The sequence below is a fragment of the Pocillopora verrucosa genome, chromosome 6, assembly GCF_036669915.1.
Source record: "Pocillopora verrucosa isolate sample1 chromosome 6, ASM3666991v2, whole genome shotgun sequence".
Lineage (NCBI taxonomy): Eukaryota > Metazoa > Cnidaria > Anthozoa > Scleractinia > Pocilloporidae > Pocillopora > Pocillopora verrucosa.
In genome coordinates this window covers 8727705-8846286 of record NC_089317.1, presented here as the reverse complement: position 1 = coordinate 8846286, position 118582 = coordinate 8727705, and the positions used below count along the sequence as shown (strand labels likewise).

The 118582-nt window shown below is 38.3% G+C and overlaps 5 protein-coding genes, 1 non-coding gene and 1 pseudogene across 8 annotated transcripts; 3 read left to right on the top strand and 4 right to left on the bottom strand.

Moving 5' to 3' along the window:
* The first annotated feature begins 1964 nt into the window (after positions 1-1964).
* LOC131774914 (octopamine receptor beta-2R) lies at positions 1965-3744 on the top strand. The gene has a single exon (XM_059091009.2). It carries the CDS (start codon positions 2069-2071, stop codon positions 2972-2974), a length of 906 nt encoding a protein of 301 aa, XP_058946992.2. The 5' UTR covers positions 1965-2068; the 3' UTR covers positions 2975-3744.
* Positions 3745-4728: 984 nt separating this feature from the next.
* Positions 4729-73788, top strand: LOC131774912 (uncharacterized). Its single transcript, XM_066168881.1, has 53 exons — positions 4729-4930; positions 6042-6089; positions 6531-6839; positions 7005-7310; positions 7826-8134; positions 9026-9331; positions 9943-10251; positions 10699-11004; positions 24632-24940; positions 25122-25427; positions 25694-26002; positions 26548-26853; positions 27164-27472; positions 28513-28773; positions 31269-31514; positions 32190-32450; positions 33172-33417; positions 34096-34356; positions 35066-35311; positions 35996-36256; positions 36975-37220; positions 37911-38171; positions 39340-39585; positions 40277-40537; positions 41252-41497; positions 42183-42443; positions 42856-43101; positions 43788-44048; positions 44761-45006; positions 45694-45954; positions 46673-46918; positions 47589-47849; positions 48874-49119; positions 50272-50532; positions 56831-57076; positions 58544-58804; positions 59484-59729; positions 60405-60665; positions 61342-61587; positions 62736-62996; positions 63600-63845; positions 67018-67149; positions 67549-67564; positions 68732-68771; positions 69239-69800; positions 69941-70051; positions 70614-70804; positions 71567-71689; positions 71794-71864; positions 72004-72044; positions 72388-72484; positions 72724-72823; positions 72924-73788. The coding sequence occupies exons 1-53, from the start codon at positions 4876-4878 to the stop codon at positions 72999-73001; spliced, it is 12147 nt and encodes a 4048-aa protein (XP_066024978.1). The 5' UTR covers positions 4729-4875; the 3' UTR covers positions 73002-73788.
* Positions 64201-66078, bottom strand: LOC136282031 (uncharacterized; annotated as a pseudogene).
* A 534-nt stretch (positions 73789-74322) lies between the features above and the next one.
* Positions 74323-74395, bottom strand: Trnat-ggu (transfer RNA threonine (anticodon GGU)). Its single transcript has one exon. It is a non-coding gene; the product is annotated as a tRNA-Thr (tRNA).
* A 10075-nt stretch (positions 74396-84470) lies between these two features.
* Positions 84471-100157, top strand: LOC131774913 (fibroblast growth factor receptor 3). Of its 2 annotated transcripts, XM_059091007.2 has the most exons (21): positions 84471-84714; positions 86375-86614; positions 87284-87544; positions 88000-88287; positions 88709-88750; positions 89083-89124; positions 89314-89355; positions 89550-89591; positions 90505-90609; positions 90914-90988; positions 91484-91520; positions 91967-92027; positions 92716-92926; positions 93956-94066; positions 94790-94980; positions 96192-96314; positions 96723-96793; positions 97202-97242; positions 97383-97479; positions 98486-98585; positions 98853-100157. In XM_059091007.2, exons 1-21 carry the CDS (start codon positions 84636-84638, stop codon positions 98916-98918), a joined length of 2325 nt encoding a protein of 774 aa, XP_058946990.2. In that variant the 5' UTR covers positions 84471-84635; the 3' UTR covers positions 98919-100157. The 2 variants fall into 2 exon arrangements, with proteins under 2 accessions (XP_058946990.2, XP_058946991.2); XM_059091008.2 differs by lacking the exon at positions 90914-90988.
* Positions 100158-100563: 406 nt separating this feature from the next.
* Positions 100564-112203, bottom strand: LOC131774917 (tyrosine kinase receptor Cad96Ca). 2 transcript variants are annotated; one of them, XM_066169168.1, is made up of 15 exons: positions 111890-112203; positions 110026-110364; positions 106701-106853; positions 106372-106390; positions 106021-106063; positions 105581-105605; positions 105278-105544; positions 104817-104927; positions 103192-103382; positions 102593-102715; positions 102231-102301; positions 102063-102103; positions 101518-101614; positions 101105-101204; positions 100564-100701 (listed from the first exon to the last, which is right to left on the bottom strand). In XM_066169168.1, the coding sequence occupies exons 1-15, from the start codon at positions 111939-111941 to the stop codon at positions 100636-100638; spliced, it is 1698 nt and encodes a 565-aa protein (XP_066025265.1). In that variant the 5' UTR covers positions 111942-112203; the 3' UTR covers positions 100564-100635. The 2 variants fall into 2 exon arrangements, with proteins under 2 accessions (XP_066025265.1, XP_058946994.2); XM_059091011.2 differs by having other exon boundaries at positions 105278-105605.
* Positions 112204-113321: 1118 nt separating this feature from the next.
* On the bottom strand, positions 113322-116553 carry LOC131774922 (pancreatic secretory granule membrane major glycoprotein GP2-like). The gene is made up of 4 exons (XM_066169185.1): positions 116414-116553; positions 115387-115531; positions 114561-114656; positions 113322-113868 (listed from the first exon to the last, which is right to left on the bottom strand). Exons 2-4 carry the CDS (start codon positions 115511-115513, stop codon positions 113504-113506), a joined length of 588 nt encoding a protein of 195 aa, XP_066025282.1. The 5' UTR covers positions 115514-115531; positions 116414-116553; the 3' UTR covers positions 113322-113503.
* Positions 116554-118582: the final 2029 nt, after the last annotated feature.

Below are 118582 nucleotides of genomic sequence, written 5' to 3'. Positions count from 1 at the left end.
AACTCTTATCACCACAAGCGGGAACCGTTACTGGAGAATGTAAATTTTAAAACAAGACTTGCGCCAATGCTAGAAGAAGTTTCTTTTAAAATGCCACTGATAGCTAAGGGAAGCACTATATTAAGGTCGAATTCAAGCAAGCAGTTGTAGTTAAATTGATATTCGTAGTAAGTAAGTTAAGATAGACTTTAACTTGCTTTATAATTATTATGGCAACTAGTCAATGCTAAGTTTGACAAATGGTCTATAGTCATTTGATCATTTACCGTGAGAGCTGTATTAATGCGATCCACTTTTCCTTGTCACCCTTTCTGAACACAAACACATTGGAAATCCCTTACACAAGGTCAACGACATCATCGAATAACATATTTTTTCTGCAATACAAAATGAAACAAAGCAAAGAAAGAAAGAAACTTTCTCTCATTTGCGCACAACATCTGATGATGAAATAGTAATAAAGCAAGCTTTGAATCGGCTAAGGATGATGTGGCTAAATTTCCGATCTCGTAGATTAACAATACTATCTATAGTAGAACGAACCATGTATGATTTAATCGCATTGTAAGCAAGGTGCATCCAGAAATTCAAGAAAGGTTAAACAAGCTCTTTCCCAAGTAATGACCCACGGTCCAATACTCTAACCGCGATCCAGGAAGACTGTATCGAGCACGAGGTAGAGGCTTTTAGGTAAAAGTTGTCGGAAATTTGCTTCGAAATGAACAATTTTTTTAACTACTGTTCATTTGAATTTTCTTCTCTGAACAAAAAACAAACAAATAAGCAAACATACCTAAATAACTCGTTGTAAGGAGAGACATACAAAAGAAGTAAAATCTCATAACCTCGTCTTTACAAAGAGGTCACATATTCAGGTAGAACTTTAATAATATTGGCTTTGTTTAAAGCTAAATTGAGGAGCATGACGTTAGAAAAAAATTGACAACACAAACACATAGAGAGAATTTTTTAATTCTAATCAGCGTTGAATTCCATTCACAAATTATGGCTGGAGGACAAGGTGCTGTAAATGTTTCATTGTTAGACCGTCTGGGAATTTATTTGCCTTTTTTGATTGATTTTCTTTTATTTTATTTCTTTTATTTATTTCTCTTCTTTTTTTTCTCTTATTTCTCTTCAAGAATACCGTATTCTTACAAACAAAGTGATAAAAAAATCCAAATTGAATATGTACAGGATCCAAAGATTATAAAGTTCAAATCATACAGGAAGAAAAATATGCTGAACAGCTGTTAATTTGCAGGTAAAGATAACTATTTCTAGAATGAATATGTTTACAAGCTTAGTCTTTGGAACATTGTCACGAGCTCATAAATCATTGTAGTAAAACAATGGTAAAAGTACCATCTTAGAAAAAAAAGAACAAAACATGCGGTTTTTTTTTGAAAAGCCTCAATTAAATTTCCTTGTGACCTTTCAATTTTTCTGCGAAACGCAAATTTATCCATGCATAGCGAATCAATATTAACGTGGTTATTCGAGTTCACTGCTTCGGAGAGAAAGCCATAAGCCAGGATGAAAACAACAGTGACGCGTACTCCTTAAAATGCACGATCTTTGTCTCTTTCTATTTTTTTTCCATATTTAGTGACTGAATGCGTCAGTTTGCGTTGCGAAAGTTTCTGCGGTTGAGTCAATTTAAAATAATTGTAACTCCATTGAATTCTGCCGCACGGGTGGGCTCAAACTTTCGACGAATAAATCTCATGCCTGGTTCCCTCACCGACCATGATCTGACTTTTTGTTTCCAAAATTGAGTTGTTACGAACTGGGGTTCTTTCCCATTTGATTGCATTTTTTGTTCCCCTGATCAAAATCTGCTTCAGTTAAAAGGAATCAAATTAAACTTCCGCAACAGAAAACAATGAAATATACCAGCTTTGTATTTAATCCGATCTGAATATGCATAATCACGCACTGTAAAATAAATCTTTGTATTTCAAAACAGGAACTCAGTGATATCGGCCGTTTTGTACTTTCGAACTTCCTATAAAGCAATTTCCACATTTCTCTTCATCAGGAGAGCGATAAACCTCATGTGATCATCATGTCTGCGCTCTTTGTGGTTATGGCATGGACGTTAACCATAACAGCGTTGTCTGGAAACTCTTTCGTGATATTTCTGATCCTATTCAGAAAGAACCTTCGCTCACGCAAACTCAACTGGTACATCATTTCCCTTGCTATAGCGGATGCTTTAGTGGCCTTGAGTTTCTATCCTCCATTGTTTTTTTGTGATCGTTGGTCGTTCTGCCAAACAAGTATCATGAGAGCATTTCGCTGGATCTTCATTTATTCCTCAGTATGCAATTTGTGCGCCATGACAGCTGACCGTTTCCTTGCCATCGTCATACCCATGTACCACAGAGTCAAGGTATCGGACAGGACTGTGGCCATTTCGATCGCGATGTCATGGCTTTTTCCTATTATTTTGCGTGGTGTTGTCTTCACTCCCCTTTATTACCTGCATAAAAGGGAAGCATTCAAGTACTTTCTTCCTGTGATAGTCATAATATTTGAGGTTCTGCCGTGTTTACTCATTCTCTTCGCTGCCCTGCGAATAAGCATCGTTGCCAAAAGAGAACAAACAAAACACAAGAACAGATCGAAAGGAAAACCCAAAAAGGAGAATCGAAGAGAAGGATCAAGAGCTTTGAAGATGATTTTGATGGTCACATTTCTCTTTGTATTCTGTTACGCCTTGGAAGCTTATTACACGATGTGCAAAAATGTTTTAAAACTGTGCGACGACACTGAAATAATTCAGATGATTCGTCGGCTCATGTTGATAGCGAACTCCGCGATTAATCCATTTGTGTACACTTTCCTGAGAAGAGATATTAAGGAAGAAGTAAAGAAACTGAAATTGTCTTGTAGAAAGGAGAAACATTTTACCAGACACGAAACTGTAATCGGTTCTACGACACTCTCTACAGAGAGGGACATACGCTAAATTTGAATTTTATACTTATTGTTGGAAGGCGTTGGCTAGGAGATCTTGATATGAGAACTGACAACTATTAAGCTCTTAGTAGTCTATGGACAGCGAAAATCGCCTTAAAGTAGTCAACACTGAGTCAGCAAAGATCAATACTCACCTCCCAAGGTCCAAATTGAGTTTGCACCAAGAAACGCACATAGCTATCTACGCTCGAATCTAGATTAATAATGCCGTAAAAAGAGTGCTGTAAGTTTAGAGGATTACAGGAATTTTAAGGAAGTTGGCGCGGGTTCTTAAATATTTTTCAGTTGTAAGACTTTGGTTTACACTTGGCTCGGCCTTAACTAAGAACCTTTGCTTACAAGTCACGTTTACGGTGGATAAAAATCCAAGGTTAAAGATAAATATATGGATGAGAAATAATGGCTTTTTATCTTTATTTAAAGTTTTCAAATCAGTGAAACGCGCTAATTGTCCTTTGACATAACAATGACAACGCATTAACGTATTCGACGCATCAGGGTCAATTTTTGTCGCAGCTCTCGACAGAACGAGCCCAAATGTTCATTCCAAATCTGTTTTCTCATAAAAAACACTCGTTGTCTTTTGGATTACATAAAGTAATAAGTTGATATAAATTGTTCAGTTTAATCTAAAACGAGCATCAAGGAGTTATTGAACTCAATATAAGTAAAATATGTCCACTTAGATCAATGATCAATCTTTTGTATTCTACTTATGAGATCTGGCTTGTATTGGGCCGATAAAAATATAAATTACAGGTTTTCTGTGGCACTTATGAAACCTTTGCAATGTCATTGCTAGATCGGTCTAACTCTGAACTTTCCAATGTCCTTTAATATCTTTCTAGGATGAAAAATTAATAATCGATCGGCTGGTATTCTATTTCGAACATAGCGTCTAGCTTATTTCAATTTGAGCACTTACCGCCAAAAAGATGGTAACAGATTTATGTACATAAAATTTCTGCCTAGTTTAATTTTATTACATGGACACTTGCCGGAGACACATTTCTGACACTTGGAGGAGATGCTTTTGCTAAAGTAAGCTAATCTGATTTATCAGTTTCTCTCTTACATTCCTCATACCCTCTTTTTTTTTTACTGTGTCTATACATTTTCCTGGCAAACAGGTTGTACGGCGGCAATTTTCTGAATCTTCATTTAATCAGCACTGTATAAAGTACTTACCTTGTATCACCCTTATGTCGAAGTCCCGAATTAAATTAGTTGGTGCTTTGATGTTGTTCAATCCGGGTTTTCACTCCCTGTGAAGCCCGGTCTCAACCAGATTGAATGCATGGTGGTCAAAAGTTTCCGCTAATTCCCACAAAAAACCTCCAGTATTCAGAGTATTCAATGTTTGTTGAGAAATGCCAAGCGATTCGACGAATCATTCTGGTTTTGAAGCTAACGATTTTCCCGAGCTTTTCAGTGAATTCAAAATAATTGTAGACACGGGATTCTCTGCTTAAAACCTTTCTTGTTTGTTTTTCGTCCACCGGAAATTCGACCATAAATTTGCTTGATATTTCGAGACGAGCCTCATTGGAAATTCTCTGAAAATTTCAGACCGTCGAACGTTTAGTCCGTGAAAGCGAGTTCCTTGGCACTTAGCCATAGCCACTGCGTGTTAGATACTTTTTCAGTTCAGTGCTCTTCTCCCCAACATGCCGTCACCCATACCAAGTTACACAATTTGAATCGTTAGTCAACCATGACTAATGAATTTACTGATGAACATTATCGAGCGATAACTGAACTCGAACTCGAGAAAGAAAGCACCTATAGCTAAGGGATGGTGAATTATGTCTTTTCCCTTCGCTTAAAGCACTTACATATTTGCTTGTCTTGTGCTTCCTTATTTTCAATCTTCGAAGTAGGACTTCAAACATGTGGTGGATAAGCTATTATCGACTTTATTGGATTCTTCTGTTGCAGTTGTCGGGTACGTATCCATATAACTTATTTCACGGTACAAAATGCATTTCTACTCGGTTGAGGATCAATTTTATCCATTATGTTAGGCATAATCTGCCTATTTCTTTGATTTGGTAAGCAAAATAGCTTAATTAGTGCTAGGAATATTTCTCTAAGGTTTGATAAGTGCTAAAAATATTTCACTAAGGTTTCGCATGGTTGTTTAAAATTCCATTGCAAGACAACAGCTGAGAGCAGCCATGATTGAAATTTGTGCTATGTATCTACCTGATGTTCCTAAATAAATTAAATATCTGTCGGAAAAATACGTTACAGCAAACCATTTAAACTTTTACCCAGAACTCATTAACTCAATTTCTTATTAAATCAAGGCTCAGTGACGACATTCGCAAGGCGCTCCTCGCTTCGCTCGCGCGGTTCAAAGCGCTAAACCTTCTATGATGATAAAGAATCCTTTGTGCTTTTTTGATATATGAGGACCTAGCAAATCAATAGTTCACTTTCCAGTTTTAAATAGGTTACTAAGCTATCGTTGCTTGTGCCTTCTCTTTAGGGCTCTAATCCTTTTACATCCCAAGATTACTTAAAGTGTAATATTTAGGTCCACTTCACAGACAGGAAGCTATTCTAATCGATGGTATTTTTGGCTATGTCTACATAAAGCTTAGCGGTCTGTAATTGACAAACGATTAACCGTGTGTTATAGTTTTTGAGGGGATTTGGAACGCACGCTGATGTGACAGATGTGTTTGATGCGATTGGTGTGGTGTGTTGATATTTGGCTTGATTACGAAAGAATAAATGATGATCGGTATGAGCAAAAAGCGACGGTGGAAACGAACACGCAAAAGTTTCCTTGTGGTGCTAGTCGATATCTTTTAACTTGAGTGACTTTGATTATTGAGATAGATCGATCTGCCCGCAAATGGCGCGAAACTAAAATTTATATATGTGTGCACGATATGCATTTACGTGAGGAAACATATATGTTAATTATGCTCAGAGTGACGGTTAACACGTTTAAATTCTACAGCAGTCTAAAAGGAAGTTATTTGGTATGAAATATAATCATTTCGATACTCACTCATTTTTCACCTTTCGATCGACTGGACTTTTAGGAATTCTACTGCGAAAATGGACAAACAGTGCTCTTGGTAATATAAACGGTAAGTTGCCCTTTGCTCATTTGAGTTGTAGCAATAACTTTTCGTGAAATGCATAAAAGTATCATATCTTTCTTTTCTTGCTGTCAATAACGACACAAAACAAAAAGAGTAATCAGAGCTGAAGAATATCTCTAATTCTTGGGGTCAATTTCGAGAGTGACGATGTATATTCGGGTTCGTAATTGCTGTACATTCATACAGAAAAGGTTAAAGTAAAATGATTATATTTGCATGAGGCAACTATTTTGAAATCAATCTGCGGAACTGAGGTCACGTTTTCTACTAGTTGTTTCGCAATGAAGAGACAAGCGTTTTGTTGGTTACTTGGGTAAACTTTCTAATTTACGTAATTTTCCCCTTCATGAGTGCCATCTGCTCAATCTTTTTCTTTTTTTATATTTGATTGTTTCATTGGTTTTCTTTCTTTTTTCCACCTTGCAGTCAGGCTGGTCGAAGGAAATGCGCTCAATAGAGGTCGTGTTGAAATCTTGCACAACGGTGTCTGGGGAACAATTTGTCATGATTACTGGGAAATGCCGGATGCTGATGTACTCTGCCGACAGTTGGGTTTCGAAGGTGCCCTTGTAGCACTCCGTTCTGCTGCTTATGGAAAGGGGACTGGAGAGATATGGTTGGATGACGTTGATTGTAAAGGAAATGAGTCCTCAATTTCCCAGTGTGGACACAAGGGGTGGGGAATTCGGAACTGTGATCATAGCCAAGATGCTAGTGTGATTTGCATTCCGATTGGTAATTTGTTAAAACTGGATGTTAGAGGAATTAATAGAAATTGTTGTGTTATTGGACAGACATGCGACAATAGACAAGTAAAAACCAACGCGAAACAAAAAAATTATTTCCACTTTGTTTTTAACTATTTTTGCAGATCTGATCTAATTTTTTTGTTTCCAACAGTTCGTTTGAGTGAAGGAGCGTTCTCCCACAAAGGTTTAGTTCAAGTTTACCACAGCAGAACGTGGGGCTGGATCTGTAATCAGGGTTGGGATAAACAAGATGCTGACGTGGTTTGTAGAGAGTTAGGTTTCACAAAGGCTTCTATGGTTTACGGCAGTTTAGAAGATAAATGTGACGTTATATGGATGAAAAATATTCAGTGCATTGGCAATGAAACGTCACTCGTCTTATGTGACCATGAAGACTGGAAGAACCATAGCTGCACAAACGGTCAACTAGCAGGTGTAGAGTGCGGCGTACCTGAAGGTAAGAGTATCGTATCCAAAGAATAACAAATAACATAATTATGATATGGCTTTGAGGTCTTTTCCCTTGCACCTTGATCAATGATCAAATTTGATCAAAATTTAGTTTTGTAGCATACTTCTCCTCTAAAAAAGTATCGAAAATATCCATAAAATCCTTAAGGTACCTTTTTTTTTTAAAGGAAAATTCCACGAATGTAGCAGCTCTCTTTTTTATCCTGTTCGGAAAAAATTTATTTCACAGATTTAGAGGTGTGCCCCGGCTTGTGAATTCGATACTTTAACCAATTAAATCAGTTTTTATGGCAAAGGGTGTAAACAACGCAAGTGAACAGAAGCATGAATTCTAACGAAAAGCGATCGTTAATTCCTTGTTGTGTTCACAACATTCGAACAGATGCGTCAGGCTTAGCGACAAATTCTTTTCAAACTAGCAAAGATCAAATAACATGAAGGGTTTCAACTTTCATATGAGGTAACTGTGGCATCTGAAAGGTAAACATTTAATATCCCCAGTAAGGTTAGTTGGCGGGACTGCCTCATATGAAGGTCGTGTCGAAGTATCCTATGATGGCAGCTGGGGAACAATTTGTCATGATTACTGGGAACTGCCAGAAGCCTCTGTTTTCTGCCGTCAGCTGGGATTCGAAGGAGCGCTACTTGCTCTTCGTTCTGCTGCTTTTGGAGAAGGGTCAGGGATCATATGGATGGATGATGTCCACTGTGCTGGAAACGAAACAGCGATAACGCAGTGTAAGCATAGGGGATGGAGAGTAACAGATTGTGATCACAGCAAAGACGCCGGTGTGATCTGCACACCGAAAGGTAAGTACATTCTAACCCTTGATATCTGAAACTTTTAACTCGATTGAGCGGTCCTGCTTACCCTTGACTGAGTCACAACTGCCTCTTGGTATCATCTTCATCTATATTGATTCAATGCAAGTTTCAGCAAGTTTTTTTGTTGTTGTTGTTGCTGTTTTATTTTTTGGTTTTCAGAAACTGTACAAGGTTCTTTTTATAGCGTTTGATCCCTATGGAACCTTTATTAAGTGGTCAACCGGTATCGAGCGGTGACATCGCCATACCCCCATACGTCTACTCTGTCCATAAAATCTTTGCTTCTGGGTATGGATAGGTTGTTAATAACCGCGGGTGATTTATTTATGTTTAAAGATGCCTTAAACCTGTGGCTAGTTCTTGCATAGGCAATCTTGGAAAAGGGAACCTTGGCCTACCTAACTCGATCGTTGCAGAATTTGACTATTTCATGCTCTTGTGATGTAATTTCAAAGACACGTTTCATGATGCGTACCATAATGGTAAATGAAAGTACCAGTTACAAAAAAGAAACTAAAAAAAAAAACGGAAAGAAGAAGAACAACAACAAAAAAATAGACATCGCTAACAAACACCGCGAAATTCTCCTTTTGGTCTTATACGGAGAGCTAGATCACACTCAAGTCAAAATGTTTCTGTGCGGAAGAAGGGACCGTTCTTGAAGGTCTAAAATTGCAATTTTCATACCTGGGCCTGGGCCGAGTTGTTCAAGGTGGGGGGGGGGGGGGGGGGGGTAATGCTATCGAACGGATAAATGGCTATCCAGTTGATGATTTTTAACAAAGTGTACTGCTCTATCCACGTTATCCACCCTTGGAACATCCGGGGCCTCAAGTGAAAGACTTGCTTGCCTAAAATGCATTTATTTTCCAACAGTTCGTGTAGGTGGAGAAATCAATGCTACCCAGGGTCTGGTTCAGGTTTATCATAATAAGGTATGGGGATGGATTTGTAATCAGCTGTGGGACGACACGGATGCAAACGTGGTTTGTAAGGGGTTGGGGTATGAAAATGCTACACTTTTGTACAGTAACCCGGTTGAGAAAGGCGGAATGATTTGGATGAATCACGTACAGTGCGATGGAAGCGAAAGATCTTTAGTCTCGTGTACACATGATGGATGGAAAGATCACAGCTGTGCAAAAGGTCAACTTGCCGGTGTGGTTTGCAGTATTCCAAAAGGTCAACATCAACTTTTAACTCAAAATATTATCAGTTTTTAATTTACGGGCTAGCGTACTCTAACGCTATATCAAAAATGCTGAAATCTAATTGGCAACGCGACTCGCTATCTATTTTGTGATAGATAGTAGGTAAAGCGAGTGTGCAGCTGTAATCTAATGATAAGATTAATAGCTCCCGATTTTCCTTGCGATTTTTTATCATGCAACAGTTTGGGTCGATAATAGTGCTGTATGCTGTGGTGTAGTTGAAGTAGTAATCTAACATGTCATATTAAGGTTTTTGTGATCGGTAACTATGAAATGGTGCATAGCAGTACGGTAAAAAAAAATGTTGGCTCTAGTTAATTTGTATTTGTAAGCGGACTTTTAATTTGTAAGATACATAGTAAGAGTTGAGTTGACTCTTACTGCAAGATGCCTTTTTACATAGAATCTGTTACAAAGTGTTTTTTTAAAACTCATGTGAAATTTCTGCAACCGCATTCAACCCAACTCCAAAGGTATTTGAATAAGTTTGAAAACTGAATTTTGGTTCAAGTAATCATAACATTTGAAGGAAAACTATTTATTGTTAAATTTATTGACAATTGGTTAATCTTTTCTTAACAGTAAGGCTTGTTAATGGAACAGCACCTTATAATGGTCGTGCAGAAATATTCTACAATGGGAAATGGGGTACAATTTGTCATGATTATTGGGACAATCCAGAAATAAATGTCTTCTGTCGTCAGCTCGGATTTCAAGGGGCAATTACAGGACTTCGCTCTGCTGCTTTTGGAAAAGGCTCTGGAATGATATGGATGGATGACATCAACTGTACCGGACAGGAGACTGCAATATCTCAGTGTGTACACAAAGGATGGAGAGTAACAGACTGTAAACACAACCAAGATGCCAGTGTGATCTGCATCCCAAAAGGTGAAATAATCATAAAAAAAGTCATGTAACATTATTATTGCAGAGCTTAATGGCTATAGGAAGAACGCTTACTCCTTGTGTTCTGTCGTCAATGGTTAAAATTCTGTAATTTTCTTTCTCTGTAGTGGCGGTTTTGAGACCGGTCGACAAGGTGCGAGTTGTCTTTGAAGATTATGAATAGCACTTGTCACCTTTCCATAAGCACTTTGCCTCTTCCTTAGGCTAACTTTGTCCTGACTTAAAAATATTTTTACGTAAATTGCGTACGAGGTATAGAGGTAGCCATCTAGTCACTTTGCTCGTATTCTTTAAAGTTCATTCTCCATAGATCCACTATTATAATTTTCATATATGACCCCTAAATACTTTAAAGAGGCAATCGCTTGAAACATATACATTCCTATAACTTGGCTGACGAACGACTAACACCGATCTTTTTGCTATTAGTTCGCCTAGGTGGAGATAAATATTTAGGCGAGGGTCTGGTTCAAGTTTATCACGAAAAGACATGGGGCTGGATTTGCAGTGAAAAATGGAACAAACAGAATGCTGATGTGCTTTGTCGAGAGTTAGGATACACAAATGCTTCTTCATCATACAGCAGTTCCGCAAACATGGTTGGTGAGGTGTGGATGAATAATGTGCAGTGTCAGGGAACTGAAAGATCGTTACTTTTCTGTGCCCATGATGGTTGGAAATCTCATAGCTGTACAAACGGTCGAGTGGCTGGCGTATTTTGTGTTGTTCCTGAAGGTAAGTGAATTTCGTAATCACACAATTTCCAAACAAATTTCACTGACAGAAATCGATAAAATGACTTTAATAGTGTGTCTACGAGAGCATCAGACAGTCGTGCTACATGCTATTCCACCGATTTCAGTGAAACCTTGCTAGTTTAAAGGCTCTAGCCCAAATTTCATACAGACAAAATGGTTTCTGTTTTGGTCATTTCCAGGAGATTGACCACCCCCAGTTTTTCCTGGTTTTCCAAGAAAATCGCTTCAAAATAAGTTGAATGTATGGAGCCCTCACTGCGATTGTATTAGACTGAATACTCTGAGAGTTTACATATATATTGTTACATCCTTAATAAATATACGACGCAAGTAGCAGTCAAATAAATGACTGTGTTCTCAGACTATTCGATTCATCCAAATATTTGATAACTTTGGGGTGAAATATCTCCCCTTGCCTGTAAGCTGCAACACTGATTTTAATTCCTCTTTATAATCCATCATTTCATCTCTGAATAACATTGAGAAAATATTTGGGCACTGCCGTATTTTTGTTTTGGATGCCTTTTAAAATCTGAGACCGTGACAAGCTCCTATCAACCACACATGTCACGCAATTCTGGCTCTAAGCTGTCACTTGAGAAATAAACCTATATTTCATAGTTCGTTACACATGGTGATTGATTAGGAGGCTATGAAATGTAAAACAACTTCTTTTTGTAGGAAGGATAATTAAATGTTAAGAGAGAGGCATGTTCACGAAATGTTTGATCGGAAAATCGTAGTGTTTCTTTCTTTTGTCGTTTAATACTTTGGAGATTGGCTAAAATCAGGAAATATGGCTTTTGTGCGGCACAAAACCTTAATTTAAAAACTGGTTTATGATTTGATTGTTTACTATCATTATTGTACAGTTCACAATAAGGAAACTGCAACAGGAGAGTAGATTTTAACTCACATGTCGCGTGCTGTATGTCGAGACACTCTTCCCCTTCGTTTGAAAGGAAATATCAATAGCTCCATCAAATTCATAAACTGCGCTATATTTCCAGAAATAAAACTGGAAGATGTTGTTTCCACTTTCCGCCATAAAGAAATTCCACGCTTCAGAAACAGTCTTTGTAGCGTGACTGCGTGACCTTTCTCAAAATGTACAAAAACTTTGTTTTTTGTTTGCCATTTTTTTTATAAAAACTAAAGTCTATCTTGCGACAATAATAGGAGGGTGGTTTCCATATGATAGTAACGATTGCTGAATATTTTTGCAGCGATCGCAGCGATCATATCTTAAAAGCTTTTACAGTTTTTTAAGCATTGTCTAGTTACCACCTCAATTTCAATACTAATTAGGCGGCGTGTGCGCGATTGTTTGCGGAGGCGGAGCTTAGCATACCTTGATATTCTCGCGGGAAGTTTAAAATAGGTCACTTGTATTCTCGTGGGGGTCTTCAAAGGACAAATTTGGATAGAACACTACGATGCTAAGCAAAAGTTTTCGAAATTCGCGTTTTGCGACTACTTCCAAAGTTTGGAATCCCTTGGAAATTTCTATGACGCTTTCTAGAATGTCAAATAAAAATAACCGTATGGTAAAAGAGAAATCTAGCAATTGAGTGAAGATAAATTACGCCTGAAAGTGCGCCGAGATCGACTTCTCATACAAGCAGGATGCTAACATTGTCAATTTTCAAGGCAAATTTGCGACCTCTTCTGAAAGCGCAAGAACAAAGTGAGAATGATACACTGTTCAATTGAACTTTCTTCTTTAAAAGCCATATGGTAAAAGTAGCATTTGAAAAGAAGTTTATCCGTAAATGAAGAGAACGTAAGCCTTCCTCGACATTTTCAGCCCTTTTCCTTTATTGTTTGACAATCATTTTCTAATTAGCTTTTAAATTTAGCGCCAGCGTCTCAATGAGAGTCCCGGATATGTCGCTGAATTCTGGGCGATGGGTAACAGTTCTAGAAATTTCTTAAACCTTCTGTTATCTTATTCGCGTTCTTCTGACAGCAAATATCATCTTTATCTGCCCTTATTTTTCTTATTTTATGGCCTTTCCTGCGTGCACGAACACAACACTCTTTCGAGTTTCATTGCGTTTTGTCTGGTTTCAATGTGTAGATCTGGCTCAAACAGGGCAAACAATACGGGTTCCTATGTTTCTCCTTTTTCTTTATTTGCATTTTTATTTTCTTTCTAGCATTATCATAGATGAGTGTTCTTTTTAATTCCTCAGCGCGTTCTCTCAATTTTGGAAGAAGGTGTGAAAAGTCAATGTTGACCAGAACTAAACCCTTTCTACTACTTATTGTTTCAAAGAACCCTAATATTTATAAATTTTTCCGAAAGAGAATGTGTTTTTATTTGCTATTTATTGCAATTACAACATGAAACTAGGTGCCAAAAAAGTTTTATGTTTCGTGACCCCCAAAAACTGTTTGCGACAACATAATTTGAGAAATTACGAGAAAGGAACACTATTTTAGTTTTACGCATGAGAAATTCGCTTTCAGCTTTTTTAGCCTGACGCTTAATTCATTTGCTACCCTCCAAAAGCACCTTAACAAAGGCAAACAGGAATTCAAGCTGGCAAAAGAATCTTCCTTTGTCGAAATCAAGAGGAAATAAGCAAAGGCTTGCCATTCTGTAGAGGGTGGCTACGGTTTAGGTCAGACCTCATGAAAAAATTCTGATGAACAATCCCTTGCTAGCCAGGTGGACTTTAGATAGGCCCTTTGGAAAACACAAAAAGCAGCCGCCTTTCCTAAGAGAGCAAAGAGTTATCTCCTTGACATGTGCTGGACAGGGGAGAAAACTAGTAAGAAGGCAACCGCCTCTAATGTGGTTTCCCAAATAAAGTGTTTCAAAGAAGACACCGGCCAGAAATGTTGTCTAAGACTAACTGGTCGATAGAGCGGCAGATTGCTTAATTCTGCAGCTAACTCTTTGCACTAGCAAAAACCGATTTAATGAAGGGGTCCACCTCTGTAAGCATGAATGAGGACGAAGAGGTCGATGCCGATGATCTAGCTTTAGAAGTCGAAACTGACTGAAAAAGGCAGAAGATAAGGAGAGACCCACAAAATTTAGACGAAGACAGCAGAAGACTGTACAGCTGTTAATGGGCTACAAAACATACAGGCCTTTTCATCTCATTTTTCTTTCAAATTTATTGTCATTACCCACGAAAACAATTGGGTACGTCTTCAGATTTATTCATCAAGGGAAATATGTAGGAAACCTACTGGTCAAAATATTGCTGGCTCAATCTTTAGCACGCAATTCAACGCCAACAACCCTCGATTGAGAGAGATGCAGATTTATATGTAGATATGGAATGTTTGCCTAAAAAAAGTAATAATAAATGGGTGCAGATATTTTACGATCGAAGCAAAAAAATACACACAGAGATCTGCAGAATATTTAAAAATTGATATCTAGTAGACAGCATGAGCAACGCGCTTGAATAATTCCTACGAAAAGTCTTCGGGTCACGCCACGAATGTTAGCTTGGCGGAGTTCTGCATGGAATTGCTCGATGGTGGTAGGTGACAACGCTATTTTAGTTTTATTTTCGGAATAGCAGAAAAGTATTTTTTAATTTGATAAAGCTATCGATATTTCCTCTCAGCCGAGAGGCAGAATTTTCCTCTGTAAAGGCCGAAGTTGTTGCATACAGGAGCTTGCATCACAACAGACATGACTTTTCAAATCTCCTAAAAATGACGATTAAGATTTTAAACTATCAAATTATAGACTAATGACTGTTTTGTGCCGTACAAAAGCCATATTTGCTGATTTTAGCAAAACTCCAAAGTAATAAACGACAGAAGAAAGAAACGCTACGAGTTTCAGATCAATATTTCTCATACATGCTTCTCTCTAAACGTGAAATTTGCCATTCCAACAGAAAATCTGGAAACTTATTTACATTTCTTAGCCTTATAGATCAATCATCTTGTATGAGGAGCTAAAATAAATAAAATAAAGGTTTTTTTGCTTTGCGTGACAGGTGTAGTTGAGAAAAGCTTGTCACGGTCGTAGATTTTAAAAGGCATCCAAGACAAAAATACGGCAGTGTCCAATTACTTTTTTAGAACTTTGAGAGATGAAATGATATATCGTAAAGGGAAATTAAAAGTAGCATTGAAGCTTTCTGGCAAGGAGAGGTATGTGACCTCAAAGTTATCAAAAATTTGGATGAATCGAAAATTTAAGGAAAAAACAGTCATTTATTTGCCTCTGTTGATTGACAAACCGTTAATCAAATTGACTGATGCTTACGTCTTTCATTTATTAAGGATGTAACAATATGTATGCAAAGTCTCAGAGTAATCGGTTAAATTCCAACGTAGTGAGAGCTTCATACACTTTACCAAATTTTAGGAAACCGAAAAACAGAGGGTTGTTCCATCCCCTTCCGGAAATAACCAAAACAGAAACCATTTTGTCGGTTTGAGTTCTGGGGTAAACCCCTCAAAGTGGCAAAGTTTCGTTGAAATCGGTGAGAAGGCATGTAGTACGACTGCCTGGCGCTCATGTGAACACACTCTTAGTGCTTTCAAAAGTGTGCCGTTGTACACCGGGACGAGAAACTAAACGATTGTTTCTCTGGGCGAATGCCCATATGCATCATTCGTCATCAATTTAAGCTCTTAGATTTTGAGAAATAAAAACGTTGCCCTGTAGGAAAACGAAAAAAAAAATGTTTTGATCGATTTCCTTCAAGCTTTGCCCTTGATGCTATCTTTGTCTAAAGGCTATCAAATCCATCTTAATATTTCAAAATACTTCGATATGTATTTTTGTTCAGCCTTCAAAGACTGGTTCTTAACAGCTCGGGAATAATAATAAAAAAGAATACGAACTTCTTGGCTCTTCTCTTCAATCTAGATTATTCCCTAAAAAGAACGAAGCACGAGAGTCATTTTTTTTATATAGAAAATTACTTTTTTTTGATAACTGTGAAAAGGATTTATTTGGAATTACTTCATATAATCCAACACGAAGATAACTTGAAGAAGAGTTTTAAGAGCCCATATGGCCAAAAATTCAACATTTCTAAAATATGGTGGCAACAACCAAAAAACTAATTCGACTTATATTCTCAAGCTAGATAGGCCGTATAGAGTAAAACAAACAAATGTATACTTCGTTTAGCTGGATATCGATTTATTTTCGAGAAAATCACTAATAACTGAATTCCGCTAAAATGCCGATTTTGACGCTCAAAATTTCAGGCTCGGAGCGTTGCGTCACAAATTGAAAAAAAACCTGGACCGATAAAGATTACCAAATCTTAAAAAAACATCAAAATTTATGTTGTCAGCAGTTTGAGCAATTCATTACCATTTTTTTACACGATCTAATTGAATTTATCCGACTAACTTCTCACTTCATAGAAAAAGTAACCCGTCTTAGATAGGGCTCCAAGAAGGCTTTTCAGTCCTAATTTACACAAATGCATTGGTTTTTGTCTACAATAGGAAAACTACCTATCAATCCTAATTTACAAAATGAATATTGAATACTATCTACAATAAAAGGGCGTTCAGTCCTAATTTGTGAATATATAACAATCATCGTATAACGATACAATTAACTATTTGAAAAATACAATCGGAAAAGATAATCTTTCAATTTCCTCTTAAACATTGCTAGGTTATTACAATCAGTGATATCAGTCGACAATGAGTTCCACATAGTTACTGATCGGTACAGAAAAGATCGCTGCCCAGCAGCAGATTTGTATCCCAGAATATCTAATTTGTTCTTATTTCTAGTATTTCGATCGTGTACAGTAGCCCTAGTGAAAAAGCGGGAACAGAGATATCTAGGCGCTAGTCCATTAACACACTTAAACGTGAGAATGCCAACAGTATATTTCAACATACTACCAACACGAAGCCAATTTAAGTCCCTCAGGACAGGTGTTATGTGTTCGAATTTTCTCGAGCCTGTGACAACTCTTGCAGCAAAATTCTGGACACTTAACAGTTTGGAGACGTTCTTCTTTGATGTACTGGACCATACAGGAGAACAATAAAACAATCGACTAAATACCAAAGCGTGGATAACATTCTCCAAAGACTTTGAGTCAAAAAGATGTTTAATTCTGTTTATCTGACATAGGCTAGCAAAACAAGATTAAACAGTGTTCGTAATATGTTCGTCAAAGCTTAGCGTTGCGTCCATTTTTATGCCGAGATCCCTTGCTGAGTTGGATGGAGTAACTTCTTTGTCCAAGTAGATAAGGAACGGTTAACAATAACTGTAAGAATTGGAAGAATACATGGAAGAGCTTCTTTATCGTGACCCGGGGCTTTGTTTGACGGTAAAGACATTACAATCTTCTGAATCTCCCTACTAGACACTGGATGGAAACAAAACTTGTCCACTTCTGAGATTTCATCATCTGGAACAACGGCCAATAGAGGGGCCTGATTGTGGACGTTCAACAGGGACCTGGAAGCCTCGGAGGCCCTAGCACCCACAGAAGTGAAGAATTGATTGAACTCGTCTGCAACTTCCTTCAAGTCTCTCGTGTATACCTGGTGAGTTGTTTCCCTGCGAGGAATACAACTTCTAATAACCTTCCACTTCGACCTGGTGTTCCGAGAGCGCTCTAGTTCTTCCTTTATGTATCCTTTTTCCGCCTCTCCTAACTTAGTCTTCACTTCTTCACTTAAACCACGGTATAACTCCAAATCCAAAGGCATATCAGGGCGACGGGCATTTCTTAATAAGCCATCTCTGCTACGCATAAGCTCTTTTATTTTTTGTGTCGACAAAAGGGCAGCAACGGGGTCTGATCCTCACTGTTTTAATAGGGGCGTGACTTTCAAGCACATTGAGAAAATTTGTGTCGAAGTGATCAAGCATTTCACTCACGTCGTCAACAAGGGCGGTCTCATGCCATGACACTTGTTTGAGATCCTCGACAAATTTATCACGATCGTAATTCTTGTAGGATCTTATATTCACAGAGCCAGATGGAGACTTAGGCAACTTGAGTTTCAAAGAAGTATACACTAGAAACTGATCGCTGATGTGAGATACGACCACTCCACTATCTTCTACTATATTGTTGCTAGAGGTCTGATCACATCAATCTGAGAGTTGACGAATTTTAAGTCACCCGTGTCGGCTCTTTAATCAACTGAGTTAAGTTAACGCTGTTGCACAAATCAAGGAGGGCATTAGCTTCAGGAGAACGTGGTTTCAACATGTCGCAATTTAAGTCACCAGCAATAAGTATATCTTTCCCAAAGGTAAGCGCTTGAGTATATTTGTCCATAAACTTGTTGACAAAACAAGGTAAAGGACAATAATCAGGTCTATACGCCACACAAAGTAACATAGACCTCAGTTTCTTCAGTTGAATTTGCATCCATAACTGATGAAATCCTGACTCCGAAATCTCAGACATGTCCTTTAACCGTTCAACTTTGAGCGATGAGCAAGTATATACACACACTCCGCCTCCAGTCGGTGCAATCTAGTTAATTTGTATCCGTCGATTTCAACTTCGGCGTTCGTCACAGTCGAGTTGAGCCAGGACTCTGAAACAGCCAAGACATCGTAATCCTTCTCCCTCATTAACTCCCGCACTTACAGCAAATGGCTTCTTGTTTTCAATGATCTTACATTAAGATGTGCAATTTTAAGTTTAGACTTCGGGAGATTGGAAGTTTTGCACTGATATTCTGTTGTTGTTGTTGTCGCGGTCATGGCTCTAGAGGTGTCATTGTGAATATTTAATAAGTTCGAACGATTCGATCCTTTTTGACTTTAGTTTGACGCTCCGTCACTTCTAGCAATAAAATTCACTGTAGCAATGGGTGTTCGGTTTCTGAGATGGTTTCCGCCTCGCTGTCCTCTGGTGCTAGCCAGGAAATTATGAAATGCAAGCTTCTCCCAAACTTCGGTCGATACTGATCGAACAACTGATCCATGAAGCGGCGCTAAGAGCTTCTTGAAGGTCTTGTACCAGTTACGCAGTGAAATGAGAGTGTTCCTGGAGTAAACTAGCATATTAAAGACTTAGCACAATATGACTTCCAACTGAAAGAAAAGAAATATTAAGAAACGCTAAGAAACGCTCGGAACGCTAAAAGTTACGGAGCCTAAAATCATGCAGCCACACGCTGGCGCAAATTTACATGTGAAATGTTTTCTCACTATGAGCCACACAAAATCTCGATTTTGGATTTTCGATTCAGCGCGATTTCATCAAACTTCAAAGTTGGGTAAAATGCGCCAATTTGACGGTCAAAAATGTACACATACACGCAAACTCAATTGTTTCGCATTTTACATCTACAGCTTTTTTAACATAATATCCTTTTACCTTACATGTTGCTCTTTTGAAGAAGAGGGCCACATTCCTGAAATTGTTGCATCGTTCACTTAAAAGCAAAATAACAGGGTAGGATATTCAATGCCTACTGATCATGCTCTTGCAAAGCGTATTTCGAGGTTTTTTATTTCAGATTTCATGATTTAATGAATCATGGTATTTTTTGAATTATTGTTTTAGGTACTAAGGCCTAGGATCAGCAAAGGGCATAACCCATCACTGCAGATGTGCAATAGAGCAAAGTGCGGTGTTATAAAATTTCTCTACTGATTTAAAAGGTGTGTAAGAGTCAAAACCACAACAAGAAAACCACAACTTTCACTAAAATGTTTATACTAGCCGAATTTACATTTATACTTCTTCTCTAGAGGCTACCATGCCTTGTGAAGTTACTCGTGCCAGTAGTAAGACTACAACCCAGATAGCACGTTCTGATATTCACGTTATCTTTCCGGGTAGTGATCCGGAAGCTTATATTTGCTTACAAAACCATTAATGCGTATCTCGAAGATCAAGGAACGCCTTGAGTAACCATTGCACCAGGTAATACAGCAGACTCGAGTGCGGGTCGCTATACCTCATATCAGGGACTTAGCGTAGAATACACGTCCCCTGAGCGTTAATTGTGCTGATATTGTATATTTTAAAGAGTGGCTTTTAAAAGAATCAACCCTGTTAGTTAGATATTTAGTAATCTTGCCCAAGAAGCTAGCCGAATGAGCAGTGATCTATCACTGTCAAATATAGTCGGGTCCAAACCCATCAATGAGTTATATTGCAGTACATTACAGAGCATAGATGATGCGTAATAACGAATTTAACACAAGCTGTTGTTTGATCTGACCAGAATTTTCACGCCCACTTTTAAAAGACTAACGTATAGATTTTATTAGAGAAAAACAAAGTAAACAAACCCATAGGAGATGAGCTTAGTTTGTCTCACGATGGAGTCACTTTGGATATTAATCGCGACGTTTCGACTGCAATAATGCCAGTCTTCATCACACGGTGAGGTTGATTGTTTACGTATCGCTATTTGTAGTACGTTGGTTCGCTGCTATTGGTGACAAACGAATAAAGTTCATCTCCTACCTTAAACCACGATGAACAATAAACACGTATTTTTTAACAATAAACAAACCCATGTTGTGATTATCTCCTCGATCTTTCGTTCGAAGGTCAGAAATTTAAGAAGTAAATGACAACTTTTCATAGACGGCACGTTAAAAAGAAACATTTCAGGAGTTTAACTTGCGGGAGCGTGTCCCTAGAGGACACACACGCTGCTAAGTGTCACAATATAACGCATCTTATTAAAACAAATCTCCCGCAGCATCCGCACAGAAACCTTTGACAGCTTCGACTAGCCCACAATTTCACAGATGTTGTATTTGTCAAATATGATTGGATGCTGAAGAGCAAAAGTCTTCATTACTTCCTCAGTAAGCTCTTGGATGCCTCATATCTTTTCAACATCTTCGCCGCGAGTGCTGAAAGTTTTTTTTTTCGCTGTTAACCGACAAAACATCCTGTTATCTCCTGAGGTGCGAGGAAGTCTTCCTGGAGCTGTCGCTGTGCTCAGCTTTTCGCATTGCATTCTTCAAAATGGTTCCTTCAGTAAGATAGGTTTTCTAGGCATTAGCGAGGTTCTTTCTTGGTGCTATTGCTAACTTCAGAGCCTAGTGGTGCTGGACCTTCATCCCCGGACGATATATATATATCTTCATCCTCAGTTTCAGCAACTGCAGCTGCGCCATCTCCAGTTTAGCTGCGTACAATTTTATTGCCTTGTCGCACAGCGTTTCTTGTTCTAGGGTTCTAGGGCATACTTGTCTTTGCCACATTTCAGATGTCCTTTTGAGGACGAGAAATGCTGGAAAGACTTGATGTGACCCTCCTCTGGACAATACAACAGTCCACTTCCTTTTTCACAGGTTTCGTCGTCACTGTCATTCTAGCGTGCTGCGGCCTTTGCTAATTCTGTAGTTTGTTTTGCGCTTTGTCTAGCTTTGACGGTTTGGAAAGAAACATTGGAAATCGCATTATCTGTATACTTGTTTAACTGAGGAAGAGGGCTGCTGCTTTGTTGGCAGAAGCTTCCCCAAGGTAAAAATTTTACCGCAAACCAACTCCATATGCTCCTCACCTTAGCACACCTCCGTTGGTGTATGCAATGTTATTAATAAAACTATCACTCGTTCCCACTTCACTGGCGTTGAATTTGCAGTAAGTATGCTGAGGACCCCCTAAAGTCACGCTGAGTCTAGCCATTCCGCCAGATGACCTATGGCTGTCATCATTTGCGATGCTGTCTCGATGTCATGGCCAGCGTTGAGATTCTCATTTGATTTTCTATTTTGGCGACCTCACATTCACAAGCCTTTTTACCTTGGGGGTTTGAAAAGTTAATGCGCTTCAGGTTGATTCCTTGCTTGTTCAAGTTCTTCTATAGATAATCGGTAAGGTGTTAGCGGCTATGCTAACCAAACGAAAGTAAGAGAGCAGGAAGGTTCTACAACTTATTAAAATACAGTAATTGTAGCAAGTAGTGGTTTTAATCACCGAACTAGGTTGATATTTTGTCTTTTTGTCCTAAACACTGGAAAACAGGCTTGTGTTAAATTAGTCATTACGCATCATCTACACTCTATAATGTACTGCGATATAATTAATTTTGGCTCTGGACTCGACTCGACTCACTGTTTATTCGGCAAGCTTCTTGGGCAAGATTACTAAATATCTAACTAGCAGGGTTGATTCTTTTAAAAGCAACCGTTTAAAATATACAATATCAGCACAATTAACGTTCAGGGGACATGTATTTCATGAGGTATACCAACCCGTACTCGAGTCTGCTGTAACAGCTGATGCAATGATTGCTCTAAGTGTTTCTTGAGTTTCGTTTTGAAAAACGCAGAAGTGGATTATAACCAAATGAAGCTTTTTTTGGACCACTACTCGGAAGAGACGACGTGAATATGAGAACGTGCTATCTGGGTAGTAGTCTTACTACTGCCTCGAGTAAATTCACAAGGCACGGTAGCCTCTGGGGAAGACGAAGTGTAAATATCAATTTGGCTTGTATAAACTTTTCAGTGAAAGTTGTGGATTTGACCCTTATACAGCTTCCTTTAAATTAAAAAATATTCTAACACTGCACCTTGCTCTATTTCACATCTGCAGTGATGATCTTTGCAGATCGTTCGCTTTATTCACCTAAAAAAATAATTTAGAAAATACCCGGCATGATTCATTTAATCATGATACATTTAATTATGATCTGGATTAGATGATTGTTTGCTCCTGTTTCGTATATTTTAAACTTGACCTAAGTTCACGAAGCCACGTGTTTCGCAGTCCAATGTTCCATTTTTGTGGAGTTGTCGCTTTCAGTAGACCTCATTTTGAATTAGCTAACGTTATTCCGCACACGAGAACTAGCAACATTCCGCCTCCATTTGGTTTGCGGTTCGGTTGAATACTAATATTAAGCAAAGATCTCTTACGTGAAGTAATTACACCCTCCTCTCGACGAAATGGGAATAGAGAAACCCCGAAATACACTTTGTAAGAGCATGATCAGGAGGCGTTGACTATCCTGCCAAGTTATTTGCCTTCATGTGAACGATGCAACAATTTCAGGACTGTAGCCCTCTTCTTCAAATAGCAACATGAAAGATAAGAGGATATTATATGAAATAACTGTAGATTGAATGCAGAATGCGAAACAACTGAGTTTGGGTGTATGCGTGTACATTTTGGACTAATTGATGGCACCGTCGAATCGGCGCATTTTATCCAACTTTAAATTTGATTACATCGTGCTGAATCATTTCCCCAAAAATTATTTGGAGATCGAAAAGAACCACACTTCATCTTCCGAAAGCAAGATATTGTGTAGCACATAGTGAAAAACAGAGTACTTTTGACCTATTTTTTGTGTAGTAAGAAGTTGGGCGGATGAATTCAACTAGATTCTGTAAAAAATGGTCAAGAATTGCGCAAATTGTTGGAAACATATATTTTAATGTTTTTTTATAAAATTTAGCGAGATTTCTGGTCTCCGAGTGAATAGCAAGAAAACTGAAGCCTTGTGGATTGGCGCTAATATTGGAAACGAAACACATCTCAGAACCGACAAAGATTTTAAATGGGTAAAAGATAAGGTTAAGGCTCTAGGCGTATGGCTCTCTACCAACCCCAAAACCACTATAGCAGCTAATTACAACCAAAAACTAACCAAAATCAGAAACAGCTTAAGCTGCTGGGATTTGCGCCGTTTAACCTTATTAGGAAAAATTACAGTTTTAAAAAGCCTTATTGCCTCTCAACTGGTTTACATCCTGTCCCCTCTGCCGTCCAACCACAGCGCTCTAGCAGAAATAAATAATATGTTCTTCAATTTTCCATGGGATGGCAAGGGAGACAAGGTAAAGCGCAACATAATGATCAACGACTACGAGAACGGAGGGCTAAGGATGCCGGATTGATATCAAAATTTTCAACAAAGCTCTTAAATCAAGTTGGATAAAAAAATATATATTTTGTATGGATATACAGAATGCGCAACATCTCTCCGGAAATAAAAAACTTCCCCCTCTTCTTCTCACATTATGCATAAAACATGCACAACACGCATTTACTTAGTGTTTTCTTTAATTCTGTTTACATATAATTTGATGTTTATATCCTTTTTTCCTACACTTTTTGTTTTCTTTTAAACTACCTTTTTTCTATAAATTGTGAGTAGTGCACTCTATACACTGTAAACGTTTTTGTTTTTTGTTTTTTTTTAAAACATATAGTTATTTTGTTTAGTCTTTCTTCAACCAGTATCGTTTTAAACATTGTATTGCACTGTAACGTACGTATTTGTAAAAGACAAAAAACGTAAGTAATGTAGCTATAGATGTAACTGTACTGTAAGTTATTTTCTGTAGCCGTGATGTAGCTGTAATTAAAGTAAAAAAAAAAATTTGGTACTTTCCATCGGTCCAGGTTTTTTCAATTTGTGACGCAACGCTCCGAGATTCACCTAAAAAACTTCAAAAGCGGCATTTTGGCGGAATTCAGTTATTATCGATTTCCTCGAAAATAAAGCTATATTAAGCCAAATGAAAAAGGCTGTCATTTATTTCCTATTGAGACCTACTTAACTTTGAATATGAGCGAAAATGATTTTTCAGCTGTTGCTACCAAGTGTTTGACCGTTGGTAACAATGGCTTTCAATTGTCATATCGAGTAACTGTGATATTTATGGTGAACGTTTTATATCCCATCACCAGTGCGTTTAGTCGGTGGAACTGCGACATACAAGGGCCGTGTCGAAATTTTCTTCAATGGGGCCTGGGGAACGATCTGTCACGACTACTGGGAACTGCCAGAAGCTAATGTTATCTGTCGTCAGCTGGGATTCGATGGAGGTCTACTAGCTCTTCGTTATGCTGCTTACGGACAAGGGTTGGGGATCATATGGATGGATAATGTCAATTGTACGGGGAAGGAGGAAGCAATATCTAGGTGTAAACATAAGGGATGGAGAGTGTCAGATTGTGACCACACTCAAGATGCCAGTGTCATTTGTACCCCAAAAGGTGAGGGTTACGTAAATTACTATGAAATTAATGAAGTAAGGTGAAAATAGAAATGGTTTTTTAAATAATAAATGAAAAGTGACAATTGACCAAAACTGACGACGCCACATACGAGATACTGTTTCTGAGCCAGTGTATAGATAGCATAAAAATTGATATGATTTCATGCGTTTTCACACAGTCCGTTTGGGTAATGACGTTTTAGCCAGTGACGGCCTGGTCCAAGTTTACCACAATAAAACATGGGGCTGGATCTGTGATCAGCAGTGGGACCAAAACGACGCTGATGTTGTTTGTGGCGAGCTTGGATATACAAAGGCTATTTCAACTTACAGCCAACCCTCAAACAAAAATGGGAATGTATGGATGAACAATGTGCATTGTGCTGGCAATGAAATATCACTGTTTTTATGTCGACACGACGGGTGGAAAAGACATTACTGTCAAAGTAGCCAACTGGCCGGTGTGGTATGCAAAACTCCTAAAGGTATTTAAAAGACATCTTCTAACCCTATTTCCCCCCAAAAAGGATACAATTTATGGATTTTTAATCCTTTAGGGATTATACGAACCTAGCCCTCACCTTAAACTCATGAAAACCCTTTCAGTATCATAACTCATAGCTAATGTGTTTTTTTGACAAATATTTGTTTCCCTTGGTAAGAAATCTAGCATTGCGTTAAACAAGACGAGAACAGGAAAACAAAAGGTCCAACTTAAATCATTTATCTTTTAATTTCGTTCACGCGACAGTCAGGCTAGTTGGGGGAGCTGCTTCATATCAAGGTCGAGTTGAAATATTCTACGATGGAGTCTGGGGAACAATATGCCATAACTATTGGGAAATGCCGGAAGCCAATGTAGTCTGTCGACAACTGGGATTCGAACGAGCATTAGAAGCTCTCCGTTCTGCAGCGTTTGGTGAAGGTTCAGGCGTAATTTGGATGGATAACGTAAATTGTACTGGAAGTGAGACTGCAATTACTCATTGTAAACATAACGGATGGAGAACGACGGACTGCACGCATAAGCAAGATGCCAGCGTGATTTGTACACCAAAAGGTAAAATATACTAAGCCAGAAGAACAACATCGAGAAAATGATACACTTATAATATCTGGCCATCATAACGAAAACTAAAAAAAAATTATAGACAGTTGCCATGTACCATAAAGAAGATATTTCTTTTAGATGGATACAAAATCAACGAAGAAGAAAAAAAGAGGACGGAATTACCTTGTAGAATTTGAAATACATTTCCAAAAAGTTTTTTGAGCAACGGAAAAAAACGTTTTTGATAACTAATGGATCAATTAAGTTCTTCAGACAGCTAAAAAAAACCAATTTACAAAATATAGAATTATAGGATTAAAGCATTCGTTTTAGAATTTAATTTACACAGACGTTTTAATGGTGTGAAAAACCACGGTCCTCCATCTATTACAAAGCTTTCTCGTTTAATTCGTATTTTGAAACTTTGGTTCAGTTTTTTTGTACACTTGCCAGTATTAGCTGCGTATGTGGACCACGTCGTTGTGAAAGTGAATTTTCTTTGCAAACTTTTAGTTTGATAAATAATTTATGAAGAATACCGACTTCCCTAACAGTTCGTTTAGGTGAAAAGTTATTTGCACACGAAGGTGTCGCCCAAGTTTATTATAACAAAACATGGGGTTGGATCTGTGATCAGGAGTGGGACAAACACGACGCGAACGTGGTCTGTAGACAGTTGGGTTTTAAAAACGCTACCGATGCGTACAGCACTTCTAAAACGAAAGGTGGCACGGTATGGATGGACAGTGTTCAATGCGCTGGCAATGAAACTGCGCTTGTTCTGTGTAAGCAAGATGGGTGGAAAAATCACAGATGCGCAAACGGTCAAATTGCCGGAGTGGTATGCAGCGTTCCGGAAGGTATGGATTACACTATATTTACCATATTACTCAGGGTTTATGTTAATTTTCTTAAAATTTTGCCGAAAAAGGCAGTATTTGAAAGTTATTAATGCTTCTTTTGCCGAATGCTTTTAAGTTAGAACTTGTTCCTTGAAAACGCTTGAGATATAGAAGCTCTTGAATACTGATTTTATCTATTCACATTCGGGAAGTACTTCATTAGGGTCGCTGTTAATCAGAAGAATACGTCTTGTGAAACAACGTGAATGTATTTGTTATAAACGTTTCCACACAAGCTTGGTAAATTCATTGTTTTCTAACTTCACAGTCAGGTTAGTCAATGGCGCTGCACCATACGAAGGTCGTGTTGAAATATTATATCATGGAATCTGGGGAACAATTTGTGATGACTTTTGGGACCTTTTGGACACACATGTTGTTTGTAGGCAGCTCGGATTTGATGGAGCGAAGGAATCACTTTCCTCTGCTGCATTTGGACAAGGGACAGGAGTAATATGGTTAGATGACGTGGGATGTTATGGAAACGAGACTGCGATATCCCGTTGTAGGCACAAAGGATGGAGAGCGAGCAACTGTGGGCACTGGGAAGATGCCAGTGTGCGTTGTATTCCACCAGGTGAAAGACTGATATTTTAAATGTCTGATATGAGAGAAGTACGATTTGTAATTGCTATCACTTGAATAACCTTATTTAAAATATACTGGAAGAGTGGATAGCGTTGACTCCAAATATTCGTTGCTATACACCTACGAGCAACTTGCACGGGATTTGCGTCCGAAAATATTGTAATCTTTGCAGAAATGGATGAATTAAAATCATATATTTCATCTCGTGCATGTTTTAGCATAGTTAATAAAACCTTGGAATTAAGAGGTTGGGAATAAGATACACAATATAAAACCCAAGGAAGGGACAAGTGGATAAAGAATAAATAAATGAGTGAAATGAATAACACACGAAAAAAAGAGAAAAAAAATTATTTATAAACATTAGTTGTAAACGTCCAATCCCATTACATTGTCTTCGTTCTCTCAAGTCGCGGTCAAGTTCCTATACTTTACTTTTTCCTCGTTTGTATTATTTGGAAATTTCTTCCAATTAACAAATAGACTGTGCTCTGTTCTGCTGATTACGTCTCGTGTTTCTCCCCACCTCTTGAGTATTCTAGCCGCTTCTTAAGTGCTTTACAACACAATAGAGCACAGTCAAGGCTTCTCTATTTGTTCTATAATGAAGAATCCGATAAAATTCCTAACGCCTTACTTTCAATTCTCAAAACAAACTTTAATTCCAAAGCGAACAACAGTGTCGTCAGTATGTCTTATAATCTCATAAAGTACGCTACAACAAGCAAATTATAATCCTTGTTAGAATGGTTCAAATAATCTGATAGGTTGAACACGACAGAATGTGAAACCATAAAAGGTTACAATCTGCAAGGGTTTGAAAATGAAAAGTTCGGCGGACCGAATTTTTCAATACTTTTGCCTGAAGATTTTAGTCTCTAATAAAAAATCTGAAAGTAAAATGTTCAGTGAAATCCGGCGGAATATAAATATTTTTGGATGCTTTAACTCCCCTGAAGTTTACCAATGGAAACGATACATGCCCAATTAATCTTTCTATTTTTTTTTTTTTACATTTTGCTTTGTTAGCTCCACCTGGAAATGTTCAGCTGCGAGCAAGCAAATTTAAAGCCTGTGTGAACGACGTCATAACCCTCAACTGCACTGCCCACAGCAAGTTCTCTGTAGATACCTATCAACTGTTTGAGAATGAAACACGTGCACTCGATGCCAGTAATTTAGGTGTTTGGGTGAAAAGAATGTCTAAAGGAGGATTATTTGTTTATAAATGTTCTGCAAAAAACGTTGGGGGAACAGGAAATAGCACAGCAGTCATTGTTATTGTCAACGGCAAGTAGTTCCTTTGTTTTTATCTACCCATTTTAACTTATTAAGTTGAATGAAAGTACTGAATATTTACAGCATAAAAGAAGATACTTGTACATGAATCTTCAAGAGATAAGTTTTTTCATTAAAGCTAGAGTTGCATCTTATTAAACTGAAGAACGTTTAAAATCCCCCAGAACTTCTTTTTAAGAGAAGGGCCAATGTAAACTGGATAGTCAAATTTTATAGAGACTGATAACATTCTTGTTAATTTTTCCAAATTGCTGGTGCATTCGAAGTGTAGATATGTTCAGAGTGAAGTTAACAAAAAGGAAAATTCATTTTATGGCCTATTAATCGGCGTTTAAAGCACAATCGATTTTATTCACTGTCAATTTGTTTTCTTTTTCGTCATTCCTACATCTTGCATTTTTTGAGAATTACATGGCCCATTTCCTACGAAACAGTCCGGGTCGTAGGCAGTTTTGTTCATACCATTTCCTGTAATATGATTAGTCAAGACAAAACCAAAACAGACTAATGTGGCCCAGGGAGGATTGGGACGATATTTTTTTCTTACTAGCCTTCTTGTGACGGCCAGAACATAAATTCAAGAGGGACATTATTGACTTATTTATTCTGTATAATTGCATTAGAAATCCAGTTTTCGACACACGTCATCTCTATTCTTGCACTCCGCTATGTAATGTACTTACATGTATTTTGCTCGCAATACTTTGTTATCAAATTGTGTCCCTTTCCGGTGAGATGTCTAAAAAACACCTCGTAGAAGAAAGCGACAGAACAAATAATATATTTACTTCAGGCTCATCTGCAATTTCCTCCTGGAAGTTAAAGGAAGTATCACTTACTTGAGGTACTTCTGTAAGAATTTTGGGAAACACACTCGACCATCTTTAAACGCCGGTTGTTTGTTTGCTTGATATGAAGGGCGCTATCTCACTTTTTCAACGAGGTCAGTCTTGTTCATGACGTGAGGTCCTCAAAGAAATTATCAAATTCTATCCATTCCTAGTGAGATTTTCAAAGACACCTCGTGAAAGGTAGCGACGATGAAATAACATATTTATTTAAATTTCATCTGCAATCTCCACAAGAATGTTACAGAAAATTTCGTGTATCAGAAGAAGTTCTCCAAGAATTTTAATTCGACCAGCTTTAGCCGCCGTTTTCTGTTTGCTTGATTTGAAGGACGTCCCTAACTTTTTCCACACAAGGGCAGTCTTGTTCACGATAAGATGTTCACAAGAAAAAGATCGTTTGAGTTTCAAATAATTTTTTGTTCATCTCAAGCAGAGCCAGTTGGGATGAATTTCCTCAGAGTCCGGTTAATGTTATTTTTAATTGAGCTGAAATATTATTTTTAAATAAGATTTTGTCAGGCTGACTTACTCGAAAGTCATAAAGTTATCATAAAGTCGATAGACTGTTCTCAAAAAGGAGAAATGTTCATCCATGAGCTGAAGCGAAAAAACCAAAGGACCTTTAGGAATACTGAGAAAATCGATACCTGGCAAAAACCATGACGCGAAGACAGCCTAGGAGAGCAAGTCACAACAACAACAACGGCCGTGCGCTCGGAGTAAACCACGGGCAGACCACACTATGTGATCGTGTAATGTGATCGTGTATTGAAGAATTGTTGACACGAGACAAACAAAATTTATGACGTTATGAATAAAGCTCTGAAAATTGCACATCTAAATTATATATCGGTTTCAATATCCCATAAAGTTAAATAAATGCTAATCGATGCATCTGTGTAATTTTCTCGCCTTCATGAGTCGTTTGAAACGTCTTTTTACGGCATTACTTTTGGCCGGAGGTCGTTAAGAGAAAAAAAAGGAGACAAGATTTGCACCTTGGTGGCCGTCAGCCGCGATCTCCTCCACTTCAGACTGGAATGAACACCAAACTACAGCATGAAAACCTATCCTTATCGGCGAGAGTTATTGATCGTTATATATTGTGATATATCGAGGTTAATCGTAATAGTTTTCTTTTTTCCGAAAAACTGGATAATGTACATACCTTATTTACATGTTTGTGATAGCATTTGTGTCCTCAACCGTCCCAAATAAGTTATCACAGCTCGACTTTAAATTACTATTTGTCCCACACATTTATATCAAAGCCATTCACACTGCTATAGACGCAAGGCTCTTTCTGTGCTAAATCAAGTGAACTGGGTCTACATATCACAGACAAAACTGCGGGACTAAAATAAGGACATCACCTAGATTTTTAAAAATTAGAGTGTGACTCCATGTCTCTTGATTTCATGGTATAGACAACACTTCTGTGGCCCGGTATGCAAAATGTCTTCTAAACCTTGTTATTTTGTCATGTTTAGGTCGTGAGTAAATTGTACCCATAACTAAAACGTTAAAACAAGCTTAAAGAAAACTAAAAAAAAAACACTTTTCTGAGATTATTTACACTACGTTGACTAGTAGACATAATGGTTTTAACCTTTCACCTCTCCTATTTTATAACAGTGCCTGCGTCTTTAAAGTCAATACAAAACAGAACAATAACCAAAGGAAACAGTATTACTTTGCCGTGTATAGCAGCAGGTACTCCTCCACCTATGGTCTCTTGGGTCAAAGTAAGCAGTGGTCATCGGGTTTATTCAAATTTGTTGGCGCTTACAAATGCTAGCCGGAATGAAGCAGGAGAATATAGATGTGAAGTCAGTAATGAGTGTGGCAATGCATCAGAGACAATAACAATCGACGTGCAATGTAAGTCAAAAGGACTAGGTATCACCTTGACTGGAACAAATTTAGACAAAGTTTGCCCTTGTTTTTCAGAATCTGCAGAATCTGCATACCTCAACATAACTTGGGTTGAAAAACTACAAGCATGCGTATGCAAAAAACAAGCATTAGGCCTGGTGACATAGCACCACCATAACAGTGTAAAAACCCTTTACTCTTAATACTGGTCTTGTCGAATGGATAATGAGTAAATTAGAAATACATTATATTAAGCAATTTATAATAGCGACACATTTAGGGCCTCTATGTGGAGGTGGGGAACCCCAGAAGGTGAGATAACCAGCCTGTCCTTATAATCTGTTATGTTATCTTGATCACGTTTACGTAATAAGTGAGGTAACCCCCCTGAGCAGATTGCCTGCTCTGCTGAGTATGGTAACACTGCAAGCCAGGGTCGCGACTGCTATGTAAGTTACCTTCCCAGCTGGCGTTGCCTTTAAGTTATATCATTGCAAGCGCAGTAGCATATCACCCCTAGATCCCAGGGTTGTAATACTGCAATTAAACGCTGGCTATTATCCAACCACGAAAAGGAGGGTTAGCTCACCTCCTTGGTTTCTCTGACCTTCATGTAAACAAGCCCTTAAGGAAACTGTTGAGTTTCCTATCAACGCCACAACAATTTCTTTCTTTCAATAGACTCTCCAGTAAATGTTCAGTTGTCTGCAAGTAAGTCTGTTGTCTGTGAGAATGAGACCATAATCTTCAAATGCTCATCCCATGGAAATCCAGCTGTAGATGGCTATGCATTGTTTAAAAATGACACTCTCGTAAACGATGTTAGCAGCTCTGGTGTATGGAAGAGAGAGATGCTGAGTTGGGGAAAGTTTGTTTATCAATGTATGGCCGAGTACCCCATAGGTACTGGCAACAGCACGAAACTTGTTATCAATGTCAACTGTAAGTAACTGATGTGATGTCGGTGACTTAGAAAAACATTTTTTACCTTAAGTGTTGGCGACATTCAAGGAAATATAGCTGTTCTAACAGGTTATAGATTGACGCAATTACTTGTGGAGGTGCCAAAGCACTTAAAAAGGGTAAAACACATTACTTACATACACTGGACAAGTAAACTTGTGGCCATGAATTACAGAACAAAACACTTCACAGGGTGCGAAGAAATATAAAGAAATAGGAAAGTAATAATAAAGAAATAGCAAAATCCTAATGTAAAAATTAGGCAAGTAATAGAGATTTAAGGTGTCTTATTAATTTTTTAATTGTTGATGAACAAAAGTGATTACATACAGCTTTAAGTTATTAGAATAATTCTTTTGACGTACTTACCCCATGTATAGGCACTGAGGGGCACTTGAGGACCTCATCTCACGAGCACTCAAAGTACAACGGGTCAATCCACATTCCGATGAGCCGCTGAAAAAGAGTGGCTCGATCTTCCCAAAGAATGCAACCTCAGAGAACTGTTTAAAGTAAACGCTTTAAAATCTACTTGGCGTATAGATAAGATCAGAGCAAAATACTTTACTTGGATTAGCTTAGCTAATATAAAACGCGTTAACTGGTCTTTAAAATTGTCAGTAACGTTTTTCAAAGAATTAATTTGTGTTTCCTACATAGATATAAAAGTGTTTCCTTCACCTCTTCTATTTAATGACAGTGCCTGCGTCTATACAGTCAATACAAAACGGAACAGTAACCAAAGGAAACAGTATTACTTTGCCATGTATAGCAGCAGGAACTCCTCCACCTATGGTCTCTTGGGTCAAAGTAAGCAGTGGTCAACGGGTTTATTCAAATTTGTTGGTGCTTACAAATGCTAACCGGAATGAAGCAGGAGAATATAGATGTGAAGTTAGTAATGAGTGTGGCAATGCATCAAAGACAATAACAATCCACGTGCAATGTAAGTTAAAATGACTAGGTATGACCTTGACTGAAACAAATTTAGCCATAGTTTGCACCTGTTTTTCAGAATCTGCAGAGTCTGCAAACCTCAACATAGCTTGGGTTGAAAAACGCCTAATATGCGTATGCCGAAAAAAAAGCATAAGCCTAGTAACGTAGGAGCACCATAATAGTGTAAAAACCCTTAATTCTTAATACTTGTCTTGTCTAATGAATTATGAGGAAATTAGATATGCACTATGTTAAGTAATTTATACTAACGACCCATTTAGGGTCTCTTTATGTGGAGCTGAGGGATCCCTGGTAGGTAAAGTAACTAGCCTGTCCCTATAATTTGTTACGTTACCTTGATCACGTTTGCATGATAGGTGGGATAAGGGCGGATTGCTTGCTCTACTGAGTAGGGTAACACTCTCAATCAGGGTCGCAATTTGCCAAGTAAGTGACCAGCCCAGCTGGGGTTGCCTTCATGTTATTTCATTGCAAGCGCAGCAGCATCTCACCCCAAGATCCCAGGGTTCCAATATTGCAGCTAAACGCGAGCTATTTTTTCAACCACAGCCAGGAGGGTTAGCTCACCTCCTTGGTTTCTCTGACCTTCATGTAAACAAGCCCTTATGGTATCTGTGGAGTTTCCTATGAACACCACAACAATTTCTTTGTGTTGTTTCAATAGACTCTCCAGTAAATGTTCAGTTGTCGGTAAGTAAGTCTGTTGTCTGTGAGAACGAGACCATAATCTTCAAATGCTCATCCCATGGAAATCCAGCTGCAGATGGCTATGCATTATTTGAAAATGACACTCTCTTAAATGATGTTAGCAGCTCTGGTGTATGGAAGAGAAGGATACTGAGTTGGGGAATATTTGTTTATCAATGTGCGGCCAAGAACGCCATAGGTACAGGCAACAGCACGGGACTTGTTGTTAATGTACACTGTAAGTAGCTGATGTGATGTCTGTAATTTAGAGAAGCACTTCTTGTCTTAAGTTTGGTGAGAGACAATAAAATGAAGTTCTTCTGACGGGTTATAGATTGACGGAATGGCTTGTGGACGCACCAAAGCACTTAAAGAGGGTAAAACACATTGCTTACATACACTAGACAAGTAAACTTGTGACTTACAGAACAGAAAACTTCACAGGGTGTGAAAAAAAAAATAAATAGAAAAGTAATAATAAAGAAGTAGCACATTGCTTATGTAAAAATTAGGCCAGTAATAGAGATTTAAGGTGTTTTAAATGATTCTTGAATTAATGTTAAAAAAGGTGATAACATACATCTTTAAGTTATTATAGTAATTCTTTTGACATACTTACCCCATGTTTAGGCACTGAGGGGCACTCAAGGACTTCATCTCACGAGCGCTCAAAGTACAAAGGATCAATTCACATTTCGATGAGCCGCTTAAAAAGATTGGCTCGACCTTTCCAAAGAAAGCAAACTCAGAGAATTGTTAAAAGTAAACCCTTTAAAGTCTTCTCGGCTTATAGATAAGATAAGAGCAAAATAATTTACTTGGGTTAGCTTAGCTAATCTAAAACATGTCAATTGGCCTTTTAATTGTCAGTTATTGTCTACAATATGTTAATTTGTGTTAACTGTTTAGATTTAAGTATTTCCTTCATCTCTTCTATTTAATGACAGTACCTGCGTCTATACAATCAATACAAAACGGAACAGTAACCAAAGGAAACAGTATTACTTTACCGTGTATAGCAGCAGGGACTCCTCCACTTATGGTCTCTTGGGTCAAAGTAAGCAGTGGTCAACGGGTTTATTCAAATTTGTTGCCGCTTACAGATGCTAGCCGGAATGAAGCAGGAGAATATAGATGTGAAGTCAGTAATGAGTGTGGCAATGCATCAGAGACAATAACAATCGACGTGCAATGTAAGTTAAAAGGACTGGTTATTACCTTGACTGAAAAAGATTTAGACAAAGTTTGCGCCTGTCTTTCAGAATATGCAAAATCTGCATACCTCAACATAACTTGGGTAGAAAAACTACAAATATGCGTATGCCAAAAAACAAGCATCAGGCCTGGTAACGTAGGAGTACCATAATAGTGTAAAAACCCTTAATACTCATTACTTGTCAAGTCGAATGGATTATTAGAAAATGAGAAATACATTATGTTAAGTAATTTATACTAACGATCCATCTAGGGTCTTTTTATGTGGAGCTGAGAGACCCGTGGTGGGTAAAGTAACCAGCCGTTCCTTTAATTTGTTACGTTACCTTGATCACGTTTGTATGATAAGTGGGATAACCCGCCTGGGTGGATCGCTTCCTCTGTTGAGTAGAGTAACACTGTAAGCCAGGGTCGCAATTTGCCATGTAAGTTACCTTCCCAGCTGAGGTTGCCTTCAAGTTATATCATTGCAAGCGCAGTAGCATATCACCCCTAGATCCCAGGGTTGTAAAACTGCAGTTAAACGCTGGCTATTATCCAACCACGAAAAGGAGGGTTAGCTTACCTCCTTGGTTTCTCCGCCCTTCATGTAAACAAGCTCTTAAGGAATCTGTGGAGTTTCCTATAAACGCCACCGTACTTTTTTTGTGATGTTTCCATAGACCCTCCAGTAAATGTTCAGTTGTCGTCAAGTAAGACCATTGTCTGTGAGAATAAGACCATAATCTTCAAATGCTCATCCCATGGAAATCCAGCTGTAGATGGCTATGCATTGTTTGAAAATGGCACTCTCGTAAATGATGTTAGCAGCTCCGGTGTATGGAATAGAGAGATCCTGAGTTGGGGAATGTTTGTTTATCAATGTGTGGCCAAAAACGCCATAGGTACTAGAAACAGCACAGGACTTGTTGTTAATGTACACTGTAAGTAGCTGATGTGATGTCTGTAATTTAGAGAAGCACTGTTTCACCTAAGTTTGGCGATAGGCAATGAAACGAAGCTCTTCTGGCGGGTTATAGAGTGACCGAATGACTGGTGGATCTACCAAAGCATTTAAGGAGGGTAAAACACATTACTTACATATACTGGACAAGTAAACTTGTGGCCATCTCTTAAAGAAAAAAACACTTCACAGGGTGAGAAAAAATAAAAATTAATTAAAAAGTGACAATAAAGAAGTAACACATTGCTAATGTTAAAATAAAACAAGTGATAGAGATTGAAGGTATCTTAAAATGAATTTTTAATTAATGCTAAAAAAAGCGATAACATACATCTTCAAGTTATTAGGATAATTCTTTTGACAAAAGTACTCCATGTTTAGGCACCTAGGGGCACTCGAAGACTTCATCGCCCGAGCGCTCAAAGTACAAAGGGTCAATCCACATTCCGATAGGCCGCTGAAAAAGATTGGCTCGACCTTTCCAAAGAATGTAAATTCAGAGAACTGTTAAAAGTAAACGCTTTTAAGTCGTCTCGGCTTAAAGAAAAGATCAGAGAAAACTACTTCACTTGGATTAGCCAGCTGATCTGCAACGCGTTAGTTGGCCTTTGAAATTGTCAATTATTGTCTACAATGTGTTAATTTGTGTTTACTACCCAAATATAAGTGTTTCCTTCATCTTCTCTATTTAATGACAGTACCCGCATCTATACAATCAATACAAAACGGAACAGTAACCAAAGGAAACAGTATTGCTTTGTCGTGTATAGCAGCAGGTACTCCTCCACCTATGGTCTCTTGGGTCAAAGTAAGCAGTGGTCAACGGATTTACTCAAATTTGTTGGAGGTTACAAATGCTAGCCGGAATGAAGCAGGAGAATATAGATGTGAAGTCAGTAATGAGTGTGGCAATGCATCAGAGACAATAACAATCGACGTGTTATGTAAGTTAAAAGGACTAGCTATAACCTTGACTGAATCAAATTTAGACAAAGTTTGCACCTGTTTTTCAGAATATGCAAAATCCGCATACCTCAACATAACTTGGATAGAAAAACACCAAATATACGTATCCCAAAAAAAAAAAGGATAAGGCCTGGTGACGTAGGAACCACCATAGTAGCGCAAATACCCCTAATTCTTAATACTGGTCTTGTCGAATGGATTATGAGAAAATTATAAATACATTATGTTAAGCAATTTACACTAGCGACACATTTAGGGCCTTTTTATGTGGAGGTGGGGGACCCTAAGCAGTTAAAGTAACCAGCCTCTCCTTATTGTCCGTTATGTTAACTTGATCACGTCTACATGATAAGTGGGCTAACCTGTCTGAGCGGATGGCTTGCTCTGCTAATTAGAGTAACACTGTCCACCAGGGTTGTAAATTGCCATGTAAGTAACCCACCCAGCTGGGGTTTGCCCTCGAGTTATATCATAGCAAGTCCACCAGAAGCCTCACCTCTAGATCCTGTGGATGTAAGATTGCAGTTAAACAATGGCTGTTTTTCAACCACGGCTACGAGTGTTACCTCACCTACTTGAGGTCTCCCATCTTTATGTAAACAAGCCCTTAAGGTATCTGTGGAGTTTCCTATCAACGCCATAGCAATTTGTTTGTGTTGTTTCCATAGACTCTCCAGTAAATGTTCATTTATCGGCAAGTAAGTCTGTTGTCTGTGAGAATGAGACCATAATCTTCAAATGTTCATCCAATGGAAATCCAGCTGTAGATGGCTATGCATTGTTTGAAAATGGCACTCTCGTAAATAATGCTAGCAGCTCTGGTGTGTGGAAGAGAAAGATGATGAGTTGGGGGATGTTTGTTCATCAATGTGTGGCCAACAACCCAATAGGTACTGGCAACAGCACGGGACTTGTTGTTAAAGTAAACTGTAAGTGGCTGTTGTGATGTTTGTAATATAGAGAAGCAGTTTTTAACTTAAGGTCTGGCTAAAGGCAATGAAATAACTCTTTTGACATACTAACCCCACGTTTAGGCACTGAAGGGTACTCGAGGACTTCATCTCACGAGCGTTTAAAGTACAACGGGTCATTCCACTTTCCGATGAGCCGCTGAAAAAGAGTGGCTAGATCTTCCCAAAGAATACAACCTCAAAGAACTGTTAAGAGCGAATCCATGCAAAAATCGACCAAAATCGTCAATTCGTGGCAAGGCTCAAAAAATCAAAATCGCTCTTCTTTTGCATAGTGGTAGACCTAAGTAAGTATACAAACGTTATGTAGTTCTTTATTCGAAAGGCTACCAGCGCTAGCGTTGTAAACGAAAACCTAAGGTCAAATGTTGCTGGTGACTCATCTGTTGGATGGCGTTATTTTATGTTGTCTGAAACACGATTTTCAAATGATTTCTGAGAAGCTCGAAGTAGTTTCCCAAAAAAACTTTTAAATAACATAAAAGTTTGATACTCTTAGTGTTTTCTCCTTCAATCCTAAAAAATTCTGATCAAAGGCACATGATGAAAATCGTCGCTTTTTTCAACTACCTCTCGTGGGTAAACAACAGGTAGCTGTACGCTTTAGCTTTTTATAATTACTCAGACTGTTGTAATGCTAAAAATATAATATATTTTGGTCAACAACGAGTTATACTTAAAATTCTAGCGATATGCTTTTATTTTAGCGCGGTTGTTTTGAAACGCGAGTGAAGCGAATCATAGTGAATTTCAACCCTGCTTTTGGCTTGCAAAATCGTCAGCAGGGGCTTGAAACGGTTTTCCACGTTTTTCTCGGTAAGGAACGGATCTTTCAAAGAAAAAATTAAATGGCGTTTGTACACTAACTAAAGTCTACTAGAATGCAAAAGAAGAGCGATTTTGATTGTTTGAGCCTTGCCGCACTTTGGTCGATATTTGCATGGAGTTGCTCTTAAAAGAAAACGCTCTAAAATCCACTCGGCGTGTAGAATCGATCAAAACAAAATACTTTATTTGGATTAGCTTAGCTAATCTAAAACACGTCTTCGAATTTCTCTACAATATATTACTTTTTGTTTCCTACCTAGATATAAGTATTTTCTTCACCTCTTCTATTTAATGACAGTGCCTGCGTCAATACAGTCAATACAAAACGGAACAGTAACCAAAGGAAACAGTATTACTTTGCCGTGTATGGCAGCAGGTACTCCTTCAGCTACGGTCTCTTGGGTCAAAGTAAGCAGTGGTCATCGGGTTTATTCAAATTTGTTGGCGCTTACAAATGCTAGCCGGAATGAAGCAGGAGAATATAGATGCGAAGTCAGTAATGAGTGTGGCAATGCATCAGAGACAATAACGATCGACGTGCAATGTAAGTTAAAAGAACTAGGTATGACCTTGTCTGAAACAGATTTAGACAAAGTTGGCACATGTTTTTCAGAATATGAAAAACCTGCATACCTCAACATAACTTAGGTAGAAAAAAATATACCAATGCCAAAAAACGAGGATAACGTCTGGTGTTGTAGGACCACCATAATAGCGCAAATACCCTTAATTCTTGATAATGGTCTTGTCGAATGGATAATGAGAAAATTATAAATACATTATGTTAAGTAATTTATACTAAAGACTCATTTAGGGCCTTTGTATGTTGAGGTGGGGGAGCCCAGGCAGTCGAAGTAACTGGCCTGTTCTCATAGTCTGTTATGTTACCTTGATCACGTCTACATGATAGGTGGGCTAACCTGACTGAGCGGATGGCTTCCTCTGCTAATTAGGGTAACTCTGTCTACCAGGGTTGCGAATTGCCAGATAAGTAACCTGCCAAGCTGGAGTTGCTTTCATGCTATATCATTGCAAGCGCACCAGAAACCTCACCTCTAGATCCTGTGGATGTAAGATTGCAGTTGACAATGGCAGTTTTTCAACCACGGCTAGGGGGGGGGGGGGGGGGGCACCTCAGTTACTTGGGGTCTCCCATTGTTATGTAAACAAGCCCTTAAGATATCTGTGGAGTTTCCTATTAACGCCACAGCAATTTGTTTGTGTTGTTTCCATAGACCCTCCAGTACATGTTCAGTTGTCAGCAAGTAAGTCTGTTGTCTGTGAAAATGAGACCATAATCTTCAAATGCTTATCCCATGGAAATCCAGCTGTAGATGCCTATGCTTTGTTTGAATATGACACTCTCGTAAATGATGCTAGCAGCTCTGGTGTATGGAAGAGGAAGATAATGAGTTGGGGAATTTTGGTTTATAAATGTGTGGCCAAAAACGCCATAGGTACTGGAAACAGCACAGGACTTGTTGTTAATGTACACTGTAAGTAGCTGATGTGATGTCTGTAATTTAGAGAAGCACTCTTTGACTTAAATTTTTGGCGACAGGCAATGAAATGAAGCTGTTCTAAGTGGTGAAAGATTGACAGAATGACTTGTGGACGTACCAAAGCTCTTAAAGAGGGTAAAACACATTACTTACATACATTGGACGGGTAAAACTTGTGGCCATCTCTTACAAAACAAAACACTTCACAGGGTGTGAAAAAAGGAAAGAAATAGAAAAGTAATGATAAAGAAGTAACACATTGGTAAGTAGGCAAGTAAAAGAGATTTAAGGCATCCTAAAATGATTCTTTAATTAATATTAAAAAGAAAGTAATAACATACATCTTTAAGTTATTAGAGTAGTTCCTTTGACATACTTACTCCATGTTTATGCACTGAGGGGCACTCGAGGACATCATCTCACGAGCGCCCAAAATACAAGGGTAAATCCACATTCCGATTAGCCGCTGCAAAAAGAGTGTGTCGACCTTCCCAAAGAATGCAAACTCAGAGAAATGATAAAACAAAATGCTTTAAAGTATTCTCGGCTTATAGATAAGATCAGAGCAAAATACTTTACGTGGGTTACCTTAGCTAATCTAAAACGCGTCAATTGGCCTTTCAATTGTAAGTTATTGTCTACAATATGTTAATTTGTGTTTATTATTTAGATATAAGTGTTTCCTTCATCTCTTCTATTTAATGACAGTGCCTGCGTCTATACAGTCAATACAAAACGGAATAGTAACCAAAGGAAACAGTATTACTTTGTCGTGTATAGCTGCAGGAACACCTCCACCTATGGTCTCTTGGATCAAATTAAGCAGTGGTCAACGGATTTACTCAAATTTGTTGGTGCTTACAAATGCTAGCCGGAATGAAGCAGGAGAATATAGATGTGAAGTCAGTAATGAGTGTGGCAATGCATCAGAGACAATAACGATCGACGTGCAATGTAAGTTGAAAGAACTACGTATCACCTTCACTGAAACAAATTCAGACAAAGACTGCACCTGTTTTTCAGAATATGCAAAACCTGCATACCTCAACATAACTTGGGCAGAAAAACACCAAATATACACATGCCGAAATGCAAGGATAAGGCAGTGTGTTGTAGGACCATAATAATAGCGTAAATACCCTTAATTCTTAAAACTTGTCTTGTCGAATAGATTATGAGAAAATTATAGATACACTATGTTAAGTAATTTATACTAACGACTCATTACGTGCCTTTTTATGTGGAGATAGGTGACCTTAGGCAGTTGAAGTAACCGGCCTTTCCTTATAATCTGTTATGTTACCTTGATCACGTTTGCATGATAAGTGGGTAGCCCACCTGTGCGGATTGCCTCCTCTGTCAATTAGGATACCACTATCCGCCAGGGTCGCAAATTACCATGTGAGTAACCCACCCAGCTGGGGTTGCCTTTATGTGATATCACTGCAAGCGCGCCAGAAACTTCACCTCTAAATCCTATGGTTGTAAGATTGCAGTTAAACCATAGCTATTTTTCAACCACGGCTACGAGTGTTACCTCGCCTACTTGGGGTCTCCCATCTTTATGTAAACAAGCCCTTAAGGTATCTGTGGAGTTTCCTATCAACGCCATAGCAATTTGTTTGTGTTGTCTCCATAGACTCTCCAGTAAATGTTCATTTATCGGCAAGTAAGTCTGTTGTCTGTGAGAATGAGACCATAATCTTCAAATGTTCATCCAATGGAAATCCAGCTGTAGATGGCTATGCATTGTTTGAAAATGACACTCTCGTAAATAATGCTAGCAGCTCTGGTGTGTGGAAGAGAAAGATGCTGAGTTGGGGGATGTTTGTTCATCAATGTGTGGCCAAGAACCCAATAGGTACTGGCAACAGCACAGGACTTGTTGTTAAAGTAAACTGTAAGTGGCTGTTGTGATGTTTGTAATTTAGAGAAGCACTTTTTAACTTAAGGTCTGGCTAAAGGCAATGAAATAACTCTTTTGACATACTTAACCCACGGTTAGTTACTAAGGGGCACTCGAGGACTTCATCTCACCAGCGTTAAAAGTACAACGGGTCAATCCACATTCTGATGAGCCGCTGAAAAGAGTGGCTCGATATTCCTAAAGAATACAACCTCAGAGAACTGTTAAAAGTAAACGCTTTAAAATTCACTCGGTGTATAAATTAGATCAAAGCAAAATACTTTCCTCGGATTAGCTTAGCTAGTCTAAAACACGTCAATTGGCCTTTGAATTTCTCTACAATATGTTAATTTTTGTTTCCTACCTAGATATAAGTGTTGTGTTCATCTCTTCTATCTAATGACAGTGCCTGCGTCTATACAGTCAATACAAAACGGAACAGTAACCAAAGGAAACAGTATTACTTTGCCGTGTATAGCAGCAGGTACTCCTCCAGCTACGGTCTCTTGGGTCAAAGTAAGCAGTGGTCAACGGGTTTATTCAAATTTGTTGGCGCTTACAAATGCTAGCCGGAATGAGGCAGGAGAATATAGATGCGAAGTCAGTAATGAGTGTGGCAATGCATCAGAGACAATAACGATCGACGTGCAATGTAAGTTAAAAGGACTAGGTATAACCTTGTCTGAAACAGATTTAGACAAAGTTGGCACATGTTTTTCAGAATATGAAAAACCTGCATACCTCAACATAACTTAGGCAGAAAAAAAATATACCAATGCCAAAAAACGAGGATAACGTCTGGTGTTGTAGGGCCATCATAATAGCGCAAATACCCTTAATTCTTGATAATGGTCTTGTCGAATGGATAATGAGAAAATTATAGATGCATTACGTTAAGTAATTTATACTAAGGACTCATTTAGGGCCTTTGTATGTTGAGGTGGGGGAGTCCAGGCAGTCGAATCAACTGGCCTGTTCTCATAGTCTGTTATGTTACTTTGATCACGTTTACATGATAAGTGGGCTAACCTGACTGAGCGGATGGCTTCCTCTGCTAACAAGGGTAACAATGTCTACCAGGGTTGCAAATTGCCAAGTAAGTAACCAGTCAAGCTGGGGTTGCCTTCATGCTATATCATTGCAAGCGCACCAGAAACCTCACCTCTAGATCCTGTGGATGTAAGATTGCAGTTAAACAATAGCTGTTTTTCAACCACGGCTAGGGGGGGGGGGCACCTCAGTTACTTGGGGTCCCCCATCTTTATGTAAACAAACCCTTAAGGTATCTGTGGAGTTTCCTATTAACGCCACAGCAATTTGCTTGTGTTGTTTCCATAGACCCTCCAGTAAATATTCAGTTGTCGGCAAGTAGGTCTGCTGTCTGTGAGAATGAGACCATAATCTTCAAATGCTTATCCCATGGAAATCCAGCTGTAAACGCCTATGCATTGTTTGAATATGACACTCTCGTAAATGATTTAAGCAGCTCTGGTGTATGGAAGAGAAAGATGCTGAGTTGGGGAATGTTTGTTTATAAATGTGTGGCCAAAAACGCCGTTGGTACTGGAAACAGCACAGGACTTGTTGTTAATGTACACTGTAAGTAGCTGATGTGATGTCTGTAATTTAGAGAAGAACTCTTTGACTTAGATTTTGGCGACAAGAAATGAAATGAAGGTGTTCAAATGGGTTATAGATTGACGGAATGACTTGTGGACGTACCAAAGCACTTAGAGAGGGTAAAACGCATTACTTACATACATTGGACAGGTAAACTTGTGGTCATCTCTCACAAAACAAAACACTTCACAGGGTGTGAAAAAAGGAAAGAAATAGAAAAGTAATGATAAAGAAGTAACACCTTGGTAAGTAGGCAAGTAAGAGGGACTTAAGGTATCTTAAAATGATTCTTTAATTAATGTTAAAAAGAAAATAATAACATACATCTTTAAGTTATTAGTGTGGTTTCTTCGAGATACTTACTCCATGTTTATGCACTGAGGGGCACTCGAGGACATCATCTCACGAGCGCCCAAAGTACAAGGGTAAATCCACATTCTGATGAGCCGCTGCAAAAAGAGTGTGTCGACCTTCCCAAAGAATGGAAACTCAGAGTAATGATAAAACAAAATGCTTTAAAGTATTCTCGGCTCATAGATAAGATCAGAGCAAAATATTTTACTTGGGTTAGCTTAGCTAATCCAAAACGCGTCAATTGGCCTTTCAATTGTAAGTTATTGTCTACAATATGTTAATTTGTGTTTATTATTTAAATATAAGTGTTTCCTTCATCTCTTCTATTTAATGACAGTGCCTGCGTCTATACAGTCAATACAAGACGGAACAGTAACCAAAGGAAACAGTATTACTTTGTCGTGTATAGCAGCAGGCACTCCTCCAATTATGGTCTCTTGGGTCAAAGTAAGCAGTGGTCAACGGATTTACTCGAATTTGTTGGCGCTTACAAATGCTAGCCGGAATGAAGCAGGAGAATATAGATGTGAAGTCAGTAATGAGTGTGGCAATGCATCAGAGACAATAACGATCGACGTGCAATGTAAGTTGAAAGAACTACGTATCACCTTCACTGAAACAAATTCAGACAAAGACTGCACCTGTTTTTCAGAATATGCAAAACCTGCATACCTCAACATAACTTGGGCAGAAAAACACCAAATATACACATGCCGAAATGCAAGGATAAGGCAGTGTGTTGTAGGACCATAATAATAGCGTAAATACCCTTAATTCTTAAAACTTGTCTTGTCGAATAGATTATGAGAAAATTATAGATACACTATGTTAAGTAATTTATACTAACGACTCATTACGTGCCTTTTTATGTGGAGATAGGTGACCTTAGGCAGTTGAAGTAACCGGCCTTTCCTTATAATCTGTTATGTTACCTTGATCACGTTTGCATGATAAGTGGGTAACCCACCTGTGCGGATTGCCTCCTCTGTCAATTAGGATACCACTATCCGCCAGGGTCGCAAATTACCATGTGAGTAACCCACCCAGCTGGGGTTGCCTTTATGTGATATCACTACAAGCGCGCCAGAAACTTCACCTCTAAATCCTATGGTTGTAAGATTGCAGGTAGACGCCGGCTGTTTTTCAACCACGGCTAGGGTGGGGTCCCCTTACCTATTTGGGGTCTCCCATCTTTATGTAAAGAAGCCTTTAAGGTATCTGTGGAGTTTTCTTTTAATGCGACAGCAATTTTTTTGTGTTGTCTTCAAAGACCTTCCAATAAATGTTCAGTTGGCGGCAAGTAAGTCTGTTGTCTGTGAGAATGAGACCATAATCTTCAAATGCTCATCCCATGGAAATCCAGCTGTAGATGGCTATGCATTGTTTGAATATGACACCCTCGTAAATGATGTTAGCAGCTCTGGCGTATGGAAGAGAAAGATGCTAAGTTGGGGAATGTTTGTTTATCAATGTGTGGCCAAAAATGCTATAGGTACTAACAACAGCACGGGACTCCTTGTTAATGTACACTGTAAGTAGCTGATGTGATGTCTGTAATTTAGAGAAGCACTTTTTGACTTACATTATGGTGACAGGCAATGAAATGAAGCTGTTCTAAGTGGTTATAGATTGACGGAATGACTTGTGGACGTACCAAAGCACTTAAAGAGGGTAAAACACATTACTAACATACACTAGAGAGGTAAACTTGTGGCCATCTCCTACGGAACAAAACACTTCCCAGGGTGTGAATAAATTAAGACATAGAGAAGTGATGATAAAGATGTAACATATTGCTAGTGTAAAAATTAGCGAGTAAAAGAGATGTAAGGTGTTTTAAAATAATTCTTTAATAAATTTAAGGAAAAAGTGATAACATAAATCTTTAAGTTATTAGACTAATTCTTTTGACATACTTACTCTATGTTTTGGCACTGAGGGGCACTCAAGGACTTCACATCGTGAGCGCTCAAAGCACAACGGGTAAATCCACATTCTGATGAGCCGCTGCAAAAAGAGTGGCTCCACCTTTCCAAAGAATGCAACCTCAGAGAACTGTTAAAAGGAAACGCGTTAAAGTCTTCTCGGCGTATTGATAAGATCAGAGCAAAACACTTTATTTTGATTCGCTTAGCTAATCTAAAACGCTTCAATTGGCCTTTTAATTGTCAGTTATTGTCTACAATATGTTAATTTGTGTTTACTACTTAGATGTAAGTGTTTCCTTCATCTCTTCTATTTAATGACAGTGCCTGCGTCTATACAGTCAATACAAAACGGAACAGTAACCAAAGGAAACAGTATTACTTTGTCGTGTATAGCAGCAGGTACTCCTCCACCTATGGTCTCTTGGGTCAAAGTAAGCAGTGGTCAACGGGTTTATTCAAATTTGTTGGCGCTTACAAATGCTACCAGGAATGAAGCAGGAGAATATAGATGTGAAGTCAGTAATGAGTGTGGCAATGCATCAGAGACAATAACGATCGACGTACAATGTAAGTTAAAGGGACTAGTTATAACCTTGACTGAAACAAATTCAGACAAAGTTTGCATCTTTTTTTCAGAATCTGCAGAATCTGCATACCTCAACATAACTTAGGCAGAAAAACACCTAATATACGAAGGCAAAAAACAAGGATAAGGCCTGGTGACGTAGGAACACCATAAATAGCGAACATACTGATCTTGTCGGATGGACTATGAGAAAATTATAAATACATTATATTAAGTAATTTATAATAACGGCTAATGTAGGGCTTCTCTATGTGGAGGTGGGTGACCCCAAGCAGTCGAAGTAACCGGCCTCTCCTTATAATCTGTTATGTTACCTTGATCACGTTTGTATGGTAAGTGGGGTAGCCCGCCTTAGTGGATAGCCTGCTCTGCTAATTAAGGTAGCACTGTAAGCCAGGGTCGCAAATTGCCATGTAAGTAACCCACCTAGCTGGGGTTGCCTTCGAGTTATATCAATGCAAGCGCAACAGCAACCTCACCCTACATCTCAGGGTTGTAAGATTGCAGGTAAACGCGGACTAGTTTTCAACCACAGTTAGGGGGGTTACTTCACCTACTTGGGGGTCTCCCATCTTCAATTAAACAAGCCCTTTAGGTATCCGTGGAGTTTACTATCAACGCCACAGCAATTTGTTTGTGTTGTTTCCATAGACTCCCCAGTAAATGTTCAGTTCTCGACAAGTAAGTCCGTTGTTTGTGAGAATGAGACTATAATCTTGAAATGTTCATCACATGGAAATCCAGCTGTAGATGGCTATGCATTGTTTGAAAATGACACCCTCGTAAATGATGTTAGCAGCTCTGGTGTATGGAAGAGAAAGATGCTGAGTTGGGGAATATTTGTTTATCAGTGTGTGGCCAAAAACGCCATAGGTACTGGCAACAGCACAGGACTTGTTGTTAATGTAAACTGTAAGTAACTGATGTGATGTCTGCAATTTAGAGAAGCACTTTTTAACTTACGTTTTTGGGTTGGCAATGAAATGAAGCTGTCCTAACGGGTTATAGATTGAAGGAATGATTTGTGGACGTACCAAAGCACTTTATGAGGGTAAAAAACAATTTACTTACATATACTGGATCGGTAAACTTGTGGCCATTTCGTACAAATAGAACATTTGACAGGGTTTGGAAAAATAAAAAGAAATGGAAAAGTAATAATGAAGAAGTAACAAATTGCTAATGTAAAGATCAGGCAAGAAATAGAGATTTAAAGTATCTCAAAGTGATTTTTTAACTTATGTTAAAAAAATGATAACATATATTTTTAAGTTATTAGAATAATTCTTTTGACATACTTACCCCATGTTTAGACACTAAGGGGCACTCGAGGACTTCATCTCACGAGTGCTAAAAGTACAACGGGCCAATTCACATTCCGATGAGCCGCTGAAAAAGGGTGGCTTGAACTTCTCAAAGAATGCAACCTCAGAGAACTGTTAAAACTAAACGCTTTACAATCTACTCGGCGTATAGATAGGATCAGAGCAAAATACTTTACTTGGATTACCTTGGCTAATCTAAAACGCGTTAATTGGCCTTTCAAATTGTCTACAACGTTGCAGGCTCAAGAATGATTTTTTTTGTCTCATAGTTTGGTTTCAGGTGTTTAGTTTTTCTTCTTCATTAGTGTTCTTTGTCGGTTACCAGTTTTTTACTTGTTATATTTATTTGCATATTGTACATATTCTGTTGGTGCGTAATTTACTTCGTTAGTTGTCGAGGTTGTGGAACTATCGTGCTTTGTGTTTCATCTTTTTCGTCTTTTGGCATAATCACATATGTGTTCATGTCAAGTTTGTTAACTTATCAATGAACGGAAGTTTGTTCTAGTAAAGTTAGACACGAACGATTTGCGTTTGCGGCTAAAAATGTGTTAATTTGTGTTTATTACCCAGATATAAGTGTTTCCTTCATCTCTTCTATTTAATGACAGTGCCTGCGTCTGTACAGTCGATACAAAACGGAACAGTAACCAAAGGAAACAGTATTACTTTGCCGTGCATAGCAGCAGGTACTCCTCCGCCTGTGGTCTCTTGGGTCAAAGTAAGCAGTGGCCAACGGGTTTACTCAAATTTGTTGGCGCTTACAAATGCTCGCCGGAATGAAGCAGGAGAATATAGATGTGAAGTCAGTAATGAGTGTGGCAATGCATCAGAGACAATAACAATCGACGTGCAATGTAAGTTAAAAGAACTAGGTATGACCTTGACTGAAACAAATTTAGACAAAGTTTGCCTCTGTTTTTCAGAATCTGCAGAATCTGCATACCTCAACATAATTTGGGTAGAAAAAGACTAAATTAAATATACGTATACCAAAATACAAGCTAGGCTGAGGCCTGGTGACGACCAAAATAGTGGAAATACCCTTAATTCTTAATAGTGGTCTCGTCGAATAAATTATGAGAAAATTTGAAATACATAATGATAAGTCATTTTATTAACGACTCGTTTAGGGCCTTTTATGTAAAGGTGGGTGACCCCAAGAAGGTGAAGCAACTGGCCTGTCCTTATAATCTGTTATGTTGAGCGGATTGCCTGCTCTGCTGATTAGGGTAACACTGTCAGCCAGGGTCGTAATTTCCCATGTTAGTAACCCACCCAGCTGGGGTTGTCTTCAGGTTATATCATGTTATATCAATGACGATCGACGTGCAATGTAAGATAAAAGGACTATGTATGACCTTCACTGAAACAAATTCAAACAAAGTTTGCGTCTGTTTTTCAAAAGCTGTAAAATCCGCATGCGTCAACATAACTTGGGTAGAAAAACACCAAATATACTTATGCGAAAAACAAGGAGGAGGCCTGGTGGCGTAGGACCACCATAATAGTGGAAATACCCTTATTTCTTAATAATGGTCTTGTCGAATGGACTATGAGAAAATTAGAAATACATTATGTTGCGTAATTTATACTAACGACCCATTTAGGGCCTTTTTATGTGGAAGTGGGGGAACCCAGGCAAGTGAGGTAACCGGCCTGTCCTTATAGTCTGTTGCTCCTTATAGTCTGTATAGTAGTAGCTTTCCTGAGCAGATATCCTGCTCTGCTGATTAGGGTAACACTGTCAGCCAGGGTCGTAATTTGCCATGTTAGTAACCCGCGCCGCTGGGGTTGCCTTCATGTTATATCATGCAAGCGCACCAGCAAACCTCACCCCTACATCCCAGGGTTGTAAGATTGCAGGTAAACCCGGGCCGAATTTCAAAAACGGTAAGGGGGTATACCTCATCTACTTGGGGTCTCCCATCTTCATAAAAACAAGCCCTTAAGGTATCTGTGGAGTTTCCTATCAACGCCACAGCAATTTGTTTGTGTTGTTTCCATAGACTTTCCAGTAAATGTCCAGTTGTCGGCAAGTAGGTCTGTTGTCTGTGAGAACGAGACCATAATCTTTAAATGCTCATCCCATGGAAATCCAGCTGTAGATGGCTTTGCATTGTTTGAAAATGACACTCTCGTAAATGATGTTAGCAGCTCTGGTGTATGGAAGAGAAAGATGCTGAGTTGGGGAATGTTTGTTTATCAATGTGTGGCCAAGAACGCCATAGGTACTGGCAACAGCACTGGGCTTGTTGTTAATGTAAACTGTAAGTAACTAATGTGATGTCTGTAATTTAGAGAAGCACTTTTTAACTTAAATTTTGGCGACAGGCAATGAAATGATGCTCTTCTGACGCGTAAGAGATTGACGGAATGACTTGTGGACGTACCAAAGCACATAAAGAGAATAAAGCACATTACTTTCGTATACTGGACAGGTAAACTTGTGGCCATCTTTATAAAAAGAAATAGAAAATTAATGGTTAAGAAGTAAAAAATTGCTAATGTAAAAATTACGCAAGTAATAGAGATTTAGGGTATCTTAAAATGATTCTTTGATTTATATTTTTTTAAAAAAAGTGATAACAAACATCTTTAAGATATTACAATAATTGTTTTGACATACTTACCCAATGTTTAGGCACTAAGGAGCACTATAGGACCTCATCTCATTAGTGTTTAATGTACAACAGGTCAATCTACATTTCAATGAGCCGCTGAAAGAGTGGCTCTACCTTCCCACAAAATGCAACCGAGAGAACTGTTAAAAATAAATGCTTTAACTGCTGCTCTCGCCTAGAGCAGTCCTCTCGACTTCCCTACCAATAAATTTTTCCATTTTGTGCCCATGATAAGGGTTTAGGACACAAGTTTTATAAATAGTTTGGTTGTTCTTTAATTCTCTTTTTTCGCGTCACCACAAGCCAAATTTGATTTTTAGCTAGACCCCCTGTGGAGACAACGATCGAAAGTCCAAATTTGTCAGCTTTTGTTTAGGGTGCTGCGACTGCGATAGCATAGCTCGCGGAATTCTCTCTTGCTACAAGTTGTTGCAAGATATATTCAGTTAGTTTACAGACAAAATATGGAAACTTCACTTAAAATCCTATTCATACCAGCGTGATCAGAAGAGACCTTTCCCTTCCACCTTAATTTGCATATCAAAAATTCTCCAATTTATAAGAAATCATTCTCGAAATGCGGGTGTAAATCGGGCGAAAAAAGCATATCGGTGAATAGTTTATACACCAATGAGGTCACTGATTACTTCAAACCCGCGGGTATCTCTCTAGTTTTCATCCACCAACATCTTGAAAACAACGCAAATCCATGTGCTTACTCAATTATGCACATGTTAAAGCTTATTTCCATTATTATAAAAATTGACCAAAAACATCTCACATAAACGTGATCAGTCGTAACGCTAGCAGGACCAACAAAGAAAACAAAAGCAATCGAAAGACGTCTCCCTTGAATGAGGTCATGAACCATGCAGAGAGTGGACTCTGGTCATTGGATATATACTGCGTAGCTTAAAAGGAAAATATTGTGTTACGTTATTATGCTGTTGTAACAAAAACAGGCACAAATTCGACACTAATTCGTTCTGAGAGCGTCGTTCGAAAGTCATGAAATGGAATGAAGCACAGAGTTAGGAACAGCCTTCCAAAGTTTCTTGGAAAGACGTGCACTCTGTCACCATGTCATTTAATTCTTGAGTAAGGTGACCATTGAATCTTGGGCTTTGAAAGCAATTTCGAAAAAAGCACGCATTTCCCTCCGCGTAGTGACTTTAAACTTCCTTAACGTGTCGTAAATAATTATCAAATAATATTGGATGAGTAAGTCCGATTTCGAAAATAGCATCTGCTACCTCCTTTGTCCTTGCTTTGTGTTGAAGGTAACCGCTTTCTTCTTCGATGAGACTTTCGTCGTCGTCGTCGTCGTTTGCATCCTGCTCTTGATCTTTTGCGGCTCTTCTTCGTTTCATCGCAGAAAGCCTCGAAAAGTAGCTATGAACCTGGCTCTTCGTTAGCCATTCACTTGTGATGAATTTTCTTACAGCATCTGCTTCTCTGGTCTTTCTCATTTCTACCGCAACTTGCGCGGTATCGGCTTTTCTGCCAGTTCTTTCACTGGTTTGAAACCTACTTGAAAGATATTCTTTCACTTTCTCAGTGAATCTTGTTCCACAGTCTCGCGGTTTCTGAGGAGCCCAGCCCATCTTGCACACTTCACTTTTAACTTTTCCTGTTGCTTCGAGTGCTGCAAGCGTTAGGGAGGAAAATTTCATGGCCCAGTCACGTCTGAGGCCGTCGGAAAGGCTCTCTGATGCTTCTCTCTTGCTGTGCTCCCCGAGGTGCGCATGATCTTGGAGTTCTTCTGAAGAAGTGAACTCAGAGCAGCATCCTTGATCTGGACAGTCACACAGCATGTCTTCTTTATTATCGCTGGAACTTTGACTGTGACTGCGATTCTGTTTTATGGTTCGTGGCGCTGTGGCAAAGAAACCATGATTCTCAACTTCCGCTAACACCACGAGGCCTTGCTTCTCAAGGATGAGCTCTGACCATGGTGTTAATTTGCCCTTGCCGACCCCACAGGCTTTTGAGAGACGAAGACCATCCTTTTCAGTGGCAAAATTGTGAAAAAAGCTGAAGTTATCGATACACTTAATTTTTACTTGCTTTTTGTCACTATCAATCTCGCAAACAGCAGCTGATGATCCGTTCACTTATCTCACTTTCAATGCCTCGTGCATGTCAGCTGCTGTCAAAATTTTATGGCTTTCACTGCAATATCTACGAGTTGCCCCTTTCATTGGACTAATGATGCGATCGCAAACATCCTTGCTAGATTGTGGTTTAGAAAAATCATACCTTTAGAATAAGAAAAGAAAGTATCTCGGTTTGAATAACTGATCTATCAATACCTGCCATACTAATACAGATGTTGTTAGGTAAGCTCAGTGTATGCTCCTGCCTTTACCACCAAATTCTGCTCATCATGAAAATGTTAAAATGAAAATTATACTTATAACAATTCTAAAGAAGAGGCAACAAAAATACAAGACGGTAAATAAATAAACCTACTTGAATTCTCTCCGGATGTCCTTTGAGAAAGGTATGCATTCATTCGCTACATGTACTGTGCATATAGCAATTATATGTAAACTATTGCGGTTAAGCAAAAATTAGTTTTAATCTGTCTTTAAGCAGGGGTCGACGGTATGCGATGTTTTAAGGGTCGAGAGAATAAATACATTCTTGCAGTATATTATCAAAATATTTTGATCTACTTTGTTTCTGTCGACTCTGAAATACCACTTGCTGTGATGAACAGAAACAGCACGAAATTTTAGTTCTAAAGTCGATCAAGCCAAGAGTTTACATGGTTTTGGAAGGTGCGTGCAGCTTTATAGAATGTGTTTGTGTTGTTATCTAAAAAGAATTTTCATCTTACCTCATCACTTTGATTCCAACGCGTGTACCAACGTTAGAGGCAGCTGCAATTAGATTATTGTTGTGGTAATACCCTGTGCCTTCTGATTGCAATAATACCTCGTTTACGGTTGGCTTGATCTGTTTGATGTTGCCGAGAAGGTTTTCCAGAATTGCGAAAACCGCATACCAGTCTTGGGCACAGCTTTCTAATAGATAAATACATGACATAATCTCGAGGCCGTTGTCATCTGCATTCCTCGTGATAACTGAGCTAACATGCCAATTTATTCCTCTCTTTCCGAACCACTTAGACTGCTTTTCTCTGTATTTCAGTTGGATGAACTTATTGGCCCAGTCCATGACAATAAGGGAGGCATTCTTTTGGAGGAAAGCGAGTAAATTCTGTTTTGCTCTCTCCTGGTTCTTAGTCCTGGTGATGTGCGCCTTCCACTGAAAAATCGCCTCTCTGGCTTCATCACGGTCGTGTTTCAGGTCTTATTTTCTCTCTATGTTATCAAAAGTTATCAAAGGAGATTCAATTTCTTTTCCGAGGCCTGAATCACGGATTTCAAAATTTCGCAACTATCACAGCTAGCTTGATGTTCATGGGAAGAACTTCCTCCAAAACTCGGGGTTTTGAGGATCACTTAAAGAAAAACGCATACAATTTTCAGGGCAAGGACTACCATCTTCCTGACAGCGTATCCCATACTCTGTCTTCAGGTATCGCTTGGCATCCTTCAGTGTTCTTCGAACTTCTTCACACCACTTTTCAGTTACCACACCCTCTTCCAACTCGTCTACTGTCTTGTGCATTGCTTCAAACCCTTCCGCTCCGCTTGCAGCGGTGTTGTCTGGCCCTTAAAGGGCCGCCTTTTAGAGGCCTCTCTTACTTGCAAAATTCTGTGAAGCGTTGATTTTCCATGGGGGTCAAAATCTTCCTCACAACAGTGTTTAAGATACTGTTCAATAATGGAGGATCGTCCAACAATTCTGATGACATTTGGCATGACAAGATGATTCCCAACGTCAAGTTTTAAAGTCCTTGTTCCATAGGCCACATCTTGGTAAAAATATGGTTGGTCTACAAAGGACAGAAAGTGATCAAGTTTCACCAAGTCTATTCGGACTCTGTGGTGTGGCATTTTGTTGACGATAAAGCCAGCCCCGACATTTTTGGCATGAGCCCTTGCCTTGTTAATTTGTCGGTCGCTCAGTTTTTCAAAGGGCTCGTGCATTTTTTTTAAGCATCCCGCTGCAGTATTTACAATACTGGTTACGTACACCACTGGCAATTACAATACTTTTCTTACGTTATTCACATCTCTATTTTTTCCCTAATTATTATTATTATTTCGCAATAACACACAGTATGAACTTCTAGTTTTTGTTTTTTCCCTATATGTACAAGATTACATTTGTGTAATGTAAAGTTGTTTATATTACTTGATTACTTATAAATGAATCAAATACCAATTCGATAAATTTAACAAAACACGAAAAAGAAGAACACACGAAGAGGTTTTTTGACAATATTTGTACTTGACTACCTTAAATTAAATTCTCATTTTTCCCTTGCATTTTTATCTTATTTATAAATTGTAAATTATTAAGATTTTTCTCATTAATTTTAGAACTATATTTGTACCTTTTTGTTAATAAGATAAGCAAATCCAGTTGGCGTCGGAGGTCATTGCTAAAAGCAGGAGGGGTAATTCTGAAGTAACATTTGGTCAACAGATAAACTTATGTGGGTGTTATTCAAAGTATTGAACCACGATAGGATTTCTTGATAGAATTGAATACTCATAGGACACTCCAAAAAGGTGTGTTCTAATGAATCAGGATTTTTACACTGAAAGCATAAGTCATCATTCCTGATTTTGAATGGCTTGAGTTCCTTATTAGTGACTAATATTCTGTGGAAAAACTTATAACCAAATTCTCTTCACTTTTTTTCCCTCTTCGTTTTGTAAATTTTGTGTAAGATCTTATTCCAACTAGAGTCAAAGTTTGCAAAACGTCTCCACCTTCTTTTAAAAGCGGTAGGCTCTGTCCTAATCTTTTTCTGAAGTAATTTGTATTAATCTTTACATCCACGTTTAGTTAAAGAGAAGAAAATAGAAAATAACCCATTCCTCAAATATGTTTCTGTTTGTAACAGCAGTTGCCTGTGCTTTTCTCTTCAAATAATTTTAAATTGGAGCAATAAGTTCAAATTACTTTAAGTAGTTTAGTTCAAAATTATATTTCCTTTGAAAAATTTCCAGAGATAAGAACTTACCGTCTCTATTTAGTGAATCCTGTACGAAATAAATTCCTTTTTCAAACAAATATTTCTACAAAATAGATTTGCCCTCTATTGTTATTTCTTTATTGTTCCAAAGAATAAATTCACTACTGTAAACATCAGGATAACCGCTGCGTAATTCCTTGAATGAACACATGGATTTGCATTGTTTTAAGATGTTGGTGGATAAAAATTAAACTAGAGAGATACCCGGGGGTTTGAGGTAATCAGTGACCTCATTGGTGTATAAACTATCCACCGATATGCCTTTTTTGCCTGATTTACACCTGCATTTTGAGAATGATTTCTCATAATTTGGAGAATTTTTGATATGCAAATTAAGGTGAAAGGGAAAGGTCTTTTCTGATCACGCTGGTATGAATAGGATTTTAAGTGAAGTTTCCATATTTTGTATGTAAACTTATTGAACATATCTACCAACTTGTGGTGAGAGAGAATTCCGTGAGCTATGCTATTTCAGTCGCAGCACCCTCGACAAAAGCTGTCAATTTTGGCTTGCGACGCAAAAAAAGATAATCAGAGGACAGCAAAACTATTTATGAAACATGTATCCTAAACCCTTTTCATGGCCAAAAACAAAAGAAAAATCATTGGAAGGGAAGTCGAGAGGACTGCTCTTAGCGAGAGCGACACTTAAAATCTACTCGGCGTATAAATAAGATCAGAGCAAAATACTTTACTTGGATTAGCATAGCTAATCGAAAATACGTTAATTAGCCTTTTAAATTTTCAGTTATTGTCTACAATGTGTGAGTTTGTGTTTACCACCTAGATATAAGTGTTTCCTTCATCTCCTCTATATAATCACAGTGCCTGCGTCTATACAGTCAATACAAAACGGAACAGTAACCAAAGGAAACAGTATTACTTTGCCGTGTATAGCAGCAGGTACTCCTCCGCCTGAGGTCTCTTGGGTCAAAGTAAGCAGTGGCCAACGGCTTTATTCAAATTTGTTGGCGCTTGCAAATGCTAGCCCGAATGAAGCAGGAGAGTATAGATGTGAAGTCAGTAGTGAGTGTGGCAATGTATCAGAGACAATAACAATCGACGTGCAATGTAAGTTAAAAGGACTAGGTATGACCTTGACTGAAACAAATTTAGACAAAGTTGGGTCTGTTTTTCAGAATCTGCAGAATCTGCATATTTCAACATAACTTAGGTAGAAAAACACTAAATTAAATATACGTACACCAAAATACAAGCCAGACTGAGGCCTGGTGACGTAGGACCACCATAATAGTGGAAATACCCTTAATTCTAAATACTGGTCTTGTCGAATGGATTATGAGAATATTTGAAATACATTATGTAAAGTCATTTATATTAACGACTCGTTTAGGGCCTTTCATGTAGAGGTTGGGGACCCCAAGCAGTTGAAGCAACTGGCCTGTTCTTATAATCTGTTATGTTACCCTGATCATGTTTGTATTCTCAGTGGGGTAGCCTGCCTAAGCGGATTGCCTCCTCTGCTGAGATAAGGTAACACTGTCAGCCAGGGTCGCAATTTGCCACGTAAGTGACATACACCCCGTGCCAATTGCGAGAAATCTTGGTTCCTGGTTTGATTCAAGGCTTTCCATGGCAACACACATCACGAAAATTTGTGCCTCTTCATTTTACTACATTTATAATATTCGTCGGATCAGAAAGTACCTTTCACAGCAGTCAACTGAAACTCTTGTCCATGCATTCATAACGAGCCGCCTGGACTATTGTAATGGCCTATTATATGGACTACCGGACTGCTTGTTGAATAAGCTGCAACAAGTACAGAATGCTTGTGCCAGACTTATTCTTAAAGAACAGAAATTTTGTCATATTACGCCCTTAATTTTTAAGTTACACTGGTTACCAATTAGATATAGAATTGAGTTTAAAATATTGTTAATTACTTTTAAGATTCTTAATTTTTTAGCCCCTTCCTATCTATCCTCTCTTATTTCCCTTAGACCCCCCTCCAAATATAATTTAAGAAATTCCAGCGATAAGCTTTTACTTAGCCATCCATCATTTAAATCGAAAGCTACACTGGGGGACCGTTCCTTTACCTGTGCTGCTCCGAAACTATGGAACGAACTACCGCTGGATATTAGGAGCGCAGGAACAGTAAATATTTTTAAAGCTAAACTTAAGACTCACCTTTTTCGTAGTGCATTTTTATAGCTTTTTTAGCCATTCTAAGTTTACTTTTAATTGTTTCTTAAAATTATTGTAAGTCTATTTTAATGGTAATTTTTAATCTTGTAATGCGCATTTGAACATTTTATGGAATTTGCGCACTATAAATTTTAATATTATTATTATTATTATTAAGTAACCCACCCAGATGCAAGCGCACCAGTAACCTCAACCCTAGATCCCAGAGTTGTAAGAATGCAGGTAAACGCAGGGTATTTTTCAACCACGGCTAGGGGGGCTGCCTCACCTATATGGGGTTTCCCACGTACACGTAACAAGCCCTTAAGGTATATGTGAAGAATGTTCCTATCGACGCCACAGCATTTGTTTGTGTTGTTTCCATAGACTCTCCAGTAAATGTTCAGTTGTCGGCAATTAAGTCTGTTGTCTGTGAGAATGAGGCCATAATCTTCAAATGCTCATCCCATGGAAATCCAGCTGTAGATGGCTATGCATTGTTTGAAAATGACACTCTCGTGTATGATGTTAGCACCTCCGGTGTATGGAAGAGAAAGATGCTGAGTTGGGGAACGTTTGTTTATCAATGTATGGCCAAGAACGCCATAGGTACAGGCAACAGCACGGGACTTGTTGTTAATGTAAACTGTAAGTAATTGATGTAATGTCTTTAGTTTAGAGAAACACTTAACTTAAGTTTTGGCGACAAGCAATGAAATGAAGTTGTTCTGACGGGTTATAGATTGACGCAATGACTTTAAGACGTACCAAAGCACTTAACGAGGGTAAAACACAATACTTACATACACTGGACAAATAAACTTGTGGTCATCTCTTACAGAATAAAACACTTGACAGGGTGTGAAAAAATTAAAAAGAAAAAGAAAAGTAATGTTAAAAAATTAACAAATTGCTAAGTTAAAAATTAGACAAATAATAGAGATTTAAGGTATATTAAAATGATTCTTTAATTAATGAATAAAAAAGCGATAACATACATCTTTAAATTATTAAGGGGCACTCGAGGACTTCATCTCACGAGCGCTAAAAGTACAACGGATCACTTCACATTCCGATGAGCCGCTGCAAAAAGAGTGGCTAGACCTTTCCAAGAATGGAATCATAGAGAAATGTTAAAAGTAAACGCTTAAAAAACTACTCGGCGTATAGATAAGATCAGAACAAAATACTTTACTTGGATTAGAATAGCTAATTTAAAACGCGTTAATTGGCCTTTGAAATTGTCAGTTATTGTCTACGATAGGTAAATTTGTGTTTACTACATAGATACATCAGTGTTTCCTTTATCTCTTCTACTTAATGATAGTGCCTGCGTCCATACGGTCAATACAAAACGGAACAGTAACCAAAGGAGACAGTATTACTTTACCGTGTATAACAGCAGGGACTCCTCCACCTATGGTCTCTTGGGTCAAAGTAAACAGTGGCCAACGAGTTTATTCAAGTTTGTTGGCGGTTACAAATGCTGGCCGGAATGAAGCAGGAGAATATAGATGTGAAGTTAGTAATGAGTGTGGCAATGCATCAGAGACAATAACAATCGAAGTGCAATGTAAGTTAAAAGGAATAGTTATGACCTTGACTGAAACAAATTTAGACAGAGTTTGCGTCTGTTTTTCAGAATCTGCATACCTCAACATAACTTGGAAAGAAAAACACTAAATATATGTATGCCAAAACACAAGGATGAGCCCTGGTGACGTAAGATCACCATATAGTGGAAATACCCTTAATTCTTAATTCTGGTCTTGTTGAATGGATTATGAAAAGATTTTAATTACATTATGTTAAGTCATTTTTGTAAACGACTGATTTAGGGCCTTTTTATATGGAGGTGGGGAACCCCAAGCAGGTGAGGTAACCAGCCTCTCTTTATGATCTGTTATGTTACCATGATCACGTTTGCATGATAAGTGGGGTAACTCGCCTAAGCGGATTGTTTCCTCTGCTGAGATAGGGTAACACTGTCAGCGAGGGTTGCAATTTGCCATGTAAGTAACCAGCCCAGCTGGGGTTTCCTTCATGTTATGTCATGGTAAGCGCACCAGCGACCTCACTCCTAGATCCCAGAGTTGTAAGATTGCAGCTAAAAGCGGGCTATTTTTCAACCACGGCTAGGGGGTTACCTCACCCACTTTGGCTCTCCTACCTTCATGAAACCAAGCCCTCACGGTATCTGTGGCGTTTCCTATCAACACCCTAGCAATTTTTTGTGTTGTTTCCATAGACTCTCCAGTAAATGTTCAGTTTTCGGCAAGTAGGTCTGCGCTCTGTAAGAATGAGACCATAATCTTCAAATGCTCATCCCATGGAAATCCAGCTGCAGATGGCTATGCATTGTTTGAAAATGACACTCTCGTACATGACGTTAGCACCTCCGGTGTATGGAAGAGAAAGATGCTGAGTTGGGGAATGTTTGTTTATCGATGTGTGGCCAAAAACGCCATAGGTACTGGCAACAGCACGGGACTTGTTGTTAATGTAAACTGTAAGTAATTGATGTGATGTCTGCAATTTAGAGAAAGTTTTGGCGACAGGCAATGAAATGAAGCTGTTTTAAGGGGTTTTAGATTGAGAGAATGACTTGTGGACGTACCAAAGCACTTAAACAGGGTAAAACACAATAAGTACATACACTGGACAAGTAAACTTGTGGCCATCTCTTACAGAACAAAACACTTGACAGAGTGTGAAAAAATAAAAAGTAATACAAAAGCAGTGATAAAGAAGAAACAAATTGCTAAGTTAAAAATTAGGCAAGTAAAGGATATTTAAGATATCTTAAAATGATTCTTTAATTAACGATTTAAAAAAGGGATGACATACATCTTTAAGTTATTAGAATAATTCTTTTGACACACTTACCCCATATTTAGGCACTGAGGGGCACTCGAGGACTTCATCTCACGAACTTGAAGAACAACGGATCAATCCACATTCCAATAAGCCGCTGAAAAGAGAATGCAACCTCAGAGAACTAACGCTTTATAATCTACTCCGCGTATAGATAAGATCGGAGCAAAATAATTTACTTGGATTAGCTTCGCTGATCTAAAACACGTTAATTGGCCTTTGAAATTTTCAGTTATTGTTTACAATGGGTGAATTTGTATTTACTACATAGGTACATCAGTGTTTCCTTTATCTCTTCTATTTAATGACAGTGCCTGCGTCCATACAGTCAATACAAAACGCAACAGTAACCAAAGGAAACAGTATTACTTTGCCGTGTATAGCAGCAGGTACTCCTACGCCTATGGTCTCTTGGGTCAAAGTAAGCAGTGGCCAACGGGTTTATTCAAGTTTGTTGGCACTTACAAATGCTAGCCGGAATGAATCAGGAGAGTATAGATGTGAAGTCAGTAATGAGTGTGGCAATGCATCAGAGAAAATAACAATCGACGTGCAATGTAAGTTAAAAGGACTAAGTATGACCTTCACTGAAACAAATTCAAACAAATTTTGCGCCTGCTTTTCAGAATCTGCAGAATCTGCATACCTCAACATAACTTGGGTCGAAAAACACCAATTATACGCATGCCAAAATACCAGGATGAGGTCTGGTGACGTAGGAACACCATAATTGTGGAAATTCCCTTAATTGTGGAATGGATCATGCGAAAATTATAAATACATTGTTTAAGTCATTTATACCAACGACTCATTTAGGGCCTTTTTATGTGGAGGCGGAACACCCCAGGTAGCTGAAATAACCGGCCTCTCCTTATACTCTGTTATGTTACCTTGACCACGTTTGCACGTTTGCATGCCCCCCCCCCCCCCAACGGCCTCAACTGTAAGTACTTTTTAGAAATGCTAGGATATTATCCTAGCATTCCTAACATTCCGAGCTGCGCGAGAGTGTCAAAATCCGTGCGTATGTCAGAAATGTCACTAGACCTAAAGTACGCCAGATAAGGGCGAATAAATATGAGAAGATAAATGAATTAATGCCTGATATAAAAATGTCATCAGCTAATGCTTTTGTTTCACACGCAATCAATAGTGCCTTTATTTCTCGGCCGGTTCCTTTGCGTTACATTGTAGATTATAAAGAGAAATATATCCACACGATTTATTCGCCCTTACCTGGCGTACTTTAGGTCTAGTGACATTTCTGTGACATACGCACGGATTTTGACACCCTCACGTAGCTCGGAATGTTAGGAATGTTTGGATAATATCCTAGCATTTCTAAAAAGTACTTACAGTTGAGGCCGCTTGCGTCCCCTTATGTAAGTGGTGTAGCCCGCCTGAGCGGATTGTCTGCTCTGCTGAGTAGAGTAACACAGTCAGCCAGGGTGGCAATTTGCCATGTAAGTAACCCGCCCGGCTGGGGTTGCCTTCATGTTATATTATTGCTAGCGCACCAGCAACCTTATTTCAAGATCCCGGGGTTGTAACATTGCAGGTAAACGCTGGCTATTTTTCAACCAAGGCTTGGGGGGCTACCTCACCTACTTGGGGTCTCCCGCCTTCATGTAAACAAGCCCTTAGGGTATCTATGGAGATAAGTTCCTATCAACATCACAGCAATGTGTTTGTTTTGTTTCCATAGACTCTCCAGTAAATGTTCAGTTGTCGGCAAGTAGGTCTGTTGTCTGTGAGAATGAGACCATAATCTTCAAATGCTCATCCCATGGAAATCCAGCTGTAGATGGCTATGCATTGTTTGAAAATAACTTTCCCGTAAATGATGTTAGCAGCTCTGGTGTATGGAAGAGAAAGATGCTGAGTTGGGGAATGCATGTTTATCAATGTGTGGCCAAGAACGCCATAGGTACAGGCAACAGCACGGGACTTGTTGTTATTGTTAACTGTAAGTAATGGATGTTAGGTCTATGCTTAAAAGAAACCATTTTTAACTTAAGTTTTGGAGACATGTTAGATGAGGTAGTTTGTCAGACAGTTTTTAGATTGACGGACTAATGGACGTAGGCAAGCTCAATTTATCTGATTGTCTGAAGACACAAAATATGTACAAAGGCGACTAAGGTATTTAAGCTTGTTTTTTTTTGATGAAATTGAAATCATTTTTCGTCAACACATGTAAGGCCACAAAAGTCTTTTCTCTTAGGAAAGGTCAAACATTTGTTAATTGATCAAACATTTCTTCATCTAGACCGATCTTGTTCCACACTGTTTGTCAAATAGTTCAAAATGAACTCGAGAAAATATTGTAAAGCATGAGCCGGGGAGTTCACTGGTGCGCTCGTAGCATCTTATTTATTTCATAATTCATAACAGACTGATCATTGGTATGCAAATTTAACTAAAGTCTTGTTCATGGAGAGCAGTAATATATTTATTTATCTATTATTAACCAAGCTTCGACGGTCTGTATGGGTGAATCTAGACCTTCCGTTAAATTTGTAAAACTATATTTATGCGACAATAAACATTTCTTCTTATTCATCAACAGTGACTTCATCCATTGAAGAAATGCAGGAAAATACATTAATCGAAGGGAGGTCTTTCAACCTGTCATGCCAAGCAACTGGGGTCCCTGCACCAACTGTCGTTTGGATTAAGGACAGCAGTGGTCAAAAAACAAATGGAAATGTACTTTTTTTCTCAAAAATCAGCTTCAGGGACGCTGGAAAATATACCTGTGAGGCAAGTAATCCATGTGGTAATGCATCAGAAAAAACCACCATCGATGTGAAAGGTAAGATGTATTAGATATTTTTATGCCAACTCGTTATCCTAGTTAATAGGGCGGCAATCAGCAATCAAGTGGAGGAATGAAGAACACTTACAGAGCTTTGATGTATAAGCGGTAAAAATTTCACTTTTCGAAACGCCTATTCTAACATTTGATTGTATGTAATCATAGGAGCCAGATGGTATTCACATATTACGATTGATTACAAGGTATACAGTATAAGTTTTTTAAGTAGAAATTTTTTAAGTAAAAGGCCAAATGCTTTTCAACGAAAAACATCGATGTCAACCGTGGAAGCGGCCGTTATAAAACAGCCGCCTGAAGGAAAGTGACCTCAGAAACAGCTACAGGTAAATCATCTCTTTTTCCAATACAGCTGGTTTTCATTGAACTGAGAGTTAATTTCTGCATAGGTCCACATGTACGCCGAAATAACTTAACGCATGTCCTCCGGTGACGTATATGACCGGGAGTTATACTATGAAGAAATTCTGTTGCGAAGAAAAAATATTTGACATCCTAGGTGTTGAGATGAAACTAATTTCGCCTGCAAAACATCGGAAACAGGCTTCAAATATTTCATAGTCAAAATACAGCTGTTTCGAGAAAGGTTGTTCAATAAAAGTATTAAGGCCTACGCGACAATGCCGAAAGGCATTATGGGTTGTGGTAGATCCTTGTGTCATCGTCAAGTTCACGAGTTTTTCAGTGCGATGGAAGGCGGAACTATGAATATCTATCTGCGTGTGTTAAAAGAAACAAACAAGGGTAGGTACGACACCTATTCAGTAAAGGGCGTGCCCTTATGTGAAAATGCCAATACCTTGAGAACTGCACAGGGGAAATCACACCCGGGACAGACACAACATTCCAAATTGGGTACTACGCCGACGGAAAGAAAACGTACTCCATATCATCGGAGATCCAGCTTGCTGAGGCGTTATCCTTAGCAAAGAACGGTATTATAACCTTGTGGGTGGACCCACATAAAGACCCTTCAAGAGTTCCTTCAGGAAAAAAGAGGAAAGGCATTGTTTACAAACTCTATAAAACAAGCCACGTTCTGCCGCACTTGAAGCTCAACATCCAGGGTTCTTTTTTTCAGTCATTATCATTTTCTAAAATTAGCCAAACCCAACTGCAATACTGCGCTGACTGAAAGTGAAGAAGATGGCGACGAAAAAAGAGAGAGTAGCTATGACGCTTGCTTGTCGAGATTGCGAAAAGAACACAAGCTTCTAGAATTCAAGTTACGATGCTGGGCACGAATGATGGGGAGGAAAATTTAAATTTCCCGCGGATCACTTCCAGTCAGTTGAGGTAAATTTAATCCTCGTCATTAGAATACACCATTTTAATTTTGTAACGTTGTCGAAATATTAACTTTAAAGTAGGAGCCAAATTCATGATTTACATGAATAGTAACTGTTGTAAAAAAAAGTCATTAAAAATACTCTGCATGTCGAATGTAGTTTTTGATTTCTTCATCCGTGAATTGAAGAAACGTTTCTTCGACCATAAGTTCTGGATCTATGCAAAATTGCCAGGCTACATCGTTTTCCCTGATCCAGCTCTTTACTTGTGCAAAACGTTCTTCACACGGCATGAAATTAGGACTGTGGGGTGGAAGAAAAAGAACAATCGCTCCCGTTGCATTAATTGCGTCAATCGGTGCTTGCGTGTGGTGGATAGTTGCATTATCTAAAAGACAAATAAGAAAGGAAGAAATCAATTTATGGAAGCGGGCTATTTACAATGATTTTTTTTTAACAGAGAATTTGGACAAGGGTGGAAACAATTATTTAACAATTCAATCAAAATCCTAATATTGCCAAAGATTCTCTTGTACCCGTTATGACCACTGATCGCGGGTAGATTCCATTAAATGGAAGCAAGTTGGGGCATAGCTTTTCATCCACAAAGTCTTCAAATGTTGCTCCATTGACGTTCCCCTGATAAAGGCCAAGATCAATCATTCCTTCTGTACAAAGAATGGGAATGGCTGTTATGCGCGGTCCCCAGTTCTGCGCCATACGTTTCACCTCAGCTCTTTTACCGATCGGGCTATAACCATTTGTACGTTAAGTCTTTTGTCCTGATAAAATAAAATAAAAAAAAAAACAAAGTGATACTACTAAACGATCAGGGCTAAATAATAGTAAAACAGGGAACAAAATGTTGTGTTAGACAACAAACAAACACACACAAATCCGCTTTCATCCAAGAACATCAACATCTCGGGATTCAGGAGACAAGAGGCAGACCTAAAAAGTACTCTGTCTGCTTCAGATCTTTGTAGGGAAATTGTTGTCAGCTTTAAAATGAGTGATTATAACTATAATAATAATAATCAAACACGTTTTTTCTTAAATTTACATAAGCTGGGAAAAATCAAAACGTAGCACTGACAAGAAATATTTGACAAACTCTCTTTCGGCTAAAACGGTTCCGTTTCAAATACAGCGATATGCTGGAAAGAGCACGTTCTGACCCTGTCTGTTCGTAGATATTCAGTGCAATTTTTGAGAGGGTTTTTTTCCGGGTGGTCAAGTACCGCTTCCATTATTAGAAAATCCGCGTGTGGATGCAAAAAAAAAACTTTGTAACGGTGGTCCCAAAGTCTCTGCTTTCATTTCACCAGAATTTAGGCATTTTGATACGTAGCGAAGAATGGTTTTTGGCGACATGTACAAAGCAGCCGCTACCTCGTCAACGCTGTATCTTAAAAACTCTTTCATCCATATTAACCGCCATCTCAAGTATTCGCTGTATGGTCGAAGCATGGTTCTGAGATTTTATTGAAATTTATTAGATGTTTCCCAAAATACCTTTGGGCATTGTCGCGTACGCTTTAACACTTGTTTTTGGACAACCTTTGTCGAAACAGCTGTATGCAGGATGCGCGCGGGAGATTTGGAGAGCACCAGGGAGCGTAAACGTTGCTTTAGGCGCACGCGAGTGCTCCCTAAATTTTCCATTTACACTCATACTTAAATATACGTACAGCAAGAAGTATGAACTATACCTCAATATAGTAATTGTTTTCTGGTCTCGACACGTAGACTCACTTAGTTGTTGTGATGAACTGATCGACTTTTTGATCATTTAAGTAACGGGCTGATGATATGAGGGCTTTGCTTCTGGAGAGATGAATCTCAAATTTATTCCTAATTAGTTCCTGTTCCTAGTCCTGTTCCATCTGAACCAACGAAAGTTAATAAAGATGCTATTTATGGTTCAGTTATTGGAGTCCTTGCCTTGGTGTTTGCAGTTTTTATAATTTTCAAATCTTGGAAACATTGGAAACGTAAGTAGAAATGCTAATTTTAATGGAACATACCTAGGGTTAGAGGGTCTCAGAAGGGATTCTTACTCGTCCGAGCTAAATTAAATTCAAAAGAAAGAAACCCAAAAAGGGGGTTGAGAAAGAATCAGAGAAAAAAGAAGAAATAGAAAGAAAAGTAGAGACCAGAGGGCTAGGCAAATGTGCATCTCGGTTAAATTTCAGACCTCCTGACAAAGTGATTCCTCTGAATTTATGCTGACACCTATAATTTCAAAGAACATAGATTGCGGGTGATTATTTACTTGCAAAATGTTCCATTCATATCCGGCATATCAATGGTATAAGGAAATTATAACCATTAATTGATAAATACGGCCGCTCTCTGACCTATTTCACTATTTCTTTTCTTGCAATTTTCAGGTCAAAACAGAGATCGGTAAGATAAAGTTAAATATCTGGCTAGTAAATAAAAAGCAGAGAAAATGTAATTATCTGTATGTCTGAAATGGGTTTTGCAAGCTTGTACTCATACAACAGTGGAGGTTACTCCTACATGTCCCCAAAAGTCGCGAAGTGGTCAACAGTAAGCAAATAATTATCAGCCTTGTGCGATGGCCTTAAGGGAGTCTTTTGCAGGCATGCGAGTCTTATGATAATGACGTTGGCTCCAAAATACAAAATACAAAATACACCCACAATTTGCAGTGATCAACAGAAAGCAGATAACTTATATATAAAATAATATATTTTTATATGTATATACCTGCTTAGATTAGCAATAACGTGCCCGCTGTCTTACAAGATTGACAGTCAGGCTCGTTACTTGCCACAGCTTAGCTCGAGGGTAAACATTATATGGTTGGAAGGTGGTTTTGACTCCAAAGCAAGGGGCTTGAGAGGGCTTGCCAACACCCGCCTTCCAGAATTTCGCTTGAAGGGGCGTCAACCTGGCCGATGAGAACAGAGCGGGCTTTATGTCTTTGCCAGCAGTTGGGAAGGGTAGGTTTTGGACTCTTCAAAATATCCTAGTTTGCTAGTAGTTTGAGAGAAGCTTTTTTAAGCTTACAATGGAACCCCGCTAACTCGAACCCGGTTAACTCGCACTCCTAATTAATTTGACTCTCCCTTTGCTCAAATTTACCCTGATAGCTATAACCCTAGAGGGTTGAGGGTGGTTTAGTTTCAAAAGGATCGGATTGAGGGGTGGGGTTTTTGAGATTGCAAACACCACCCGGCCAGGGCTACAGCTTAAGTGCAGACATCGCAGCCTTTCTCAAGCCCACTGCTTTAGAATATCAATCACCCTCCAACCACAGGGACTTCATCCACTAACTAAGCTGTGGCAGGGCCTGAGTCCGACTGTTAATCATGCAAGACAGCGCTCACGTTTCTGCAAATCCAGGCAGACATATACATTTACATAAGATTGTATGTAAAACGATTACTCGTCAGTTGTTGAAAACTTGTGTAAGTTCCTTTCTTATTGTTCGTGTTGTTTCTTAAAATCATCTTACGTGGTCCAAGTTAGGTGACAGTGATATCACACGATCCCTACTTTTAAACTTTCTAGAACTGCTGTTTCCAATGTTTGATTTTCTTTCAGAACGCATGTGGTCCATCAGGAACAATTTTGGCCTCAAATTGTAAGTAAGAAAATCGGCCAAAATGCTGTAAGTTTGAATTCTATCCGTATTGGCATAAAGTAGATACCTACGGTTTCTTTTAAAGTTCTAGCGATTGCACTGATGTTGAATGAGTACCAGTAGGGTGATCTAATAGAAATGTACTCCAAGAAGAGCAGGCATGCAATGGTAGTTGGCCATGAATCATTCAAACGAATTGGAGGAAATATTAATGCCTTCTGCAGTTCTATAATATTCCTAGCTAAAATTGATCTTTTTAGCTACTAATGAAAGATCCTCTCGGTACTGATCCACAAATGAATCTATGACTTTACGATTATTTAAATACCGGTATAAAGTTAAAAAATTTTCCATAAAACATGATGAGACTACCAAAGAAGGCGAATCACTTACTTTGTAATCCTCAGTTGTTTAAGTGTGATGTCAGGGTCTTGCTAAGTGTGGTACGTTTTTCTTTTAAATTACAGAACGAGGCACTTGAAATCGAACACAGCCATGTTGATGATGTCTTGCATCGTGACTTAGAACCTCACTTGAGTGAAATAAGATTAGAGGAAAGGGAACACGCAGAACCAACGCAGAATAATTTAGAAATAAACGAATTCGCACCACTTAATCAGGCAACCTGCTCATGGGAAGTGGGAAGAGGAAATGTAATCATTGAGATGAACATTGGAGGTGGTAGGTTCGGTCAAGTCGCTCAGGAAACAGTCAGTAACTTGCCAAGGAGAGAGGGAAGAATAAAAAGCGATGATAATGTTGTATTGCATCGTGACTCAGGACCTCACATGCCCCTGAGTGAAATAAGATCAGAGGAAAGGGAATACGCAGAACCAACGCAGAATAATTTAGAAATGAACGAATATGCACCACTTAATCCGGCAACCCGCTCATGGGAAGTAGAAAGAGAAAATGTAATCATTGAGAAGGTTATTGGAGGTGGTGCCTTCGGTCAAGTCGCACAGGGAACAGCAACTAACTTGCCAGGAAGAGAGGGAAGAATAACGGTGGCCATAAAAATGCTACATGGTATTCTACTTACACAAAATTCGTTTAGTTCTCAAAACTCACGCACGTTTTGTCATAGATTTAAATATATATAAAATTTCTGAAATGCTTGCTTAATTTTATGGCGGTTTTTTTTTTTCCTTTGGCATAAAAAAATCTAGGTGACGGTGCAATCGCAGAAAGAAACGATTTGCTGTCAGAGCTCGAAGTTCTGAAGAAACTCAAACCTCATCCTCACGTTATCAAACTGCTGGGATGCGTCACTGTATCAGGTAAATAGAATCAAGAAACAGTTACATTACACAAAATTTTAGATCCGATTAATGGCATACAAAATAAAATAATGTTTTCAAATGTTTGACCTCAAAATGCTTTTTTATCCTTTGAAATCATCTTAATGCCATGCTCCAACATTTTTGCAGATTCATTTAACATTATTTTAGTATGATGCCGGAGCTTAAACGTTACCCACCGTTTTATTGCTCTTTCGATACGCAAACCTTTCTTCATTGCTTATCTCAACGGTCTAGATCTGTACTGAGGATGATAGACATGATCCTTGAGTAGGACGTCGTTGGCTACGAGCTCGCTGCTATTCCATTTTAATCTAGCGGAGGGTATTGAGGCAGACTGATTTTTTTTCTTTGTCTGGTCCTTGTGACAACTGTGTTTCCTTCCAGGCATCCAATTAACAATTCTTTTTCTATAACTTAGTTAGTTAGTATTGTCCGATACATTTCAATGAATAAATATTATTCATTTTTAACGCGAGTCCTTCTGTTTTCGTACTAATTTATCGTAATATATGAATGCTTTTTTCTAAATCTTTTACAGATCCTTTGCTTGTAATAATCGAGCATATCCCTTATGGAGATCTTTTGGGTTATTTAAGGAAAAGCCGAAGTATCAACGATGATTACTACAACGACCCGGATGTTAAGCCACAGACAAGTCTGACTTTTCTGCAGTTGATGAAGTTTTCTTGGCAAGTAGCTGATGGCATGAAATATTTGTCGTCTAAGAAGGTAATGTTCTTTAAAAAAAAAGAAGAAGAAGAAGAAAAGTAACAAATGATATCGGATTCTTTTCCTACCTAAGAAACCATGTAATCTTTGTTCCGCCATTGATAAGTATGTATCTAATTTATTGCTTTCTAAGAGCTCAAAAACAAGCCGAACCGTTCAAAACTGTCTTCAAAGTTGACTTTGCATCTGTCATCTGAAAACAGTTCAAAAACTTGAGTGCTTAGGCCCTAACGGAGGGAATTATTGCAGTGGGAGGTTCTCCAATACTGCGGTTACCTTAAAAACATACACAAAAAAACAGATACAAAAACAAATTAGTAGGGCTGAACGTCACAACTATGCGGGTGGGTCGCCAGCATATTCGTATGACGTGTCAAGTATAGTTCATTGTAATGAGGTTTACTGAGGTTTAGTTTACCATAGCAATTATTCAATTCACGGAAGTAGGATTCGGATCAAAATTGCTTGATTTTTTGCATTCAAGTGCGAAAATGTCATGTATGACATCTTCCAGTTATAGTTATCCTGGAATTATGATATCATAAATAGGAAGTTACAGTATCTCGATGAAAATTGATCTTACCCCTTCAGAAAGTTTTAAAAAAAGTAAACAATTAATGAAGAAAAGATAGGTTTACGAACGTGTTGAAAAAAAGAAATGAAAAAACAAGAACTCCGCTTTGTTGCACATTTGCAGAACCTAACTCTAGGGTAGATTACAAGGGTGAAGTAACGATGAGTTATTTGCATTACGTTTGAAAGATTATCCACCGAGATCTTGCAGCCCGCAACGTCTTGGTTGGTGAGCGAGAGAGATGTAAAGTAACTGACTTTGGAATGGCTCGAGACGCTGGCTGGGAAGGTGTCTACCAATGGAAAACAGAGGTATCTGGAAATCTAATTTGATAGAAATACTCAAAATGATTTTACAACCTCGCTCTTCGACATTTTTTCTCACAAATTTTCTTGTAACTTGCAACGGATGAAAGCGAAGAGTGCCGACGAAATGGACGGCTTTTGAAGCACTCCAGTATGGACAATATACCACGAAAAGTGATGTGTAAGTATTAAACTGTCCTGTAAACTTTTCAAAGCTTGAATCTGGCTATAAATGTAATATCTTTTGTATGCGTTAAGACAGTATCAGCATATCATTACTCATGAACAATTTTTTATTTGGTTTGTTATCTTTAATTTAGGTGGAGTTTTGGAATTGTGCTTTACGAAATCTTCACGATCGGTATGTGAGTTTGCTCGAAAAGAAATCGCTCTTAGTCATCCCTTTAAGATCAAAGTTAAGAAAATTTAATTTATTGAGTTTTCCTGTGTAAACTGTCGCTGATAGGTTTTCCTTTTAAGTTTAGGAAGAGAGAAGAATGAGAGGTAAATTTCTTACATACGCTGATGGAAAAAAGGAACGTTGCAGACAGACTCCTTTCTAATTCCTAACCTATCATGCATTGTTCAAGTCAAAAATATGACTGGCCAAAGTCGTAAACGCCTCGTTTTAAACTACAAGATCGTCACATTAAAAGTTAAGAAAACTGATCAAATTAATTTAATGTTTAACTTCTTCACTTAAGGTGGCTCGCCTTATCCATCTTTTAATGGGCAACAGGTGATACAACTACTTCGAAAGGGTTACAGAATGCCAAGGCCACGACACGTGGATAATGCTTTGTAAGTACCTGGTTATGAATTTTAATCTCCTGATTATTTAAATTATTGTTCATCCTTGAGTTATTCACGTGGTTTATATATTCTTTTTATCGCTTCTCATGATCGATAAACTTTCAACGGTAAAAAAAATAAAATCCTCCTTTACAATAGATCATCAACAGCAAAGAAAGATATTTAAAATATGGTGAAGTAAATCGAGAACCTTTCAACTTCATGAAACCTTTAATCCTAATTTGTAGGTACAAAATCATGCAAGACTGCTGGCGAGAGAATCCCGATGATCGTCCAACCTTTGAGAATCTTAGGAAAGATTTGAAGGAAATGGAAAATCAACATCAGGTGAAATAAAAAGCAAATGATATGGTAATTCAAATGCTTTGGGTTTGTTTGGTTGATTTTCGTCTTCTTTTTTTTTTTTTTTTTTTTTTTTCTGGCAGAGGCTTATCAATATGCAGTTCTGCGACAACAAGCTCTACGAGAATTTGGATTGAGTTATTTCTCAAAAAAGACTCGGTAGCATAACCAGCTATGAATGTGGAAGATTTTTGAGAGTGAGAACTGATTATGGAATTGACAATTACCATTTTTCATTTATTTATGTTCTTAAGTATATGCTATATCTAATGGTTCTTAGGACTACGGTTAAAAAATTTTGGCCATTTTACGGCTAACGGTTAATTTTTTTCCCTCGCGATAAAAATAAAATTTTTACGGTTAGCTTTTTTAACGACTAACGGTTAAAATTTGACAATTTAGCGGCTAATTTGTATTTGCCATTTTATGACTCACGGCAAACCCCACTGAGACCATCAAATTTATTTTAGACCGACTATGTTATTTCTCTATGTTCATACTTCAGCATAAAGTTACATTGAAACTATCTTTTCTTTCTTTATATCAAAATACCAGGTCCCATCGATTTCATTACCTATTTACCCGAGTATTTACCCTTAAGAGTCTAAAGCTTAATTAAAAAGTAATGAATATCTCAATATGAACAATATAACAAAAGTGTTAGTGTTAACTGACAGTGTAGGAAAAATACAAACGATAATTTAATCCTGTCAAGTCTACAGCCTGAATTTGATTCACTCTCATTTTTTACTCTAAAAAGATAAGTTTCAACTTAAGATATAGAGGTTTGTTGTATCCGAATGAGGCTAATAGTCATTTCATACGTGAGACACCGGTCGAAGTTAAATGGTGCCACTATTTTTCTCATTAGGAGCCTGTATGGTCACGCTCACGCTTTCATTAAAAAGGACATTAACGACAATCCTTATTTTACGATGGTACGCGTTGGCGTTTGCAGGGCCAGAAAAAAAAGCCGCACGGCCCCGCGAGATGTCAGATAAAAGTAATAAAAAGTAGGAAAGAAAAGAAAGTACGAAAGAAATATGATTGACTGCGCAAGGTTGGGGATAGAGCTTTAGTTTGGATAGAAAAAAAAATGAAACAGAATTTGGGTCAGTAACACAAGATTGCTATGCAATATGCAGGTAATTTAGTGTTAACAACTGGGTTGAAAACGTAAATTAGCCACCGTAAAGGGTAAAAAAGCTGACGTTTCGAGCGTTAGCCCTTCGTCATCGCTCTGACGAAGGGCTAACGCTCGAAACGTCAGCTTTTTTACCCTTTACGGTGGCTAATTTACGTTTTCAACCCAGTTGTTAACACTAAATTACCTGTTATACTCTCCCACCGACGCAGCACCACAGTTTCTTTAGAAACTTACCCCTTTATTCATGCTATGCAATATGACCTCATGAATGAAAGTGATCCTCGCAGTAATGTGCACTACTTAGGCAGTAGTGAAAATAAGGCCTGAAAAAAAATTCAGGCCTGTATGGGATTTGAACCCATGACCTCTGCGATACCGGTGCAGCGCTCTACCAACTGAGCTAACAAGCCAACTGGGAGCTGGTCATGATGGTGGTTCTAATATGACCTCAATGGGCCGTTTAGTTATATTCATTAATGATAATTTTCCTCCACACCGTCTGTTCAACACCAAGTTTCAAACACCCAGAATGTGAAACTGCATGTCGGAGTTCAATGCAGAGGTGATGTAAACAATTGTCAGTGCCATAGTAAAGCCAATTTTCAATGCCTTCGACCATCCATCTTTATGCGCAGTAACTAATATGCTAAAGAAAGGCAAATGTGTTATGAGATAAGATACTAAATAAAGGCCATTGTTGCAACTTTTTGATGACAACCTACATTTGGCGTATTGATCCTGTGCATATGCATATTGGAGGGAGTTTCAAGTTGTTGCTGAACCTGCATCAGATATCGTCGGATCCTTAGATAATTCTTAACATTAAGTGGGAGAGTTAAAAACATGATGACCAGATGAGTATAACGTGCTGAAATACGGGGAAATGTTACGGAGACCGCGAACCAATTTAAACGCTGATCTTTATTGCAATTGTTTACATTTTCTCGTAAACTGGAATCAATAAATTAACAGGAACTCGTGTAAGAATGCGCGTGGCGATTAACAAACGAAATACAATGAAGATAACTGACACAATAAACATGCGATAATAAACGAAATATCAAAATGAACCCGATGAGCTTGCCCCGAACTTGGGGCCTGTTTACATGGAGGTGGGGGACCTCAGGTAGGTGAGGTATCCCGCCTAATTGGGGTAACTCGCCTGTCCCTATAATTTCTTATTTTATTTTGATCACGTTTACATGATACGTGGGGTGACCCGCCTAAGCGGGATTCCCGGTCTGCCAGGTAGGGTAACCCTATCAGCCGGGGTGACAATTTGCCATGTAAACGTGTCAAGGTGAGGTAACCCGCCTAACCGGGGTCGCGTTCATGACGAAAAGCTCAAAAGCGAAACATGTATGTTTTAAAACTTTGTACATTTCCTAGCCGTCTCACGGCAGAAATCATCAGAAACCGCAACGGACACACAAAAGTGTAAAATGTTAACATTTCGGAATATTTAGCGTTGTAAATCGACCATATTTGGTTTCCCACACTATTCCGTATAACGTATTAAGTCAACGATTCCTTGCGAAACCAAACACCGCGTAACACAACGCGTGACGCTTTCATTAAGAAATACATATGTGTCCGAGAATTAAACTTTCGTCTTTTTCGAGATGTGAGCTTGGGACGCCTCTGCTCAAATTCCTTAATTGTCTCGCCTTTCAAAACAAGAAATTCGTGGAACAGAGCAACATCGTGTTTGGCCTTTTTCTTGGTGTTTTCATTTTCCTGTCTGTCTATGAACTCTTCTATTTATGAATCTAGGCTCTGAAAATAGTTAGTCCGATTTGAAGCCATCTTTCAAGAGAACAATGCCCTTACGGTCTTCGAAATGTGCTATTTATCAGTCAAGAGGAGCGGTGAGCGAGCGACACGGTTTTTTTCGCTAGTGAAAATAATGATATAGCCAATCAGAGCGTCCATACTTCGTTTTTCACTAGTGAAAATAATTGTATGACCAATCACCTGGCTTCTCTAGCGCGAAGACACTATTTTTATCTCGATGCTTTTTGGCGCGTAAATCTCGGTATGTATTGTTGTAAGTGTCAACGCGGCTAACTGTTGTAAGTGTCAACGCGGCTAAAAATGGTACAGTTTTGGATAACTTGAGCGTGAACATCATATATATATATGATGTTCACGCTCAAGTTATCCAAAACTGTACCATTTTTAGCCGCGTTGACACTTACAACAGGATGTAAACCAAAGAAAACGAAAACTTGAGAAGCGCTGTGTGGTGACGTTTTGTAACAAAACAAATGCAGACGGAGTCAACCTTCACGAGTTTCGTCAAACCCTGGATGCTGGACAATACATCTGGCTTCTGTTGTTACATCCTCCAAATTTTTTTCCACATCTACTTCTTGGCAAAAGATATTTTCTTTCTCCCTCCACATTAATAGGCAATTTCCATACTGATACCTTGTAATAAAAAAAAAATCAGTGAAATAGCCATTTTTTTCACGATTTTGAACAGAAGAAATAGAGAACACAAGTTGTATGACTGATTTTACCAAAAGGGACAGTTATCAGCTCTGTAGCTATCACAAACGTGAGAGATAACTCAAAATTCAGATTATAAACAAGGTTCAAAGACAACAAGTAAACAACAAGTTAATATTAAGTGGGTGTTCAATTCTACATGTGCGAATGCTATACATTTTTTGCTACATCGTGTTTTTAAGTAAAAGCCGAGAAATCTTTAACCGTTCGCCAATCAATCGAGTGGAAACGTGTATAATCTATCCAATTCACCTCCACAAGCGTGTATGTTTATATTTTCAGTCAGTGAAACCTTAGCTTCGGAAGGTGCGTGCGTGTAGCCAGTAAAAACACTGCACTCCCATGGTATTCAAGAGTCCGCAAATTTGGTTTTCTTTATTTGATCGCTACCACATTTAATGAGCGACTGATTTTCAGATACTTTATTTACAAGCGTAAATGCACTCCCCATTCTCGTTTTCTTGATTGAGGCGGCCGCAGCTCCTCTTCTGACTTTTGCGCTCTATTTTAGGTTCGTCCTGGTGGCTCAAATCGCGAGGGCATGATTCTATCAACAGCTTCATAAACCCTTTCATTATGTTCACCTTCCATCGAAGCCTCAAAATTCCGAATAATCAGACCCCAAAATAAACTGCTTTCACCCGAACTACTATGCGCCATATTTACTTTGCTTAAAGTGCCCACGTGTGACATATAAGATCACATGATCAAAATCTAAGCGTTTACCGCGGATGACAGTTTTCCCGGCGAAAAAAGGCACAAAGAGGCATTCGAAGCACCTTGTATCTGTTTCTATGCGTTTCCTAAGTTACCTTTTAAGTTTGGATTTCTCGATAGTCAGTCCTTTGGAAAAATTTTTTTTTATAATGATGTGATGCTCTGGGTTCACTCGCTGCGCTCACTCGTGAGTTATCGAGTTAAACACTCGAAGAGAAATCCTATATATATATATGCATGCTCACTAGTTTTTCTAGTTTGAGCACTCTGGCATGGCTTAGATGATCCCACATATGTGAGATCACTTGAGGTGACTATATAGTCTTTCCTCCATCCTAGCATCAGCACTGCACTGATGAGGCCCAGAAGGCCGAAACAGTACTGTCTGCAGTTAGTTATATATATATATATATATATATATATATATATATATATATATATCCACGCGCACCCACCAATTATTATCCAATCATGATGGAGTCTTGGTATGATTTGCGATGACTTTTGGAAACCATCTCACGCACATGTTGTTTTTAGACAGCTCGCCTTTGATGGAGCAAAGGAATCACTTTTCTCTGCCGCATTTGGAACATGGGACATAGGACATGGGACGGCTGTAATGTGGTTTGATGATGTGGGACGTTATGGCTCAAGAATACGGTATTCCGTTGTAGACACAAAGGATGGAGAGGGAGCAACTGTGGACACTGGGAATATGTTAGTGTGCGTTGTGATTCCACCTGGTGAAAAACTTATTTTTAAATATCTGATATGAAAGAGAGATACAATTTCTAACTTATTTCTTCTCTTACCTATCTAGCAATAATTGCTTTCCCTTGAATAGCCTTATTTAATATAAACGGAAACAGTGCATTGAAGGCGCGCTTTGATTACTTCTCCCAGCTCCGAACCCCCTAAAATGGGTAAATACAAACTCTCTATTGTATTTACCCATTATACCTAATTAAGTCTGATAAAGTACTGAATATTCACAAAATCTAAAGAGATAATTTTTTTTTTCTTAACCAGAACTGCTTTTTTTTCCCTTTAAATTGGAGAGCTTTTAAAACTCCCTAAAATTTCGATTTGAGAGAGAGGCTTGTGTAATCTAGATATTCTAATTTTTACAGAGGATATAATATTCTAGTTAATTTTTCGAATTTTTTGGTGCTTTCCATTGGCAGTTAGTTTGTCGACAAAGTAAAAGTGCGACTACACTGTTGGTAAAAACTGTTCTGAAAAGGCTCCTTTATATTCGTTTATATTACTAACCTAACGTGCACTGTTGAACGCTTTGTTTAAGACTATAACATCGTTACATTAGAAGTTAAGAAAGCTGATCAGATCACTTTTATGTTTAACTTCTCCCTTTAGGTGGCTTTCCTTGCCCATCTTTTAATGGGCAAAAGGTAATACAACTACTTCAACAGGGCCACAGAATGCCAAGACCACGACGCAATGATAATGTTTTGTTAGTTCTTGGTTATGAATTTGAATTCTACTAATCAACTTATTATACATTTCTTTAGTTACTCACGTGGTCATGATTCATGATCGATAAACTTTCAATATTAAAAATCCTTCTTTTACAATAGATCACCAACAGCACCTCATGAAACCTTTAGTCCTAATTTGTAGGCACAACCTACAAATTAGGCACAAAATCATGCGAGACTGCTGGCAAGAGAATCTTGATGAACGTCCAACATATGAGAAATGTCGGAATAATTTTAAAGGAAATGGAAAATCAACACCAGGTGGAGACAAGCAAATTACGTGCCTTGGGTTTGTTTGGTTGATTTTGGTCTGCTGTTTGTTCTGAAAAAGGCTTATCAGCATACAGTTCTACTACAACAAGATCTACGAGAATTCGGATTGAGTTATTTTTCAAAAAACAGCTTGGTGGCATATCCGGTTTGAGTCTAAGAGAAAAGGGTTGGTTGGTTCAACAGCACGTTCCTTCTCCAGAGGGACGGACCGCAAAATTAAATGGTAAAACAAACAAACAAACACTAGCTATCCTACAAAGTGATTTACATTTCAAAAGTAAAAGTTGGTATCAGCCCATGTGTTACTGGTCGCTTTGTCTTGAATCAATTTCTTACTATTCCTCCATTTTGATTGTGGATTTAGACTTATGTTTTTAATTATTTCCATTTATTTATCTTTTGATTTAATGGGTTCTTTATGAAACAGTGTTTTTGATGTAATCGATTGAAGATAGGTTTACCTTGTTGACAGGAGAGTGATCATAGATCGAAGGTAAATAGACATCTAATTTACATATATTTCCCTTTGTTGTTTGGGCTAGATTACGAATGTTTTTTTAGCAGTATTTTGAATCTGTTTTTGTTTTAATAGTTATTTTAATGTCGCTTTTCATTTGTTCAAATATTTGTCAGATTTACCACTATCTCGGATAGAGCAAAATCGCGACATCAACTTCCAAGATTATAAAACAAGCACGTAGGGATTTGGTAATTGAGCAGGATATTATTGTGGAAGTTGTGGCAGCTGGGTAGTAGAAGATTGAAAGAAAGCCTTCGAGATTTAAGACTTTTCGTGCCTTCCGCTTAATAGATGGCCCCTAAAGTCCATACTATTTAAATAATACGGTCATGCACACCGTTTATTCTCCTTCAACAATTACTGTTTTGCATTTATTTATGTTCTTAAGTATATGCTATATCTGAGGGTCTCAATGGGGTGATGGTTCTTAGGACTGCGGTTGAAAATTTTGGCCATTTTACTGCTACTGGTTAATTTTTTTCCCTCGCGATAAAAAAAAAAAAAAAAATTGACGGTTAGCTTTTTTAACGACTAACGATTAAAATTTGACAATTTGACGGCTAATTTGTATTTGCCACTTTATGACTCACGGCAAACCCTACTGAGACCATCAAATTTACTTTAGACCGACTATGCTATTTCTCTATGTTCATACTTCAGCTTAAAGTTACATTGAAGTATTCGAATACCATCTTTTCTTTCTTTGTATCAAAATACCAGGTCCCATCGATTTCATTATCTTTTACCCGAGTATTTACCCTTAAGAGTCTAAAGCTTAATTAAAAAGTAATGAATATCTCAATATGAACAATATAACAAAAGTGTTAGTGTTAACTGACAGTGTAGGAAAAATACAAATAATATTTTAGTCCTGTCAAGTCTACAGCCTAGATTTGATTCACTCTCATTTTTACTCTGAAAAGATAAGTTTCAACTTAAGATCTAGAGGTTTGTTGTATCCGAATGAGGCTAATAGTCATTTCGTACGTGAGACACTAGTCGAAGTTAAATGGTGCCACTATTTTCCTCATTAGTAGCCTATGTCGCCTCGCTCACGCTTTCATTGAAAAAGACAGTAGACGACGATCCTTATTTTAGGACGGTACGCGTTGGCATTTACAAGGCCAGAAAAAAGCCGCACGGCCCCGTGAGATACCAGATAAAAGTAAAAAGAAGAAGGAAAGAAAAGAAAGAGCGACAGAAATATGACTGACTGAGCTAGGTCGGGGACAGAGCTTTAGTTTGGATAGAAAAAAAATGAAACAGAATTTGGCTCAGCAATACAAGATTGCTATGCAATATGACCACAGTGGGCTGTTTAGAATGCTTTATCTAGCTATTGTTATATTCATTAATAAAAATTTTCCTCCACGCTGTCTGTTAAACACCAAGTTTTAAACACCCAGAATATGTGACACTGCATGTCGGATCTCTTCGTTCCACCGAACGCAAATAAAAGAGTTCAATGCAGAGCTGATGTAAACAATTGTCAGTGTCATAGTAAAGCCAATTTTCAATGCCATCGACCATCCAGCTTTATGCGCAGTAACTAATGTGCTAAAGAAAGGTAAATGCGTTATGAGATAAGATACTAAAATAAAGAAGACCATGATTGCAACTTTCTGATGACGACCTACATTTGGCGTATTGATCCTATACATTTGCATATTGGAGGGAGTTTCAAGTTGTTGCTGAACCTGCATCAGATATTGTCGAATTCTTAGATAATTCTTAACATTAAGTGGAAGAGTTAAAAACATGACAATCACAGTCAAATATATCACGAAAAAAACCAAGAGTTTTGTATCCCCAAATGCAGCAAACATAGAACAAGTTAAAGTGGTCACTGACCATGCGAAAACAACCATGATCGCGGTATTTCTTGGTGTAACCTTTGAGGCATGCCAATCTGCATACTGTAAGGCCAAGTATTGATCCACTACAATTCCCAAAACAGAGAAGGAAAAAACAAAAATGCAAATTATAGACACTGAAATAGTTATCGATTGAGATATGCAATAGCCATTGGCATTTCCACGGATCTCTTCGATTTCCAAAACGATTAATGACGGTTGTGCCAGAAGCGAAACCGCGATACTGGCGCTTGCTTGAGATGCTAAGAAGATATTTGACGAAGTGTGAAGAGAAGGCTTGTAACATATCACAAAAACAACAAGTGTGTTCGATATTAATATTATCAGCAAAAATATACCGTTCAGTAATACCACGAAAATATTCAAAGCGGTGAGGACTTCGCTGAAGTTATCCTTGTCGAGGGCAAAAAGCGGACAGAGCTCATGAGAGACGTCCATTCCAAATGTTTGGCAATTCTCGTTGAACTGTTTCGTGAGGCTTTCCCGACTGTCAGAGTACTTTAAAAAAAAACTGAACCTTACTTATAACCGGCACGCGAAATTACCCCCCCAGGCATGCAGATGTTTTTTGCTTTTGGAGCGGATTCGACACATGAATTATTGTTATTGTTTTAAAGAAGAATTAGCTATTTTTTTTTAAAGACAAGATGCTCTGAGTTCACGATAAAAATGCAAATTTAGAAGATTTACAGGAACACCTGCCTTTCAGTATTGCTCGTTGCGAAGCCAACCTTTGTCTTGTCATCAGAAAGTTGACGATAAAGACATCTGCTGTTATTTTATTGAATGCAACACGTCAGTTTTACAAGAGAGAAATGAGAAGAGATCTTGAGACAGAGTAAACGTTAAAAAGCACCCAAAGGAACTGTCTAGTAGAATAAGTGGAGACATTTCTCCTAATGGCAGCATAAAACGCCATAACTTTTTTTTTCCTTATAAAAAAGTAATGTCCGATTCCAAACGAAACACCGTGCTACAGTTTAAAAGCTGCCTTTGTTTTGCTATGAACAACAACATCAATTTATTTTAACTTTGTGAAATGGATAGGCTTTAATGCATAGTGCAATTGGTCACTGGCCTTTGAACATCACTCTACATATATAAAGGCCTTGAGAACTGACTGAAACTGTGAAGGAAAATGGACAAGACATTAGGGGATAGTTAGATGTCTATTATTACACGTCGGAAAGGATGATAAAGAGAATTAGTTAATAAATTCTGAAGTATTAGACAAAACTAAGTCACTAGGTCGTTAATTTTCCAAAGTTTTTGCCGGTAGCGTTATAAGAGCAATTTTAGGGCACGACCGGAAGCAACCGTTAAAACATTAACTTAGAGCTAGTGCTACGGTGATATGAGTCTTCAAGACGAATTTTGCCATCGGGGTACACAAAATAATGAACCTGCTAATTGGGAGATGAAATAGCGGACGATCAGCGTCAAAAAACATCCTTATGGTTTTGGAAAAAGCTAGGATTTAGTGGGTGTGAGAAATAAACTAGACCAGAGATGTTTCGATTATGAAGGTGACTGTTTATTTTCTTCTTGACGGTATATTTCATTAGGGAAAGCATCGTTTAGCGAAAGCCTCGGCCTCAAAGTCCTTCAAATGTTATGAGGAAAAGATAGGAAGCTCTGTAGAGAAACAATCAACCTATCGAAACAAACAGACCTATAGAGATCTCTGAGGGGGCTCACCCAGGAAAGGTTCGTCGGCTTAAGCAGATTTATTTAATTTATGCTTTAAACTGTTCAGAATTATTCAATTCGATGAAGATCGTGGACTGTTCACAATACACCTAGAGCATTATGTGATGATTCGTCCCCAGCGGACAAGCGGACAGAATGAAAATAACTTGTAGTCGGCTGGATTTATTTTCGGGTGAAATCTAACGGAAAATGCGAATTGACAAACTTCGCATTTAATTTTGTCAGAATCTTGCATCAACGGGCACTAATATCACTGCTTCGTAAAAATGATAACAAAGTAAAATATTATAAGAAATTTAATATATTAAAACGATGTTGTGGATATTATTTATTGATTAATCAATTAATATAAATAAAAATAAACATATAAGTTGCTTAAAGTTTTACTTTTATGTATGAAAAAATAGTGCTTAGGCGGAAAGGGGGCTTAAGAGGGATAAGTAATCAAAACAAAAACAAAAGGAAACAAACAAAAAACAAAGAAGAAACCAAGGCAAAACGATCTGACTTAAAATAAAAACAAAGCACCTTGGATGAGCTTACCAGCCTAGAGCATCGTAATTAACATGGACACAATGGTTCTCGTTGTCATGGCTGGTTCGTCATAAACCCTTGAGTGATGAATAAACGACTGTGAATGTGATTTGAAGAGATATATGATATAGATAAAAAACATTGCATGAGGTCATGGATTCAACTCCCGTACAAGCCTGACTTTTTTTAAGGCATTGTTTTCAATATGCTATGATCGATATTCATTTATATATTTATCCGCTGTTCAAAATGTTCATATATTCACCGTAATTTTTCTACAATTTGGGTAAAAAGCTTGCTTAATTCAAATCGTAAATAACTTGTCCTAGTTCAACCTGAACGCGTAGTCTCAAAATGCGGAAAGTATTTGCAAGGTGTGACAAAAGTGTTGTACGGGTACGTGATGTGTTTTGCGATCACAGATTAATTATCAAATCTTTGACCAAACCAGAGTTTCACAATTTACATTGGTTAACACCTTAGTCGAGAAGCTAACTCTAACTCAACATTATACCGGTCATTATTTATCGCCTCGGGTATTCAGAGGATTTTGAGGGGATCATATAGTTTTCAGGGGGAACTAAGGAGGAATCTGTTGTCGTCAGATGAATATAAGGGGGGAGACTAAAAATTCTCAGGAAATATTAAAGATCTTTTTTTTTTATGAGAAATCTATCCAGGCGTAGCCGATCTGATTGATACCTTGAAAGGATATTTGAGTCCAATTAATAGTTTACCAGAGTAGAAATGTGCTTTACGCCGGTCAGGGAGCTGAGAACTACTAATTTCCTTGTACATATAATATATGCAGGTGACGAGATCGAGTTGGCAACTGTCCCGTCGCCTGCGAGCCGACACGTGCAAATGTTTCATCTCCTGTACCAGCCGCTGAGCGGAACCATGATCTGTGGTTAAGTTTCCGACTCTTGGTTCTTCATTATTAATTGACTGATAAGATTACGGCGAATTCATTCCAAAGTGTCACGCAACCCGTTCACCTTCCATTCTGAGTCGAATGACCGCAATGAAACTGCTCCTCTTACTCTTCGCCGTTTCATGGATTTTGGGAAATCTTGAGAGTCACTCTTCATCAGGTATCTAGAATTCATTTAAATAGAGGCAATAACACAACATGGAGCTTTTGTTGACGTTCCATGCACCATTTCGTCGGTCTCATTCACAATGCTGGATGCTAGAATCCTCACAAATAATCTGCCGACACATGTGCCGCTTAGCTCCTTATCATGCCACCTGGTCATCTTTTCTTTACACAAACCTCCGACATCTTTTAAAACTGTTTAGAAGCAAATGTATGGAAGCGGGAAGTCACTGAAAAATCAGTAATTCTCAAAACAGGCAGAGAGGGAATATTAGCATATTGCGAATCGATTCGCGATATGTTGACAGCTCTATGATAACTAGCAATTTATTAGGTATACTACTCAGCAGGTTCTAACTTGCATGATGGTATTTTTAATATGTCTGAGCATTTTCTTCAGATTTAAGCAGCCACCTTTGATTTGTGAAGTTTGAGTGGTTTAGCTGACGAAACCTTTCTGTTTCGGTTCATAATTGAATTGTTAAACGCTCGAGAGTTATGGGTGATTGATTGAAGGTCGTTATGAAACTTGGCCATATGACTTCCGTTTCCTCATCCTTTCAAACTGAGTGCAGAAATATTCTTATTTCCATTTCATAAAGAATTTGACGAGTTGTCTAGAAATCTTTTTCTTCGAATACTAAGAGTTTAATTTTGTTGTTGCGAATCTCATAACGGAATCAATTTACACTTTGTTGCAAGTCGAAGGCTCAAAAGTATAATTACTTTCCTGTGTTTTTGTTTTAGTTGAAATCAGATATTGTTTCAAAGTCTGACAAGTTAAATTACTTAACTTCAAATAGACGAAAGTTATTAATAGCGACCATACGTCAGGGCTAGGAGCACATCAATCCTTCCTTTTGTGAATTAAATGAAACTCACAGCTATCGCGGTATTTCCATTCTGCTTCCGCGTCTGTTGACTTGTCGAAAGAAAAGTTCATAAAGCGACTTTTTGCGACGTAAGATTTTCGAAGCTTACCTCATAAGGCGGCTGATCTTTGATGGAACAGATAATGTTTGCGAATGAATATCCCAGCGAGCGATATTCTCTAATTAATTTGTAGCTACATTTATGGTTGCTTTAGTGAGCCTATTTCGTGGGATTTTGTTCTATAACGCATTGAAATGAGGTACATTTCTATAAACTTTAGATGAAACGAAACTTTTGACACGTGTTAGCCATAATTAGAAAACAAAGAAGAAAAAGATTAGAAAATGAGAAGGCCATTTAGAGGTAAAATATACTTTGATATTTGTCCTTGTATGTTATCTATTTGGAGAAAGGAACAGGCAGTCTGATATCCAATATTTGAGAGTATTCTTAGAGCAGCGGACAGTACTCTGTTTATCATTCTTCAATAATAATTGCAGGGCGCAGGACAGATACAGTTTACGATTTCATGTAACTTAAAAAAGCGTCCGTACCCGTACAGCTTCGCGCGCGCTTTTATTATGGAACATTAGACAAAAAAACCCTGTATGAAGACTCTACACGATGGCGTAAGCAGGTGCGACTCCTCTAGTAGCGAGCCAAAAGAAAAAGAAAGGAAAAAATTAAAAAAAAAAATTATGTCACGTTACGCGCTAGGAAAGATGTCAGTTTAAGCTACTCTGTGATTCGTACATTTACTTTCATTCTCCTTTTACCTTCAGATTTGATCAGAACCGTTGAAGGAGAAGATTACAACATTACTTGTTTGCGATCAGTTAATGACACCGACGCAACAAACAGCTTCAATTTCTCTTGGCACAGATCTGGCGAAGACGATGCTATATCAAACGCAAAGCTATTAAAAATTTTGGACATTAAAAGGAACAGTTCGGGGAATTACAGCTGTACTGCAACAAACAATACCGCAAACTTGGTTAGGAATATCACAGTGATTGTGTACTGTAAGTACATATCACAGTTCTTAAATTGGGTTTAAATCATTCATTAAGTCTATTTTACATAATGTTTGTAATTATCGTTAGCTTTTTTAATGTCATTATCCGCATTATCATTAGAGTTATCATTCTTGTTATTATACAATGGACTTACTTTGAAAATTCTGTCTTGTTGAGAGGTTTCAATCAATATCCAATAACTACAGCGGATGTTGCATCCATTATGTCAATGATGTATTCTCAAACTTTTGCAAACTCAAAGCAAAATGGCTTCGTTTGGGAAATGTTTTAAAAAGATGTATTACAAAACAATTATAAATTGTTGAATTCGGTTTTCGCATAATATCATGCTCAATCTCATCGAATAATTGACTACTATAATTATCATCATCATTTTCACTTTATCTGCTTCTATCAGCATCATCATTACTATGAACCACATAGACTCAGGCGGAAACGTTACAGAAAACGAATCTTTTCCAACAAAACTATTTTGCCATGTTAGTGCCAATCCCTCATCTAAAATACATTTGGCTCTTCCAAACGGCTCCGATATTTTAATAAGAAACAACGAAATTCTTGCACCGCAAATGCCCGCAAGACAGCATGAACAGATGCAGAAAAATCCCCGAGACGTAGATAATTTTTAAGTAATTTTTTTTTTGTATTCTTCAGATAAACCTGCAATAAATAGAACAGGTCTTTTGTCTCAAATAAACTCATCCCTTTACCAAAATTCCTCACTAATCTGCCGCGCAGAAGGGAATCCGACACCGGAAATCTCATGGTCAAAAGACGGACGTGTGATATGGAATGGAACCATATCTGGGATTTTTTATATCTATCCTTCTAAGGCAGAGGAGTTTGGTAACTACACTTGTGCGGCACAGAATAAACTTGGAAAGGATGAACTACACGTTGAAGTAATACGAACAGGTCAGAGAAACTACGTACACTTGATGATACCTGACAAATACTCTGTCTGATTCTGGTAACTGAATTTACTCCTTCCAAAATAAAATTAAGTGAAACCTAAACAAAAGATCTGAAGTACATGGCCAGTTGTCACGTGTGTAATTTCTTGTGTGCAACAGGATGAACTGTCATTGAATGCGTTGAAGATGTCATAGCAGATAGTTTACTGTGCACCATCGAATACTGTACAATGTCCTTTACCCCCTTAGTACAGGTAACAGCTGATTCCCGACTGAGGCCTGATGTTAGATGCTTGCTCGAAATTTTGATTTCTTAAACCTTTTACAAAATTTACAGCAGTCTGTTTTACTTTAGTTTAAACCATCCTAGAGAAAACGACTCATTCATTCAGGGCCCTCTGTACAATTACGCTGCGTATGTAATTTGTTTTATCATTCAAAATCTTCCCGTTGCAGCCTTTCCACCTGACCCACCAACCATCACAAATAAATTTTTACAACTAATCTACCCTTCTCTCACCCTTCGATGGACAAAACCTGAAGAAAATGGCAGACCAATTTTTAAATACGTGATCTGTCACCGGGTGTTGAACTCAAGTCAATGGAACGAAACAGACGTTGGAAACATCTTGAACTATAATTTCACACTGAACTGGGGCGTGTCCTATGAATTTGCTCTAATGGCCGTAAACAACCAAGGTCGGAGTAATAAAAGTAAACTGGAGACTTTCACCGTTGTACCTGGTAAGCTATGTTTTCTAACGTAGTATTCAAATGAGCGTTATGGAAGTCTTTCCACGTGTTACTCGCTCTTGAGCGAGCTGGCTTAAGTATGAACCATAACAAGGAGAAGCGTTTTGTATTCTACAACAGGACGCTTTATTTCAATGTACCTTACTACCCAGGAGTTTAAATGGATACTAGTTAATTGTTAGAGGAAGAAAATGTTGGCGAATGGCATGCATTGAACTGGCATTCCATTAGATGTCCCCAGTCGAGTCAGTCGAGGACAGAAACGGGAAAAGGCCATTGAAGCTGTGAGAATCCGAATAATTCTTACCTTGTATCAAAAACTGTTTGGGATACACTTCTTACAAAACGAGAACACTTACAAACATATTTATTATGCTCCAGCTTTTACTACTTCAATTCTGCTTTTTTCCAGAACCAACACCATCGACTGCCAAACCCACAACGATAATTCTAGGTGAGAGACTACATGTCCCCGGTCGAGTCATGGGTCAGAAACGGGAAAAGGCCATCGAAGCTCTGAGAATCCGATCAATTCTTAATAAATTAATTGTTAGCAATAGAGGACGAAAATGTTGGCGAACGGCATGCATTGAACTAGCATTCCATTATATGTCCCCGGTCGAGTCATGGGACAGAAACGAGAAAAGGCCATTGAAGCTGTGAGAATCTGAATAATTCTTACCTTGTATTAAAAACTGTTTGAGATACACTTCTTACAAAACGAGAACACTTACCAACATATTTATTATGCTCCAGCTTTTACCACTTTAATTCTGCTTTTTCCAGAACCAACATCATCGACTACCAAACCCACAACGATAACTACAGGTGAGAGACTACACGTCCCCAGTCGAGTCATGGGACAGAAACGAGAAAAGGCCATTGAAGCTGTGAGAATCCGAATAATTCTTACCTTGTATTAAAAACGATTTGAGATACACTTCTTACTAAACGAGAACACTTACCAACATATTTATTATGCTCCAGCTTTTACCACTTTAATTCTGCTTTTTCCAGAACCAACATCATCGACTGCCAAACCCACAACGATAACTACAGGTGAGAGACTACATGTCCCCAGTCGAGTCGTGGGACAGAAACGGGAAAAGGTCACCGAAGCTCTGAGAATCCGATCAATTCCTACCTAGTATTAAAAACGGTTTGCAATACACTTCATACAAAACGAGGACACTCACAAAAATATTTATTATGCTCTAGTTTTTACTGCTCCAATTCTGTTTTTTTTTTTTCAGAACCAACACTATCGACTGCCAAACCCACAACGACAACTTCAGGTGAGATATACAGGTTGTATCCATTATATGCAAGCGTAGATGTGAGTTACAAGGGCCGATATGGAGACGATCTTGTGGGGTTACTTTGACCAGGTATCGTGCATTGTCAAGATTCGAAGGGAATTCCTCCATCCCCCCTTCTTTCTCGTCAGACTGGTTGCGCAGTTCCAACGTCAATTATTATTCAATTGACTTGACGTCAATTATTGTATTAATTGCTGAGGCGGATAGCTTAGGCGGTATTCTGCCCTGCAACTGATATTCCGCGTCGTGTATACGCCAGTTTTGCGAAACAACCTCATCTATTTTAACATGATTTCCAGAGCTCGAATACGATATGGCTCATAAAATCATCCTATGGGAGTGATGGAGTTTAAATTTCCTTGTTATCTATATCGATATTCGTCACGCACCATCCGTCAAGAGTACATTCAACAGAATATATTATCCTTTGTCCAACATTAATCACAACTACGAAGACTAAATCGACCTTATCTGTATCATTTTCTGGATAGCCATAACTTGATATCTGTTCGACAGAAATTCATTGACGCCACCATTTCTCTTTTGGGGAAAGGCTTGTTATAATGAACATTTGTTTTACAGTCGAATCGAAAGTGCAACGACATAATCGAATTTCCAGATCCGAGAAAAATTGCCTTCTCAACATTCAGTCACAAAATTGAGATGAGTTATTGCTCGTTGTATGAAACGACGATGGAAGATAGAACTGGAGCCCTGATTTTCGGGAGAAAAAGAGTCGTTGGCGTAAATAATTAAATATGTAAGGAATGGAAAAGAAAAGCCACCTTTGACAACTGAAAGTAAGATAGATACATGAAATTTTGATCATATAACTTCAAGAGCTCTGATTAAATTATGTGAATTGGCTACTTTCTTTCTTGTGTCACAGACGGCTCAAATGTCCCCTTATATGCTGCTGCTGTCGGTGGCGGCGTTGGTTTTCTTGCAATTGTTATAGTGGTTGGTTGCTGTATTAAAAGAAAGCGTAATACAGGTGAGTTTACTTTGTGAATTGGACTGTACTTTGTAACATAAATTTTACCAGGTAGATAAGTATAATTTGCCCGGCACGTTTCTATGCCCGTAACTGGATGCTAAGCGTTTGATAAACATCATTCTTCGATTTTCTAAGTCCGCTATTTCTTAGTTTTTAGCAGTTGTCACAAGTGAATCTTGGTAAAAGAAGTTTTAACAAGAGCTCTTAAGTCTTAAGTTGTGAAGGGTTTTATGAGTGGAGCCATAGTGTGCAATGTCTTTCGATTTACCTGGTTTATCCATGTACTTTTTGTCCTGTTTAGGTTACCCCCGCATGCATGTGCAAGGGGGACATGTGACGGAACTGAAGACAGCAATTGAACACGCTTATAGGAAAAGTATACCCCAGATTATAAGAAATTTTTCCTATGTCATTAAAAGGAAAAAAGTCCAATTGTGAAAATGAGCGCGCTTCGATCCTCTAAACGCCTTTCTAAACTGAGAAAATTTGTCCCCGAAAGTGGAAAGGTTTATTAAAGCATTTTCATTTTGAACCCTGCTCAAAAAACGTAGCCATTTAAGCTAATTTACCATTTCTCTTTTATCAATTTCTGCGGAGCATGCTTGAAAAACACGTTTCGAAGCAGAAAGCGTTGTTGAACGAGATAAAGGGACTTTGGTTTGTAAACTGGGGATTGGGTTTCCCGCCAGGAAAGGTAGTTTAAGAAAGTGTTGGAAATACAAGGTTACTCTTTGGTGTCCCAAAAACCGATCAGTACTTCAATTTCATGTATATTTGGTAGAGATAAAAAAAGAAAAAGAAAAAGAAAAAACAAAGAGGGCAGTTTGTTTTCTTGTCTATTACTAATGATCTATACATTGATTTCATTCAGCAACTCCAATGCAAGAACTGTGTGAACTTCAGCCGCGGTTAGTTGATTAGTAATGATATAGCTGCTATGTAAGGTAATCCACGTGTCAGTGGCGAGTGATAAAATTATCGATTCCCGCAACTTAACGTCAGTTAAAGAAATATAAAGAAGAGTGCATGTAAGACCTGAAAGAGAGAGAAATTACGAAACGTCGGTGCTTCTTGTCCCCCCCCCCCCCCCCTCCTTCACCTAAAGATGCTAAGTAGCTTGCGGCCTCACTGGTCACTGGTTAGTAGTGGCGCCTACTGAATTGGTATGTGAGAGGAACGCGTGCAGGCCCGATCGAAGGCTGAAATCTTTTTCCCGTTTCAATTCCTGAAATTTCTGCACTTTGTTTTCCTATCAACGTGTCACTCGCTCATTCTATGAACTTTATAAGCTACTCTTGTTTTCACTTTGATATCAAATCTCCTAATTAACATGTTCACTGTAATTTTCTTCCAGCGAATTCGATCCTGAAAGGAGTCCTCGAAGGGCCGAAAGCATAGCAAATACGTACAATACGGTATGAAGAAATGTCTTTATTCTCTAACTCGAAGAGCTTCTAGTGTTTAGATATGAAATAAGTTTTGGGAAGTAAGAGCGTCACAACTTCCCTTAGTTATACGCCATCCGTGAATAAGATCTGTGCTAAAACTACCCGCCACCCTTTTCCCTTCTTCCTTATCACGACCAAGTGTTCAAAACTGTTTTCATATTGATTGGAACTGAAGTACAGTCAAGAATATCTACAACAGTTGTTTTATGTTTTTGTTGCCTTATGTAGACGGGCATGTGAGGTGAGACGAGTTGAAATCAATAAAAGCAGCCTTATTTACTGCCATTGCAAACCAGCTTTGAAATTTTGACTTTACTGACGAGAATTAGCACTCTACAAGATCACGACATGACTGTTAATAGTTGTCTTGTGCACTTAAAAGCATAGAGACCGCCATGGAATAGGGGAAGTTTTGTTTTGTGTCGGTGTTTTTCGGTGTTTTTCTTTTCTCGCGTTGCAGAAAACACCGAAGCTGAACTGCTGTAGCGTTTTCTTCGTATTTGAGCTTGCTCCTTTATAAATTTACCAAGTTGTCAAGCCATTTGACCATCAAAGAAATCCCAAGAATTTCGATAGCATTCACCCAACGTAGATACATTTCCTCGCCATCGATATTCTGAAAGTGAATCTAATCGAATCTGCACTTTAACTTCAGGTATTTCGCTCACAATCTTCAATCAGCAGTGAGCGAGGACAAACTACTTGCGCTGTGTATGCAAACCTTCCATGCTTAGAAGAAGAAAAGCAATGGGAATTCCCCAAGAACAAGCTTCATATAGAAAAGTATGTTGGCAAGGGTGCATTCTGCGTGGTTGCTCAAGCCCGTGCTGAAGGACTGGGAACTGTGGCTGTCAAGATTCCGAAAGGTATGACAAGAACAGTACGATCGCGCAAAATTGTGTAGAAATTGAAAGATCACGCTTATGAAATTCTTTTTTTCACTTTGGCTTGAATAAGGTTATGGGTAGATATATCTGATTTGACAGCTTTTTCAGTGCTCTCATTGCGTCCCTTTAATTCGATGCGTAGATGTATGTGCAAATTATTATAACATAGCGCGCACTTTAGTACTGCCTGATATCTTGGAAGCTACTGTGATCTATATCTCTACTGTAAGTACGGCTGCGTACTTTCCGTCGAATTCGGCCGAGAGGTTCCAACGTTTCAGCATTGTTTTCATCGCTCAATCCCCAATCAAGATAAACCTTTTGGAGCTCAAAATGAAAATGTAAAATGCTAAATAATACTCGATTCTAAAAGCAATGAACATGTAGCTCTTACGGGCAGGGATGTTGGCTTTGGAGTTCACGATACTTCATTCCCAATCGTGATAGAATTATGGCTTGAAAAGGAAAACTGAGCTAGCTGAATTCAAGCGAAACTTTGTGACCGTGGTACCCTTCTTTAGAACCTTGAATATCATCTGAAAATGTCGATATGTCCCAAAAGAATTGTTCAAAATCAGATTTTGTTTAAAAATCGTACAATTTCAGAATTTTCAACCAAGAACTACGCAGTTTTCTGGCCGTGAATTCTAGTAAACAACGATTCAAGCAGGGTAAATTAATTATGTAAGTTTCGTACATGACAGAAATTCATGTATTGTTCAATTCGGACCAAAAGATTTAGTATTTCGTTGAATGAAGCTTCTGAACATTTCTTGGTCGTTCCTGCTTTGCCTTGTATTCATAGTTTCGGGTACGCAGACTCGGATGTAACAAAATTCTTTCTTCGTGTAAAATTTGTGTCTGCAATCTGGTAAAAGAACCAATTCTTCATTGTTACGGAAGATTTACAAAATCAGAAAATCCAGTATTAGTTATTAAGTTTGGCGGCCCTCCGTGCACGACTGAAAATAAAATTTACCCCTCTACTCCACAATTTTTTTGTTTCAGAAAACTCTCCAGATTCAAACAAGGAAGACTTGTTAGCAGAATACGAACTCATGAGACAGCTTCAACATCATCCTAATATAATTCGTCTGATGGGCGCAGTGACAATGTCAGGTATGTCCACACCATATTGTGTACTATTCTTTTCCATTTAGAAGTTGCAAATCCGATTCAGTGTAAGGTGCACCCATTTGATGCTGTGAACGATCCTTTCACAGTACAGTGAAGTTACGTTACCAATTGCTTAGGAACACGGTGTTTGGGGAGTACATCTCACATGTAGGTTGTTTGGAACGAAATGCACCTATTAACCCTGATGCTCATTGATCTTCGGAGGGCACTTTTTTTGAAGGGGTGAGACAGGCGGTGGCTTAAGGGTTTGTGTACTGTACTCTGGGTCAAGAGGACCGGGTCATTTTGTTGTGTTTTAGGACGAGATATCTCAGTCTCACAGAGCTCCCACCCTCCCACTACCTCCCACATAGGTTTAAATGTGTACCGGTGAACTTTCAGGAAGGCCTGACGAAATGCTGGATGGGGGTCTGGGGAGGGGACATTGGATTAGCGCCCCATTCAAGAAGAGTCGCAGTTTTGTAGTAGCTTAATGCTGATTTACCTTCACTGCCACTTTTAAGATAATAACGCACAGGAGAACGGATATTGATCCCATTGGCTTAACTTTAACATTTCAGTAGAAATTTTGGATCATTTTTGATACTATAAGGTCATTGAAACTGTTCGAAAACCACCCCCCCCCCCCCCCTTACCATTCACTATTTGACGACCTTTGTGACAAAGTGGCAATCTTCCTCATGGCTTGATCCGCTCGATTTCCAGATCCAGTAATGGTTCTCTTCGAGTATATACCATTTGGCGATCTTCTCGGTTACTTAAGAAGATCCAGAGGCCTCAGTGACAATTACTATAAAGATCCCGATGTTAAACCATCAAGTTCTCTTTCATCTAAACAGCTTCTTAAATTTTCTCGAGAAATTGCTGATGGTATGGCTTTCCTGTCAGCAAACAAGGTAAACAGAGTCGTAACCAATCAGTTTTGAGTCCACTTAATCGCACTTTAAAAGAGCCGAACTGCACTTTTGTGATTCTTAAGATGTAATCCAACCGTTCGAAAATTGTCTGTGAATGCATCTTTGCTGAAAACTTACCACAACGGGCCAGTGGGGCAAACGTTGAACTTCAAGAATTATATCAGGATGCAAAATTTACAAAGTTCCTTTTAGGGAATGTATAAGTTTGCCATCTTGCAAATCTGGAATTGACTCTGATTGTAGTTACATTTCCCTCAACACGTTCATAATGACCTGCAAAACAGTCTTGTGATCAGTAAGATAAGCCTTACAGGAATATTCAGAACGTAACCTGATTTAATCATTACCATTACAATTTCCTCAAATGTAACTGGTGCATTAGAAGCTTTATTTTTCACTAATCACTCTGTACACAGTGTAAACAGACAGTTGGCTGTAATCGGAAACCTATAATCGGACAGTTGAAGCAGACGATCATACTGAGCCCTTTCAGCTGAATCTACTCTTCACAATTTTGTATATCCTAGTAAAAACCGGGGAATTACCAAAATGGAGGAATTTTTAACTTAAGACACTCTCTCAAATGAAGATATTTGTTCTAGACGTACCTGTTTTTTCGGAAATTTTAATGGTTATGATTAATTGGTAATTGAAATTCTTGTCGTCTAATTCTGTCTGTAAACATACTCACGATTAATCGGACTCACGCTTCGCGGTCGTCGAATTTTGTTAAGCACTCGGATGATTACAGACCAAATTGGACTCCACTCGGTCCTATTGCCATTATTAATTATGATATCGCAAGCTAAGCCGTAAGATAATGGCTATACGTAGATTGATTTTGGGTTGGAGTTTCAGTTGTCATAAACTTTGAAATGTGGAAGTTGATTTTGTTAGCATCATAAAACCAAGCTTTACTTTGACATTATAGAAGCTCTTTTTCAGATTTATAGTCTTTTAAGTAATCACTGCGAAAGCTTTATCTTGAGTACTCTAATTTGTGACCGGTGACCAAAGGTTAACCTGTTTGATTATGCGAAATCAGCGTTCTAACAACACAAGAGCAACTATAACGAAAACAAAAAACGATCAAGCGCATGTTCAATTGCGCAGGGGTCCTATTCCATTGGCTTAATTGCAAATCTCCGACAATAACATATGATCACTTGATTTTTTCCCAACTCCTTTAGATAGTTCACCGCGACTTAGCGGCCAGAAACGTACTTGTAGGCGAGGAAGAAACATGCAAAATAACAGACTTTGGGATGGCCAGAGATGTGCAAGGAGGTGATATTTATCAAAAACGGTCAAAGGTACTATCACCTGACCCTTTGGCATGGAAGGGGGTTCATCGTACTCCAAACCAAGTACACGCCCCTTTTCAACCTTCCCAAACTGTCCTCTGCGTGGTTTTGTGGCGCAAAAAAAACTGTCTGCACCCTTAATAGGCATGCAATCTAAATAGTACCAAGCATGCCCCTCAACAATTTGTTTCAATACACAAATAAGACGATGGCCAAAATCATAAACTTAGAAAGCCCTACAACATGTTGTTTCGCTGAGTGCAACTCTAATTATGAAGCAACCTGTGGAAACATCATGAGAACATAGATTTTACCGAGCCATAGTAGGTTGTATATATATGAGTTTACCTTTTTCCAGCAATTTTTGACAAATTACCTTTTTTTTTCCTACTATACTACAATGTTTTTATGTTTCAGGGTCGCCTCCCAGTGAAGTGGACTGCAGTGGAGGCATTGCTGTATGGTTCCTACACTACAAAGAGTGATGTGTAAGTAATTTTTTTTGATGCGGAAAGCGTTTTGCCAATATCAGATAAACCAGGGTAACAGCACTTTTAATGCAAATTATCCAATTCAAACTAGCCGGTTGAGCTACTTACATTTTTTAAGAAGCTTAAGCTCCAATGTTTTGAGGTAGGGAAGGCAGCTTGAGTTAGGAAGGTTTGCAACGTAGCTTTTTAGTCAGCACACTTATTTCTTTTAAAAAAATTGTAAAATGACGAGCTTAATCCATTTGTTTCCAAGCGCGTGTAAATTTCTTCTGTTATTCTTTCTTTTGTCGTGTGCATCTGCTCCTCTCTTCTTAAGTTCTCAGTGGTACGATTATTTCGCTTAGAGCACTTCTACCAGTATGTACAAGTATGCATAAGTTGAGAATTCGTACACTTATTTTTCAGGTGGAGCTATGGAATTGTATTGTACGAAATCTTCACCATAGGTAAGGTAGCATGTGCATTCTAAACCTATTCTGAAACTAAACAAATAGGTTCTGGGTTAGCGAACCGCGAATCACCAGAGAGAACGCATTTACTTTGTTTTGATGCTTGTTCGTTGACTTCGACTGTTATGTCTTGAAAGGAGGTCGTCCATACCCCACGGTTCCAGCTCACAACATCCCCTATAAGATAAAGGGTGGTTACAGAATGCCTAAACCTGCCCACTTAGACGATGACATGTGAGTACAAAATCCTTGTGATTTAGACATATTTTTTTTTGTGGTAGCTTTTGTAATCGTAACGTTTTACTTCAGAGCCGCTTAAAGTAACAGGGACCTTAATGTAACAAATCACAAAGGCTAAAGCAACTAAACATGGCAAAACTATCAGAGCTATTGTCGACAATTAGGTCCACAGCATTAAAAAAGAACCCCGGCCGGAGCTTATTCCAGTAAGGTTTGCCCAACATTTTGCAGGGTGGAGAGGGAGGCACCGTGTGAGTGAAGCGTCCTGCCCAAGAACACAAAACAATGACAACCCGATTAGTCTCTAATACAAACCTCAAGCCATTCAAGAAATTCCAAAGGCGATAACATTTCTGAATTTTTTTCCAACACCTGCTTTACTTGAGCGTCACCAGCTTTCAAAAATTTCTTCGAAAACTATTTTGTATGTGACGGAGTAATGTCATTCTGACTACACTCATGCGTGAAATTCAATTTTAAAAGTTTATTTAGGATGAGTCAGTCAGTTTTCTAGTATACGCATCCCGATTCAATCTTACCTTGTGCACCCTGAAACTAATGGTTCTACGAAAAGAACCTGTGCTTCGCCAGATACGAAAAGCCACTTAAAAAATACTCATAAGATGTGGCCAAAAAATACATGGAAACGTATTCCTCATCCAATGCAGCAGCACTACTAATCACAAAGAAAAACCTGTGATTATAACGATATCTTAAAGGGGGTTGTAATATTAAAATTACAACAAATACGAAAAAGAAAGTGGTTAAACATAAGACTGACCGACCAAAGATGACTTAGTATTCCCGCGAAACGCTTAAATAATGTGAAACTCTCATGATGCTACGCGAACCTCTCTAACGTACAGGATATTAATTTCTGACCAATTCTTTTCCATGCCACTCAAACGTCAGAATTTACATTTTGTAGCTGCTCGTTTTCTATATTTTTGGCGGCAGATTTTAAGATAATAAGTGATCTGATTTACGTTTGCATCTTCAGCTATGTGCTGATGTCTGAATGCTGGGATATGGAGCCGGACCGCCGTCCGACATTTGATTCTATTAGCAGAACAGTCAAACGGCTTGAGTACGGTCGCAAGGTGAGAATTGATGGTTCTTCTTCTTCTAAAATAGTCCTAGAGAGTGATTTAATCTAATCACGATTCCTTTCGTGTAAGTGTCTGTTGAGTAGATCTCAAACCATGGCACGAGTTATAAGCTTGGATCCGCCACAGTATTAACTCGGGCATATCAAATCGTCCAGAGACCAAGACCAGAGAAGGCTTGACGGATATTTCTAAGTGGACATACTGGCCTTTTACCAGTTTCTAATCTTTTATTATTATTATTTTTTTCATTTGTTTCAGGAAATTATTTACATGAATGTTTACAACAACAATCTTTATAGTAACCTGGAGGACTGGGATGAGTAATGACAAGGATAGAGAGAGAATTCATATTGATAGAGGGAAACTTTTGTTGCACTCATTCTAAGCACTTGTACCTTGTTACTAGAAGACTATTTTTTTTCCTGTCCTGCTTCTTTTCCTGTTTTTTTTTTCTTTTTCTTTTTGGCGAGAGTTTTTTACCATAGGTTGCGATGCTAACAGATAACTTACTCTTTTAGCTATTCATTATTTGATTTTTAAGGAATATATTATACCTGCAGTATAGTATAGTATAGGTGAGAGGGAGCGGCTACCTGGAGGTGGTGGAGTAGTGTGAGACATTTTCTTGTGGGTTCAACGTTTTAAATTTCTAAAGAATCATCGTAGCATGTAGATGATACGTGATGTGCTTTTCAAACAAAAAGCATGATTCAAATTTTGCTAAGCAAAGTTAATCATGTCTGAAGCTTCTTGAGGAGCGTTCCTCGTTCTCATGAAAAGCGTTAGCTATCGTATCATGATTGTTGGCACAATATGGCCCTTACCGCTATGGCAAAGTCGCCGTTGTAGATATGTTAAAATAGGAGAGGATGCATTGAATGATCGCCCAAAAGAAGCGTAGCTTTCAAAATAAGCAAACGTTAATAGAGACCCGACGGGAACTGAAGTGTAAATAAGTGACAAGGAAAGTAACGTTTTTCGAGTTCATTTCTTTGTAATTTCTGACATTTAACTATATGATATAACTTGCTTAGGTAAAAAAAGTACGAAACAAAGGTATGGTATCTTGGTATCTTGAATGTAAGTCCACTACACTTTTACTATACCCCACCTATGCCAAACCTGAAAATTATGACCAACCTACGTTAGCGGTGTAGCGCCCTTAACAACTGAGTCAAAAGGCCAGCCACATTCAATCGCTTCGAGGCCTTCTTAGTTTTATTTTAAATTAAAATAGACGCTAGTATTTGTGAATTTTACTACAAGAGTTACACTTGATATTTTTTGTACCCTCTGTCACCTGTTAATTGAATCAATGTATATGATGAGTTCAAATTTTATTTTCTTTTGTTCTTGGGTATTGTAATGTATGATAATGAGTTTGAAACAAAGGAAAATAAAATTTGAATCATGAATAAAATTGAACCACAACACATCCATCACTTACGCCATCTAAGGGCGTCTATTCCTAACTTTAAGCGCATAGAAGCCTTCTAAGAATGCTTGCCAAACACTTTCCAATTTAAATATACTTTGAAATTAAATAATATTTTGTCTATACTGTCCCTGGTTTCATTTCGATTTGATACGTCCCAACTGAATTCAGGGCATATTAACTATGCTAGCTTTACCGAAACTTTACAATTGTAAACCTACACAGTATTTTATGACAAAAAAAAAATACATGTTTGAAGGATAACATCTTTGTGCGTTCTGGAGGGCCCTTTAGAACTCACTTTGAATGATGAAAATGTGTGCCGTGTATTTAACATTCTATTACGTGCATAATTTTGTGGCTTAAATACAGTACTGGACAACAACAGCCCTGCGATATTTCCAACTGAAACATCGCTCATATATCACCGATGCATCACGACGATCGCGATAATCGGCGATTATCGTTTGCATTACACTGGCACAGTACTGTACTTAATTAAAAGAATCTCATTTCACATCATATGGCTACATTATCAGGTGTTCACTGACTTAGCAAAGAGCCCTATTTTTATACAGTGTATGCAATTTTAAAAAGCACCAAAGCCTAAGCTTCCATATCGTCAACGTTCTGGTAAAGTTTGCTATCGTAGTCCTTAAGGTTGATGTAGGTCTGAAAAATGAATGCAACAGTTTGGGTTCTTGATATAGCAAAATGAAAAATGATTGACCACTGAGGTTCACAAAGCGGTAAACACTACCTTTCTTTCATAAAGACCAAAACAAAACAAGAACAAAAAGCAAATGTGCAACTGACTCTGATCCTAAGGCATGTTCATGACGAACTCTTCAATCTCAGTTCGAACGTTCCACCGCAAAAGCTTTGCATAAACAGAAATACCTAGAGAGATGGGGGTTTTGGGCCTCTCTCGAAGAGGGGTTAGGAAGACACAGGGTCAAGCCCGTTTTCGTCAATTTCTTTATCTGGAGCTCGCTTGCGATAACAAATTATTTACTTCTACGTTGAAAACAATCAAAATGCGATAACGCTATTACAAAAAGGAAGTTTTAGATACCTCTTTCTCTTTGCCCATGTCTTCCATGATCCTGCGCAGCTCTGCAAATGATGGTCGCTCCTCGGGTTTTTTATTCCAACAGGCTTTCATAATTTTATACCTAAAAAAAGAGAAAACAAGATTTAATTAATATTGATTGACTCTGACAGAGGTGAATAACGTACTTCATGGATACCGAAAAATAAGTTTATTTCTTTCAATATACCTAACTAGGGTTTGAAATTATACTCTAGACGCGCGATGTTGTTTCATCGGCTCCTCAGAGGTGAATAGTAATTGTTTTTTACTTCCGAATTAGCCAATCAGTGCGCGCTAAAAGCACTATTCATTTATATGGTATATACCGACAGAAGATATGAACAAGGTAACTTCATTAGATGTGACACTGATTTATGTTTATGTGATTCACTTACAATTGTTCATCCAAATGTGGAGGCTTGGGCATTCTGTAACCTTCTTGAAGTAAAGAGGCTAAAGATTTTCCGTCGATTTTCGGATATGGTGAACCTCCTTTGAATCAAAGCTTGTTATTCAGTAATCGTCAGCATTATCTCACAACGATATTAAAAGCCAAAACCACGGTAAGCATTGTGATGTTTCTTACATATGATTGGAGTTAGGAAATTAAGACAGATTTCTCAGTAGCCAGAGTATAAGTTCGCAGAGTCGAGATTGTATGAGTTTTAAAAGTTTTTCGGAAGTCAGGAGAGTTTTGCTGGGGGTCTGGTCACTATCAAACGCCCGTGCTGAAGGTCTGGGAATGGGCATCCGCTCGCAAGCCCGTTTTATATTTTATCCATATTGCTCATTTCATTCTCGGCTTTTTTAACGAAGGTTTACACTACATCAAAGTACACTGAAATAGCAGTAAAAAAAGATGAACAAACGGTTCGGCAGAATCAAGAAGATGCTCGCCGATTAAACTGAAAACACGTCTCACGGAAGAGTTGATTCTCACCTATGGTAAAGATTTCGTACATCACGATTCCATAGCTCCATCTGAAATTATTAAATAAAATACGTCAAAGAAGTCCGTTTTTTAAAGAGAAAAAACTTAGGAAAAGCAGTGGCATCCAGAACAGCGGTAACAAATCCAAAACTAAGCAAACAATTGTAGGTAACTTACATGTCGCTCATCGTTGTACACTTTCCATACAACAACGATTCAAATGCAGTCCATTTTACAGGGAGACGACCCTACCAATCAAGAGACAAATGGCAAAACGTAACTTGATAACTGGTAGAATTTTACCACTCAATAACATGGAATAAATATTTTCATGAGAGAGCATCAGTACCTTGAAAGGCAACTTTATGCATCACTTGCACAACCAAGAGGTTGTTAAAACCATGCGCAAAGTAATCTCGCTGATCAAAATAGTTTTTACCAAATGGTGCTGATCAAAAACTAAAATAAAGAGGAAATCAAAGCTAAAAGAAACGTTATTAACGAGGAAATTAGACTAATCATTATCCCTTGTAGTTTACCGTGGCTGTTCTTCTGTAGAGATCTTCTTTAAAAACATCCCTTGCCAAACCAAAATCCGTTATTTTGCAGGTCTCTCTATCACCAACTAGTACATTACGTGCTGCAAGATCGCGATGAACTATCTGCAAGAATGTTTAAAACCTGTCATAGATCAATCCAGTTAATCTTGCAAATATCAGGTGTCTCCAATATTTCAACCTTAGGCGATCTAGTAATTTTTGGGAAAACCAGGCAGGGATGATAATTCTTACGACACCGATATACACTTGGTACTTACGCTAGGCATCATGACTTAACAAATGTGGGAAAATTACAGCTCAAAATATTTAATTTCGTGAGGGAAATGGCCTGAGGTACCCTGTTATTTACTCTCTCTTTGGTTTGTTCCTGTAGCAAACAGGAAAGCTGTCTGGAAATTCATTCCCTTCTTTCGTGTTAATCTGATAGAGTGCGATCATTCTAAGGCGTTTAAATTTCCATTTGTCTTGTTTCATATCGTACATGAAATAGTTAATCTGATCTGCCTGATCAATTCGCTCTCACTTTTGCCATAATCGTGTGGTAAGAACAACCTTTGTAAACGGGCACATTACAGTACCTTCATCGAAGCCAAGTAATCCATGCCATTCGCAATGTCCCAAGCAAAGCTGAATAATTGGTTAGAACTAAGAGAGCTTTGGGGTTTTATTTCAGTGTCGTTGTAATATGTGTCGCGGAGTCCACGGCTCTTCCTCAGAAAACCTAAGAGATCTCCATGTGGCACATACTCCGTTACAACCATGACGGGATCTTAAATAAAAAACAACGTTTAAAAAAATAAAGTTAGTTCAAACACCCCGATAAAAATATGTTTTTGAACAGGACTGTTACGACAAGACGGCTGCAAATTATTAAAGTTCCCTCTAAGCGCAGTCATCTCGGCGGAACTAATGTGGCCGGCAAAGGATTACGGCCAGCCGATTATATCAAAGAATTCCGCTTTGATAGCTTTCTCTTCTGTTTCAAATTCCTCTCTTTTCTTCTCTTTTCGATTAACCTTTTAACTCCCACGATCTTATGGTCAACTCTCCCCTCTAACATTTTTTTTCCCTTGCACATTAGTAGTGAGAAATTGATATTAGATGAGGATAAAAAAAAAAAAAACTTGATAAGTTCGAGTATTCCCATCACCAGTTTGGGGGATAATGTAGGGATATTATAGGGAGAAGTTTCATGTTAATTTCTTCTGGGAGTTGAAGGGTTATTTTCTCTTCATTTTCCTCACTAGCACTACTTTTGCGCGCCTTTTGATATGTATCTTTTTTGTTATTCCCTCTTCTTTTCTACATGTAACTCTTCCTCCGGAGGTGGTTTCCGCCCGCAACAGATCAGGGAACATGACCTCTGAAAACGAGGTTGCCTAGATACAGTAGCCAAAATGCTTATCGCATACTTAGTCAAATAGGCATGGGTCGCACTTTTTCAAAATGTGTTTACTTTGCGGTTAAAATCTGTCGTCGAAAGACATTCTCAAAAGCGAATGTGGTTTTTCCAGTGCTAGAAAATTTTATTCCAATCGCAAAAAAAAAAAAACAAACAAAGGTACCTTGGTACTTGGGTTGGGCGGGTAGACTCTGGAAAAATAAAGCTAAACAAAAGAGATAACCGTGGTAACTGTCAACGCTTGTCGGTGAAACTTGGTCGATTGGAAACTCGCACGTATGGTCAATTTGCGGGAATAATTTAGAACTTCGTGGTTTCGATATGAATGGTCGACATTTTTACTATCCCTTACACGGAGCTTAATTTTTTTTTCTTGCTAGTTATGAAATATCCTTAGAGTAACCATCGACACAACTTCAATAGGACGCATGATCGCGAATCTTTCTTCTGAGCCATAAACATGCACTTTTGTTTCTGGTCTACTTCAGTTCTCAACAGTTCACAATGATGCTAATTTTTATAACAGCCACTCAGGGAATGAGGCCGTAGAAATGTATCTTCAATTGTGTAGACAATCATTTCGCTGTTGTTGCCCTGCACTAAGAGACTGTTTATGTTAAGCTCGTTAGTTGACCTGCAGATGTGATTGATGAGGTTTGTTTCTCTAGAATATTATAAAGGTGGTTTACTAATGAACGTGAGTTAGTGCGTTTTCGACAAATTACAATATTTGCAAGATACAACGATATTTCTGAGGGGCCTTGTGCATCTGATCCATAGAGATTAAGTTCACTGGCAAACCTGATTTGGTGACACAGCCCAGCAACTGGATAACATTTTGATGCGGTTCAAGCTTCTTCATCATGTTTAGTTCAGCGAGGAGATCCTGTCTGTTTTCGTCGGTGGCATTTTCTACCATAGATCAACATAAACAACGGGTTTTTAAAAATGGTTCGGGTACTAGAAAAAAACTCTAATGTTCTGAAAACGTTATCGTCGAAATTGTAAAATCAAACGAGCAAGAAAAAAAAATGCCAAATTTCTTCCTCCATTCTTAATCGAATTTACCGTGAATTAGCTCGAGGGAAGAATTTCTAAGTCTACACACTCATGCCATCTGACGTCTTCCCTCACTTGAGTTTGTTAGACCGAAAAAAACTTGCATGAAGATAAGGTAAGTTATCATCACCCATACATCCATCAATGTCGTGAAGGTGGTTGTAGAACCACTCTTTTTAGAGGTATCAGTTAATTAAACAAACCTTTTAACATTTTGATAGCCACAACCACGTCTTCCTTGTTGTCATTTATTCCCTTAGCCATTCCTCGAGCCACTTTACCAAAAGCTCCCCTGCCAATCACCTTCACAAACACGAGATTCTCTCTGGGTAATTCCCAGTCTTTTTCGGTCGGGTTGGGAAGTATAGGAGGAATCACTGAGTATTCTTGACGGATCACTCCGTCAGAAGAACTAATTGGATCAGGAGTTCTTCCTGCGTCTGCGTCTACGTCTGCGTCTACGTCTGCGTCTACGTCTGCGTCTACATCTGCGTCTACGTCTGCGTACATGTAATTTTGAGACAGTGGGTTCTGTACAGAGAAAGTACAACACACCACGACTTAGTCTGGTCATCGATCATAGCTTGAGAGGAGGTGTGGGGGGGGAGGGGGGGGGGTGAGGACGGAGGATTTTGGTTCGTCGTAATAAAACTTACCCGATGCCTCAACAAGGCTCCTTCCCCCTGATTGGCAGTCAATAAAACATAGTCCTACTACCGGTAAAAAAGTCTATAAGAGATAACTGTCCTCCCTCCCCGTTCCCCTTGAAAACCAAGGCCCTTCGACACCATCTATTTTCGTGGCGAGAAAAACGAAAGTCTTGCCATTAATTCATATACAAGTATAATTTGCAATGTAAATTGTTCAGAGGAACGTGCTTGATATCATCCTGTGAACTTTCTTAGGGGACATCCTCCCGAAAAAAAAGATCTTATCCTATTCTTACCATTTCAACCATATTCGTATCCAGTCTAGCTCCTTCATTTTTGCTAGAAGAGAAGAGAAGAGATAATAACATACTTGACATCGTATTCCTGCTAACAACATAGTCTATCAGGTCAATCAGAGTGGTTGAAACGGAACAGAAATGTGACTAAAATAGGATTGTAAATACTGAATTAGAGTGACTAGAAGCGTGCTGAATATCAGGAGAAGTAACCAAGCCATTCATGTAAAACCTTGGTAACGTTATGAATGACAGTTTAAGACAGAAGTCACCAAATTAAAATCGCCGGCAAACTTGCCAATGGAAGATGGGACACCACGGTGAGAAAACCGACACAGGCGTAATACTTACTTCCTATTGGTACGAGCCACTGTTGAGAAAAAAAATAAGATAGAGATTGTCAGTTCATTTAAATCATTAATCTTTTCCTTGTAAGTCATCATTTGTCAGTCTTAAGATATATGTTGCATCACATATATATCGCATAGGGTGGGGACGGAATCAAACTCCCATGAAAGAAATGGGAAACAGTTTTATCAACAGTCTTAACCCCCAACCCACCCCCCCCCCCCTTTGTCCCTTTCCAACACCCTGTTCCTCCAAATCCAAAATCCAAGCCACTGACCTACTTTAGCCAAACGGTTTTAATGGTTTTTACGAGGGAAGGTGTACGAGCTCACCTCTTTTTCTACGCGTCAGGAAAAAGTAGACAACAACTAGTATAATTAGGATCAGGACCACGGCAACAAAGGCCAGATATACTGGATGCGTATTAATCGTGTCGTCATCAGCAGTACCGTCAGCTGTGGGGGATACGTCTGTAATGGGTCTCGCTTAAGAGATGAATAGACCGAAATAGCATGGATTAGTTGTGATCGATATATCTATGAGATGACGTTGATGTTGAAAGAACACATGCATGTTACAATTTCTCTCAGTGGCACCTATGAGGAGAACAACACTGTTAAAGGAAAAAAAAAGCATAATATAAATATGTGAGTTTTTCCTTCTTTTATATGTTTCTTAGCCTTCAGTTAATCATGCATAAGCTACAATTGGCAAAGTTGGAAGTAAGAAAACTTCAATGAAGAACTTTGTTCTGAATGATAAATCAAGTTTGAGCAAAGTGCTATTTTCCATAGAGGGAGATGAATTGAGGGAAAAAACCACGTCATTTCACAGGACGAATGCTCTTATTTCAGTGCCTTTAGGCAAAACGGAAAGCATCCCTAAAGGTTGACTTAAGCTTTAGGCGTCTTTAATTGTAAACCGAAATATTCAAAAGCTAACAGTTATCTTTCATGAATCTTTAATTGAACATAAGGTGAACTTTAATAACGTAAATCTTTTAGCATCCTTTAAGTGGTCTCTTTTTTGGCACAAAAGAAGGTTTTTAATTAATATACATTTAATTAACCTTTGAGGTGAGAATTAAACGAGTCTCGCTGTTTTGACATCTTTAATTGACGCACTAAAGATAGTCTAATTGTAATCTGAACTGTCAATAGGAAATGCATCACAAATTAGCCAGCACTTGCGTCGGACAGGAATAGCAAATTTTGTTCCATGTGCAGCAGCAAATTTTGTCAAAATATCTGAATTGAAAGCAACGGGTTTTCATTTTCGCATCTCCTTTATAGAACGCATGGAGTGCGATGACAAGAAAGGATATATTTATTGCGCTCATTGTAATGACTTCGTGTCACGTTCAACTTTCGAAAGGCATGAGCGAAAACGTAACAAGTCGAACTTGACAGATACTTTTGGGTCGACTTCAAATTCCCGTGATTTGTTTCAAGAAATTTCAAGTAAAGGGAGCATCGTATTAGAAATAGTAAGTATCTTTACACAGAGGAAAGTCCTAATTGCTCATATGTGGTAATAAGAATGTTCGACTGTATTTCTAAACTTCAGCTGGTTACTAAGTAAATATCCAATAATTTCATACAGTTAAGATTACTTTTAGATTAACTGTGATCTCCCTCAAAAGACTCCACTTAAGGTTCCAGCTTCCATCTTTTATGAACAAGTAGATTCTGTAGTATGCTTTCCAGTACAAGTAAGTAGTAAGTAAGTAGTATGCTTTCCAGTACAAAAGGGAACAAACTGTGACCTTGGCAAGGTATAGTCAGTTTATAATTACATTCTATTACAATAAAGTGAAATGAGGCCTTTGTTTCAGTTGGAAGCCCAACACGTGGAGTTCCCAACCCTTTTACTTCATGGACTGGTCAATAAGCAACTCTCCCTAACACACTAGCAATACATCAATATTCTCACAAATATATCAAAAAAACTGTATGGAAGGCATTTAGAAAAATAATATTGAGATCTTAGGGGGTGACATGGGTAGATAGGGGCACATAGTATACAAGTTAAAATATTGTTTTCTGAAATTCATCTGTGAACAGGTAGATTCATAATAACAAATGAAATATTCTTCAGATTAAAAGACTGCGACTCCAGAGAGTCTGTGTATGCATGCATTAACCTAAATATTACACAGCATCATTCAACATTCCAAATTTCAGATTCTGTTAAATGTACTTCAAAGCCTTGAAAAATAAAATGAATGAGCATTGCGACAAGGAGCCTTTTTAAAGTCTTTTGTTAAAACAAAAGACTTCATACATACAGTGTATTAAAAGAACAATTATAGGAAAGAACCTAAATTGACCAGAGATTAAGACTGTCTCAAAAAAATTACTCAGAAAGTTGTCAATTGCAGTCTGTACCGAACTCCAAAAACAATACTAAATAAAATAAAATGGAACAAAATATCTAGATTTAGAGAAATGAATGTGGTCATAACCTATCCACATCTTCCTGAGGCCTGGCAATATATGAACTTTGACCTTTGCAGCCTATGCTAGGTATTGAGATTCCACTAACTGAAACCCTGACATTCTTAAAACCTTACAACAAGTATGTATGTAGAGAGAGTCTCAAACAAAAAATGACAATAAAGAGAGAGAGAGTTTGTTCTTGAAAGAGTTGAATGTCTATACCCACTTACATCTTCCTGGAGCCTGGCAATATATGGATTTTGACATTTGCAGCTTGTGCTAGGCATTGAGATTCCACGTACTGAAAAACTTGACATTTTTAAAACCTTACAACCAGTATGTATGAGAGATAACTGATTTTTGACTGATATAACATATCATGATATCATAATATAAATGTGGGTGTGATTAAGCAAATCAAAAGTCAATTTAAGGTGAAACCTACAGCTTTTAGAGGCACTTAAAGGTCACTAAATGATGAATTTTTACAAAACTTGAAATTTAAGAGGACCTGAAAGTACAACTAAAGATGAATTACAACAAAACCTGCAACTTTAAGTAGTACTTAAAGGGAAACAAAAGATTAAAGAAACCTTTAAGTTGCCTTTACAAGTAGAAGTTTTGGCAATTAAAGACGAGTTTACGAGAATTAGGAGGATTCTTAAAGTCAATTAAATGATTATTTAGGTTTACTTTCATGTGATCCTAAAGTGTTCATGAAATGGTTCATGAGGAGACTTTAATTGACTTCTGAAAGTTCAATTAAAGATTCATTTCAGAACTTTCGTATGTCACCTAAAGATGTCTTAAATACTTCTAATGTTAACCTTTAAGTTACCTTTAAGGAAACTTAATTTAGTCATTTCATCCTGTGATTTATAAACGAGCGAAATTACTCAGTGCACCAAAATCTGTAACTGCACGCTAAATTAGCGTGTCATGTGGATACCATGCATATGAGTATAGACGACAATACAATACCAATAACACTTATTAGGCTCAACAGTTGTATATGTAGACTACTTGAAGTATTTTGTAACAGTGCCACGAGGGAAAGCGAGGACGGGGATGATGCAACACCCTGAGTAATTAGTCTGCCTCCTTCAGCCCGATGTCTCATCGGCATGAACTCTTCCGATCAGAACTCTGGCTCTGCATCAAAAGGACTACGGAGTGCTCAGACTACAGACTTAGCTTAATGAGAAAAACAGTCGTCTACCTGATACTTCCAGTATTGTGGAATTTGAAATTGTCGCGTCTCCAAACGTCAACTTACAACCATATCGCCCGGTGTCATCCACTTTAACGTCAATGAAAGTAAGGGAGGCTTTGCTCGTCACATACACACGGCCTTTGTAATACGATGATAAATACTCCACTGGCTTATTCCCATGCTGTTGAGCTATGATGGTTTCCAAGGTTCCTTCCGAGGTTATAGTCCCCCACTGAGCAAGACTCAGTGTGTGAAAGCCAGAATGATATTCCCAATGTAGTGTGATGTTATCGCCATCTTGAGCTTGAATTGGACTGACTGGGGTCAGTACAAAAACTTGCGCATCTAAAAAAAAAGAATCAATTCATGAGACATTCCACTTTTAAAGTATTTATTCAGTATACGTTATAACTGGAAATTGAATGATCTATTTTGGTCAGAGAGAGGGGTAGGAATGCACTCAGCGACTGTTTGGTGCTAACTGGTGATATTGCATGAGTTTTTATCGAATTAATTTTATTTATCCAAGTTTTCTAAGAAGCATATCGCACGGCATATGCAGCTAATCCGATTTATCGACAATAAAACCTTTCTTGGTTTCTAATGTCGGTCAGTTTATTCGGTTTTTATGCCTTTATAACTTTCCCAGTAGACTCTTTTCCAATTTCGTAAAAATGAACCCACACAGACGGGAGGAAGAAAAAGGAATGTGTCTTTCATTGAACAACTACTGCTCCATATTTTGTTTTTCTCTCTAGAGAAACCATCGTTTACTCTTTCCTTAACACTCTTGATAGATTGTTCATGTCACATTCTTAGCAATTGTTCCTCCCCCAGAGGAATTGGTCAGAAGGGTCTGAGAAGCAAAACGAAATATTACCTATGGCTAAACTACAAGCAAAAGTATGGAAAATAATGCTTGATAATGATATCGGCCCTACCGGGCTCTTCGGACTTAGTTCAGCGTAATTATTGTCATGATCAATATCCCCAGGCAATTCTAAATCGTTGCGTGACACACTAATTTCAACATGTTGGCCACCGTGCAGCGTTCATACACCTTTTTTTAATTCAGAGCCGATGATAACATATTACAAATTGCTCCATAAAATTTGCCACGTACATCGCAAAGATACGTTCACCTCGACTAAACATATGGCCAAGAAAAACTTTAGAAGGGAAGCATTGTTCAAGCTGTAGTTTTTCTTTTTCTTTTTTTTTGTACAGACACCAGAGTTTTGTATTTCGCAAGAGTCGATGATAGCAGAAGAATAACTGTATGAAGTATTATTTCTATTTATATTATTAAAAGATGAGCGAGGCTTCTTATGCGGGAATTCTAATCGTTATGAATTTTTCTTATGCATCAAGGTGTAAAATCCTAAAGGGTTGGATAAACACGACGATTGCTGTATAAATAAAACTCGATACGTTCGCACCGCGGAAAGATATTTTTATATTATGGCGTCCAGTGGTGTTATTTCGTTGTTGAAGTTCTATTTTAATGTACATCAACGACCATAAAGGACAAACAAATATGACTCGCCTCACTGAGTGCCGTGAATGCAGTTCATATATTTTGTCAGTGCACCGTAGGATTCTAATTTGTTAAGTCGCGCCAAGCTTCTTATAATGACTTTTGAAATTGATGAACAGATCAAGCGCTTCGATAAGATTCAGCTAACCGACGCCAACCAAAACTATGATTAAGCCTTTATGGCACGCAGACACAGAATAAATACATTTTTTACCTTACGAAAATTGCGGTATTCTATTGAGTTGAGAACGCTGCACTAGAACTTTCGAAACTGTTCAATAGCAGTTTATCACCAGGTTTCGTAACCTAACGGTTCAAACCAGAAATTCTTACCTGAGATCATAATGAGAAATACGCTTGCAATAAACAGCATGGAGAACTCCATTCGTAAGACAAAGTTCTGACACTGCAGCAGTAAATATCTAAGTTCCGCACTCCATCCGCAGCTTGAAAATTAATGCGGACGTGCCGATTGTAACTTGTATGTTCTCAAGTGATGTTTTTGTTGAACGTGAGCTCACATCCGGTGACAAAAACGAAACCCTTTCGTTACAAGTTATATATTGACCAACATATCCAGTAAACGCCGATGAGATAGAAAACAGTAATCGACTGAATAACGAGGCCAAGTATTTTGTTTTGTTTATGACGTGAGTCACAAAGTGAAACTCGTCACGGCTGGCCGGAGAGCGGATATGAATATTCAAATTGAGTTTAACAAGTGATATTTACGTCGTTCAAAGATACGCTCATGGTCATCCCGAACGCGAAAGGCAAATATAAAAATTTGCAATGAAAAATACAGATGAATAAGCGAACCGAGGAAGTTTCATGAGCTGGTCTGAGGATGTGGAGGGACAAATACGGTGAAATTAGATTGATTAACCATTATCGGCAGCAAGTTCATATTAGACCTGGATTGTTCCATCACAGTTCCATAGAATTTGCAAAACATGACCCGAGGAGGTGGTTTTTCGGTAAGCAGATGACGCACAGGTTTATTGAAGAGAGGAAAAAAATGTTTGAAGTTATTTTTATGTATTTACATCGCCGGTGTAGAACTCTGAAGTGCAAGTAGTGGCAAATTACCACACTTCATTTACCGCTCAGTGTAAAGTTCTCACTTGTTTCAAAAGTACTTGTTTGAAGAATTTAATCATGCTATTCATAATTTATTGTTATCATTTGCCTTTGTTGTTATTGTTTAGTATTCACGTTCATCAAAGAAAGACACGGAAAAATTAATTTAACATTTTCAAAATTGTAGTGAGGCGGAAAATTATGGTGTTATCAAATTCATTTCTTGAAGCGCAGTTTACATATATGATTTTCGTATATTTACAGTCATTGATTCATTACTTTACTGGTGTGTTACGAGGCAACATAATGACCAGCTCCCAGGGTTGGCTTGTTAGCTCAGTTGGCAGAGCACTGCACCGGTATTGCAGACGTCACGGGTTCAAAACCCGTACGCTTTCAAACTAATTTCTTAAGCCGCAGTTCACATGTATGGTTTTCATATATTTACAGCCAATTTTATTCATTTTCCATTAAGAGAGTTGGCTTAGTGACCCATATTGAAAAGAAGGGCTTCTGTAAAGAGTCTCTGGACTGTTTCTTGATTTGATTTTCTGACTTCAGCAGTGCATGGTTATTTTGATTCAGTTCTTAATGTTTGGAAAATTCTCTCAAATTTGGATTAGTTGCATTCTTCATGAGACAGTGTGTAGTTCATCCCGTCTAAACCATGGAAAGAAACGGACAATAGTTTCTAGAAGTACATTTATTAGGCCTCAACTAATGGCTTTCCATGACAATTAGTATCAAGCACGAAGTTTCTCCTTTTTAAGCTGGTTATGAGCAGTTTAATAGATTCCCGATCACCCCTTTATTCCCTTTTGCTTGAAGCCACAGACTCTGGTGTCACGACGGAACTCTCTTACTTTCTTAGTTGGTACCGCAGTAGCGCAAATGGCACTGGTGCTCCCGGGGCGTTCCATCGATGTAGTAAATGTAGAAATCGCCACAATTCATCACTTGGATATCGATCGACCAGGTACAGCAATTACTCCACGAGAAACAGACCTTCCTGGTGACTTTACCCTCTTCCACTGAAGGATGGTCGCCGCTCAACCACCCAGTAGCGTGGGTACCGCACCTGGATGTTTGCGGGCAAGATGAAAGCATTTTAACCCCGGCCGCTCCTTGGAAGCGATACCAGTTCGGCGTGAGATGGTTATCGCATAAGAGTGGATTTGCGCCATGGTTAACATTCCTGCTTGCATCTGCCAGAACTTGATAGTTCTGACATTCTACAGTACGAGACAGAAACAAGCTTCCAATTAGTTCAACAAAGCTATACGTACTCTGCATTATTTCATGAACAATTTCAGACTTGTCCTGTTTGTTAAATGGGCATCAACGATGTACAAATGCTATTGTTGTTGTTAAGCGACCATTTTTTAGAAGAGACTCGACCCTATCATTTCTTTTCTTACGCTTCACTAGGAAAAACGTTCACCGAAACAGTTTACAGAGAAGAAAGGAAGCCGGCACAATATAATCGTTTCTTATTTGAGGTCCTGAATACATTTCCAACTGTAACAAACAATAGCTAGCTTTTTCTCTTTTCATCAATTGTATCTCCTTCTTTGTGTTGTTAGCTCATAGAAATTGGGACTAAATCATGTCAGCTGTTTATACGCCCAGTTGTTCGAAGGCTGATTAGCACTAACCTAGGGGTAAATTTTGATCCGAGTTTCTTTATTGCTTTGTTCAAAGACAACGTACTCTATTCTTTTGGAGCATCCAATCAACCAATTGTAGATAAAAAGAATAATGCTGAGTTTTCTTTTAAAGCTTTCAGATCTTAAATATGATTTTATACTAACCCTGGGTTATCTTAACCCATCCTTGACCAACCCGGTCCAGAATGCTAATTTCCTGAGATTAAAATGTTAAAAAAAGCTTCAAGGAAATAAAATTCAGACTGCTTTCGTCTTACCTGATGGCATTGGAGCTTTTGTCGGGGGAGGTGGAGCTGGAGTCCTATTTTCCAAAGCTTCAACTCTCACCAACAGCTCTTCAATCACGGAGCAGGCTATCAAAGGACGGGAAAAACTTTAAAAAACGTTCAAGAGTCAATATACGAAACTTTCTTCCTCAATTTTACCCAAACAGCTCAAAAGTGCAACGAGAACATTACATGGCCGCCCATGAATACAATTTTTTATCTACTAATTTTGATGCTATATTTCACGAGTGAGCTTCTCTCACGGGTGACACGTAAAGATAGATTCGAATCTGAAAGGAAGACATGTACTGTTCTGTTTATAATAAAAATATAATTTTCATTAAAATCAAAGACAAATTTCAAGCACATATTAAGAGCAAATAACGCATATAATGTATGCATGTAAACCACACCGGTTACGAAGCTACTTCAACCTCCGACATAAAAATGAGGTTTATAGGCTCTTATCCCAAGAATATTGCCTCTCGTAGAAAAAGTTGAACTAAACCCTGGCATTGTTGGTGAATTTAAAAAAACCCTTTGTGAAAACAAGACAGTTATTTAGATATACTAGGTTTCCATGCAGGACGACATCTTTATCTTTACCTATGGACGTGAATACATAAAAGTATGCTCACTGAAAGTACGTTGGCGGATGTTATCTTTTGGAAAAAGGAGATATTTTTGTATCTCATCAATATCTACATGATAAAGTACTCTGTGATAGATATTTCATCACCATCACATTGAATATGATAGATCAAGATTTGTTAGTATTATAAACATTCCACAACTTTCTACAAGTTTTAAATGTTACGTTGGCACTCTTCCAATGCTTTCACCCTGGCTTGCAGCTGTTTCAGTTTCTTTCCTCCACCCACGACAGGTTTGCTTCCTTGTATTAAAATGAACACAAGCAGCGAGGCAACAAAAGTGGATCTCATTTTGGACTGGACTTTAATCTGTGGAGTAGATACAATAAGTCTCAGGAACATTTTTATTCCCATGTCAGCCTCTCTTCCGATTTATTTTCTTTCACATCCTTTCTCGTTGAGGAAAAAAAGAGAAAAAAAAAGCAACGAAAACATTTATGGGTACGTAATGACACATTTGGTATTTGCTCCAAAAAAGTTCTCTCATCGTCGACCAAAGTTCTGAATTGATAAGGTTCCCACCTCTAAATCATTTAATTTTTTGCTCGCTTAATTTTCCTTCAGGAGCACTGTTCATTACAACTCGAATATGAATTCACAGAGTATAAACAACGTAAAGGAGCGATGCTTACGGAAGCAGCGGAAACAATGTGAATCTGCAACTTGCCAGTCAATATAGGATCGTCTCCAAGTAAACACAAATTTATGACTTTTCCTCGAGCTTTCTTTAGATCGCAACTCATTACTATAATTCATTACAAAGAAACGAACGAAACCGATTATGAATTTCTTCAAAAATGGAGGCAGATCGTGACGAACGTGAGAAACGAGAAAATTAATTTTCGGGTCAAAAGTGGAGCTTGTGTTGGTTGTACAATTTGGATTCGGGCGAACTACGCATCCAGTACCAAGTATTTCGACACGGTAGACAATTTTGCACATTTTCAGTTTTTGATAATTTGCCGCCATAACGGCGCATCGTTAGAATCTAGCAGAATTTGCGGTCATGATCATTCCAAAACCGCAGTATATGCCGCCAAATAACGCGACGCCGTAGACCACCTGCACCATTTCTGATATCTGAAAACTTTTTCTTTTTTCAGCGCACATAGATTGAACTCTTCAGTATATTTTTTAGGTCAAGGAAACTGTAAGAAGCATGTTGCCTAAAAACTCGAGATGCGAACTTACCTGGGATGTTGTAAAGAACACAGTGTCTATCAACAGGATAAGAAAGATTGTGTGCCCAAACGAATTCGACTACATATATGGTTAGCTGTTCAGGTCATGAACAATTAAAGTAGCCAATTACACTGAAGTGTCTACATGTGATGATAGACGTCTTTGTTTTAATGATCATCACAACCTAGACGACAACGTTACCTTCAAAAGAACTCGATGCAAGTGGGGGTTGTTTTGGGTGGAAAATAGTCAACACCAACGTGCGGTATAATTACACAATTTTACCTTTTATTTTGATGTTTCACTTGCTTCATTTTCCTTACCTTCTTAACAAATAAAATATCCTTTTTTTCTTACGGCCCTTCAAGCTTTGAGGGAAAACAAACACTGTATAGTCATTTAAGCAGAGAGGGGGGCTGCTCAATCCACTTAAACATCGTAATATTAAAAAATGAAAAAAAAGGAAGACGGCCGGCCCTAGATAGATGATAGATTTTCTTACTTTAATAATCATCACAACCTAGACAACGGCGTGACCTTCAAAAGAACTCGATGCAAGTGGGGTTGTTTTGGGTGGAAAATAGTCAACACCAACATGGGGTATATTTACACAATTTTACCTCTTTTTGTTATTTCATTTCCTTCATCTTCCTTACCTTCCTAACACATAAAATATCCTTTTTCTCTCACGGTCCTTCAAGCTTGGAGGGAAAACAAACACTTTAGAGTCATTCAAGTAGAGAAGGGGGCTGTTCAATCCATTTAAAGTTCGTCAAATTAAAAAATTAAAAAATAAACGGCTCAAAATACCGTTGAGAACCGTTGTGCCACACGTTGAAATATTGTTTGAGCAACCTTAATCTCAAAATGTAAAATATAAGATCGTAATGTTTCATCTGCACTTGGTAAGCTTGGAAGGAGAAAGTTCTTCTTTTTTTTAAAGTTTATGTTTTACTCTTGCACGTTGGTGCAAGAGTCATGCTGTGAAGCAGCATGCGCCCTGAAGATTTTTCTCTCCTTTTCTGAAAAATGTTCGAGTGATAAAAATTATTTTGCGAGTAATTTTGACACTGTTCCAAGAGTACATAGCTGAAATTTATTACGTTATGGTGATGTTAATTTTCCTTGTTACGTGTGCCTGTGCGTGATGATAGACGTCTTTATTTTAATGATCATCAGAACCAAGACGACGGCGTTACCTTCAAAAGAACTCGATGCAAATGGGGTTTGGTTTGGCTGGAAAATAGTCAACACCGACGTGGGGTATATTTACACAATTTTACCTTTTATTCTGATGTTTCCTTTGCTTTCTTGCGGTCCTTCAAGCTTGAAACACTTGATAGTTATTTAAGCAGAGAGGGGGGCTGCTCAATCCATTTAAACATCGTAAAATTAAAAAATTAAAAAAAAAACAGCTAAAGATACTTGAGAACCGTGTGCCACGCGTTGAAATATTGTTCGAGCAAACTAAATCTCAAAACGTAAAATATAGAGCATAATGTTTCACTTGGTAAGCTTTTGATTGATTTTTCGAGTGAGAGTGGTCCTGAGCAGGGCTGCTGTAGTTAAAAGTGACTGACGTTTTGACAGCTAAAGCACAAGTCATCATGATGACTTTCGATAAAAAACCGAAGGCTGTTGGGACGTCAATTACTGTTACCGTCAACAGCACTACAATGGACTGCTCTCAAGTAGACGATCGAACTACTCCGTCAAATGTTACTCCAAGCTTCTAAAATTGTCATTTTCTTTTTGCTCGGCTCGACCCTGCTGGAGTGACAAATTTAATTACGTGTTATTGCGAAAATGTTGGCTGCAACCTGGACAACAGTGTCGTATACAAAGGAACGCGATCCAGATGTAATTTGTTTTGAGGGAAAATATTAAATACTCACGATTAATTACTATTTTACCTCGTAAGGCACGTTCAAACCCTTTCTCCGGCTTATTCATGCACCATTCTTTTCATATCTACATACATATATACTTTATTGAGACTCCCTTCCAACAGGGCTTATCGGTCAAAATGTTACCAATTACATAGTACTGGTAATTAAGAAAATTTATTAGCAGCAATTTAATCAAATTCAAAATACATTCAAAGTATTCAAAATTAATTCGTATGAAACATATTATTAAAAAGCATCCGTTTTAAAACTATTCATTTTCTTTGTGTTC

Bases quoted from the DNA above. Each gene is read 5' to 3' on its own strand.
- LOC131774914 (XM_059091009.2), top strand. From the start codon at position 2,069: ATGTCTGCGCTCTTTGTGGTTATGGCATGGACGTTAACCATAACAGCG.
- LOC131774912 (XM_066168881.1), top strand. From the start codon at position 4,876: ATGTGGTGGATAAGCTATTATCGACTTTATTGGATTCTTCTGTTGCAG. The intron at 4,931-6,041 runs GTACGTATCCAT...CTGGACTTTTAG, and splicing joins TCTTCTGTTGCAGTTGTCGG to GAATTCTACTGCGAAAATGG. The intron at 8,135-9,025 runs GTAAGTACATTC...ATTTTCCAACAG, and splicing joins TGTGATCTGCACACCGAAAG to TTCGTGTAGGTGGAGAAATC.
- LOC131774913 (XM_059091007.2), top strand. From the start codon at position 84,636: ATGACCGCAATGAAACTGCTCCTCTTACTCTTCGCCGTTTCATGGATT. The intron at 89,592-90,504 runs GTGAGATATACA...CTTGTGTCACAG, and splicing joins ACCCACAACGACAACTTCAG to ACGGCTCAAATGTCCCCTTA. The intron at 94,067-94,789 runs GTATGTCCACAC...CTCGATTTCCAG, and splicing joins GGGCGCAGTGACAATGTCAG to ATCCAGTAATGGTTCTCTTC.
- LOC131774917 (XM_059091011.2), bottom strand. From the start codon at position 111,941: ATGGAGTTCTCCATGCTGTTTATTGCAAGCGTATTTCTCATTATGATC. The intron at 104,928-105,277 runs GTTTGTTTAATT...GATCTATGGTAG, and splicing joins GGCTATCAAAATGTTAAAAG to AAAATGCCACCGACGAAAAC. The intron at 101,615-102,062 runs GTGAGAATCAAC...TTTGATTCAAAG, and splicing joins GTACGAAATCTTTACCATAG to GAGGTTCACCATATCCGAAA.
- LOC131774922 (XM_066169185.1), bottom strand. From the start codon at position 115,513: ATGAGATCCACTTTTGTTGCCTCGCTGCTTGTGTTCATTTTAATACAA. The intron at 114,657-115,386 runs GTAACATTTAAA...GTCCTTTGATAG, and splicing joins AGCATTGGAAGAGTGCCAAC to CCTGCTCCGTGATTGAAGAG. The intron at 113,869-114,560 runs GTAAGACGAAAG...CTCGTACTGTAG, and splicing joins AAAAGCTCCAATGCCATCAG to AATGTCAGAACTATCAAGTT.